This window comes from Dendropsophus ebraccatus, chromosome 11, assembly GCF_027789765.1.
Source record: "Dendropsophus ebraccatus isolate aDenEbr1 chromosome 11, aDenEbr1.pat, whole genome shotgun sequence".
NCBI classification, from domain to species: Eukaryota; Metazoa; Chordata; class Amphibia; order Anura; family Hylidae; genus Dendropsophus; species Dendropsophus ebraccatus.
In genome coordinates, this window is record NC_091464.1 from 38,781,260 (window position 1) to 38,925,438 (window position 144,179).

Consider the following 144,179-nt stretch of genomic DNA (forward strand, 5'->3'; position numbering starts at 1 on the left):
TTGTTTTTTTCTCTTTTTTTTAGAAAATTTAGTAATTTACAAATCTGCATTACTTAAAGTGACACTGTCACCCCCTTTGTGCATTCTGACATCTCTACACAGGTGTAAAGGGTAAATTTAGCGTTTTTCATACCTTATTTCATATCATACGTCATGGTGTTTGTTCAGGTAAAAAGTGTCCTTTTATCAACGGCAGATTGTATTAAGTGGGCGTGGCCTTGCGGCATTAGCTTCACTTAGCTCCGCCCATAACGGCATTGGCCCCTTGACACCCATTGGTTGGCCGGCATAAAGGGGGTGGGGTCTAGACCTTTCAGCCAGCCTGTGGGCGGGGCCCACTGTGGTGTTGCGGGCGGGGCTAAGTGGCTCTAATGCCACAAGGCCCCGCCCACTTAACACAATCTGCAGTTGATAAAAGATTACTTTACTTGAACAAGAACCATGACGTATGATATAAAATAAGGTATGAAAACCGCTAGATTTACCCATTACACCTGTGTAGAGATGTCAGAATGCACAAAGGGGGTGACAGTGTCACTTTAAGTTATGAAATGGAGGGATGTTCTTTGAAATAATGGTGTATCCCCCTCTAAATTTTTCTGGTTGACCAATAAATCTATAATTCCTTTAGGGTGCGTTCACATGTACAGGATCCGCAGCAGATTAGAAATTGCAGATTCAAAGCAAATCTGGGCCATCCAATCTGCTGCAGATCCTGTACGTGTGATTGCCCCCTTAAAAGTCTTATCACAGCCATGCTTGAGCCTTCGTTACAGCAGTACAGAGCATGTGCTTGAGAACAGTTAAAGTGGACCATAATGTTGCAAAAATAACTTTATCTGTAATACTACATGGTACTCTGATGCATATTGGACGTTGTTGCTTTCCTGCACAGTTATTGCACTGCATATTGAAAATTTAAGAATTAAAAAAATTATATACTGGAATGCCGCAGTTGTTTACACTAGTACAGCTGGGCTTAAGGAATCTTTCAACTGGCACTATTGAAGAGCAGGTGTGCAGATGTATAAAGTAGCTCTGTGATGCCACCTTTTATACTGTAAGTTTTTTCTTATGTTTTCTAAGTTTAAATCAATGTTATACATATGGCCAAATTGTGGTCCATGCTCTTTTCGCTCTTCAAAAAAGAGGCAAACACAGGAAGTCCTAGTTTTTTTGCATGCTCATGCAAAGTAAGACATGTATTCATCATGCAGGTTGTGTATCAACTGAGGGCTAACTATATTATTACATTTGCTAATTATATTATCATCTATGTATGCATGCATGCTTACCAGGAGACAATGCTGTTTGGTTGAAGAGGTTTTGGTTTCTCTGCTACAGAATATGAATGTGCAACAGCTGTACACATCTAGTGGCCATATGTTTGATTTAAGCATAGAAAATGTAAAAACTATGTAAAAAAAAAAAAAAAAAAAAGTATATTGCAAATCTGCTTGTGATCACAACCCCTGTTAGTTTGTGTAAAAAAAAAAAAAAAAAAAATCACCACAGTGCCTCTTAACTGCATGATTGGAGATATATGCCGAAGCCAGGGAGGAAAGATCACCCATCTGTACACCGTTGTTTCAGGGTTCTTGTTTCTCATCAGGACAGAGCAGTATGTTGGCTGCAGAGAAGCCTATCGTCATGGAACCAAAGGGGCAATCTTTCTCTAAGATGTGTGGAGACTTATAGATGTATATGAAAACATAAAAAAATTAAGAATACACTGCCAACATGCTGGTTTCAAAACAAAAATGTATTTAACTTTAATCTATACATGCTATACATGTCATGCCAATTATGAATCTACAATCTGTAATAAAATATCACATCTCAATGGACATTTGTAAAGTACAATATAACACATGACCATCACATGTTTAATTTTGATGGCAAGTCACAGAAACATGCTTAAGCTTTATTGCACATTCAGCAAGATCGATACCAACGGCGTGGATACAACAGGGCAATGTGTGTTGTTATATTGAGACACACATAATATTCTCTGTACCATAGAAAGCACTATGAGTTGGTGCATGACCTGTAGTACTATAGCTTTCCTTCCCTTTTTATTAGGTTTATGTGATTCTTACTGTACTTCAAAAAGGGGAAAGAAAATCTAATTCATTGCAGTATTCTATTTTGTTTTATTGCTTATTTACCTAGGATTAAAGTATTTTAAATATACAAAAAAAGTAGGCTGTGATTTTTTTTTATTTAGATCAGCTACTTTGCATAAGGAACTAGTCATAACCATGTGCCAGTAAGGGACTCTTTATGGCTGCTGAAAAGATGTATGTGCTAAACTGGCATGATGGGAACTGTAGTTTTTAAATCGCCAGAAAGCCACATGTTGGGGAACATTGCAATATTGTTTGCATTGCCTTAATTTTATCACACACAACCCACCTAAAACAAATTTACCTTCACGTTTTCATCATGTACTGTGCCTTCAAAAAAAAAAAAAAATTGTAACACAATATGTACAGATTAACAATAATGAAGTAGTCCACATCCAGAACAGGTTACATTTACAATGTATGGCACTTCATCTTTATACAGATTACATTCTTAGTATTAGTTCTATACATAAACCTGGGCAGTAACGTTAGTACCTGTAATGGGCTGTGCAGTAGACCGATCATACATAGTTCATTACAGTAGTGCTTTACCAGTCTCACTGGGCAGCCATTTTTCACACATCAATATTTACAACCTATTAATAGGTATATTCCAAAAGTATTCACCAACAAAATAATCTTCATTTGTGTTACATTTACTGTGGGGTACAGGGCGGAAATGCTCTTTAGGGTACGTTCAAACTTACCGGATCCGCAGCAGATTTCATTTAAATAACTGAACACAGCATCAAATCTGCTGCTGATCTGCTGCGGATACAGTAGGTGTGAACGCACCCTTAATGTTGGAAAGCGTCTCTCTGTGTCACTTCAGGATTATGTGGCATGTTCAGTTCCACATGAAAGAGTTAAATCTAAATACATTACCAAAAGACAAAATAAAAAAAAAAAAAAAACATGTAGAATTCATTATGCTGAGTGTCAAATACAAATTGGCCAGTTTACAGTAAAATTGCTCAGGATACAGTATTTAGTAATTTTGTACTCACTAATAATAGTTCCCTGTGTGCCCCATAGTGCTTGATATCAGCACTTCCTCCAAAGTTGTCCTGTCTGTATGCTGAATGGACAGCCATATGGCGGAGCATGGAGGATCATGTGACCATGCTCCTCCCTTAGCAATCACCAAACGTATATACAGGGTCAGTGGAGGACACCATATCCTGGATGGGATCACTGTTCAGCATACAAAAGCATGATATTAGCACTACAGGGCACACAGGGAGCTACAGCACTTACCTTTACTAATAAAGCACCCTTAGTAATTTTTCTATAAAATGGCCAAACCCTTTAAGGACAACTCGGACTATAGATATAAAGGAAACACTTTACAATCTGTGTAATAAGAATGAGAATTCAATGCAAGGCATCAAAAAAACAAAAAAAAACAAAAAAAAACAAAAAACATAACCACTATTGGAGACTGGCCTTTTAGTTCCCAGAAATAATCCTTGTCACCGGTTGGATATGATGGAGGATGTCTATCCAGTACTAACCAGAGACTGGAAATATTACTGTATAGTATATCCTGCTGTAATGCCGCCAGTATATATTGTATACATCAAGAATTCGAGATAAGTGAATCTACAGTATTAGCAAAGCGCTATGCTCCGTGGTCGGCTTGTCAGCCAGCTGCCTTTGAGCTTCGCTCCGGGTGCCTGGAAAAGCTGGGTGCAGTCTTGGGAGAAGATGGCCAAGTGTAGCTAAGCACTTCGCCAATTATGTTCGCTTATCTCTGTCTAGAATTTTCAGTTTTTACAAGGTTCTCTTGTCAGAGGTTTATTTCCAAACTGATAGCAAAGAGGCGAGACACTTCAATGTTATCTAATCTTCACTTGTTTTAGATTTGTTTTTTGTAAAATGCTAATTAAAAAAAAAAAAATCTGAGTAAAATATAAATAAAATTTACACATCCTGCAATAACACCGCATTATACAGACAGACCAAAAAAACAGCAGGAAAATCAGTCCTACAGCAGGCGACCCATGTTCATCCCAAGGGCTGCATTTCATCATCTAGGTACCCCAGAGACGTCTCCGAACTCCAAACTATGCAGCTGCTGTAGATTTTTGCCAACATATAACTTTTCAGCAACAGTAACGATGAAGAATTGCAGGATATATTCCATTATTTGGCTCTGGATGTCGAACTGCCAGCAGTGTTTATTGGCCCAAAGCGTGTTTCTTGTCGCGTTACTCTGCAGCATCTGCAGGGGAAAAAAAAGAAAATATATGGCAAAGGAAAGCTATATAGTTTGAGGTTTTTATTTATATGGAATGTACAAGTCTCAATATTTGTGTCTTGGGACGGTTTGCTTTCTGCCTTGCACAAACTTTGTAAGCATTCTGTATGTGGTGTAGAATCATAAATCAAAAACATGGAGAAAAGCCCCTGATATTACACTGTTGTGCTTAAAAATGACAGGAGTTTTATTGTTTTGTTTTTTTTTAAATAAGAGGCTAACAGCAGAGGTTTTTGTATCCAACCACTGTTCTCAACATCCAGAGACTGTAAACTCTGTCTATATATTTCTACTAGATCCTGAACCACAGCCCCCTATTCTATCTATAGCATAAATGAGGTGACTTAATGTTACATACAAACCAATACATATACAGTGTGGAAAATACCCCGATTCTTCATGCGCTGCCAGTGTTTGGTAATTAACAGGTGCGGGCACCCCCCACCGGTCTGTTCATGTAAAAAAAAAAAGAGCGATAGTGGTATCTTCGCTATAAGCTCCTTTCACTTCAAAAGGATCAGAGTTGCAAAACACCACCCAAACTGGTAAATGAGCAGGTCTGTGAGAGCCAAAGTTCTTGCTGTTTGGTAGATGACAAATGTAGATTTCATGCAACACAATCTGATTTTTTTTTTTTTTTTAAATAGACTCACAGGTGAAGAGTACCTATGATTTGGCAGTGTATGAAATACTTATTCTCCCCACTGTATAGGCATACATACACACACACACTACTAATGTAACAAGGCCAATCAATAAAGGTAATTTTTTCCGCTCACCCATATTACAGTACATATGTGCAAATCAGCATATAGTGTTAAGTTTAGGTTCTTGACTTGGACTGCTAAATCCATCAATAAGATTTCTATTACAGTCATCGATATGCATGCTTTCACTGGCTATCTTGGAATATGTAGCTTGGCCAGTGAAGTCCAGCAGATCCTCTAAAGCTCTGGAATTATTAGTCCCATTCTGATCCAGTGACACGCCAGGAATGTGCTCATTCAATGGGGAAAATTCTGGGATGGAAATAAGTTCTTCCTTGGACACGGGGCTGTGGACAGAAAAATTATATTCAAATAAAAGATAAACTATGGCTATAAATGCTGAAATACTGTACAGTAATGTGACATTTAAAAATAGTATTCCAAATGGGGAGCTTAGATGATTGTCATGGAAACCTACTACAAGAACTTCTTATTAGGGCCAAGATTATTCCAGATTTAACCACACATGTCATCCTTATAATTAAAACCTGCCATGAAGAACCTAGTTAGATATGTTGCACCCATTTGTTACATCTACAAAGTATTATCTGTACAATGACTCAAATAACAAATGTGTGCGATACCTATGTAGAAAGCGATCCCCATGTTGGCTTAGCTTGTTCTTTAACAGTGTTCGGTTTTGTAGCCATCATAACAGTGGAATATATGGTTTTAGGTCTGTATACCTCACATCCATAGACTGAACTTCATCAGTGGAATCATCCAAGCTGTTACATTTTCCTTCAAGCACATCAAGATGGATGGTACCCACATTCGTCTTCAGGCCACTTGGGAACACATCTGGTGGCTTTGTTTCAATGACTGTAACAATTGGCACTTTATTTTCCATGTGGGCAGAAAATCCATTAAGTTGACCTAGAATATCAGTAAAAAGAATGGCAAATTAGTTTACTGCAATTTGACATGTTGTGCACTGGAAGAACTGGTCCATTCCTTGCCTACTGTATAAATGCTTAAGGAAGAGCCAGCCTATCCTGGTGAAAGGTTCCATTAAGCCTAGAGTTACACAGTTGTCTGTATAATATTATGGAGGAGGAAAAATACTGTGTATCTGGAGTATGGCTTTATTTACACAATGTGATGATTTATATGTCCAACATTCATACTGGTCCCAAGGCTTACAATGGGGTATGTGGGTGTGAACCATGTCCAGGCAGGCGACAAATAGAAGTATATATTTATCTTCCTCGTTCCCTGCCATTCTCAAAGAGTTGTGTAGCATCTCTGGGATTAGGTTCAATGCAGTCAGTTGTCCGCAATTAGTTGCTGAGGCATGATGCCGCAATGGCCACTTACCGGCTGAATAGGCAACTGCACGTGCCAACCCTGATCCAGGAAGTTCTGTGCAGTGGGACCATGAGAATGGCAGAGAGGGTGGAAGGGAGTATATATTTTTTTCTATTTAACACCTGCCTTGACCAAAAAAAAAAAATAATAAAAAAAAAAAATAATAAAAAAAAAAATATACATAAAATAAATATATATATATATATATATATATATATATATATATATATATATATATATATATATATATATATATATATATACATACATATACACACACACACGCACAACGAAAATAATGCGCTACATTAAAGTAATGGAAAAATGTCTGTGTGCACATTATAAAAGCAAAACATGTGCATGGACGGATCTTTTTCCTTAGAATGTAGCACATTATTAGATTTAAAATACAGCTTTTTCCGTGTTTTATACTTTTTATGGCTATATACACACACAACATACATATGTTGATACATCCCTTGTAAAGGAAGCATCATGCCTTACAGTGCATTTTAGTGCATTTTATAAACAAAGAGTCACTAATTATTGAGCTCTGCCTAATAAATGAACATCATACCTTTTTCATTATCCTTTTCTGTAGGCAACTGAACGTCTGTTTTAGACTCTTCTTTCTGTAAATAAGACATGTATTCAGAAAACTGTGTCACTATTAGGAAGAGAGGATACTTAAATAGAAGAATAAAAAAAAAAAAAAAAAAAAAGATTGCCTACCCTCAACATGCTGCCGGTTTTCCCTCTCAAATCTGGATATAATCTTCAGGGTTTTCTGGTTTTCTTTACCTCCCTGGTTGCAGCGCTGCCACCCACATTACTCTGCTCTGGTCTCCTGGTGCGCGGCTACTTCTGTATGCTGTCACAGGCCTACTTAGGCATTCAGTGGCTGTATCGTTGTTCCACCTCTGCCATTTAACGGCTGAGTAGGCCTGTGACATCACAACCTGGAAGCAGCCGCACATCGGGAAACCAAGGCAGTGGAATGCGGGCAGCAGCATTGCAGGCAGGGAGGTAAGTGTAATGTAATGGTCTTCAATCACCCCCTCCCCGGGCATCGCCAAAAAGTGGTCCCAGACAGACAACCCCTTTAACACTTGTCACTATCTCACTTTCCATTTGCAGGATATTTTGAACAATTATATCCTGGGTGTATTTTATTAATATATACTGAAAGTATCTTCCAAATATGTTCTGTAATTATCAGAGCCTCACAGTGATCCAGGCATGCTGCATTCTCTTTTATTAAAAAAAAACAAAAAAAACAAAAAAAAAACATACCTTGGGTTCTATGACCTCACTCTTCCTTGTTCTTTTCATAATTTCATCAATCCTCTAAGGACAAAAAAAAAACAAAAACATTTTAAAGCAGTGTATCATTACTTCATTTTTAAATTTATTGTGCAAATATTAGGTTTTTAAATTCATACAAGCAGCACTTCCTGTTTCCTTTAAACTGCTTTACTAAGTCCACATCAGGTGGTGGATAGTGTTGAGCAGACTTGCCGAATTGTTCGGACAGCATCCAACTTCTATAGCCGCCGGGAGTCAAATACCATGCGTTCTGGTTTGGAGAATGTTGCCAAAGATGAACAGTTCAGCAAGTCCGCTCAACACTAGAGGCGGAGACACATGCTTAGTCTTGTTTTCTCCTTTCTCCACTAGGTATTTGAAGGAATCCATGGAGTGGTGAGACAGTTGTAGCATCTCCTTCTTGAGGTGAACACAAAAAAAAAAAAAAAAAAACACAACAGTAAGTGGCACTATACCACCTCACTCTGGTGAGATGAACATTTTTGTTAACAAAGGGTAAATCCAAAAAAATGTTCAGGATTCCACCTGGATATAGATAGAACCATTATTCTTTGGTGAACAATAAAGGAGACAGCAGGACACATGCATAATAAAGTACATTTGGACATAAGGTTCTGCGCTTTTTTCCCTCTATAGTGGTCAGAACTCTATTTTGTTTTATAGGGCTACAAATCCTCAGCTCAATAATAACAGTATGCACTAAGCTCACTGTCACTGTCACTGTCATTTCAGAAAAGTTTTGGTAGGGATCCACTGCTCTCTGCTGCTGTATATGGACACTACAGAAAGTCTGTGGAGCGTGTCTACTGCAGCAAAGAGACAGTGGGGAGAAGCAGCGCTTCTTCCTTTTTGTTATAGCAATCTATGGGGTCTCAGCACCTTTACCTCACTGATGAAAAATTATGACATGTCAAAGGTTACTGCAAAGCACAAATAACTTTAAGCTCTCCCTAGTGGTGACAGAATTCCAACTATAACAGAATTTAAAGGGGTTCTCCAGTTAAGTAAAATACATGTTCAATAATCCCCCCTCCTGAAGACTAACAATCTGCTCTATACTTGTTATTACTTTACCCGTCTCCTTCCTTGTGCTTAAGACATAGAAATCTGCGTTTGAGCTGTTCTCTTCATCCCCACTCTGAACTCCCTCCTCCCTTCGGAGATGCTCATGTAAACAGCCTCCCTGGCTTTCTCTGCACTCTGTAATGCCAGGAAAGTTAATCACAGTCAGGTCAACAGCAACTTGACCACAGAGGGGGCCAGCCAGAATCACAGAGTGCAGTAAAAGCCAGCCAGGAACACTGTTTACATCAGAGTCTTCAAAGGAAGGGGGAGTTTAGAGCGGGATTGAGAGAACAGCTCAGACACAGTTTTCTGTGTCTTGAGCTCAAGACAGCAGACTCAGAATTTTGGAGGAAGGGGTGTTATTGAACCTGTATTTTATCTAACTGGAAAGCCCCTTTAAAGCTGGCCATACATATAACAATGGCTTGTTTGGATGTCAGCGCTCTCTCAATCTCCCTTAATACACCTCTAAGTAAACTTGTACTCTGAATGGAGTAAAGGGAGAAAGCTGCTGCCAGGCAGCAGTGGCTTTTCTGCCTGAGAACAAGATGATTGGACACTGAAATCTAACATGCCTGATAAGTCTCTCCCCTGTCATAATCTGATGGGGTGAATTGCGAGGGCCCTATACACATTAGACCTAAACTGTGCATGCTTATGTGTACACCAGGGATTAGCTCTGTAACTGAAAACTGAACTTCAACCATTTTTAAACAATGTTAAGAATGTTAGACATGGTGTTATAAAGTCAACATTGATTTGAAAGAAATATAAAAGACTCAGATATACAATGCAATATCACATTTTATACTAAAATTTGTTACATATACAATACATAAAATATACCTTTTTTCTCTCCAGACGTTCCTGTTCAATCTGCTGTATGATCTGCTCCCTCTCTACTCTTAAGGCTTCTGCTGCTTCTCGCGCCTTTAGTTCCGCCTCTTCCTTCTGCAAAATACATAGTATGCCATATTACTAAGGGTGGCATAAAAACAAGACTGTGATCCCCCAGCAGGTTTTGGGAAGCTGTAAAACATTCTAAATTGCAATCTGAATTAGACATCAAATGTGGCCATGTATAGTAGCCCCACAATGTGTACCTTTGAATAAAATATCAGGGTTTGCAGGTAGAATAAGCTATTCTATATGTGCCTCCCCATGGCCTTGACATTATTTCATCCACAGATTCCCTTTTATATGATATCAGTATAAATCTAATTACCTGTTTTTCCAAATAGGCCTGCAATTGCTTTTCCTGTGCTTCTTTCCGCAGACGTTCCTCCTCTGCTCTTTTCTTTGCCTCTTCTTCAGATTTCCTTCTGGCTTCTTCCTCCTCTTGTTTTCTCTTCCCAGCCTGAATTCGTGCTTCCTCTGCTAAACGCTGCCTCTCTTCTTCCGCCTTCCTTCTTTCCTCCTCCATCTTTTGCCTGTACGAGAGCATTAAATAGGACTTAAAATCTTTATAGGATATGTGTAAATTTAGCACATGTATCTGACAAAAATGAAAATAGCCGGACCTGCCAATCGCAAGCAACATCATAGAACAGTCAGCAACTACTTTGTGCATTCTGACAAAAGTTATTGAATAAAGTGTAATACATCAAAATGACAGGTGTGAAAACAGCCAAGTTCTCTCCAAAGTTTTATAAATAGACAGGAATAATTCTGTATAACAGCAATGCTGCCAGGAGAGAGAGTACACAGAACAAGAGTATGTAAAGTGATGTGGACTCTATAGTATTTGTATATTTTGCCTTTTGTCATTTGTAACTTAGGCTGGTTCACACTGCATTTTTGCAGTCCTTTGAACAGACTCCAAAAAATATTATTATATATTATTATTAAATTATAAATTATGTGATAAAGTGTACAGAGATAGTTATCCAGAATGGGGCGAGTGTTAAGAGGAGCTCAAGGAGAGACAAAGGTGATACGGTCTCTGAAGGAAACTGTTATTGTGGAGTGCTAAAGGCTAAAATCATATGGTCCAATGTAGAAGACAGATCTAAGCCCTAAAAATATTTATTGCACCTATGAAAAAATACACATTTTCATAACTACTATAAGTGACAAAATGGTAAAATTATTCAGGGCAACAAAGATGAATTTGTCCGATGACCATTCACAAGATCAGACACAACCCTGTTCTACCAGATTTTTAGCCTGCCATACCAAACCATTATCGACTTAGCAGTATTTTTCACCATTACTTTACCTTTCTGCTTCCTCGCGTTCTCGTCTTTCCTGTTCTTCCTGCTCTTTCTGCAGACGGGCCTGGCGCCTTTTCTCAGCTAGGATTTTTGCTGCCTCATCAGCGTCGGTCGTACCTGCTGTCATCTTGCTGGAACCTACGGGAAAGAGTATAGAATATGGTCAGTAATGGTGTGACTAAAAATAATGGAAAACAATGGCCTCATCCACAATGTATAAAGCCTACTTAGCTACACATTTACACAATTATATTGTAATAACGGTACAATGATGACTATAGAGTTATGCTGGTCATTTGTTTTATAATGGAAAACCTTTTATAATGGAAAAATCCTTTAGGCTAGTGACCACCCCCAAAAAGTATCATGATTGGGAGCCCTCTTTGCACTCTTTAGCCGTTGTCATGGATACAAATCTGGCACCTTTTCATATTGTTTACTTCTACTTTTTACCTATTAGACACCCCCTCCCCACTTCTATTCTTTGCCTGACCTTTAAAGCATCTATGTCATTAAAAATAACTTTTGACATGTCTGATGACATGACAAGTTATTGATCACAGTGGGTCTCAGAAGATGATCTCTATTCAGAAGATATACACGTGGAGATATCACAGCAGCGTGATGCACTCCCTGGCCAAGTGCGCAGTCCGTCAATATTGAAAATATTGAAGGAATAAGGGGCTAGCCGGGGAGTGCATCTCTACCTAGCTATATCATCTGATCAGAACGGGTTTCAGTAGTGAGACCTGCTGTGATAACTATTGATATGTCAATAGTTCTTTTTAGCAACAGTGCTTATTTAAAGGGAACCTGTCACATGCTGTCCACAGTTCAGTGTGGATGGATGCTCATGCCAGGGGATTAGGTTACAGAGGAAACATCCCACACTTGGAGAGTTCCCTGTACGAGCCCTAATTATTAATTCTATTAGGACTCGTGGATGGAACTCTTTGGGCGTGGGACATTTCCTAGACAACCTGATCCCCCGGCATGAGCGGTGTCCCCCCAAACTGAACTGTGGACAGCACATAGTCACAGGTGCCCTTCAAGAGTGTTCCTCCAATCATTTTGCATTTCACAAATTTGTCATGACAATAAGGATCATGTAAGTCTTTAAAAGACTGACTTTTTTTTTTAAATTCAGCGTTGCTATTAATGTTTAAAGGAGAAGTCTGGTGTAAATTTTTATTAAAGTATTGTATTGCCCCCAAAAGTTATACAAATAACTAATATACACATATTACTGGAAATGCACATAAAAGTGTTTTTTTCCCTGCACTTACTACTGCATCAAGGCTTCACTTCCTGGATAACATGGTGATGTCACTTCCTGGATAACATGGTGATGTCACGACCCGACTCCCAGAGCTGTGCGGGCTGTGGCTGCTGGAGAGGATGATGGCAGGGGGATGCTCAATGTCCCTCCAGTGCCCTGTGTCCCTCTCAGTGTCCCCCTGCCATCATCCTCTCCAGCAGCCACAGCCCACACAGCTTTGGGAGTCGGGTCGTGACATCACCATGTTATCCAGGAAGTGACATCACCACGTTATCCAGGAAGTGAAGCCTTGATGCAGTAGTAAGAGCAGGGAAAAAAAGCACTTTATAAGCATTTCCCGTAATAAGTGTATATTGGGGATTTGTATAACTTTTGGGGGGCAACACAATACTTTCATAAAATTTTTTCCCTGGAACTCTCCTTTAATGTAGGGACACCCTGCTCATATCTTGGTTAAAGTTTACTAAGTACTGACTTTCATTAGCTTCTTTCTTTTCCCCAGGGGAAGGGGTTTTGTCAGGTTTAGTAGGTTCAGGTTTAGACTCCACTGGATGGTCTTCTGTTTTAGGAGTTGTTTGATGTTTCTCAGACTTCTTTTTTGGTGTATCCTGGCTGGGATTTGAAATAGATTTATACTTGACAGGGGATGCTGGGTATTGCTTGTTGTTCCTAGCTGGGGACTGTGAGTAAGATTTTGAAAGTGATCTGAAAGACAAAGGTTATATGTGAGACACAAATCATAATCATAATATAGACAATACATTAAAAAGAACGATAATCCCCATTGTTATCAAAATTTTACTTATCTAGGGAATCTGCTACCACTTATGGCGGTGTTTTAGGCCATCTTTGAAGTTTGTTCATTTAGGGGTGCTCAAATATATTATAAAAGATATATACAGCAACTATTTAATTAAATTAAATAGGCCCAAATGTCATTAAATAACCTAAGCAAACATAAAACTAGTGTTGAGCGAGCATGCTCTATTGAGCATAGTGCACTATGCTCGACCAAGCACCTTGTGCTGCTCAGGTTATTGTAAGATACATTAGAAATCCAGCAGTATGCCGTTAACTGATGGCATTCCGCTGGAGATGCAGTTACATATTTCAATTTGTTCTAATTTTTGTATGTATTGTCCCTTGGAGGGATGGGTAAATGGAATATACAAAAAATTAGAAGGAAAAAATGCAATAGGTTACTGCAAGACACATTAGAACTCCCACAGTATGCCGTCAATTGACAGCATTCCGCTGGAGGGCCTGAATTTAGTTAAACTGTAATGTCCGAAGAGCTGTCAGATCCTTTTGAATTACAGTGTTGGGGTATGTTTTCACTATGAAATCCGTGCAGAGACTTCAAGCGGATACCACCACATGGCCTTCGCTTGAAGTGCTGCCCATCCCATAAAGTCAGTGATATTTGACCAGTGAATTACACTGTACTGTGAACATACCCTTTGAAGCCAAGTAAAAAAAAAGTCATTTATAAATATCAAGTACAGATCAGTCTGAGGATCCAACTTAGCCCTAAGCAAATACACTGCATTGTTATTCATACTTGGGTGTTGCTGGAGAGGATGATCTCTTGGACAATGCTGCAGGAGACTCAGGCCTTCGGACTGGGTTGTTTAAGGCGCAAGCTGTGACAGGAGTTGATGATCGTTTTTCTTTCTTCGACTTTTCAGGCTATAAATCAAAAACTACAGCATGTCAGAGGTAAAAAAAAAAACTATTATTTTTCTCATTGATCAATCTATACATTTGCTGTAAAAGAACTGACTTTCTTGATGAGCTTATGTTTAAGCAGGGCAGCCAATCTGGACAGGCTGAGCTACAGTGTAAAGTCTATGTAGGTGGGGGAAGCAGTAGACGGACCATTACTGCAGACACCCAATAAGACTGCAAACATGGCTGTCCCTGATGGAGCAGAGCTGAAAAGTGGCAAACATTTTATAAAACAAAGCAGAAATGCACCATTTTTTCCATAGATTACATTTACCACCACTCTCAGGCAGCACAGGCTCCTTTGATCATGATCTGGCATGTTACCAAGTCATATCAGAAGATGTCATTGATAAAAGGTATGTCAGCCTGGACACTACACCAAATATGAGGGTCTACATCTGCCACTCTCACAGGTGCTGACCAGTTTCCTATAGTCTCAATGGAGGTGAACATGAAGGTTCGGGTTTAGAAGTGGATCACATACCTGCTTGGAGTCTGGAGAGGTCGGCGATTTTATTCCCTCTGTTCCAATAGGGGATGTTAAAGTCTTTCTTCTATCGGCGCTCCGAGCAGGTGATGATTTGAAAGGAGATTTAAGAGGGCTAGCGGGGGCTACACGAGGACACACATGAAAGACTGGAAAGTTATAGTATGAAGGCAAGAAATACAGGAACATACAGGAAGAAATTCATAGCAGGAGGAGGAAAAAAGGGAAAAAAATATGAAAAGAAAAACAAAAAAAAATACATTTTATTATCAAGTTGAAGGTTTCTTATATAGCATTTAGCTTGGTGCAACTTTCTTATTTATGCTGTCTCACTGCCTATATATCCTGTTTAGATTGGGCACCGCTTAGTGAGCTGCAATACCAGGAACCAGTATGACTTATCTGTAAAACAATGCTAACATTTGTGTGCATTATATGATAGCATTTCCACCACTGGTATAAGGCTCTTACTGCTATTGCTGGGTTAGAAATATAGAGTTAAAGTGATACCGTCGCCCCCCTTACTCTTGCTTCATTTCATCAGTGGACAGTGTCACCTAGGCAGGGCTTCACCAAAGTTGGGTTTGCCCTGTGTCGTGTGCGGGAAATGGGCAGCGTTTAAAAAAAAAAAAAAAAAAAAAAAAAAAAAAAGAACTGCGGCAACTGAATCGGCGACTGTCTACTCACGTTTAAAAAAAAATTAAAAATACCGGTGGTACATTTGCTTTAAAAAGACAAAACTCTACCCTAAAACTACCAGTTACAGGAAAGGAAATTCATTCTCAATGATCCCATTAACATGAGAGACATTGGGTTAAACTTCTAGTGAGCTCTGTGTTCAGGCTATACTGCACTGGTAAACATCAGCATGTATGAGGACAGATCCTCTCTTGTATTAGATAATAAAGTGCCATGTGGACTAACAGAAGCTATCAAAGAATACAGAGAACTGTTATCTCTCTGCAGTATGATGTATGATCTACATAGAGGCAGATACTGAAACATTTTTTTCTCAGGTGGATGCAGGACCCAATAGTCTGTCTTCTGCGTGTATAGATGCAGACACGCAGTGGCTGTCAATCACTACAGAGTAGGCAGGGAGAGGAGAGGGGGTGCTCCCCTTGTGACTAAACAACTGATTACTAAACAGAGAACCCGTCATCACTGTCATGATACCTGAATCACAAGCTATTGATGTGGTCACCAGAGGCTTCTGCCTGCCCTGCCGGCCTTGATTTATAGATCTCTCTTTATACTGAGAATAGGGAGGCAGGGAGAAGCCGCTGGGGACCACCCCGATGACTCGCCTTCCCTTTAAGATGGCCATAAACCGTCAGTTATGACAGAAACCGAGATATGCACACAAACACAAGTAAAATAGAATAGCAAACTGCTATGCAGGGAGCACCTGTAATGTATAAGGAGGCACAGGTTCTGCAAATCATCTCATATAACTCATCTCAGGTCAACTGGGACAGAGACCTTTACATACAAAACCTTTGTAAGAGGTTCAAAATCTTCAAAAACAAAAAGAAAAAAAACAAACCAAAAAGGATGAATAAATAAATGAGTGAAAGACAAAGAATATATGGGGCGATGATATGATATGGCCAGCAACTCAGATTCAAGGAGGTAATGGAAAGTGTGAGAATGACTGGTAGCCATATTCCTGAATTGTTCCGGATTAATCCATTTCCATTTATTTCGGCATAAAATTTGTTTTTCTTCACACTTCTCAGTAAGTTAAAAGGCAATGCTCACAAATATCCTGAAATTGTAAACCACTGAATCTCCAATGTCTGTACTGGATAAAGGCTTGGAGAGGACCAGCGCATCCAACCCAACACTATGGCCACTGAAGAGTGAGCATTGGCCAAAGCAGTCATTTTTTTGTTTTTAAAGACCTATTAGTAAGAATGGACATGAGTACGGTTTGTGCTTTTCTGCTTTATATAATCCCCAATGTCCTGCTGATTGTGATGGGGTTATCAAGATTGCTATACAGTAGTACTCTGATTTCCATCTCCCATTACCTGACGTGGAATGACATGATTCATTGAGCATGGCTGTACTCCTGCTTCTGGCTAAAGAAGAGTGTGTTGGTGTGAGCAATCGACTGACAAGGTAATTTTCCATGGGGCTAAGGTGCATGCGATGGGCTAAAGGATGAAAGCAAAGCAATGAATGTTAAAACAAAAGAAACACAATGGGTTAAACTAAATGTAGGGGGGGAAAAATCAAAGTTGAAAAAATAAATAAATAATTGTTTAAATAAGTTATAAACATAGTTTAAAAAATAAATAAACTGAATGAATAAAGGTCCAGGCTGTCTGCAGGCCAAGACTTTGTGCATCCCAGGCTCAATCCTGAACATGAAACATGTATGATTTCCCCATGAAATGTATGTAGGGACAGGAGCATGTCATCTATGCAGCCTCATCATACTGTACAGAAAAGCACATTGCTATACCCAGTAACAGGCTCAGGGCCTGTTTCTAGTGCACCTTGTGTATTAACCTCCTCTGCATTGGCTGTATGGAGCTGAATGCTAATCCATATGCTAGCAGCACATTTCGTCTCTATAATTGGTCCAGAAAGATGGACTGCCGTTTTGGCACCTATACATGTTCCTCACGATCAATCCTCCCTCCAGTCTGCTGCACAGCACCAAATAGCAGGCAATGCGACGCAGCTGGTTCTGAAAGATGTCTCTACTCTGCTCTACAAGGTCGTACGTTACATGCTGATATAAGGATCTAGTTACATCTGGTGCATAAGGTACATTGCATTACAGCACTGTGAACTGAACAATAACTACAGATCACTGGGAACAGAAAGACATAGTGGGGGATTCATTCATTAGATAACAAGCAAGGGACTTCAATATTCTTCTAAGACGCTGTAGCATTACAGCAGACAAGTCCATGCAACTTTGTAAGTGGTAAATTAAGAGAAGATCAAAGCTGCAGCTTTTGTTGTTGTTCAACGCATCAGATTAATAGCTGGCATTAATATGTAAATCTGCCATAGCTTCTGCCTGTCTGATCCAGTGTTCTAAATTTAGGACAGTGTTGATAAATCTCCCCCACTATGTGACATTTATACTTAGGTACAAGTCTAATGCCAGTTTCTGCTGCTTACAAGAATTATGGTACTGTTTTTAATGATATGGTGCCATCTAGTGGACATTCTTAAAATAACAGATCAGACCACAGAAAAAAAATTGTATTGCAGATATACTTGTCATACAGTTATATATCATACCTCAATCAACTATTAAAGAAATGCAAATTTAATGGACTCAGATAGAAATATAAAATATTACTACCTAAGCAGCAAGAAAAACAAAAACAAAAAAAACACATTGCACTTAGGACCCACAGTGCTTCTGCCCCTCGTTCTTACAACCCATGAGGGTCCTGGTTCATAGATCATGATATTCACACACTAAGGGGGCTGGTCTATTAATAAAGGATTTCCAAACAAAACCTATCGTGCTGCCCTAATAGGATTAATCAGCACAGTGCAGTCTATTGTAATCCAATCAAGTGTGTCTCATGGTACTTGTCTAGAAAGGGTACACAGAGTTACAGTTTCATGATGTTGAAAGGAAAGTACAAAACTTCAGATATGATGCAGTAATGACACTAAGGAAGGCTGGATAATATAAAGAAAGATGAAGCAGTGAGGAAGATGGACAGGGGAGAGACAGTAAACTTGCCTCGGTCAGGGGAATGTGTGATTGCAGCGGTGGAAGCAGAGAGCCTCTTACTGATGGGCGAGTCCACTTGCCTCTGTAGGCTCATTGTAGAGGATGATAGTTTGTCACAGGCTGCAGAGAGATGCATCAGACATTGACATAAGAAACTGATCAAGGACAACAAACATCTTCAATTCTTCTCCAGGAGTAAGACCAATGGCACTGAGGAATTTGGATAGGGATTTACTAATATTCATCTAATAGCAGCCTAAAATCAAAGATATTAGTAACAAGTCTGTGGGTAGGCTACATTTTTTTTTTACCACCAGTAGGAGGTGCTCATTCAGGCTACAAACCTGTGTTCAACTATTGTCATGAGATCATGGAATCAAGCAATATTTAGGATTTTTTTTAAATTATATAAAAAATTTTACACAAAAAGTATAAAATGTTTCCTCACTTTATATGACATTTTTGCTATAAAGCCACATATAAGAAGAGGTTCTATATACCGTATTATGGTTCTTCTAATACTAAGAGCTTGATCCTCTCTCTCTGTACACAAAAATGTACAAATCTCAGTTGCCACTATGGGGCTGATCTCTGTATACAGTTGTATACCTCTCTTATTGAAGGGAAAGTAACAGGTTGGGAACATAACAGCAGGTTATACTTTTCTAAAGGGTCAGGGATGCTAAAAATTAAGGTAATTTTCTTACCTTCAACATCAGTGCTGTTTGTAGTAAATCTTCACCTTAATCAATAGGCAGGTGGTTTGTTGCACTGGTGGCAGGACTAATGGTCATTTTACACGGGACGATTGATCGTTCGTTTTTGCACGATAACGGTCAAATTAGAACGATAATCGTATGTGTAAACGCAGCGAACGATCAAACGACGAGCGAGAAATCGTTCATTTTGATCTTTCAACATGTTCTCAAATCATCGTTGATCGTTCGCAATAAATTTGCAGATCGTTCCGTGTAAACATTCTTTGGGTACAAACACACACACCGTATACGCAGCAAATACACAGCAGAAAATGCAGCAGATTTGATGCGGTGTTCAGTTATTTAGATCTAATCTGCTGCGTATTTGTTGCGTATTTGCTGCGTATCGCAGCAGTAAATACGCTGCGTATACGGTGTGTGGGTTTATACCCTTTCAGCGATTTCACCTATGTGTGAGATAGGCTTAAACGATCGCAAAACGATCGCATAGCGAATTTTCCGTACGATGTATCGTTCCATCTAAACGCTGATCGTTATAAAAAAAAGTTGTTCATTCTAAATCGTTAATCGTGCGATCGGGCGAATTATTGAAGATTATCTGACAGATTATCTGCCAAATATTTGAAGCCAAAGCCAGGAATGGACTATAAACAGATCAGGTAATAAAGGAAAGCCTGAGATTTCTCCTCTTTTCAAATCCATTCCTGGTTTTGGCTTCAAATCTTTGGCAGATAATCTTTCCGTGTAAAAGGGCCCTAACACCCTCAGTGCAGCACCCCGCCCCCACTGCACCTTACTGCTTAATTAGCATATTTAATAAAAAGAAGATTTACCAAAACAGTGCTGAGGATGAAGGTAAGAAAATTACCTTCATCCACACTGTTTCCACAATATCGAAACTTCAGAATGGGGAGACTGATGAACTCCTGATCCTGTTGGCAGTGGCAGCAACAGCCAATATTTCTATGTATGTCCGCAGGACATGGAAATGCTGTTCTGTGACATAAAGCACCATAGTTCAGTATATTTAAGTAGTATACATGGAAAAAGCTTTAAATTATTCATGCTGTACACTCTTTTTTGGCAAAGTTTCCGATTAACAAGATTTGTCACAAGTTTGTTTTGGGAGGCAAGAAGGGTATATATTTAACGGTTTTATTTTGTACCATTGAGGTCAATGGATGGGATTTTTCTAGTGATGTTTTCCTTACACCTAGGACTGTAACCATGACAAGGGGTCGTCTTAGGTCTAGAGGAAAGTGATTTCACCATAATCACAGATGGAGATTCTGTAAGAGCAGTAAGACTACATAATTCTGTGCCTTATGATATTGTGATGGTTTATCCACTGAACATGTTGAGGGAGCTTGATTCTTTTATGAAAATCTATAATTGTACAATTTATACTAGATTTTTGGAGATGGGACACTGAAATGGCAGGTATTTATTGCTGTATCTGGAGTTGGGAAGGTATTTTCCCCCTGGTACAGGGTAATTGGCATCTGCCACATAAGGGTTTTTGTTTTGCCTTCCTCTGAATCAACATAGTAGGTTGAACCTCTCTATGTAATTATATGTAAGAGTTGGGATGGTGGAAGGGGCGGAAAAGAAGATCAAGAATAATGCAACCTGCACTAAACTAGCTCTGTTCTACCCGACATTGTATTATTAATACATACACACACGTTATATTCAGATTAGCACATCTGCACAAGCAGAGGTCAGGTTCCGGTGCGGGAGACTCATAAGCATTGCAAATCAGGCAAAAAAAGTATAAAACTGCAGCATGAATTCATTACCACAAGATCTTACAATGCTACAGAATTTTTTTACTAAAAAGCACAATAAGCTGGAGATCAGCTGTCGACACAATGTAATAGATTTTGTGCCACTGATGAGTTTGCTGTGTTATTCCCTAGATAATGTATTGGGGGATGGGGGATTATGACTAGGCAGGAAATCCTGGCACAAATAACGAATACAAATTCAGCTAAGACTCAGATCTATGTCATACTAATACCAAGGAGCATCGCAATACAGTAAACTGCGGCTCAGAACTACCATCTCATTCAGTAGTCTATGTGACTGGTCAATATTGTAAAGGGTAACACTACTGTATGATTCTTATTAAATAGTGCAAAATCCCCATCCTGCACATTTTACTTTAAATACATTTTGCTCAACTAGTTATCCTTGGATAACTAATACACAGACAATATAGCTTCAGGTGAGCTTTTATTATTCTATTTTATGTATTTTTTTTTTAATTAACCTTTCACTAGATTCCTTTAAATCATGGCCTAGTATGAGGTCATATCAAGGGGGAAGGACAAGAAAGCATGAAGATGTAAGCACCACTCATGTGCACTCTGCTATGCCACCAGGGGCCTTATGAAGCCCTTCCATGTAGCCCTGTATTTTAGAAACAGGACTCTATATTCTAATTCAGGGAAGGCCTTGCTTTGTGTTGCCCTATGACTGGCACTTTGGGGGGGGGGGGGGGTCAATTACTCCAGAGAAAAGAAATGTGCCCACTTGTTTTTATTTGGTTCATTTAGATTTTTGACAGGATCCTACTAAGTAAACAAAAAAAAAAAAAAAAAAAAGATCAAAGCTTTGTAAAAGCAGCATAAAAATAAGCAAATATCAATGATGTGAGCATGATATGGAATGTATCACGAGACTGTATGAAAATGGGCATCATGCACCATGGTCTGGACCCACGTGGAAACACAAAACTGATGTACAACGTAACACACGACACGGCTGTGGACAGTAATTCTGCCCGAAACCCTGTTAGGGTACACAGCTGGGACTGGAATGGAATTAATGTGGCTGGAACACTTAAAGGCGCAGTAGTACTGTGCCGCATATAAAATACCATTGGAGGACTCGGCAGCATCGGCAGAGGTCACGGGCTCTGTATCTGGGGTGTTGGTAATTAAATCTACCACAGGGAATTGGGGGGTTTCAGATTCACCTGCACAGCACAAAACCAGAATAAAAACAACAAGAGGATAAAACTTAAAATTCTATGTTAAAAAAAATTACAGAATAGAATATAGCAACATAAAGAATAGAGTTTCAGTAACTATGTGACAGCAGTGAAAGAGTTAACCTCTTAAGGCCTACCTTCACTGGGAGTATTACATCACCTCTATTTCTGCACCATCAGATACTACTCTGCAGCATGCTAACTAACCAGTGACTTTACACAATGATATCCAGTGCAATAAAACATATATATATATATAAAAAAAACTTCTCTGAATAATAGTAATACTGATGCTAGTAAAAGGTACAATACAGCAAATAAACATGCAAGCACAGTAAAAGGATTAGATGGGCATGTGTCCATAAACTGGACAGGTTTAAGTAACCAATAACCTTGACATGTGCCGGGAGGATACAGCAGTGTTCACACATAAAATACACTTGCATAAAAGAAATAAGGGCTGCATTGCAGGTTAGAAGAACTCACCATCTCTTCCAGATCCGGCTACCAAGGCCCCACCCCAGGACCATCGCTTCTGCTTCTGTTCCAGCTGCTGACTGCGTTCTTGGGAGCGCCTCATCATCGCCTCAAGTCGCTCCTAGGCAAATAGGCACACAGGTTAAAGTTGGTTCTGGTGGCTGCAGTTCTGATGCAGAGCTTATCACAATGTCTGGAGCGTACTGATAGAGGAGAAGATGATTGTACTCAACAAGAGGCGGTGGCTACTATCTTCATCAGGGGAAGAGTCACTGGAGGGGATGTAATGGGTAAATAACACAAGTTGCATCACTGATTTCACCAGCTGGTCCCCATAGAGCTGCAGCCAATGATCATCCCTTCAGATGACGAAGGCTTTGACAGCATTAACTCATTCAGGGAGGAGGAGGAGGAGGACTGTTCCTGCACAGCCAGGAGTCTTCAGACATCACACAGACACAAAGACGAGAAGGCAGAGGCAAAGAGAGCAGACATACAAGGAGGGTCTTATACCGTATAACATTCACTAAAGAGTCTTGTAACAATCTGATGCCATCTATCCCCTACAGATGCTCTCCTAGCAGCCATACTGTAAATGATAGAGAATATCAGTGTTGCAAAGGGAAGGGTTTGTCAATATCAGACTGCTCCCTCATCTCCTTCAAGGTGATCATGTTTCTTTCTATTAAGAAACTGAGCACAAGAACAAAGGGGGCAGTATGTGAGGGAAAGATAAGGAACACTATGAGAAAATATTACTTTACTGAAAGAGTAGTTGATGCTTGGGACAAACTTCCAGCAGATGTGGTAGGTCAATCTACAGTATAGTACAGGATAACCATATCTATCCTAAGATAATAAAGGAATAATATAAAAGGGCAGAAAAGATGGATCAAACGCCTTTTTTTTCCCACCGACAAGGTTTCTAGGTCACCTGTCATATTTTGCCTTGGGATCTGGATTTAGGGTGCGTTCACACGTACAGGATCCGCAGCAGATTTGATGGCGCAGATTCAAAGCAAATCAAAACTGCGCCATCAAATCTGCTGCAGATCCTGTATGTGTGAAAGAACCCTTAAAAAAAAAAAAAAAAAAAAATTCTGACTGATATTGGTCATTCTAATGTCTTAACAATGCAATTGTTGGTTAATTTACAAAAACGTCAAATTGCTTAACAAACATTTGTATTTAGGAGAGCCATCACTCACTGAGTAGGCCCGCCCACTTGACTACTTTACATAAATGTCAAGTTATTCTGGAACATTTCCCACAAAACTATATATCTTTCTGCTGTATAACATGCTGCCTGTAGACTGGACGGCATTTTTTCATTTTTTAAGCCAGTAAGGAATGAAAAGAGATTTCAGCTCTGAATACTGCAGAATTATGAGCACAGCTTATTTACAAAGCCACACTTAAGAAAGCCCAGCAGTATCTATATACCAAACAGTTTCCATTATTATATCACAGCCTGGTTACAGATATTTATTGTGTATACTAGCAAAACTATTAGGGATTCGGTCTGAAGAATTGAATATTGCAAAGTTATTAAAGTGACAGGGAAAGGTCAGAAAGGAGGCCTCCATAGAGACCAAGCAAATCACAGGTTACCATGACACCCTCACACAGAGTCAATGAGGTTTTTCCCTTAAAGGTTGACTGTAAAAGCATGAAATTTCTCAGGGGAGTATAATGCTGGCAATGCAGGGAAACTGCTGGGCCTCTGGGGGGTAAATGCTGTTTTTAGTAGAGACTTCCCTGAAAAGACAGAAGACATCAGCATACTGATGAGAAGCGGAAGACATGACTTACGTCTTATGAATGACAAATGCATTGCAAGGAAATAAGATTGCTCTTTCTTGTCTATAAGCAGATTTTACCAGCAACAGCACACTGCTCCACCATATTCAGTCATTTAGACCAGTTTGGTCTGGCTGCATATGGTTTATACTTTCTTTCTACCACTTTGTATATAGATTTTACTCACATGCAAGATCAAGTGTTATATTTTAGCTGGGTCCCATTATAGGGATTAGGAGTATATAGAATAAGGCCTTACAATGTCATTTACTTTTCTTTCACTCTGGCACAGCTGCATCCATGCATTTCACTACTGAAACTGGGTCATGTGACCAATAGCCTGACCCATAGAAAATTTTGCGTCTAATGTGTCTGTCCTGGGTCAGCCAACTTCCTGAGAACTACAGGGTGACATCACCACCTGCCAGATTTCTCCTTATTGCTCAGATGCCTCCACCATAATGCTGAGGTGCTCTCTCTGAGATCAGGACACATAGTAGCTATACAACTCCCCTGAGGCTTGTTCACCGCATCTTCTGACTATTTTCCTGAAATTGTAGCAAAATTGCACAATTTCACCTGGATTGTACAAATTGCTGGACAATTGATTATCAAAATTCTCAGCAAAAATCATAGTTAAAATGCAATTGAAGAAAAAAAAAAAAAAAACTGATTATAGATGAAGATCTTTTCCTTGTTGCAAAATTTCCCTACAAAAACTGCCTGAAACCATAAGTCTGGTTTCTCCCATAGCAAGTAGCACAGCTCAGTTTTTATTTTACCAGAGCTTACTAAGGGTCCTATTACACAGAGCGATATTTAACGATATTTAACGATAACGATAAATGATTGCAAACAATCTGTTTATCGACTGTTTATCGTTAACCTTAAATCGCTCACCATATTACATAATAATCGTTCGTTACGATCGTTACTACAATTGTTATTGCGATCGTTACTATGATCGTTTACTCCATCTGATCCCAGCAAAACAATGAACAATGTGCAATTACACTCGACAATTAGTGAAAAAATGCGGAACTTGAGCAAACGAATGTGGAATTACAGCAAACGATAATTTTAGGTTCAGATCTTAAACAACAATCAACATACGAACGATTTTTCGATCGTTGCCCCTAAGGGCCCTATTACACGGGACGATTATCGTGCGAAAAATAGTTATAGCATTCGAATTTAAACGATAATCGTTCTGTGTAATTGCAGGCAACAATCGAAAAATCGTTTGTATGTCGTTGATCTAGATCTGAACCTAAAATTATCGTTAATAGTTTCCTGTAATTCCACATTTGTTCACTAATTGTTCAGTGTAATTGCACATTGTTCATTGTTTTGCTGGGATCAGAAGGAATAAACGATCATAGTAACGATTGCGATAACGATCATAGTAACAAACGTAACTAACGATTATCTTTCTGTGTAATATGGTGAACGATTTCAGGTTAACGATAAACAATCTCGTTTGCGATCATTTATCATTAGTTGTTAATCATTAAAAATCACTCCGCGTAATAGGACCCTAAATCAACGATAACGACATATGAACATTTTTTTCGATCGTTGGCTGCAATTACACAGAACGATTAATGTTTAAATTCGAATATAACGATTTTTCACGGAACGATTATCGTTTGAATTTTCGCAATAACGCATTTGAGCGATAATTGGCTCGTGTAAACACAGCAAACGATCAAGCAACGAGTGAGAAATCGTTCATCGTGATCTTTCAACATGTTCTCAAATCGTCGTTGTTCACTAAAAATTTGCAGATCGCTCTCTGTAAACAGTCTTTCAAAGATTCTCTCTGTGTGTGAGATGGGCTTAAGCAAAAACGATCGCAATAGCCATTTTTCCAAAGATTTATTTGTCTAAACACTTGAGTTATAAAAACCAAATAGTTGCTTCAAAATCGTTAAACGATCAATTGGGCGAATTATCGCTTCGTGTAAACGGACCATAAGATATGCTATTTGCAAAACCAGACCGTTTTGGCTTCAGGCAGCTTGATAAATCCCATTATTGTATTTTTCAACAATCCTGAGGTATAGTCTGTATTATAACCAAAGCTGCACTCATGGTCCTATTGGTTGTGAGATTAGTCTACAAGGCTGTTGGAGAGACACAGTTTTTGCCTTGTGATATCTTAATCTATACCACTTAGGCCCCGTTCCCACTGAGCAAAGCTAGCGGAATTCCGCGACGGAATTGTCCGCCGCGGAATGCCGTTAGCCTCCCGCTCATAATGGGAGTCTATGGGAGGCGCGCGCTGCTGCTCTATACGCACTGAAGAATGAACATGTTCATTCTTCAGCGCGGACAGGGCAGGAGCGCGCGCCTCCCATAGAGTCCCATTATGAGCGGGAGGCTAACGGCATTCCGCGGCGGACAATTCCGTCGCGGAATTCCGCTACCTTTGCTCAGTGGGAACGGAGCCTAACACCTCCTTTATATCTATCACTATATAAGTATACAGTGCCATCTGTTGCCTGTCACCCATACACTCACATGATGAAAAATGAATAAACACCTTAAGGGTGCGTTCACACCTACAGGATCCGCAGCAGATTTAATGGTGCAGATTTGATGCTGTGTTCAGTTATTTAAATGAAATCTGCTGTGGATCTGCAGCAGAAAATACGCTGCGGATCCGGTTAAGTGTGAACGTCCACTAAGGGTGCGTTCACACCTTCAGGATCCGCAGAAGATCTGCAGCGGATCCGCAGCAGATTTGATGCTGTGTTCAGTTACTTAAATTAAATCTGCTGCGGATCTGCTGCAGATCAGCAGAAAATACACTGCGGATCCGGTAAGTGTGAACTTACCCTAACAGTGGGTGAAATCACTTTTTGTCCCATTGCAATATTTCTTTAAAAAAAAAAAAAAAAAAACACCAAACATACTTTAAATAATCAAAACTGCACATGGTGCGAACTAAGGGTCCTATTCAACGGGCCGAGGAGGGCCTGATCAACGATAAAAACGAGCGGCGATCCTTTAGATCGCCGCTCGTTTACTGGGCCTATTCCACGGCCCGATGATCGTTGAGCGAGGGCTGCAAGGACATAGTTACCGATGTCCTTGCAGCATCATACATTACCTGTCCAGGCTTCTTCTCCGCGCTGTCTTCATCCCCGGGTCCGGCACGCTCTATCTTCAGAATGGCCGGTCAGCTGACGGGCCACACTCAGCCAATCACAGGCCGCGGCGGTCCCGGCCTGTGATTGGCTGAGCGCTCAGTCAGCTGACCGGCCATTCTGAATATAGAGCACGCAGGACCCAGGGACAAAGACAGCGCGGAGAAGAAGCCTGCACAGGTAATGTATGATGCTGCTGATTGTTAAATCGTCGGTCACCCGCCGCGCACCGCTATTCAACCTTTGCTATGCGCGGTGGGGGGAACGATGATTAGGTCTGGCCCTAAATGAACGATCAGCCGATGACACGATCATCGGCTGATCGTTCTCTCTACTCCACCAAACGATAATCAGCCGAATCGGGCCAAATGGGGCCGATCATCGTTACTGTGAAATAGGGCCCTTACAGTGCGTTACACAGACAGATTATCTGACAGATTTTTTAGGTCAAAGCCAGGAACAAACTATAAACAGAGAACAGGTCATAAATAGAGATGAGCGAATCGGGTTCGGTGCATGCTCGAGTCGATCTGAACCCGAACGATTTGCATTTGATTAGGGGTGGCTGCTGAATTTGGATAAAGCTCTAAGGTTGTCTGGAAAACATGGATACAGCCAATGACTATATCCATGTTTTCCACATAGCCTTAGGGCTTTATCCAAGTTCAGCAGCCACCGCTAATCAAATGCCGAAAGTTCAGGTTTGGATAGACTCAAGCATGCTCGAGGTTTGCTCATCTCTAGTCATAAAGCGAAGACTGAGATTTCTCCTCTTTTCAAATCCATTCCTGGTTTTGGCTTCAATAACCTGTCAGATAAATCGGTCTGTGTAAACGCATCAAGACACAAACCCACCTATCAGTCTGATCAGTTCCCCTGGGTAAACTCCAGCACCAGCAGCCTAATAAGATGAACCGCAGTAATAAAGGTCCACTCACTATCCCCTGCACAGCCAAAAGGAAATTTAGAAAATGCAACTATAAGCAATATCCAGGTTTTCCTGGCAGCCCTAGGGTTGCATCAAACTTCTGTAGCCACAGGTAATCAAAGGCTGAGCTTTCGGGTTTGGAGAACGTTGCAGAACATATACAGTTTGATAGGTCTGCTCAGCACTGGAGGTATACAGTGGAGTAAGTTGCCCTGGAAAGCACAATAAAAAACAGACAAAGGGGGGTTTGGACAAGACAAGGCTACATGCATTGTGTCCTAGTGCTCAGAACACACTACAGGAAACTTTACTAGCCTGTATTGCCAGGCTCTCCCTGGAAATGGCAGTACCTGGAGACCCTTAGGGGCCTATTACACGCAGTGATACTCTGCCAAATCAAAAGTAAAACCTTAAATTGTCAATATGTATTTTAATATGGATATATTAATCAAATGTATCCATTGCTTCTTCCGCACCCTACATACTCACTTTGGGGTTGCAAAGCAGGCGCACCGGCACCCTTTTTATTGGCTGGAGCGCATCACATGGCTTCCAGCTTGCTCAGCCAATCAGATAACTTAGTAAAACACATCACAAAGTTAAAAAACTTTGTAATGTGTGTTAATTAAGCTATTTAAAAAAAAAATAAAAAAATAAATAAAAAAAAAATAAAAAAAAAAAATAGACAAATGTTACTTCATATAGTTCTTATAATTATAGTTAACTTTTAACTTTTATTAGCTGAACCTACACAATCTGAACTTTTAGTAAGATCAGAATTTTTAAAGGGTAAGAGCACGACCAGTGGCCAAATCCATATTAAGAGAAGAGTACATTCTGTTTTGGGGGGGTTTAAGTCTTAAATCACAAGACTGGCTCTATTGGAATGCTAAATGGACAGCAACAAAGCTAGGACATTCAACAAGTAACCTAAATGCCAATTGTGGCTGGGATATAGATGACAACGGGCATGTTAAACAACATTTCACATTACCTAAGTGGGTGAGCAGTATTATCATAGATTTTTTTTTTTAAAGGGCAACGCCAGATCAACTGGTGTCAGAAAGTGACAGATTTGTCATTTACTTAAAAAAAATTTACTTAAAAAATCCAGTACTTATCAGCTGCTGTATGTCCTATATATCTATGCCAATGACATACAGCAGCTAAGTACTGGAAGTAAATTACAAATCTGTCACCAGTTGATTTGAAAAAAAAAAAAAGAAAAGTTACCCTTTAAGCTACAACCTCATGGTTTTCCTATATTCATGTTAAGACGATCAAACATACAGCCAGTAATCATAGCATTGAAAACAAACCCTTGAGAAACATTAGGGGCCACTACAGACCAATGACTAAGGATGCAGTTGGGTTATGGTGCAATAATTTACCTCTACTCTTATATAACTATATATTGCTTATTTCTTTCCTCTAAACCCATAATTTCGTCTGTCCGTCTTTCTTAATGGCTCGAAAAGTTTAGAGCTATTAAGACGGACAGGCAAAATTATAGGTTTATTGGAAAGAGAAGATATAAGAGTAGGGGCAGATAAATTATAATTTTATATGTATGTGTGTGTATGTATATAGTATTATGTATGTGTATTATATATAATTATTTTTTTTGTACCACATTTTATCAGTTTTTTTTTGTCTACAGGTCCTATGCAGCAATGTGGCATCATAGAAACTGACTGCAAACTTGCAAAGTTTGATTTTGCAGACATATTGGCATCCATCTGTCTCCTACTTCTATGTCTCTCCCCTACTGAAGATATGCTGGTAGGAAATAGTGGACAGTTAGAAGCTTTATGTGTTGCATGCCATGTGAAGGCATTTCCAGTTAATACATAAAAACTAGATAAAAACCTCAAACACCTGCAATAAAACCTGTACAGACACTGGATTTTCAGAAGTATAAAGAAAAGAGTAATTTAGCCCAAAGATGGTCTACACAAACCTCTAGACTACAGGACTAACAGTTCAAAGGTCGTAACGATTCTAAATTATTTAAAATTCGACAACCGCCCCAACAAATCAATAATTCATTACAGTGATTTCCTGACTAACAATGTGTATGTGACACAGAAATATCCGTCACATATCACTAGGCCTAAATAACATTCAGCATTTAGGGATTCTGAAGATAGGACAAATGTATGCAAGAGAGTATGTGCAGCTGGTGAGTCCGGATACAGAACCTGTACTACTTCTGAGGTGCTGCCAATGATAGGTCAGTGTTACAGTACTGAACATTCTTTGGTTGCTTCTTAGGTACAAGTATTTATGGATATAAAAGCAGGAGGCCCACCGCTGGCTTTGAAGGGACCTCTATGAATTTATGTTCCTAAAAGTGAGCCATCATCTCCAGAAATACAATGGTGAATCTTCTAGCAGTGGTTGATCTGTCATCATTATGCATACAACTCATCCAGGATGTCACGAGGCATCCTGGAAACCATCAGATTTACTATTCACTAAGGGTCCTTTTACACAGAGCGATAATCAGTAGAGATGAGCGAACCCCGAGCATGCTCGAGTCGATCCGAACCCGAATATTCGGCATTGGATTAGCGGTGGCAGCTGAACTTGGATAAAGCCCTAAGGCCGTGTGGAAAACATGGATATAGTCATTGGCTGTATCCATGTTTTCCAGACAACCTTAGAGCTTTATCCAACTTCAGCAGCCCCAGCTAATCAAACGCCGATAGTTCGGGTTCGGACGGACTCTAACCCGAAACCGGTTCGCTCATCTCTAATAATCAGACTAATAGGCCCGATTTGGCCAATTATCGCTCTCTATAATAGAGACAACAATCAGCCAATAAAGTGATCGGCTGATTGTTTCTTTAGGCCCTGACCTAAAATCATCGCCTGTCGACTACGCATCACTATGTGTAATAGCAATGCGCGGCTGGCGGCTGACTATTTAACAAACTGTTTACACTCCCGCTCTCCTCCTGCGTTCTGCGTGCTTTGTCCCCGACCCCACGCTTTGCAGCTTCAGAGTGGCCAGTCTCAGCTGACAGGCCACTCAACCAGTCACTGGGCGTGGGGGTCCCAGCCAGCGACTGGCTGAGCCTGTTAGCTCTGACACGCCACTCTGATACTGCAGGGCGCGGGTTTGGGGAGGAAGCATGTAGAGCAGAGGAGGAGACCAGGAACATGCAGAGGTAATGTAAATACTTTTTAGGCAAGGGCTGCACGGACATTGCTAACAATGTCCGTGCAGCCCTTGTTAAACAATTATTGGGCCGTGTAATAGGCCCAATAAACGAACCCCAATCTAGTAGATCAGCGCGCGTTTACAGTATTGATCAGGCCCTAGGGGTCCTTTTAAAAAGACAGATTTATCTGGCAGATGTTTTAAGCCATAGCCAGGAACAGACTATAAACAGAGAACAGGTCATAAAGTCTAAATGTTACACCCTTTGATAAATCTCCCCCTAAGATTTCTCCTCTTTTCAAATCCATTCCTGGCTTTGGCTTTAAAAATCTGTTAGATATCGGTGTCAGTAAAAGGACCCTACCACTATTAAATATGTAAACATAAAATTACTTATTCTTTAAATATTGATTTTATGTTAAACATATTTAAGAATTGTTGGTGACATCTATATTATTAAAAAAATCCTAATATCTTGCAGTTTTCATTCTCACCACTGGGGCTAGAACTAAGCTTAGACTTCCTGTTGTGTCTGTGGTGATAAGAGGAGGCTGCTGTAAAGTGATCTGTGAAACATTACAGCGACATGTGCAGGCCCGGATTGGTAATCTGGCAAAGCGGGCAAATGCCCGCTGGGCTGCCAGGATTACCAGTCCGGGGGCCGCCGGTCCTGCCCCCCATGTGCACCGGCCCTCAGCAAAGGCTGCAAGAATAGCGCAGCCGGCCGCTGCGCTATTCATTCAGCCTCTGCAGAGGGCCGGTGACCTGGCCCTTTAACTGTGAGCGTTCAAGATGAACGCTCACAGTCTGCAGCAGCCGCGCTCTGACTGACAGAGCCAGGGAGCCATTGGCCCCCGGCCCTGCCAGTCACTCCTGTGGCATGTGCCCCCCCGGGCCGGTTTTCGCGGCTGAAAGTTGTCAGGGCCGGCCCGGGGTCGCAGACGTGCCGCGCGCAGGCACGTCTGCAGGCACCTCTGCCAGGCCCCCAGCGGTGACGTCACTTCCCTGACGCGGCGCTGAGGGCCTGTGAGGAGAGACGCCGCCGCCGCGCTGCAGCATAGAGAAGAAGCTGCAGACTGAAGATCCGGGACCAGGAGGAAGAAGCTGCTGGGAGCGAGGTGAGGTGAGAATGTTCTTTTTTTTTTTTTTTTTTTTTTTAACCCCTTCACATGTGGCCATATGGGGGGTCTCCACAGGGGGGCTATTCTATATGGGGGGATGGCTGTCTGGGGCTTTACAGGGGCTATTCTCTATGAGGGGATGCAGGGGGGCTATTATTTATGCGGTGATACAGGGGGGGGGGGGGGTGGCTGGCTGTCTGGGGCTTTACAGGGGGGCTATTCTATATGGGGGTTGCAGGGGGCTATTCTCTATGAGGGGATGCAGGGGGGCTATTCTATATGGGGGGATGCAGGGGGGATATTCTATATGGGGGGTGCAGGGGGGCTATTCTCTATGAGGGGATGCAGGGGGGCTATTATTTATGCGGTGATGCAGGGGGGCTATTATTTATGCGGTGATGCAGGGGGGTGGTGGCTGTCTGTCTGGGGCTTTACAGGGGGGCTATTCTATATGAGGGGATGCAGGGGGGCTATTCTATATGGGGGGATGCAGGGGGGCTATTCTCTATGAGGGGATGCAGGGGGGGCTATTCTATATGGGGGGATGTACAGCAGGGGGGCTATTCTATATGGGGGGATGTACAGCAGGGGGGCTATTCTATATGGGGGATGCAGGGGGGCTATTCTATATGGGAGGGGGATGCAGGGGGGCTATTCTATATGGGAGGGGGATGCAGGGGGGCTATTCTATATGGGGGATGCAGAGGGGCTATTATATATGGGGGATGCAGGGGGGGCTATTCTATATGGGGGGGGGGGATGTATAGATGAGGATGTTGCTGGAGCATGAAGCCTAAAATGTCTGTCTGGCAGATCCGGTGGAGAGGAGTCATGGCCAGAGAAGCCTTCATGATGGCCGGAGCCAGATGGAGAAGAAAAGGAAAAGTGGACGTCTCTTCATGCAGAGAAGACGCCTACTGTGAGTCACATGATGTAACTGCACTACTATCACTTACAAAGTCTGCAGAACCTTTACACAGCTGGGATCTACCTCTATATCGGGGTGTCAAACTCAAGCCCTCCAGGTGTTGCAAAACTACAATTCCCAACATGCTTTAGCTGTCCAGGCATGCTGGGATTTGTAGTGATGTAACAGCTGGAGGGCCGGAGTGTGACACCTGTGTTCTATGGTCACTGCTGTGGTAGAATATTGGTCTTTATATAGTGGCTATTATTTGATGACAGTATAGTGGTATTGTCCAGTCACACTATGGTGGGAGTAGTGGGCATGGTGTGATGGTATAGTGGTATTATCCAGTCACTGTATGGTGAGGGTAGGTATGGTATGGTATTTCTCGTCCTGTGTATTCTGGTATTATTGGTAATATAAGTGTTGCATATAGTGGATTGTATTCAGTCACAGTGTAGCGGTATTAGTCATTATGTGGTGGTAATGGCCGTGCTCATGGTGTGGTGATATTATTTGTTGCTTATATACTGGTAGTATAGGCAATATTGGTGGGTTTGCTTAGTAACAGTATGGCAGTAACGTGTACAGTGTGTTGATATTTGCTTACTGGTGTTATTAACTATGAGAGTATCATGCACAGAAAGTTCTTACCTATGTTTCCAATATGTATCCTAAAACTTGTCCTGGGGCCCTACTGATAATGTAGAGATAGATAGATAGATAGATAGATAGACAGATAGACAGATAGATAGGAGATAGATAGATAGATAGATAGATAGATAGATAGATAGATAGATAGATAGGAGATAGATAGATAGATAGATAGATACCCAGTAGGAAATGTCTATCTAGCAGCTTATTATGTAGCTCTGATTACACAAGAGATCACAACCAGCAGACACATTTTAATAATTAAAACCTTACTACTTATACCACCATTATATGGAGTGCAGATATAGTCAGGATAAAAGAGATTTAAAAAATATAGTAACTTTTGTCCAAAAACAGCACCACCCCTGTCCTCAGACTGTGTGTGGTATTACAGCTTGGCTCCATTCACTTCAATGGAACTGAGCTGCAATACCTTACACAAACTGAAAAAGAGTGTGGGGCTGTTTCTGGAAGAAAGTGGCCATGTTTTTCTCCTTTAAAGGGAATCTGTGAGGTCCATACCAGGTCTAGGGCTATAGATCTCAGTAGACAGATGTGAGGGAGATATCACTGAACTTTAGTCCAGTGTAAACTTTTATAATTGTCCTTTTCATTACTAACTAACGTTTCAGAACAGCAGCGGCAGCAGCAGCACCCTATATGTCCATCAGTCAGAGCAGGCAGGGGCGGGGCAGAAGGTGCTGCTGTGGCTCCACCTCTGTGACACTTCAGCTGGTAATGAAAATAATGATTATAGAAGTTTACACTGGACTAAAGATCCAGTCCCTTATCTGTACGCTGGGATCTACAGCTGTGTACCTGGTATAGACCCCACAGGTTCCCTTTAACGGCTAAATGAAGCAGAATTTGCTACATCGCATATTTTACACGGCTATCCATGATATGGTATGTGGGCTGCTGGGGTTTGATTGCCAGGGCTGATTTTAAGTCCCAGTCCGGCCCTGGACATGTGACACCAATAGATAGAGGAGACAATAGCAGGTCCCTGTGGAATTACCTCCTCAAAGGTCACAGAGCGCGCTTAGTAATGTTTCACATCAATCTCAAGTCTATGTATTGTCTATGTCCATGAGTGTTGCTGTAAAGCATGTCACTAAATGCTGTTAACAGCAGCCCAGGCAATATGGTAGCCTCCATAATAATGTACAAAAAAGGATGGATATGCTATGAGGTCTATGATGTCACCCACAAACTATTATTGCATCCACTTAAAGGGGTACTCCGGGCTGGGGTCATTTTTATTGTATGGCCAGGGAGGGGGTGGATATAGAAGGCACCAGTCACTTACCTCCCTGGTTCCAGCGATGGGTCCCGGATCGCACCGCCCTGTTCTCCCGTCCAGCCTGGTCTGAGCTGCGTCTTGAGACGTGACGTCTCAATGCAGCTCAGCCATTTAGCGGCCAAGGCGGGACTCCGCTACGACGGCTAAATGGCTGAGCTGCCCTGAGACGTCACGTCTCAAGCTGCAGCTCAGTCCAGGAAGCGGTAGCCAGATGGGAGAACGGGGCGCGCGATCCAGGACCGAGGGCTAGAACCGGGGAGGTAAGTGACCGGCGCCTTCTATATCCATCCCCCCCACACACACACACACACACACACACACACACACTATTCCTTGCTTGGTATTTTACATTACACAGATAAACACTGGCCAAAGCTAATGTAACCCTATGGTACCATATAGAGTTAATGTAATGTTATGCTAAATACCAAAAAACACAGTCCTAATCATCATGTAAAATAAACCAACCACAAAACACATACATTCACAACAGCTTATACCAATAACCACATAATGTAAATGTATTTGTCCTCATATTGAAAGGCACATATTAACATGCTGTGATTCTTCCCTTGTGGTCACTGTTACAGTAGAGCATCTACCTTATATTATAGGGATAGACAAGCAAGATACTAGCAAGGAGACTTGGTACCTTCTGTAAAGGTGCCCATACACCCTCAATAACTATCAACGGACTGACAGTTTTTGCTTCCGGCCTTTTCATACACCTGAACGTTCAGCACGGTTCAGTACATTTATGTGTGTGGTTGACGGTAGCTAAAATGCTCACAGACCAAAAGGGGTGGGCTGCAAAAATCCAAATAGCCTGATTCTTCTCTCAGGAGTCGGGAGGTCTCTATACAAGCCCCCACCCAAAGTTCGTATGTAAAACGGGCCAGTAAACGAGCAAGCAGATGCCCACTCCTCGGCTGATTTGATCTTCTGTGCGGCTGGTAAAATCATAGTTATCGGCCACACAGTGCCGAAGAATCTTTTGATGCTATACATTATATTATTATTAATAAACAGGAGATGTGCAGCCGATAATGCATTTTAATGGCCGCATAAACGATACAGCAATCATTTGTGCATCCTGGCGGTGCAATTTATCATGCCTTGTAAAGGCACTGCAAACAAATCGCCATTCGTGCCGACCGGCACTCGCTTGCAGCCTACAGAGCCGCATATCACGCAGTGTAAGAGGACTCTAAGGGTCTATTCACACGTACAGGATGCATTCAGTCAGTATATTTTCCTGGATGAAAATCTGGATCCTCTATTTTTTATCCGCAATCTGCAAAAAATGATCCATTTTGCATCCTTATTGTGTTCCGTATTTGTATCCGTTTATTGCCGATCCACAAAAAAAAAAAATAAAGGTGTGGTGAAGAAAAAAAGAGGGGGTGGCAAAAATGATATTGTTTGCTGTTCCAACCCCCCAAAAAAGGTCACATGGTCGTCTGGGGGCCATTTTACAGTCCTTTCTATCAGGCAGGAGGAGCTTGGTGATGTCACAAAAAACGGATCCGTGATTACGGAACGGACACCCCAATAGAAGTCTATGGAGAGCACAAAATTTGCAGAGAGTACATTGCAATCCACAAAACCATCCGTGTTTTGTGGATTGCAATGTACTCTCTGCAAATTTTGTGCTCTCCATAGACTTCTATTGGGGTGTCCGTTCCGTAATTACAGACTGTATTACAACATGTCCGTTTTTGGGGGTTTTTGCCACAGATTGCGGATCTGCAAAAAAACTGGATGTATGAATAGCACCATTGAAAATAATGGGTTGTAATGGATTCCGTATTTCCTGGTCCGGGAAAACCGATGGAAAATACTGACGTGTGAATTAGGCCTTAAGCTGTTTTTCATCATTTAGCTACAATGATATCTGCAGAATAAAATCTACAGCTTCAAATTAGCTACATCAGACCTGCTGCAGATCCTATGCATGTGAATTGACCTTCAAGGGTATTATCCAGGAATAAAAAAAATGTCCACTTTCTTCCAGAAACAGCATCACTGTTGTCCTCAGTTTGAGTGTGGTTTTGCAGCTCTGTTCCTTTAAAGTGAATAGAGCTGAATTGTAATACCACATAACCTCAGGCCAGGGGTGGTGCTGTTTAAGCAGGAAAGTAGATCTGCTTTATCTCATTCAGGACACCCCCCCCCCCCTTTAAGGAGGACCTATAACCAACCAATAGGAGTTAAGAGTTGGGGGTGGAGTAGGAAGATGGAAAATGCTCTGTTGCATGAACATCTCTAACTTGATCCTGGACTGCCATATATAATTCACAAAAATATCCACACAAACAACTAAAATATTTAATTATAAATTTACTTGTAATTCATAAAAAAAAAAATCTTACTTCTTCCTCTTTGATTTTAATCTTTCTCTTCTCCTCTACCGCCACCCGCTTCTGCTCTTCTCTTATGCGCTGCTCCTCTAGTTTCTTCCACCGCTCTTCTATTTGTTTCTCATACTGTAGTTTTGCTCTTCTTTCCTTTTCAAAAATTTGTTGCTCTCTGACAGCTACAAATAAGAAAAGAAAAAGAAGAGAAAAGTGACTGCGGGCGCAGATAAGACCATAAAATGCACCAACAAGGCAAAGCTTGTAATGCTGGGACAGGCACAGTGAATGTTGTCCTGCATTACTCATTAATGACAAAGGTTACTTAACAGGGTATTTATTGGAAAGCATACTACTGCAATTGTGCACATACAAGCTGGTATCCAGAGGGTATGGTTGTCCTTGTTTATCATAAAATGTCATAGCAACTAGTAAGCTGCGTTTGGTCCACTAACCTCAATGTGCATGTTGCAAGTATGTCATGGCATACATTATTCTGGAGGGCGATACATACCGCTGACATAAGAGGGAAATGTGATGTGAAGAAAAACATTAGAATCCATACCAGACACATAAAACATCAACTTTAGTGCAAAAACATTAACAAACATAAATTTAAATGATATATTTAGTACACCTAGACATCTGTCCATTAGTACTGGTTCCTATTGTGATCTATGGTATCACACTAGGAACCAGTACCAGTTTGTTTGATATTCTGAAATAGCAGCGCATATGCTCTTTTTGTACTTTTTTTTTTTTTACCCTTTTTTGTATATCTAATAACGCCTGTTCTATTTTTTCTTAAAGGAAAAAAAAAGTCATCAGAAAATGACCTATTATTGTTTAAACCATGTTTTTGACCATGTGATGTTCATAGCTCAGCCCCCTCCCTGTGAAAGGATCTTTGGAAAAGGTCATAGAACACACCCAGACAACTTTACCTTTCATATTATTGGGACAACTCCTGTCTATTGTTGCCTATGCTAATGGGGCTTGCTGTAAAGCTTTCTAAATGCTGTTAAAACAGCTCAGGGATGATGTCTGACTCCATAAGGTTAAAAAAAAAAAAAGTACCGTAAGGGTGCCTTCACACCTACCAGATCCGTAGCGGATCTCACTTCTGCGGATTCGCAGCGAGATCAGCTGCGGATTCAGTACCATTGATGTCTATGTTAGCACATACTCGCAGCAGGATTGACATCCCGCTGTGATTATGTGCTTTAACCTCCTGGCGCCCATAGCCCCGCCGCTCGCATCATCCCCGCCGCCCGCATCCTCCATCCCGGCCCCCCATCAGCACCGCCGCCTGCATCCTCCCCGCCGCCGGCATTCTCCATAATCCCCGCCGCCCGCATCCTCCATCCCTACCGCCCGAAGCTGAGAGCATACAATACCAGCTCGGCGTCGCGGCTTCAGTGAGGCTCCCGGCTCTGGTCCCGCTCAGCCGATCAGCGCATGGGAACACTGATCAGCTGAACGGGACCGGGAGCCTCACTGCAGCCGCGCCGAGGAGCAGGTAATGTATGCTCTCGGCGGCGGGCTGCAGGATGCGGACGGTAGGGATCGAGGATGCGGGCGGCGGGGAGGATGGAGGATGCGGGGAGAATGGAGGGCCGGGATGGAGGATTCGGGCGGCGGTGCTGATGGGGGGGCTGGGATGGAGGATGCGGCAGCAGGGATGATGGGGGCGGGGATAGAGGATGTCGTTGGCGGGGCTGATGTGAGCGGCAGGGCTGTGTGCGCCAGGGGGTTAAAGCACATACGCACAGCGGGTTAACAATCCCGCTGCGAGTATGTGCTAACATAGGCATCAATGGTACCGGATCCGCAGCTGATCTCGCTGCGAATCCGGTAGGTGTGAAGGCACCCTAATACAAAATTAGTTATAAAATAGGAAAAAGTCCCTAAAATCTGTTAAAAATTTTTTTTAGACAAAACACTGCCTTTTTAATGTTGCTTCTGTTATTCGAAAAATAAATGAGAGGACAAGGAACAGAGTAAAACTAACATCTAATTGGTCAATCTGCATAAAATATAAAAACAAGAAGGACCACCTGCAACAAGGGATGTAAGTGTCTAAAATTTGTCTTGAAAAAGAATGTGACAGGTGCATTTCTACTTACCAAGACATTTCTCTCGCTCTTCCCGTCTTTCTTTGGCTAGCCTCTGTCGCTCATCAGTCTTGAAGAGACTATCCATGCCTTAAAAAAAAAAAAAAAAAAAAGGAGATAAGTTCAGTCAATTACAATGATCTTTTATCAATATTAGGTTCCCATTAGTTTTATTCATAATGAATCATGACCATGAACTTACAGATCATGCATGGAACGCGTGAATGTCCCTGACTCCTGAGGACAATGGGCATAGCCATGTGAATCTTTGGCCACTTCTCCACTGGAATGAGGACAGTGGCAATACAGAATACAGAAACCTTTCTCTAGGTAGATAACGATCCAAGAGGTAAGTGGTGTGTGGATAATTTTAATACTACAGTATTAGAGTATGTTCACACTGAGGAATAGGCAAGGAATCGAAGAAGAAAATCTTCTGCTTTAAATTCCTCGTCTATTTAGCAGAATGCAAGTGGAATGAAAGCGGAATTGACTTCTATAGGATTCCTCTAGTGCAGGGGTCCTCAACTGGCGGACCGCGGTCCGAACCCGGACCGCGGAGGCCAGCTGTCCGGACCCCTGGTCAGACCTCCTAACCGCCCCGGATCCGGTCCGTCCCACTCCCCACCGCACTGCCTCCCGCCCCATAGGCGTACTGTCCTTAGTTGTCAGTACGCCTGTGGGGCTGGGGGCAGTGTCGGTCCGGCCCCCGGCTGATACGCGCTCTGTAGGGATGTCCCGGGGATTCCCCAGCAGAGCGCGCACCACAGACCTCAGTGTACGCTGCCGGCCTGTCCTTCCCGGAAGTGCAGGCCGGCGGCATACGCTGAGGTCACTGATGCACGCTCTGCTGGGGAATCCCCGGGACATCCCTACAGAGCGCGTATCAGCCGGGGGCCGGACCGACGGGAAGAGACGAAGACAGCCGCAGCGGGGAACGAGGTGCTAGGTGAGTTGTTTTTTTTTGTTTTTTTTTTTCTGTCTGGGGGGCATCTACAAGGGGAGAGCGCACAGGTGGACTATATACTACAGGGGGGACCTCACAGGGGGCTATATACTACTGAGGGGGCTATATACTACTGGGGGGAGCGCACAGGGGGCTATATACTACAGGGGGGACCTCACAGGGGGCTATATACTACTGGGGGGAGCGCACAGGGGGTTATATACTACAGGGGGGACCTCACAGGGGCTATATACTACAGGGGGAAAGCACAAGGGGGGCTATATACTACTGGGGGGGAGAGCACAGGGGCGCTATATACTACTGGGGGGAGCTCACAGGGGGCTATATACTACAGGGGGACAGCGCATGGGGGGGCTATATACTACAGGGGGAGCTCACAGGGGGCTATATACTACAGGGGGAGCTCACGGGGGCTATATACTACTGGGGGGAGCTCACAGGGGGCTATATACTACAGGGGGAGAGCACAGGGGGGCTATATACTACTGGGGGGAGCTCACAGGGGGCTATATACTACTGAAGGAGAGCGCACAGGGGGGGCTATACACTACTGGGGGAGCAACAGGGGGGCTATATACTACCAGGGCAGTCACCCGCTTTGTACCTAATATCAAAGGCCTGGTGAGAGAGAAAAAAATGCCAATTTTCCCGCTAATAAGCAGCAATTCTGAATATAAATAGTTGAACGTTTGTGACAAAGTAACAAAACATGTTTCCTACTGATGTTCAGCTCGGACCTTCACCTGACAATAGACCCCGGTAAGTGGACCTTCACTAAAAGTTGTTGAGTACCCCTGCTCTAGTGGAATCCAGCCAAAGAATTGACATGTTAATTCTGTTGGTAGAAAGCGGATCGGGGGCAAAAAATTATGCTAGAAAATTCTTCCCTGTGAACAAAGCGAAAATCCCATTGAATACAACAGGACATTGCTCTGTTCATATTTTATGGGAGGAGTTTCAAGCGGAAATTAAGAGTGGATTCCACTTTAAATTCCTCAGTGTGCACATACCATTACATATAAATTTTCTGACATTTTCATCACAAACAAATGATTCTGAATTGCACGTTTATTAAACACGTGGAAATTTTCATAGAATAGGAAGCATTCCTGCAATGGGTTGAAAAAAGTCAGGTTCATGAAGTGAAAGTGAAGCATGCCAGCAGACCACATTCCTGTCCCTACAGTAGTTACAAAGGTAAAGATCACTGCGCACATGTAATTTTACTGAGGAAACTCATGGATCTGAGTGGGTGGATGTGGTTGGGGGTCCAACTATTCTTTGAAATTCTCAAAAATACTGTTTCTGTATGTTCCATGGAGTTTAGAGTTTGGTGTGTTTTTTTATTATATTTTATTGAAATGAATGAAATTACAGTATAGACCGCTCCCAGTGGCTCTCCTAAACAGGTGATTGGTGGAGTACCAGCACCCTCGCCAATCAGATATTGATCGTCTAAGAATCGGCCAGCAATATGTGTAACTGGAAAATCTCAGTTAAGTTTTTCAAAACTGCCAATTTCAGCTGGACCAGTAGATTTTTATAACTGCATGAGTGTATTCCAAATCAACCATCTGCAGATGTCAAGGCAAAGAATATTTTCAAAAATCTTAATCCTCTGTTCTCACAAAGATTAGCTCCAGCAGTTTATTCCCTTCTCCCAACTGCTCAGCCTACTGAAAAATTGGTCCGACAGAGCGTGTAATATTTAAAGGGGTTCTCACTCAAACTACTGAACAATGTGACATGAAACATTTCATATGTACAAGCATTTCTGAAAATGTACTGTTTGAGAGATAAATACTAATTTTCCATGTGCCCGCTTTGCATTGATAACCTGTTGCCCTTGGTTACATCCACCTTATGTAATCCACTGAGGTGGTCACACATGCTCAGTTCAACTGCAATACCCTGGTCTGTCCTGGAATTATTGACAGTCTCCCCTTACCATGCAAGCAAGGGGGACTGTTTAAGGCTATGTTCACAGACCGTATTTAATATGTGTATTAGTGCTATTTTGCCAAGATTTGGCAATTTTGTGGTAGCCAGCTAGTGCCCAATTTTAGCTGACTAGCAGGAGGGCCCGTTGTCTAATACAAACATATCAGACAAGGGATGATCCTCACTACATGGCTATCTTGTTCTTGGATTACAGCATGGCCAGCACCAAGGAGAACATTGACAGATTTGCTAAGTCTAGTAACAAGGGTATGTTCACACTGAGATAAAAGGCGAGAAATTGAAAATGGGAATTTACTGCGTGAAATTCCCTCTTCAGCTTTGGTGGAATAGGCACAGAATTTGAGAGAAAAAACAGAAATTCAAAGCCCCAATGACTTTTATGGGATTTCTCTAGCCAATTATTTGGGCAGAAAGCGGATCCACGGTGGAAAATTCCTTGCGGAAATTCTGCCGTGTGCATAACAGAGCGGAAATCCCATTGAAAACAATGGGACATTGCTCTGTGCATATTTTACCGGCGGAATGTCAAGAGAATACATGTAAAATTAAGCGTGAATTCTGCTTGAAATTCCTCGCTTATTCCTCAGTGTGAACATACCCCAATGGGGAATAACGTCTCCCCTAGTACAGTAAGTTACATTTATTAGTTCTGTATGGCTTTACAGGAAGGCAGCCTCTACATTGGGTTTGACAGGCTAACTAGTGAAGGAGTTTCACACTACATAAAGCCAGTTGTGTGATGTACATGGAGACTAGAACCCTTCCCACTATAAATCCTTCTCTTCACCTTCCATGTATTGTTGATTTAATTACTACTCCGACATACAAAGGGAAAACAAGAAGCCCAGAGGATTGTGACTGAGCCGCCCGGGATCATGGGCAGTCCGAGAGCTCACTTACTGTGTAACCACATCAAACAGCTACAAAGACACAAAAAAAAGACACCCGAGATTAACTAAACAAACACCTCACAATAGAGAAGAAAGAAAATATCTTACGCACATTTAAATCAATCTCATGGCACTTCCTGTGTTTCTAGGCCTTCTCTTACCATAGCAGATATGCTTTATCCAATGTTTGGTCATGTGGACAACCTGCACCCAATTCTCTTCTAATAACTCATTGCCACATAGCACATCAGCTGAGAACTGTCATTTTGTAGGATACTTTCACCGGTATAGAAAATGCCATAGAAAAATGCATGTAAAGTATCATAACTTAAAGTTGAGGTCTTTATTAGACCCATTGGCTACTACAGACCCAAAATGGCCAGTCCTCCCCATACACAGGAACGTTTGGCACGGCTGAGCCTTCCTGTGTTCTCTATGGGGAATGGAGGGCTAAGCCGCAGCCAGAGAGTTCTGGATGCGGCTTTTTTCTCACAGAACAAAGGGGTCAGGCTGTAATTTTCCATAATCTGTCAGTGGTTGGTCAGAAGAGCCCCATACAACCTACTGCCTGCAACTGGCAATAATGTATAGTATATGGGGACCTTCAGACCATATTCACACACCCATAGTCCTGCCCATAACCGTGAATCCGTAGCTGTAGACCCCTTAATTCAAGATAGGGGATCAGTTGTGCAAATGTGGGTCAGATTATCGATTGCCTGTATTTTCCACGACATGCATCCTGGCCCCAGCATGGACCCGTAACATGCACAGATGTGTGTATAAGGCAATAGAAATGAATGGGTCATTACTTTCTGGCCAATGTGTGAAAGGGGCCCTATTCTACACTGACCACTGAATGACCACTGTGTTACTTTATTACTATTCTGTTGGCTCATGTAGACAAGATAGCTTCTCGTAGGTCTCACAGATAAGATGGAGGTACAGCCATGCTCTTAGAAGCACATCCTACCTCATACCAGATGCCCTATAAAATTAAAGGGTACCTGGCACAATGCTTCTCTCTTTAGAATAGAGCTCATGCGCAGAATTCACTGGAGAAAAAGCATTGTATTTGGCTGTGAAACCTTACATCTTCCTCCGATCCCTTTCTATGACAAGTTGTTTACATCCCCTTTTGCTGGATTTTTTCTGAGATTTCCCTATTCTTGGTACACTCTTCAAACCATTAGGCTGCGTGCACACTACGGAATTGCCGCGTATAACCCGCGGCGTATTCAGTCGCTCGTCTCCGCACGCGGCGGCGCGCATTTCCGGCCGTGCCATAGACACTATTCTATGCACGGGCGGATTCCGCGTTCCGTCGAAAGAATTGACATGTCAATTCTTTCGACGGAACGCGTAATCCGCTCGTGCACAGAACAGTGTCTATGGCACTGGCGGAAAAGCGCGCCGCCGCGTGCGGGGACGAGCGACGGAATACTCCGCGGGTTATACGCGGCAATTCCGTAGTGTGCACGCACCCTAACACATGAAAACTCCATAAGGTTGGCAGTGGTTGAAATCCTGTGCATGGTTAGTCTGGTACTGATGACCGTGCCTCATTCAGCCACATTTCTCCACCATAACATAGATTTACCCAGACTGATCCACAGAAAACTTGCATAGTAGAGTTTATGCTGCACTCCAAGGTCATAGGTCTCATTTCTGTACAGGAAAGCTCCAATTGTGAAAGGAAACTTTTTTTTTTTTTTTTTTTTTTTTTTTTTTTAATAAAGTGACCACTCATTGCCTCTTAAAGCTGAATTCTCACACGCCAAGACTATGTCCCCATGCATTTACAAATACCCACGCCATTTTGCTTATCAATCTCTTCAACTTTGCATGGGCACTGGTGAACGCTGGGGGAAGGGGATGGGCTCAGCTGGTTGTATTCCTAGGTATGCAAGACCATAATATTGTAATGCTTTTCAGAAATTAGTACCATAAGAAATTACACTATTGTGGTCATGGGAAACAAAAACCTTAGGTAATTTACATATCACTCTGTACAGACAGGCCCCCTCAGAATCTGCCGTGTCTGTTATACCAATAGTTATGCCTACTGCGGATGCAATCTTGCACTGTACTTACATTTGCTGTAAAGTGCACAGCAGACTTTAGTTTTGCATTATCAGCCATTGCAGGCCGCAGAGGAGATGACTGCAGTGCTATTAATGAGATTACTGGACAAAGTCAACATACTGTAGGTCGTCCAGCAGTTAAGTTTGGAGATCTTACAATGCTCCATTTTTGTTTGCTGCTGCGGAAACCATGGTAATACTTGCTTGCCTTCCATCACTGCTGCAAAATATGCCAGACATGCCTATTAAATGGACTTTTATTACGTTATACATGGGTGTAGATAGAGGGTGTTCCATGTTGCTTCTGCTGTCATCACTGGGACCTATGTGATAACAGACATCAGCATGGGGCCCTACCCTTATGTCAGCTAAGTGAGCCTAAAAAAAATAAATAATCTATGCATATGTATGATACTATCAGTTGTTATGACAACAGAAGATAAAGCAGCAATCATAGGGGGAAGACTTTTTTATTCCACAGATAACACTACCACGATGCTCTCCCTAGCCTGCACAGGATGACATCAGGGAATAATACATTCCCTGCATGTTTTGCACCCCTTCCACTCCACAGCATGCTATATCATTCTATAGTTACAGCTTTATATATTTTACATGTTAAAAGAAGCTTCAGGAAAGTGGGTGGATTTTGTTTGCAGCAAGAGGCAACAAACGCCAATGGAGTCCAGAGCTGCTGAACCTTATTCTATCCCCAAAGCATTACAAGGTGTCCGCGTGCTGCAGAGAAAGCAGTATACCTTCCTCTGAGGGTAGAATAGCTCTATAAAAAGAAGATAAATATTACATAGAGGACACACAAGGAGGTCATGGTGCCCTAACCAGACAGTTTAGGCATTGTCAAGCAAAGGACAAAAAAACTATTTGCATAGAAACCATTGTGCTTAGCGTACATGAAATATATACAAAGAAAGTTTTTTCTTTATCATTTCAGAATTAATATCAGCAGGGTGTACTCACAGGAGTCAGTTTTGTGTTTACCATGATTTTCCATTATTCAAACACTGCCAAAATACCTTTAGATATCCTTTAGGGTACGTTCACACTTACCGGATCCGCAGCGTATATTCTGCAGCAGATCCGTAGCAGATTTCATTTAAATAACTGAACACAGCATCAAATCTGCACCATCAAATCTGCTGTGGATCCTGTAGGTGTGAACGCACCCTAAGGGTACAAACCCACTTGCCGGATCCGCAGCGAGTCCTCTCGCTGCGTATTTGCAGCGAGACTCGCTGCGGATCCCGGCCCTATTCTTTCAATGCCAGACAAAATAGCAACAGGGATGATCCCGGCTCCGGCTTGCTTCGGCGGTTCCCGGTGTCTTCAGCAAGCCAGAGCCGGGATCAGGTAAAGTAAATGCTCGCTCCAGCCGCCCGCCCGCAGCCTCGGCCGCCTGTTCGCAGCCCCGGCCGCTCTACCTCCTCCCACCCCCGCAGCCCCGGCCGCCCAATCGCTCCCCCGCAGCCCTGGCCGCCTGATCGCCCCGCTGCAATTTTGTCTGCCATTGAAAGAATAGGGCCGGGATCCGTAGCGAGAGGACTCGCTGCTGATCCGGCAAGTGGGTTTGTACCCTTAAAGTAGATCTCAAAAACTAACAAAAATTCAGAGAACACCAGTCCCCCAAATATAAATGTAATTGCGAAGATCAGCAAGACCATCCTTATGAATGACTATTCCAATACTCCATCTAGAACAAAGAAAAATCAGCCCAAAAATCCAAATATCCGAACCACATTTACCTACCCTAAACTCCCTGTAGTTGTTGTTCCTACCGATTCCCGCTTATCATTGCTGCTTTCTTTTGTTTCGACACCAATTAAATGCCTGATCATCCAATCACCGACCATAGTGGTGACCAGTCTAGTTACTGATTGGCTGAGCAGGCACCATCAAGACGAAATAAAAAATAAAATAAAAATTGGCCAACATTCCTAGAAGATTCTTTCCCAACAATCCATGATCATAAATGCTTTACGCCATGTAAGCCCCGGTATTTATATATCTAGTCTAATACAGCATTCATTTCCACTCCAGAACACATTGTACCGCATATTTGTTCTTTTACAAAAAGTAAAGGAAAACTGATGCCAAGAACAATGTAATGATCCTGGCTACGTATAATTTGTTGTTGTGATTTCCTCAGCAGCCATCTCCGCTCCAGACAGCTGCTGCTCACACACTGACAGGTCTGTACTCGCGCTCCGCTGCAGCCGGACAAAACCAAACAGTAAGATCTCGCTAGTATGCATCATCATTATTTCTCCATGCGTCCTTGTAGAAGTCATTGAAAACAAACTAGATAGTTGGCTTCTAGAAAGAAGATGTTCTGCAGCAACTTTGTACTACAAGTGCCAACAAGCCAGGCTAGAATGACAGAATGTTTAGCTAGACAATGTCACGTCATCACATCAGCACAAGAGGTTATTGCATTCTTATAAACCTTTCAGCAGCTGGACAACGAAACGCTGCAATATCTGAGCAGCAAAATTAGTTTGTCAGCTTACTCTCCAGCCCCTCTGAGAAGGCCGAGTAACCTCCAGTGACCAGTCCCACAGATAGTGGGCAACCACAGCGCCTCCTATAGAGGGTGTCCGAGTAGACCACCTTATGCACCACCACCTCTAGCCAGAGCACCCCCCCCCCCCCCCCACAAACAACCAGAGTGCCTGGCACAGTGTCCTTACAGAGCTTCCTACACAGAAGAGACAAAGCAGACAGATAAAATACACATATGTTGTACATTTACTTGCATGGTGATTATCATAAATTTGGAGAATTACATGCCCTATAACTCCTGCATTTATTCACTAAGCAGGCAAAAAACCTGCATACACAAACCACCACCATTCTGTATATAGTACTCGGTATACACAAATGCAGGTACCCTGGTATACAATACACCAAAACAATTAGAGGAGTAGACATTTAACAGAAGATTCTTTTTGACTAAAACATCTCAAGCCTTGAACAGACCGATACATATATAAGTAATATGTCAATTTTATACCCTTGATAGCTCATCTCTCAGATGCCATGGACCATGCTGTTCCCCCTAAATATTCTACCCAGCTAGAGCCCCCCCCCCTTACATTCAGTGCCCAAGCAGAACAGCCCCCACAAACAGTGACAAGCCAGAGCACCCTTACAGGCAGTACCTTACCAGAGCAGCCCCCACAAAAAAAAAACAAAAAAACTAGAGCCTCTCCCACAGCATGTCCAGCTAGAGTACCCCCTACAGAACCTACCCCCAAGCTAGGGCAACCCCTACAAAACCTACCCCCGGCTAGGGCAACCCCTACAGAACCTACCCCCCGGCTAGGTCGACCCCTACAGAACCCACCCCCGGCTAAAGCAACCCGTACAGAACCCACCCCGGCTAGGGCACCCTCTACAGAACCCACCCTTGGCTAGGGCAACCTCTACAGAACCTACCCCCAGCTACAGCAACCCCTACAGAACCTACCCCCAGCTACAGCAACCCCTACAGAACCTACCCCCAGCTAGAGCAACCCCTACAGAACCTACCCCCAAGCTAGGGCAACCCCTACAAAACCTACCCCCGGCTAGGGCAACCCCTACAAAACCTACCCCCAGCTAGAGCAACCCCTACAGAACCTACCCCCAGCTACAGCAACCCCTACAGAACCTACCGCCAGCTAGAACAACCCCTACAGAACCTACCCCCAGCTACAGCAACCCCTACAGAACCTACCCCCAGCTAGAGCAACCCCTACAGAACCAACCCCCAGCTACAGCAACCCTTACAGAACCTACCCCCAGCTACAGCAACCCCTACATGCAGTGTCCAAGCAGAGCTACACCCACAAACAATTAAAGTGTCTCCCACCAGCAGTGCCCTGCCAGAGCTTCCTACATAGACAAGCGACCAGGCAGAAAGAGAAGAGAAAATACAAGAATGATAATGGAGCCATCAGTGTATGGGGATAAACAATTTAGGCCATACTTCTGTATTTATTTACTGAGCAGACAAACCCCCACCATTCTGTACAGAGCGCTCAGCAATTCAGGTCCAGAAGCCAGGTGATACTGCATGTCCTATACTGCTCCCTATATCTACTCCATAGATAGAAGACTAGATTAGTCGTGTATAGAACATTCTCAAGCAGACAATGCAAAATAGAAAAGCAGCACACCCGGCTTTGTTATCAGGCTGAGCACTATACATTCCTGCCTTCATGTACAGGTAATGTAAATCTATGACAGCACCAAGTCTACATTCATTTACAAAAGCTATAATAGAAAGATAAAAGCATATACAGTATACACATATATAGCCGTATGCTGATCGCTCACCTTCCAGACTGAGGTTTCCTACCTCCGGCACAAAAGGAATTTGAAAGTGTAGACAAAATATAGGAAGGCTTAACAATCCTCCTCTTCTCTGCTATTGGCGCTGCATGCCCTAACCCATCTTCTCCAGTAACCTTGGAAACCAGCTGAGCAAATGCTAACCTCACTCAAACATGTCTGCTGCCTGCCAGACTGTTAAAGGGAACGTATACACCAGCCATGTCCTGCTTACAGCTACCACACACTGACAGGCTGCTTCTTCAGCCACCTACAGTATTACAATATGCTATATACTAAAACTATAAACGTAGAGGCCTTTGATTGAAGACTTTTTGGCTAAAACAGGTCACAAAGCTAACAGAAAGAGATATATATATATATATATATATATATATATATATATATATATATATATATATATATATATATATATAATGTTACACTCCTTTATGGTACATCCATGGCATCACCCACAGATGTCATGGCCCATGCTGCCAGTGATGACACAGAGCTGCCAAGGGAGTCAAATGTTCAGGATCTATTTTCTAGCAAGACACCAGCCCCTGACATTATATAATATATTACATTATATATTACATTATATATATATATATATATTATATTTATATATATATATATATATATATATATATATATATATATATATATATACACACATACACTGACACACACACATATATATACACACAGTGGTACCTTGGTTTAAGAGTAACTTGGTTTAAGAGCGTTTTGGTTTAAAAGTTCACAGTTTTTCAAAATTGTGACTTGGTTTAAGAGCATTGCTTTGGTTTAAGAGCTCCCTGTACTGGGTTGGAGCGTGAGTGGAGGAGGGGCATGGTCTGCATAGCGGGGTCTACAGCTCTGTACTCTGACCCAGGAAGTCTTAACTCACCTTCCAAATCATGGTAGATCCACTTCAGGCTGGGGCTTACATCAGGGGACAGGACTGTGGAGGTAATTTCTCCATAGCTGTAACCCTTCTCTCCCCGGACAGAGAGTGCTGCATGTATGTGCCCACATCTGCCCTGCACATTGCTTCATGCTCCCTGCAGTCTCTGTCAGCCCTTGTGTTTCCTATCCTCTCCAATACTGTACAGTAACTTATAATATCACATATTCTGCTGTTTCTGAATGTTTGTTTCATCTGTTTTACATGTTATTCAGAATAATAAATCATTATTTTTGGGGTGTGGAACCAATTGTCTGCATATCAGTGATTTCTTATGGGAAAATTTTTTTGATTTAAGAGTGGATTTGGATTACAAGCACGGCCCCGGAACGAATTATGCTCGTAATCCAAGGCACCACTGTATATACATACATACATATATAATTATATTATATATATATATATATATATGCACTGAGCGTATACAAGTGCAGGTACACAGTGTTTGTGAAGGCCTGGCTGTGTCTCTGACATCCAAGCACCCGAACCACAGCCATGCAATCCCCCATGTGGCCACTATTCTAGTGTCATAAAAAGAATAGGGATGGGGAACCTTTGGCTCTCCAGCTATTGCAAAACTACAATTCCCCTCATGCCTGGACAGCCAAAGCTTTGCTTTGGCTTTAGCTGTTTGGGGATGATGGGAATTGAAGTTTTGCAACAGCTGGATGGCTGAAGATTCCCTGCTCTAGAATAAGGCACCTCAATAACCACCAATATGTCTTTAAGGCATTAAAGGGGTTGTCCAGTGAAAATATTTTACTTTCAAATCAACTGGTGTCAGAAAGTTATATATATTTGTAATTTACTTCTATTAAAAAATCTCAAGTCTTCCCATACTTATTAGCTACATTATGTCCTGCAGGAAATTATTTATTTTCAGTGCTCTCTGCTGACATCTCTGGCCGAGACAGGAACAGTCCAGAGCAGGAAAGAGTTTCTATAGGGATTCATAGAAAACCGAGACAGAGCTCCTGTCATGGACAGAGATGTCAGCCAGCATGACATACAGCAGCTAATAAGTATTGGAAGACTTGAGATTTTTCAATAAATTAAAGTAAAATTACAAATTTATACAACTTTCTGACACCAGTAGATCGGAAAGAAAACGATTTTTGCTGGACAACCCCTTTAAAATCAAATAAGTAGCGCCACAAAAATATACTATAGTTCTAGCCTTACTATATACTGTCAAGAGGGGTAACCGGAAGATTATTAAAAAAAAAAAAAAAAAAATCTGGAGCTTTGTCCTTTTTCATGCTTTTCTTGTAAGTAACTCATGTAATAAAGAGTATTCTCAATTCCATTTTTTTAACAATATTTTCTTAAAGAGGCAAAAGCAAAAATACATCTCAAAAGGAACATGTGAAAATAATTAGGATTACAGACACTGCTCACAATAGTAGAACCTTAGTGATATTGTCTAAATACAATAAAACAAGATCATGCCTACAATTTCTTATAGTATACCAGCAACAATGAAAATTGCAGAAAAGATGTAGAATATTTCCGGATAGTGGATTTTGTTTCAGGTTCATAAAAAATATGGGAGTGAACCATAATAGTAAATCATTGTTGGCAGAAATTTAGTAGGAAAACAGTATATCCTTCAAAAGTAAAACAGAAAAAGTCTTCTAAATGTACCTTCCATGTTTTAAGACCTGCTTTGCATTTTGAATGGGCTGTCCAAGAACTTAAAGTGTCACTGTCATTTAAATTTTATTTTTGCAGAAATCAATAGTACAGGCGATTTTAATAAACTTTGTAATTGGTTTATTAGCCGAAAAATGAATTTTTATAATGAAAAAGCCGTTTGAAGCTCTTCCCCCTGTCTTCATGAGAGGGGTGGGGGAAGATGAGGCACCAAAACAGAACAAAGAGTTAATTTACAGCTACATCACCAGGCTCTCTCCTCTGAAGTCAGCACTGACCTCTCTGACGTCTGAATACTAGCGTTCACACAGCTCCCACTGTGTAATCCTTTGTTCTCTGCTGGCGACCAATCTCCCTCCTCCCCTCTCCATAGATTAGACAGGGCTGACTGATGTAAAAGAGTTGAGATTTCCTGATAATGAGCAGTGAATGAGAGAGAGGAGGGAGGGGGGACCCTGGGGAAAGTCTTTTTGAATGCAGATAATGGCATAGTTGCTTAATAGACCCAATAACAGTTTCTTAAAATCGCCTGGACTACTGATTTCTGGGGGAAAAAAAATATGTATTTTTTGTAAAAATAAAAAATACAGTGACACTTTAATAAATTACATGCTAAAGTGATGAATAAACCACCATTACTCATTGGTTGACTCCTCTTCCAGTCTAGTATAAAGCTATGGTAACCTCCGCCAGCCTCTGTTTATGTTCCTACGATGAGGTGTTGTACTTCAAATTTACCTGTTACGTATTTCATGTTCTTTAAGTATGAAGGGGGGAAAAAAAAAGGCCATAAAAATGTGTTGTAAGCTTCAGGTACCTTCCCACAATTAAATGCTGCTAGGTGAAACAGGGTGAGGCCCTGGCATATGTACCTGCTGGCATAGTTCTTTCTGTGCACATCATCTATACACTGTAACTAGTAAAACGAATTTGAAGTAACAATGGGTTAAGGAATAGAAAGGGGAAAAAAACTAAAAAAAAAAAATTAAAACATCTTTGATAACTATGATGCCATTGGTTTGGGTCAATAGACTCATGCTGGGGAAGGATTTGCATCCATAGTATGATCAGAAAAAAATCTCCAAATCCTGTCTTCAGTCTCTTTGAATGGGAAGGCTTGCGCCCTCCGCTCAAAGAATTGACATTCTGTGCGGGGGGGGTTCTGCATGGAATCTCAGCGCCGATTCCATAGTGTGAATAGGTCCTTCCCTCTGTTATTCTAAGGAGTAAATTGGAATGTAGTTCTCCAATATAATATCCAAAAAGATGCCCAGCTGAAGTGTCACTTTAACTGCTTCATGTTAAAGGTGACCTCCCTTTATGAAATGCTGTTTAATCAATTAGTATCCGGGATTAGAACAAGTCGACCTGAGAAGATTGATAACACAGAATTCCCCCGATTTTCTGGTCGTATCTACTATCTTATTTTTACAGACATTTTGCAGCATGCTTTGATGGTGTCTGGTAATGTACAATGCATTCTATGGTTTAACTATTATACAAATGTCATATCACATGGTTATGTTTCTCTACAGGGTTTTTTTTTTTTACTGGACTATGGACTTTGATATTCAAAACGTAGTGAGCAGTATTACCTCAAGAAGTAAAAAAAAAATAAAAAAATGCATGATTGGAATCACTTTAGAAAAATGCTAAATATGTACAGCTAAATATCTTCAAAGTAATAAAATAGAAAGCCATATTAATAACCTAAGAAACAGTGGTGTAATAGTACTGTTATAATCCTTAGGTGCACTTCAGCCCATACTATTCTGAAAAAGAAAGGATGTAAAAATATGTTTAAAAGGGGTTAAAGGGGTTATCCAGCGCTATAAAACCATGGCCACTTTCCCCTACTGTTGTCTCCAGTTTGGGTGGGGTTTTGAAACTCAGTTCCATTGAAGCCAACAGCCAACATACTGCTCTGTCCTGATGACAAACAAGAACCCTGAAACAACTGTGTACAGATGGGTGATCTTTCCTCCCTGGGTTCGGCATATATCTCCAATCATGTAGTTAAAGGGGTTATCCAGCGTTACAAAAACATGGCCACTTTTCCCCTACTGTTGTCTCCAGTTTGGGTGGGGTTTTGGAACTCTGTTTCATTGAAGTAAATGGAGCTTAATTGCAAACCGCACCTGAACTGTAGACAACAGTAGGGGGAAAAGCGGCCATGTTTTTGTAGCGCTGGATAACCCCTTTAATGTTGTTAACCCTATTTTCTGTTTTTTTGTAAAATGAATAATATATATATATACACATACATATACACAGTGGTGCCGTGGATTACGAGCATAATTAGTTCTGGGACCACACTTGTAATCCAAATCCACTCTTAAACCAAAGCAAAATTTTCCCATAAGAAATCACTGATATGCACAACAATTGGTTCCACATCCCAAAAATAATGATTTATTATTCTGAATAACATGTAAAACAGATGAAACAAACATTCAGAAACAGCAGAATATGTGATATTATAAGTTACTGTCCAGTAATGGAGAGGATGGGAAACACAAGGAATCACAGAGACTGCAGGGAGCATGAAGGAATGGGCAGGGCAGATGTGGGCACAGAACAGCAGCACTCTCTGTCCAGGGAGAGAGGGGTTACAGCTATGAGGAGATTACCTCCACAGTCCTGTCTCCATGCTAATGTCCAAATCATTAGCATTATAGAGTTTTCTACTTTTCTTTCAGTGAATTTACTTACTATGTATTTGCCACAATTTTCAGGGCCTTTTACAAGGGTAAATTGCGCAAAAAAAAAAAAAAATAGTTTGAGGCGATTTAGGTGATGTAAACGATTAGTTTTGCGATCGTTTAAGCCTCTCACACACATTGGTTAAATCGGCGAACGACTGTTCACACGGAGCGATCTGCGAATTTTTTGCGAACGTTCAACGACGATTTGAGCGTTTACACGTACGATTATCATTCGAATTCGATCGTTATCGTGCAACTCACACAATAATTGTTCCATGTAAACGCAGCATTAGTCTTCGTTAGCTTTGTTTGTATTTTAGGTAATTTAAAAAAAAAGCAATTTGCGCTACAAGCTCCTCTCCACCCTTACAAGGAAACAGCATGTAAAACCATCTCACAACCAACCAGTGCTATACCTGTTTTCACTTGTGCAGACTAGTAAAACTTTTTTTTAAGATCTTAAACCCTTCATAAGCCTTCTATTCACTGAAATTATTAACTCCAGGACTTTGAAACCTTGATGGTAAAGCAAAATCTTGTGTGTTTGTCTTCACTGAAACATGAGGACACAATGAAAGCTCAACAATGAGAGTCCAGTAAATGTAAGTGTACGTCCACATTATGCTCCCAAACCTTACTTTTTATAAAAGGAACGTCCGTTTGCTAATAAAGCAGTTCTCTTCACAATGCAATGATTTGCTTTGAAGTCAATGCATTGTTTCACACAATGTATTGAACGGACGTTGTTTGGCTTTGGCCATCGAAATAATGTTCTGGTAATTTTTTTTCTGGCTGTTGTCCAAGGACTTCAATGCAATTTTTCATTTAAAACAACACCCATTGTTTGCTTCTCAAAACAATGGCCGTTGTTTTGAGTGCCAAATAACAGCTGTTTATATACAGTGTAAAAACGGGGAGAGGCAAGTTGTTACTTGTAATCAATTTCCCCCCTGCCCCTACAGGCTGCTGGCTTTTTGAAATCGCTGGATTTCTCCTTTAATGGCTAATCATTGTCTGTCAGCAAGTTTTAATATCATTGGCCATACATCACCCTGTGATAGTGTATAGAGATGTATACTTACCTCTTTATGCTCCCCTGATGTCCTCCTGTCTTTGCACCGCTCACCGCAGCCAATCCTGACAAGTCTCTGCAGTGACAGGCTGCTCAGCCAATCACTAACAGCTGCATGACCTTGCAGAGATGGGTTTAGAATTGTCAGCGGTGACAGGATGACACTGGGGGAGCGTGGACAGTTAAATATAACTTTATTATTCTTTATATATGCGTGAATACAAGTAAGGGCTGCATGGACATCGCTAACCCACTGTGGAGTAAGTTGGCGCCACATAGCTGACAGCTTCAGGCAAATTCAATGTCATAATGCAAGTATTCAACATGAATGCTGGAAGGATGCATTCTATAATTGAGTTCATTCACAGACTCTTCCCCTTCTACAGCACTGAGGTAAATGTGTGTACCAGAGAGCAATCCAGCACATGACGTAACACACATTTCAGGTTATGCACTTAAATAATTAAAGAGCTATTAAGTGTTCCACAAGGAGACACCCTGATATTGTTCTTGTTCTAAATATACGTCCATATACGTCCACATATACATACCAAAGATTATCGTCTCTGAATGCCAAAACAAGCATCCTCAGTTTCCAGTTAAATTTGTGATTTGCTTTTGTTATATTAGATGGGTGAGGTTACACCTTGTAGCGGAGATGTGGTCAAATACAGCAAGCCCTATGCAGCTTACTACCCCTTACCCATTTTACAGATTAAAGCGAATTTACCACAAACTACATTGCTTTGGGTTTTTTACATGAACACGACGGTGGTGTGGGCATTTTTTTTTTTTAACCCACCGCCTGGTTCCTGCATACTGCAACGATTGGTTTCCTAACACTGGCGGAGTACAGGGGGGCATGTCTGCCGACCCCAGTGTGACAATCCCCCCTCCCCTCTTGACGCGGCTTTATTAATTCTAATGGAATTAGAACTCCAGCCGGCTTGCCCCCAATAATTTATTCCCCGCCAGTGCTCGGGAATATACCGGCCCGTGCGTGGGAACTGGGCGGACTACCTCAGGCTGGTCTGCTCATGTAAAAAACCCAAAGTGATGTACCTAGTGGTACGTTTGCTTTAAGGCTATGTTCACACAGTATTTCATTTAGTATTTTGGTCAGTATTTTTTCAATCAAAATCAGAAGTGGAATGAAAACACAAACTGCGCAAACTTCTCATTTAAAATTTTGGTTCGTTGGTTCTATTCCTAATTTTAGCTACAAATACTGACCAAAATGCTGACAGAAATACGGGCCAAAATACTGTGTGTGGACAGAGCCTAAATGTGTTAAAATGTATTGCATATCACAAACCACCAAAATGTTGCTTCAAAGGCCAGCTACGCATACGCCAAGTTACTCCTTCTATTGTAGCCCACAGTTTATGAGCACAATCACACTGCATGATTTGGATCAGCACTTTACTTCAGCATTTTAAGCCGAAAAAAAAATGAGTGGAATCTATTCTCTTCTGTGGTTACTCCTAGTTTTGGCTTACAAATATTGATGCAAAATACTGACTAGCATCCCGCCTTGTGAAAGTGGCCCAACCCCAATATACAGATAGGTGGAGTTGTCTTTACATTATGGGAGACCTCAGGTCAGAGGTCAGAACCAAGAATCGATCCATGACTGTGCCACTCAAATTACACTACTATAAATTTTCTGTGCTTATAAAACAAAATCCTAAGTTTCCAAGCACATTTCTGTTGTTCAGGACTCCATCCTGTAAGGATCAGAAAGAAGAACACGGCCTATAATTTAGGTAGCATGGACTGGCATTTTAGCATGCCAAACATACAAAGGAGAGTAACAGGGCTTAGTTTTAGCTTAAAAAGTTAAAGTTTTGCACTTTCCAAACACATTGTTTAGATATTTATAAATCAGTATAATCCAAGACCCTGTGGCATTATCTCCCCCCCAAGTTTTTTTTACCTGCTAAGCTCTAGAGCAGGGTTGGGGAACCTTTTCCATGTCGAGGGCCGGTCGGGCATTAATAAAATCATTCGAGGGCCGCATACCGTGCGCGGCAGTTAGCACCCCTAGTGCCCCTGCTATTGTAGTTAACCCCCAGTGATGCCCCTTGTAGTCTAGTTAACCCCCAAGTCATGTCCCTGGTAGCCTAGTTAACCCCTATCAGGCATGTCCCTGGTAGCCTAGTTATTCCCCCCATCAGTCATGTCTCTGGTAGCCTAGTTGTCCCCCCCCCCCATCAGTCATGTCCCTGGTAGCCTAGTTATTCCCCCCCCCATCAGTCATGTCCCTGGTAGCCTAGTTATTCCCCCCCCCCCATCAGTCATGTCTCTGGTAGCCTAGTTGTCTCCCCCATCAGTCATGTCCCTGGTGGCCTAGTTATCCCCCCATCAGTCATGTCCCTGGTAGCCTAGTTGTCCACCCCCCATCAGTCATGTCCCTAGTAGCCTAGTTGTCCCCCCCCATAAGTCATGTCTCTGGTAGCCTAGCTGTCCCCCCCATCAGTCATGTCCCTGGTAGCCTAGTTGTCCCCCCCATCAGTCATGTCCCTGGTGGCCTAGTTGTCCCCCCCCCCCCCCCATCAGGCATGTCCCTGGTAGCCTAGTTATCATCCCCCCCCCCCATCAGGCATGTCCCTGGTAGCCTAGTTAACCCCCATCAGGCATGTCCCTGGTAGCCTAGTTGTCTCCCCCATCAGTCATGTCCCTGGTGGCCTAGTTATCCCCCCATCAGTCATGTCCCTGGTAGCCTAGTTGTCCACCCCCCATCAGTCATGTCCCTAGTAGCCTAGTTGTCCCCCCCCATAAGTCATGTCTCTGGTAGCCTAGCTGTCCCCCCCCCATCAGTCATGTCCCTGGTAGCCTAGTTGTCCCCCCCCATCAGTCATGTCCCTGGTGGCCTAGTTGTCCCCCCCCCCCCCATCAGGCATGTCCCTGGTAGCCTAGTTATCCCCCCCCCCCATCAGGCATGTCCCTGGTAGCCTAGTTAACCCCCATCAGGCATGTCCCTGGTAGCCTAGTTGTCCCCCCCCCATCAGTTATGTCCCTGGTAGCCTAGTTATTTCCCCCCCCCTCCATCAGTCATGTCTCTGGTAGCCTAGTTATTTCCCCCCCCCCATCAGGCATGTCCCTGGTAGCCTAGTTGTCCCCCCCATTAGTCATGTCCCTGGTAGCCTAGTTGTCCCCCCCCCATCAGTCATGTCCCTTGTAGCCTAGTTGTCCCCCCCCATCAGTCATGTCCCTGGTAGCCTAGTTGTCCCCCCCCCCCATCAGTCATGTCCCTGGTAGCCTAGGTGTCCCCCCTATCAGTCATGTCCCTGGTAGCCTAGTTGTCCCCCCCCCCCCATCAGTCATGTCCCTGGTAGCCTGGTTGTCCCCCCCCCCCCATCAATCATGTCCCTGGGATCCTAGTTAACCCCCAAATAAAAAAATAAGCATCCCACTCACCTTACCTCCGCTCCCACGCAGTCCAGGTCCTCTTCTCTCCCAGGTCCTCTGTGCCGGTCTTCTCCTGCAGGCGGCGCGCGATGAAATGACGTCATCGCGCGGCCCGCAAGAGACTAAAGACACGCGCCGCTCTGCTGGGGAAGAAGCCGGCATAGACAGCATCCTCCTGTGTCCGGCAGCTGTCACAGACACCGGAGGATGCGGTGTATGCCGGCTTCTTCCCCAGCAGAGCGGCGAGCATCACAGGGGAGCTGCGGGCCGCATCGGGAGGTCTCAGGGGCCGGATGCGGCCCGCGGGCCGGAGGTTCCCCACCCCTGCTCTAGAGGTAATTCAAGTATTAAGCGATTTCCCATTACCGACTATAGAACACAGGTTCTCAGGTACATGAAAACACAGCTTCTCCCTCTCTTTTTGTTTCTATTCCATGGAGTGAACAAAACAATAGATGTGGCCCCACTGATCTTTAGTCTGGGAAATTAGGGGAGCCATGGTAGTACTTGGAAGTCTTGGTCATGCCCTTCCAATCTATGTCAGACACATCTAGTTATGCGACATGTCTCACTGTCCTGTTGATCCCACATGCCACAGGGAAGTCAGTCAGCATGCATGGGTTCATAGTCTAATCTGTTACATGTGCCTTCTACATGGATGAGTGGGCTCAAAGAATGCCACATAAACATTCCCCAGAACATAACACTGCCACCACCAGCTTGTGTTCCTCTAGCAATGGTTAAAGGATATTTGTTCTCTGATGTTTCTTGCCTGACGCGCCAATATCTATGTTTGATGAAGCATAAAACGTAACTCAACAATCCTTTGCCGATCAGTGGAGGTCCAATCAAAGCACTTACAGTATGTGCATGTGGTGTTGCTTTAAAAAAAAAAAAAAAAAAAAAAAAAAAAAAAGTGTATGGGAAGAATAAAACAAGTGAAAAATTAAAAAAATACCATAGCCAGAGGACACACTTTTGAAACAAAAATCTGTCACTAACCCAAAAACCACATAATGGTATGGTATTTTGTGTTTACACATTGACTCCTAGCATGGGTAATAAAAAAGGCACCTAAGCTATTTCCAGGCTTACTAAAACCTAACGGCTTCCAGAAACATCACCTCCTCTGCTCAGTTTGGGTTTGGGATTTGCAGCTCAGTTCTCTAGAACAGTATGAAATTGTAATACCACACACAGCCTGGGACAGGGGTGGAGGCGTTTTTGCAAGAAGGTAGCTGCGCGGTTTTCTAATTCTAATGCCCTTTAGTAGAGATGAGCGAATTTACAGTATTAGGCTATGTTCACACTACGTAAAAGTACGGCCGTTGTTGCCATCGGCAACAACAACGGTACTTTTCACATTGTGGAACACTACCTCTGCTTCTATGGGATCCCGTGCGGCGCCGCAAATAACTGACATGTCAGTTTTCTGCGGCCGCAATTCAATGAATTGTCAGTTCACACAATGAAGCAAGCGGCTCTGGCCGCTTGCTTATTGTGTGCTGTGGGGGGTTCTGATGCGGGCGCGCACTGATGCGCCCGCATCAGAACACTGCAGCGGAAAAGATCACCCGGCCAGTACTTAAGTACCGGCCCGGATGATCCGGGCAGAGACCGGCCATTCCGTGACCCGGCCAGGGTCACGGAACGGCCGGTCTCTCACGTTGTGTGAACATAGCCTAAGGGTATGTTCACACGGAGCAAAATCGACGGAAGACGTGTCAATTCTTTAAGCGGAGAGGCGCACAAGTCCTCCCATAGAGACACTGTTTGACACTAAGGGTATGTCCACACTGAGCAAAATCCTGCCTAAGGGTACAAACACACACAGCGTATACGCTGCGTATTTACTGCTGCGATACGCAGCAAATACGCAACAAATACGCAGCAGATTAGATCTAAATAACTGAACACAGCATCAAATCTGCACCATCAAATCTGCTGAGTATCTGCTGCGTATTTGCTGCGTAACTGCTGCGTATACGCTGTGTGTGTTTGTACCCTTAAAGTGGATTTTATTTATATAGCGCCAACAGATTTCACAGCACTTTACAATACTGGGGTAAATACATAGACAAAAATCAGCGTTTTGTTAGCAAAGCAGTAAGCTTATCAGCCGGCTGCCTTTGAACTCTGTTCTGCGCCGGGTGTCTGGAAAAGCTGGATCTGGAGGAAGTTTCCTAGGACTGGATCCAGATTTTGCAGGCACTCGGAGTGGAGCGGCATGGAACAGCATGAAGCAGCACAGAGTTCAGAGGCAGCTGGATGATAAGCTGGTGTAAACTGAGGTGAGCTGATGCAAGTCCTTGACTGGCTTTATATGCAACACTGTAGCTTCTTTGCAATGTCAGTAGGGTTAAATCACAGCGAGTTTATTAGCAACTTGACCTCAGAATAACTTTCCCAGCATTACAAAGAAGCTGCAATGTTGCAGATAAAGTCAGCCAGGGACTTGTTTACATCAGCTGTCCCAGAAGGGAGGGGGAGGAGGGGGGAGACAGAGAGAAAGGCTTAGGATATGGTCACACTAAGCAAATACGGCGGAATTTGGTGGCGGAGAGATCCCGCCATGCTCAGTGTCCCAATGTGAGTAAATGAGGGGGCATGCTCTCCTCCGCTGCCGCCGATCTCCGCTCAAAGAAGTGACATGTCACTTTTTTGAGTGTAGAGCGCCGGCTGCGAAGGAGTGCGTGCTCTCCCATAGACAGGCTATGGGACACAGAGGCAGAATGTTCTGCCACGGAATTCCACCTGTTTTACTCTTATGCACAGATGTTTGTGTTTTCAAGAGAAAGCAGCAACTCAGAACTGGGGAAGGAGACTGAATAAATAAAGGTATGGAATGAATGGTTATTCTCACCATGTGCACCAACTTATCAAGAGTTATGTTTGAAGTGGAATAACCCTTTGAGGATAAATGACAATTTACAAAATAATTGTAGGTCCCCTAAAGATGGCCTAAATTTTTTTTTATTGTGCATGACACTGAAACAGAACGAGTGTTTACAAACTGAACATCATCTTAGAGACTCTTAGTACATGATATGACATTTAGCTCCTAGCGATTCTCCCTGCCCTGCTAGAAAACTATGTTATCTAGTTGTGGAATTTTACTTCCTCAAATAATTGTTCATTCAAGTATTAACCCATCACACTTGAGTGCACATGAGGAGACACGTCACGCCACTTGCTAATATGACAGCCTGGGCCTCAAGTTCTCAATGTTCGTAAAGACTTGGACAACGTAATAATTATATTTAGAAAAAAAAAAAAAAGAAGAAAACGATTGGATGAATAGTTAACGTGTTTTGAATATTCGAATGACCCTTATTTGCTGCTTATTTCCTCTTTAACCTGAAGCCATGGATCGAACGGCGCCGGCACGGGGAAGCTGGTGCCGCGGTCCGTTTTCCGGACTGAGGCCCGATTCCCGGGCACGTCGCCGTTCTATGCACCGGAACCGGCCGATGCTCAAGCACTGGAGGTCAGCCCGCCCGCCCCCAGTGGGAGGGAATTCCCTCCCCTCCATGACGCGGCTCTATTCATTCTAAGGGAGCCGCGTCGTGGAGGGGAGGGAATTCCCTCCCACTGGGGGCGGGCCGGCCTACCTCCAATGCTTGAGCACCGGCCGGTTCCGGTGCATAGAACGGCGCTGTGCACGGGAACCGGGCCTCGGTCCGGAAAACAGACCGCGGCACCGGCTTCCCTGTGCCGACGCCGTTCGATCCGTGGCTTCAAGTTAATAATAATAATAATAATAATAATAAAGGATCAGGAGGGTGGTACATCCTCTTTAAGGGTAGCTTCACACATACCGTATCGCAGCGGATTTTCTGCTGCAGATCCACAGCAGATTTGACCAAATTAATGCACACATCATCAAATATGCACCATCAAATCTGTTGAGGATCCGCAGTAGATTTGACAGTAGATTTTGACATTCATTTAGTCAAATCTGTTGCAGATCCGAAGCAAAAAATCCGCTGCGATACGGTACGTGTGAAGCTACCCTAAAGAGGTTATCCAGTGCTACAAAAACATGGCTACTTTCTTCCAGAGACAGCACCACCTGAAATCATGTCATGATGAGAAGCCATATCTAGATGTACTGATTTACACCCATGTTTTTCTGAAGACAGGTCCACTAACAGTGTACACATTGATTTTTACATGCATACAAATTACTCACGGCTATAAGACAAAGATGTAACTAGCAGGTAAAACAACCATGCAACACTCACACACTAGCTGCAAAAAAGACGCCTGATAAATCATAACTCACCATATAACACATATAACTCACCACCCAAATAGTTTACAGACACATTAGTAATACATAGGTGTCACGTCCAATCATTTGCTAGATGAAGCTACTAATATACCACACTCCAAAAAGCTGTAAATAAGGAGTATACAGTGACATTTGGCCATGCATGAGTCACAGAAAGTCACTGCATCATCACAAACATGATCTCACTGTTAAAAGATCACTACTTATAATAAATCACCAGCGTTCTCAATAATACGTGTGATTACCATGTGATCATTTAGTTTATTTATTCCAAACTTAACCACAACTACAGGTCTAATGGACTAGAATGAAATTCCTAGAAAGCGGCTTACTTCATTACTAGCAGTTCACCCAGGTAGCTTACACCTAGCTGTTAGAGTTATCCAGGTCTACGACAAAGGGTAGGCAGGGGTAGGCGATGGCCTAGGTCGCCACCTGCTGGGCCAGCTCAGGGGATGCCAGTGGTGAATTATAATGTGGACAGATGATTTGTGTGGCCACCCAGGGCCTGACCCTACTGGGGGCCCCACTGCAGTCCGAACTGCCCACATTATAATCTTGTCCTGTAGCTGCACATCACTCGGAAGCCCAAATGAGCATCCTCCAATGGGCCCCAGAGTGATGTGCAGCTGAAGCGCATTCCCTTTAACACGCTGAGAGAGGAGGAGAAACGTGCAACGGGGGAAAGCGTGAGAGGGCATATATTGGGGCCATATATTAACAAGGCACCGACACTTGGGGTCATATATTAACAAGGAGGCTACACAGGCATAGTTGTACCAAAAATGAGGAGTCTAAAATGTTTGGTAGATTATATCCCCTAATTGTTGAAATCTCTAGGGTCCCACATCAGTAGGGGCACTCTTAACTATACTGGAAGCCCAAGCTAAGCTACTGACTACACTGGGGGCATTATCTGAGCTGTTTACTACAGTGGGGAAACTAAACTGTTAACTACATTGGGGCACTATCTGAATTATTAAACTACATCAAAAAAAGTATGGAGCCTAAGACGTTTGTTGGGCAGGTGCTGTGGATATAAGTCGTGGTTGGATGAGGTCATTATAGAAGTCTCAGCCGAATGAGAAAGTCTACAATCAAATAAGAAATCTCCCGTGAGTCACTGGATGTAACAGCACTGTAATCACTTATATGTTCTTTAGAGTGTGTATAGCTGGTATCCACTTGTGTATGGTCACTGTATGGGATTTATTTTGATGTATGTTTAGTGTGTTTTCGGTATGGTGTTATAATTTAGTAACTATGAGGTAGTAAGGCAGTATTTGTCATATCTATAAAAAATAATTCTGGTTTTCATAAGCAACAGTATGGTGGTGGTATTTAGTTACTGTGTGGTTCTGATGTGGTGACGGTATTATTGATAATGTTGGTCTTTTTATATTCGATTTGATCAGTAACGTTATAATGGTAATATATAGGTTAATAAAAATTGTCCTTAATAATCTTGTTACTTAGAAGCTGTCCGAGGTATATGATATGATATTAAGCCACATGAATTGCTTTATAGCTACATTTGGACATCTGGGCTTCAGGGACAGATAAACAGATATGAATAGCCCCAAATAGGCTGATGTCATAAACAGAAGTCCTTTTTGAAAACTGCCATTGCAGAGCTGTAACCAGAAGTGGATTCCAAATATTGGTAAAGATAAATAATGAACTTATTTGTACCTGTTGCATCCACCTCTGGCAATCCATTTGGCTTTGGCATTTACTAGCTATATTATAAAAGTTATCCTAAAATATTGCATTTAAATGGTCTTCACACCCCTACATTGGTGATCCAGTGGCCGGATTGATTCCTTCAGCCTGCTGGACACAAGCTGAAGCAATGGCGGATGTCGAGCAGCCTAGGAGTCCTCACAGAGGTCTTGGACTGCACTGACATTGGATGGGCTCCCCACGAGATTACAGCCAACTCAAGCGTTACACATTTGGAAACGCTACCTGGGCATTTTTAGAGTGATCGGTTCCCTTTTAGTATAGGCCAATGCACTTACACAGACCTTCATTATAGTGAGTCGGCATCTTATCAGGCAGTTCTACAGTCAGACTACGAGACAGTGAGCCAGACTATCATGTAGAGGATTAAAACATTCACTTTTGGTTAATAATTGTTGTGGGCAGATTGCTGGCACTTCCCTCCATAATTACAGCAGTAAAAACATCTTCAGGCAGGCAGCCATTATTTCATATGGGAAAGGTTTATCTAGCAATTTAATCTCTAGCTGTCAGCAGAGATTTCACCCCACCGAACTGAAGTGGTACTGAGTGCAGGAGCCTGTCAGATACCGGCGGCGGCTGCTACTACCTTCAGCATAATGAGAGAAAGAACAAAAAATGTGAGAAGAATAGGGCTATCCTCTAACATTAGCTCTAGTTATTCATGTTCTGCAACTCAATGCTTACTTCTCTAGTTTGCATCGCAAGATTATCTTCAGGCTATGTGACATTTGGCTTGGATTGCCAGCTCCTATGTCTGTTATAGTCTTCACACCTGTCTTCTGCAGTAAGTACTTATTATACAGTTTGGCACCATAAATTCCTACCCTTACTTGGCCCAACTTTAGATGGACATTGTTCTTTTTTTTTTTTCAAGTTCAAACTATGTCTGGTGTCTGCTCAGTGTCCTGGCTTTCCTACTAGCATAAAGCTCTTTTCACACATTGGTCGTGGTACCTATCCTGGCACAGACAGCAAATGTGCCCAAAACTTGTCATTTTAGCCACTATCTGGGTGTATTTCCTGCGCTATTCCATAAATCAGGATGCCACCAGGTAGGGGTGTGGGTGTGTGTGTGTGTGTGTGTGTGTGTGTGTGTGTGTGTGTGTGTGTGTGTGTGTATATATACACACACACATACACACACACACACATATACATAACTGCAAAAACCATTCCTTCTTATGCACAGCTATTTGACATGTTCAATGTGTTGTCATGGTGCAGAACAAGGAGATAAACCTGAACACAAAGCGACTGTTTTTTTCATTTTTGAACCACAAGAGATATTGCAAATTTAATTTTGGCAATCAATTTCAGTGGCAATTTTATGCTACGTGATCACCTGTCCATTGTAAAAATATGTCCATGATCCAATATGGTGTCTTTCAAGTTGACATCCATGTTCCAGATATAGCCTAGAACTGGGACAGGGAACCTTCAGCACTCCAGCTCTTGCAAAACTACAATTCCCATCAAGCCTGGGCAGCCAAAGCGATGGGAAAAGTTTTGGAACAGCTGAAGCGTCTAAAAGATAGACCCCCTCACACATTACTTGCTGCAGTATTTAGATATGTCATTTTCCTTTTATTTCTGCAATAAAAAGGGTGTCCAGAGACTTTTGACCCACCTTGTACACACTTAAAGCGACAAAGCGTGCATTAGGCTGGCACAACCTCTCTGTTCCTCCTCCCCACCCTCCTCATCATTAGGAATGCTCCAGGCAGATTGCCTGCTATTCATCAGCTGGGTCAGCACAGCACATGGGCTGGATCGTTAAGACACCTGTGCAATGTTCAGCATGGAGAAAATGTACCAGGGACATTCCTAATGATGAAGGGGGTGGGGAGGAGGGACAGAGTGTTGGTGCAAAGTTAGGGCACAGATATTCTAAGCCACGCCTGTTGGGCACGGGCTGCAAGTTTAAAAGTTGTTTTTTAGGACAATAACTGCATCACTTGCTGAACGGACCCCCAGGACAGATCTTGGAATAAAAGCAGCTATCCGACGGTACAAGTGGTTTGGGGGGAGTAAGATTGTGGGAACAGAGCGGCTTTAATGGGAATCTGTCAGGTCTGTACCAGGTACACAGGCAGATAGGTGACCGGGAGATAAAACAAATGATGTCTTTGCTGGTGGCCATTTGCAGTTATAAAATAGAATTTTTCCTTGGGAGCTGAAGTGCAGAAGTGATGCTAAGCCCTGAACAACAACCAGTCAAGACAGGGAGGGAAGAGGCATGCGTGCTCCGGCTCAGAATCACTTTATGTGAAATGGCCATCAAAGACCTTGTTTTCTCTCCCCATCACCTATCTGCCTGTGTGCAGCTCTGTGCCTGAACCTAACAGATTCCCTTTAATGCACACAGTGTAGTTTTAACTTATGGGATGCATTCATGCAGAGTTGATTCTTCCCAGCCCTCATTTAACGCCACTGCAAGTCAGATGTTAGGTTGCTGTCCCTTTAAGTCTTGTTATAAAATTAAGATTTTCAGAGTTGGCACGGACAAGAAGTTGACTGGTAAAAAAGTTAACCTTGTAGATACAAGGAATGGACAGGCTTTTGAATTGGGCCTTCTGCAGGGTTCTCCCAGTCTCCACATGGCAGGAGCCACCTGGCATAGGATATTAAGTACGCATAGGGGTTCTGAGGCATCTATTCCCATTGAGAGAAGCAGCATGAAACACTGACCTTGGCCTGTCACTATGATGTGCAAGCAATAAATCCAATTTCTCTCTGCATCCTCCTCATGTTATCTGATCTATGAGAATAACCAGCCACCCTAACACAGCTTTCTTATGTAATAACCAGAGCTGGGTAATACGTTATCTCAGGAAACCTCTCTATACATTACCAACAATTTACAACGTGCAAATGGATGTGATTACTCCAATTATTCCTCACAACAACAAAAGCTCAAATAAAATACAAATCCCTATTTCTCTACATTGTTCCACAGGTTGTCTGGAGAATTAAACTTCTAAACAGAGATGCCAAAATAGGAGCAGAATTGTATATTTTTATCATCATTTTTGAGATTAGGGGGCAGCTCCATTACAAAGATGACGGGGAGGAGACCTTTCAGAAAACATAAGACAATCAATTTTATGAAGGCAAGATCAATACGCTTTCAGGATTATTAAAATTGGCTTTTCAGGACCAACTAATACACAAGATTCAAACCCAGGCCCCCTAGCCGTTACAAAACTACAATTCCCATCATGATGAGAATTGTAGTTTTGTAACTGGAGAGCCCAAGTTTGACACCCTGGATTATTCTAATATGACTAAGGGTCCTATTCCACGGGCCGAGGAGGGCCCGATCAACGATGTAAACGAGCGGCGATCGGCTAGATCGCCGCTCGTTTACTGGGCCTATTCCACGGGCCGATGATCGTTGAGCGAGGGCTGCAAGGACATCGTTACCGATGTCCTTGCAGCCCTTGCAGCATCATACATTACCTGGCTGCAGGGCTTGTCCTCCGCTCAGTCTCCTCCCCGGGTCCCGCGCGCTCTATCTTCTGAATGGCCGGTCAGCTGACAGGCCACACTCAGCCAATCACAGGGCGCGGCGGTCCCGGCCTGTGATTGGCTGAGCGCTCCGTCAGCTGACCGGCCATTCAGAAGATAGAGCGCGCGGGACCCGGGGATGAAGACAGCGCGGAGAAGAAGCCCTGCAGCCAGGTAATGTATGATGATGATGATGCTGCTGCTGTTTCTTCTCAAATCGTCGGTCGGGAACGATGATTTTAGGTCTGGCCCTAAATGAACGATCAGCCAATGACACGATCATCGGCTGATCGTTCTCTCTATTTCACCAAACGATAATCGGCCAAATCGGGCCAATCCGGCCGATTATCGTTACTGTGGAATAGGGCCCTAAGGGCTCGGCCACACTAGTGTTTTTCTTTGTTTCTAACGGATCCGCCTATATTAAACGCACGAGCATAAACTGATGAACAGACTGATGCAAACTGATTGCAAAATGTTCATCTATTTTTAATGGTCCGTTTGTATTTTGGCTTAAAAAAAATGACTTTTGTACATCAATTTACATTCGTTTGCATTAGTCAGCATCCGTTTTTCTGTCCGTTTATTTTTCTTCTTTGGTTTCTTGCTTCTGCGAATGCTCAGTGCAAAAACGGATGAAAAAAAACGGATGTGAACGGAAATACCTTCCGTTTTAGATCCGTCCTCATTGACTACAATGTAAAAAAAAAAACGAAAGTGCACTTTCCGTTCGTGATAAGTTTTTTTAAACGGAAAGAAAAATACAAACAATGCAAACACTATTTTTTCTTCCGTTCAAAAAAATGGATCTTGAACGGATTGCATGCAAACGGAGCACAATTAGGGCAAACGGAGCACACTAATTATATCATGGGAATCTATGGGGATTTTAACGGATCCGACAGTTTCCGTTTTGCTCACTCTAAAATGGAAAAGGTAGACTGAATGGTGCCGGATGGTCAAACGCTAATGTGAACGTAGCCTAATCTGTTAGGACAGAGACTATATAAACCATGTTATGCAGTCTTTATAGAAGGCTGGCCATACTCACTGTATGCAGCACGGTGTACAAACACACATGCTGTAAAAATACACTACTCACCTGCTAATCCACTGCGGATGGTTCAGCAGTGCTGTCATTGTTATTACATAGACTACTAGCCTCAGCAGTCACATGCCCTACTTGGGCTAGGCTCATACCTAATTTAGAGTATATCACTCTGTATGTAAGCAAGCCAGGAGATCGGCATGCCTGCATGGATCCAATGCTTAAAAAAAAAAAAAAAAAAAAAAAAAAAAAACACAACACACATCAAAAATATGTTTAGAAACGGAACCAATGTAGCCATGGCATTTTTCCAATTTCTGTTCGAGATGAGCGAACCTGCGGAAAGTTTAGGTTCACAGACAACCCAAATGATCGACATTTGAATCCCATTTAACCCTTAAAATGGGTCAAAAAATGACATACCAAGCCCATGCAGTTTTTTTTTTTTTTTTAATTGACACCAATCCCATAAAATGCACACCAACTGAGGAAGAACCAAAACCACACACTGTATAGAGCGTTTAATATTTTCCTGTTGACTTTCAAATGACCTATTGATTTTTCGCCAACATGAGGAAGCAGCATTTTTTAACATAAAAAGCTTTTCCCAAAAATTTTATGTATGAAACTGCTGTTATAGAAGTAAGCCAGCAGGGTCCCCGTCTGTTAGGCAATTTCTCAACTAACTATGTCAATGTTAAAACAGATTTGGTGACAGAGCGTCTTTAAAACATCAGTTATTTATAAAACATTTAATCACTGTTATTTATAAAAAAAATAATGTACATGTCACAAGTTTATATTGGTTGGGGTATCTGTGCAGATATCCCCCATGATCACTAGATATTGCTGGTAGAAGTGCATAAAGGGGCACTCTGGTGAAAAATCTTCCTTTTTCAAATCAACTGGTTTCAGAAAGTGTATAGATTTGTAAATTACTTTTATGTAAAAATCTCAAGTCTTCCCATACTTATCAGCTACTGTATATCCTGCAGGAAGTGTTTTCTTTCCAGTCTGACATAATGCTCTTTGCTGACATCTCTGTCCGAGACAGGAACTGTCCAAGGCAGCAGCAAATCCTCATATAAACCTTTCCTGCTCTGGACAGTTCATGCAGGGCATACAGCAGCTAATAAGTATGGGAAGACTTGAGATTTTTTTTTTTAAAAGAAGTCATTTACAAATCTATATAAAACTTTCTGAAACTAGTTGATTTGAAAGAAAACATTTTTTGCTGGAGTACCCACTTTAACCCCCAGGCTCAGGGCCGCTTTAACCAGAGGGCACATGGTGCACGTGCAACGGGCCCACTGGTTAAAGGGGCCCCCCCCGAGCAGGCCGGCCGTTGCTATGTGCGACCAGTGCGGTCGCACAGGGCTGCGGCCACCAGCCTGTCAGGGGGGAGCGCCATGGATGGGTAATCTACTTACCCCTCCATGGCGTCCCCTGGAGGGCCCCCCCGTCCGCCGCTGCCCCCGCCCGCCTGCTGCCGCGCTTCAGCGGCAGCGTTACTGACAGAGAGAGAGCCATTGGCTCCCTCCCTGTCAGTCCCTCTTGTGGCCGCACTTCCTGCGGTCACAAGAGGCCGCACTCTCCCTCTAGCGCCCGACGTCACCGGAGCGTCGGCGCGAGGGTAAGGAGAGTGCAGCCTCTTGTGACTGCAGGAAGTGCGGCCACAAGAGGGAAGAGAAGAGGAACGCGTGGACCTAGGTGAGTAACAGTGTTTGTTTTTTTCAATGTTATATGGGAGGGGGAGCACAGGGGGCTATATACTATGGAAGAGCTATATACTATGGGGGAGCACAGGGGAGCTATATACTATGGGGGAGTACAGGGAGCTATATACTATGGGGGAGCACAGGGGGCTATATACTATGGGGGAGCTATATACTATGGGGGAGCACAGGGGAGCTATGCTATGGGGGAGCACAGGGGAGTTATACTATGGGGGAGCACAGGGGGCTATATACTATGGGGGAGCACAGGGGGCTATATACTATGGGGGAGCACAGGGGAGCTATATACTATGGGGGAGCACAGGGGAGCTATATACTATGGGGGAGCACAGGGGAGCTATATACTATGGGGGAGCACAGGGGGCTATATACTATGGGGGAGCACAGGGGGCTATATACTATGGGGGAGCTATATGCTATGGGGGAGCACAGGGGGCTATATGCTATGGGGGAGCACAGGGGGCTATATGCTATGGGGGAGCACAGGGGGCTATATGCTATGGGGGAGCACAGGGGGCTATATGCTATGGGGGAGCACAGGGGGCTATACACTATGGGGGAGCACAGGGGGCTATATGCTATGGGGGAGCACAGGGGGCTATATGCTATGGGGGAGCACAGGGGGCTCTATACTATTGGGGGGAGAGCACAGGGGGGCTATATAATATTGGGGGAAGAGCACAGGGGGGCTATATACTATTGTGGGAGAGTACGGGGAGCTATATACTAATGGGAGAGCGCACAGGGGGGCTATATACTATTGGGGAGCACAGGGGTCTATATACTATGGGGGAGAGCACAGGGGGGCTATATACTATTGGGGAGAGCACAGGGGGGTTATATACTATTGGGGGGAGAGCACAGGGGGGCTATATACTATTGTGGGAGAGCACAGGGGGGCTATATACTATTGGGGGAGAGCACAGGGGGGCTATATACTATTGGGGGAGAGCACAGGGGGGCTATATACTATTGGGGGGAGAGCACAGGGGGGCTATATACTATTGTGGGAGAGCACAGGGGGGCTATATACTACTGGGGAAAGTGCACAGGGGGGCTATATACTAATGGGGGAGCGCACAGGAGGGCTTTATATAACTGGAGGAGCACATGAGGGTCTATATACTACAGGGACACCTTAAAACTATGGAGGCACAGAGGGGTGTAACTATGTAGGGGTACAGAGGGGTGTAACTACTGTATAGGGGTACAAGGGACCTAACTACTGTATGTGTTGGAGCCTTAAATATTTGTCTGGCAGATTCTGGAGAGAATATTCACAGCCAGGAGAAGACTTCAAGGTGGCCCAGGCTGGATGGAGAGAAAAAGAAAAGGTGAGAGTGATCGGAGAAGACGCCCCCGGTGAGTCACTGGATGTAACTGCACTCTGTTATAGGGTTGCAGTGTTAGGGCGGTATTATGTAATGGTATCATTGATGATAGCTTTCTGTTTTGTTTAGTTTAGTTTAGGAAATAGTGTTATAAGGTAACTACTGTATGTATTGGGGCTCTTGATACAGTGTGGGGGCAAATTCAGTACATTATACAATGTGCCAAAAGGGAAGGGGGGGGGGGGCACTCTTGAGGGCTGTGCACTGGGCCCACCAATGTATTAAAACGGCCCTGCCCAGGCTTGGTGCTCACTCGTTCTCATTGCAGGAGAGGGGCTCCAGAATATTATGCAGTCAATCGGCTTGAGTAGTGAGCTGGAGACTGAACTGCACAGCCACATGCTTCACCAGGTTATATCTACAGATCACTTTAAGATGCCCTTTATAAAAAATATTTACATATACAGATCAGGCCTTTGAGTAGGGACAAGTGACTTCACTAAAAACTACATTGACAGGCCAAGTCAAATATTGAGAATTAGGGAGCAAGGAATCAGCCTGGTAAAGTAAACAGGGCAGACTATGGGAAGTAGCATGTGCTCACAGACCTTATTGTTTATTGCCGCCAGCAGTGGATGTAACTCTAATACCCATTCAGGCTACGTCCACCTATGCTACATGCGGCTTTCCAGCATCCACTGAAAAGATCTAAATACACAGCCAGTATACCTGGAAGTTATACGGCCCACATGAATAAGGCCTACTGTACTGGTAAAGGGGAACTATCAGCAGGTTAGACTGATCTCACTGCTGATATGTCTCTATTATACAGGAGACGCTGAGGAGGAAGGTATGTCTCTTACTTTTCTCCTCAACGCCGTTCCAGTGGAGTTATGGTAATATTACACGGGCCGATGAAGGCCCTACAATAAATGTAAACGAGCGACGATCTGCTAGATCGGCGCTCGTTTACTGGGCCTATTACATGGCCCAATAATCGTTTAACAAGGGCTGCATGGACATTCTTACCGATGTCCCTGCGGCCTTTGTTTAAACTTTATACCTTACCTGTCCAGGCTGTAGAGCTCCTCTTATTCTGTGCTTCTCCCCGGGTCTGCGCAATCTCAGCTGACAGGCCGCTCAGCCAATCACTGGCCACGGTGGTCCCGGCCAGTGATTGGCTGAATTGGAAGCACAGAACAAGATGAGCCCTGCAGCCTGGACAGGTAATGTATTCTCCTTTGCATATCGTCAGCGCTGGTGGTGCACTGCTATTATACGTAGCGATGTGCGGTCGGCACCCGACAATTATAGGTCAGAACCTATGTCAACGATCATCAGCTGATCTTTGTCTTTATTACATGGAACAATAATCGGCCGGATAGAGCAAATTATTGTTCTGTGTAATAGTACCCTTAGTCGTGTTCCCCATAGTGAGACCATTGGGAGCACTGGGGGGCCATTAGGACCAATCCAGCCATTCCATTCCTTATCATTAGAAAGGGGCGGGCTAGCGCTATGGGAACACACTCTGCAGGGATGATTGACAGGCAGAGAGGCTTCTCCCTGTAGGGAGCGCCAACAGGCAGAGAGCAGGGACTAGTTACAACACAGATGACTAGTTCACGCCTCTCTCCCTGCAGTGCACGCCAGAATAAGACAGCGTTTTCTCCTATATACCCCAACAGAGGACGTCACAAAATGTGGTAAGAGAATGCTTTGGCGGCTTTATTAGTTGCTGCTAACAGCATTATAATAGTAATTGGTTTTATGATCCCACAATGTATTTTTACACTGTGTTAACTGTTTAAAAAACAACAAAAAAACAAACCCACATACAACTCATGCCTTTAAACTCAAGAGTAAAATGCCTGCTAGCACACAAAATATTTTTATGGCTGTACAACTAATAGATTTTTTTGGCAGCCTTGTATAAATACTGGCTATTTTTTTATGGCTGAAAATACTATCTGTAAACATTGTGTGAACATTGCCTGAAGGTACAAGACTAAAAACCAGCAAAGACTGACAAAAGTAAATAGCAGGGCGGCTGCACATGTAGTTCTCAGACAGTAAGAGCACCACCTTTACCTGTAACAAATTATTCAGCAAACAATCATGAAGCAGTGCACACCTTTATACTGTACAGCAGAACATATAAATGGAAAGGTGGTTCTGGGCATCATTGGAATCAGTAGAGGTAATTTACAGCAGAAGCAATGAATGAGTCAGATACATCATCATAAATATGCATTGGAGACGCCACAGCTTTTCTAAGTGCATGTCTAGAACAGTGCACAGTACGGATTAGATTATGTTCACCTTGTGTTTTACAGTGTCTGATGAAGATATACGGTCAGCGACTCTTATGTATGTACCTTCCATGGCTATGACAGATGCCACTAAGTAGTGCATATCATACATAGGGCCCCATGAAAAACACAGAAAGACTATGCTCACACATGGTTAAAATTGAGTGGATGCCCGTCAATTAATGGCGAATAATGGCTGTTATTTTAAAACAATAGCCGTATTAAATAGCCACCATCCACTCAATTTCAACCATGCGTGAGCATAGCCTTTCTGTGTTTTCAATCCACTCCTGGTTTTGGCTGCAAAATAGTGAGCGGGAACCTAGCCTAAGGGCCCTATTCCACCGGACGATTATCGTTTGCATAATCGTTAATCTCAAACGACCGCTATTGCGAAAGACCTGAAAACGTTCACTTATTTCCATGGAACGATAATCCTTACTTATGATCGTAATTGAGATTGTTTTTTTTTTTGCTATTTCTTCGCTATTGCGTTCGTATCTATTGCGAACGACGTCTTATTCAACGCGAACAATTTGCGAACGTTTTGCGAAAGAGCAACAATAAAAATAGGGACCTATATAAAGCGATCAACGATTTCTCGTTCGGTCGTTAATTGTTAACTGCTATTCAACCTAACGATTATCGTTTAGATTCGAGCGATTTAACGATAATCTGAACAATAATCATCCGTTGGAATAGGGCCCTAAGGCCTTATTCCTGCGTTCCTTGCATGGTCTGTATATATGGACGGTGTGCAACAGATTATTATCGGATCATGTATCATTATGATGCCAGGAGCTCCGAAACGGCACTAAACTGAGACAGCCACGTGAATCAGTATATGTTCACACACAGTATTTCCATCAGTCTCCTTTCAACCAAAATCAGGGCTGGAACTGACAGGACAGAATTATAATGGAAAGATTTGCATAGCTTCAGTGTTTTCAACCCACCGCAGCCGCCGAACAATACTTTCCCTGGAGGAGGGTTCCTGGAGCTGGGCCATGGCAGGGAGAAGCAGCAATGGACCTCAGAAATGGTGGCTACCAGACAAGCAGTGTAGCAGGTGCGGTACAGGGGGCAGGCTGAAGGAACTGTTCCCTTCAGCGGCTGCCTGGTGAGCAGTGGGTTGGGCTGTGGGAACTCCTCTTCAAGGTGCCGGCAGCCTGGAGGAGTCCCTAGAGCTGGTGCAGCTCCCACCGCTCTGTTCTGTAACTCGGCGCTGAGCTCTAACAGGGGCAGGAGCGCAGCCAGTACAAACAGCTGCCCCACTCCTGCCTCTCTCTGCCGTGGGGGACACCAGTTTAGAGTGGGGATTCTAGTCATTATGACAGGACTCCCCACACCTTTACAGTAAGTAAAGGTGCAGGATGCATCACTACTTACTGATAGTCTTTACACTCTGTGGGCTGGGCGCTCTGCACCTGACCTATGGAGTGCAAAAAAACAATTAAACACATTTGCATTGTTCCCTATGGGAACACACAGCTTGGTTCTCGAACAGCCTTCCAGAACCCATTAGGTTTGGGAACAGAGATATTACTGTACCTTTATTTATATAGCACTAAGTTATTCCACAGCGCTTTACATTCAAATCCGTCTCTGTTCCCATTAGGACTCATGTTCTAAATTCATTCACCTGTATATTTTTGGGTTTTTTTGAATAGGGGGAAACTGGAGAACACTTACAGAAACAAAAAACACCAGGAAAAACACACACAAAAACAAACCAAAAGACAACAACATGCATATAGACATGACTTCTTTTTCCTGGTGTTTACACATCCCTATAATCTATGGGGGAAAAACACCAACGTTTCTTGAAAAAACAAACACCTACATGGATAGCCTGCTGGGTTTTTGAGACAAAACTTTTTTTCCCGAACATGTGAATGCACACATTTTCAGAATCTTGTAGCTGTTGACTAGTAAGATCTAATAACATCTAATAACATCTAAGGCTCCGTGCACACGGAGCAAAAGTGGCGGAATTCCGCCAGCCATGACAGTCTATGGTAGGCTAGCGTGCCTCCTCTCTCCGCGCTGAAGAATGAACATTATAACAGGGAGGCTGGCGGCATTCCACTGCGGTATTCCGCCACTTTTGCTACGTGTGCACAGAACCTCATTCACAATTAACCATATACAACTGTGGCTTAACTTTTAGCCATAACACGTGTCTGACAATGTACATAAAAGGAACAAAAAAATATTACCTTGTGTTGCAAAAAAAAGAAAATCAGAACACAGATGTAGCCGTGTAGTTGGTATAAATTACATGTTTGCAGGAAAACTAAAGCCCCTACCTGCCTAGCTGTAAATATTATATTGGGTTTGAAGTGCTCATATTAATCCTGTAGACACTCATGACATTCCTTTGAAATGTAAAACACAGAGACTCCTAAATCCTTCGTATGACAACAGCGTACCACAGGGATGGGAATTCTTACCAAGCAAGTCATTCCCAGACAGGAGGGATGATCCTGAACACTCACATCACTGTCATAACAATCTCCAGGTATATTATACTACAATCTTATGTAACAAGAATGGATCTACATTCCACAACTGGGATAAAACCTGGCCAGGAAAAATTTTAGTTAGGTGTAGCATAGAGATGAGCAAACCTGTAGCATGCTCGAGTCCATCCGAACCCGAACTTTCGGCATTTGATTAGCGGTGGCTGCTGAAGTTGGATAAAGCCCTAAGGCTATGTGGAAAACATGGATATAGTCATTGGCTGTATCCATGTTTTCCAGACAACCTTAGAACTTTATCCAAGTTCAGCAGCACCCGCTAATCAAATACCGAACGATCAGGTTCGGATCGACTCGAACCCGATTCGCTCATCTCTAGACTGTAGCGTCAACAATGACACTATAGGTCTGGTGGTGGTGGTATGTGGGTATATGTGTGTGTGTGCGTGGGGGGGGGCGCTGGTGAAGCAAATCTAAGGCTAGGTTCACATTGGGGTTTTTGCTCTCCGTTTAACAGATCCGTTTTAAAATGTTTTTGCGTGCACACGTCTGTGATGTACTGTCTGCAACAGGACTGTACGTCACAGGCTGAACTGCTGACCTCTTATGGAACCCTCGGCATCATGATTTATGCTATTAAAGATTTATGCTTCTGTATTGACACAGCCTCGTCATTTCATCAGCAATAAGCTGTTTCGGAGCTCCCTACATCATAGTAAATCATGATGCTGAGAGTTCCATGAGAGGTCAGGAGTGCAGTCCCTTACATACACGTATACCACGGACATGTGCATGCCGGCATTTTTTTAACTTTTATGTAAGTGAATGGAGAACAGTTCCTGATGGATGGTATACCACTGCATCCATCCCCCCCCCCCCATCTGCCAATAAAACGGATATGTTAGGACAGCAAAAATGCAGTGTGAACCTAGTCTAAGAAAACAAAAAACTACCACTTTTCTTCAGGTTCTACATCCCTCTACATCTGCTCAGTATTTTGCAACCAATACCGGCAGCGGATTGAAAACACAGAAAGGCTATGTTCAGATTGTTTAAAATTGAGCGGATGGCCGCCATTTCATGACAAATAATTACCATTATTTAAAAAACAAAAAGGCCATTGTTTTGAAATAATGGTCATTGTTTGCCGTTAAATGGCGGCCATCCACTAAATTTCAACTGTGTGTGAACATAGCCTGTGTTTTCAATCCACTCCTGATTTTGGTTGCAAAATACTGTGTGAGCATAGCCTCAAAGAGCATCTCCAGCTCTGAATAATTTGAGATATCCATCAGTGTCTCCCAACCACTGGTCCATGGAAAATGGTCCTGGGTTACACAGTGATGTTACCCTGCTCCTAGGTACATGTCAGAACAGACAACATGTACAGCTTCTATTAGGAAGGAAATGGTACATCGGTTCCCTCGCAGTAATATGGTTAGCAATCCCTGCATTACATAGACAAAGCCTAAACCCAATGTAATGCAATGCAAGGGGACAGGTTTGGCCAGTTACACAGATATGTCGTTTTGTTGCTGGTATGAAGGACATTAGAGCTTTTATGTGAAACCTGCTGCATGTAAAGAAAATTAACATTCTGGATGAGACGCCTGTGGGTTTAGGTGTCTAGAGCAGAATAATCACTTTATTACAGGAACTATGCATAGAAACCCTATATTACTCACTAAATATACTACAGGCCTGAATTGATTACATCACTTGGTATTTCTCGGTTGTGAACATATTAACGCTGTGTTCTCTCATTTGCTACTAGAACTGAGATTTATGGGAAAGCACAATCCGCCACCAATATCTACACATTACTAGATTGGCTTAGGAGCCAATAGTAATATATAAGGGGCCTGGCAATACAAAAGAAGCTAAGCCAAGAACAAATTCTCAGGACAACGACTGTCTGCTGGGCTGTGCAGCCCTGATACATGGCCTCTACTCCTACTACAGCCTTCACATGAAACGTCATCTAGCTGCTTACAGAGGCTCATGCCTAATCCGGCATGGTGGCATGTGTAAGGCAGAGACTGGAGGACAGCACCTCTGGGCTTCATACTTGTTGCTTCCAGCAGATGATAACACATCCATATTGTATTACATGATACCGGTGTATTATAGAGGGTTAGCTGCACCCACACTATAACAATCTTATTGTAGCAGATGATAACACATCCATATTGTATTACATGATACCGGTGTATTATAGAGGGTTAGCTGCACCCACACTATAACAATCCTATTGTAGCCAATGATAACACATCCATATAATATTACTGGTGTATTATACAGGGTTAGCTGCACCCACACTATAACAATCTTATTGTAGCAGATGATAACACATCCATATAATATTACTGGTGTATTATACAGGGTTAGCTGCACCCACACTATAACAATCTTATTGTAGCAGATGAGTACAATCCATGATGGGAGGGGGGGATGGGATTGTGAGTGCTGTGCAGGCTCCCCCACACCTGACCACTATGTAACACATCAGGGCTCTGTTCTGTCACAGTCCTGTGTATTAGTTCTGAGATGACAGAGGATCAGGCACAGCAGGGAAGCTGCTGGCTGATCTCCACCTCCATTGTACTTTGGACACCTCTGTACACACTGCTGAGGACTGGATGTACATGGCACCACCCCATAGTGCCCCACTAGGGTCAATATCATAAATCCTGTATAACACCCCTATGGTGGTATAATAGACATCCTATAGAACCTGTATGCAGGAGCCCCCATAGAGTGCCAGCAGCAGGGTGCATCAGCAACCCTGCAGTTACACCCCCAGAGTGCCCCAGCAATCTCCCACAGTATGGCAGCACCGTGCACCATTCATCAGTCCTGGCCGCCTCCATATGCCACAGTCCGCCTGTTTACCAGTGCGGGGTTGCATCAGCTCACCTGCGGGCAGTGCGCCTCCTCTGGGGCTCTGCGGAGACGTCTTCCCGGAGCCCTCAGCCATCTTCCCGGTCTCCGGTAATTGCTGCTATAGCGCGGTCCCCTGAGCGGTGACAAGGTCGGTGCTTCTCCTGCACCTGCTACATGTGCTGGCGGCTGCAGACGCCGCAGTGATGTGAGGCGCAAGACGGACGGATGAGGGAGCGCGGAGCGGCGCAGCCGGGAGGGGAGGAGGCGCGGGGGGAGGAGGAGGAGGATGGCTGCTCATTAAGCCGGTTACCTCTCACTACTGACCGTGAGGGGGAGGGCCCGCTGCCATACTCACTCTATGCCGTAATACGGATTGTATGTACTGTAGTATGCGTGTGCCCTCTATACGGAGTGTATGTACTGTAGTATGCGTGTGCCCTCTATACGGAGTGTATGTATTGTAGTATACGTGTGCCCTCTATACGGAGTGTATGTATTGTAGTATACGTGTGCCCTCTATACGGAGTGTATGTATTGTAGTATACGTGTGCCCTCTATACGGAGTGTATGTATTGTAGTATACGTGTGCCCTCTATACGGAGTGTATGTATTGTAGTATACCTGTGCCCTCTATACGGAGTGTATGTATTGTAGTATACGTGTGCCCTCTATACGGAGTGTATGTATTGTAGTATACCTGTGCCCTCTATACGGAGTGTATGTATTGTAGTATACGTGTGCCCTCTATACGGAGTGTATGTACTGTAGTATGCGTGTGCCCTCTATACGGAGTGTATGTATTGTAGTATACCTGTGCCCTCTATACGGAGTGTATGTGCTGTAGTATAGGTGTGCCCTCTATACGGAGTGTATGTATTGTAGTATACGTGTCCCCTCTATACGGAGTGTATGTACTGTAGTATGCGTGTGCCCTCTATACGGAGTGTATGTATTGTAGTATACGTGTGCCCTCTATACGGAGTGTATGTATTGTAGTATACGTGTGCCCTCTATACGGAGTGTATGTATTGTAGTATACGTGTGCCCTCTATACGGAGTGTATGTATTGTAGTATACCTGTGCCCTCTATACGGAGTGTATGTATTGTAGTATACGTGTGCCCTCTATACGGAGTGTATGTATTGTAGTATACCTGTGCCCTCTATACGGAGTGTATGTATTGTAGTATACGTGTGCCCTCTATACGGAGTGTATGTATTGTAGTATACCTGTGCCCTCTATACGGAGTGTATGTATTGTAGTATACGTGTGCCCTCTATACGGAGTGTATGTACTGTAGTATACGTGTGCCCTCTATACGGAGTGTATGTATTGTAGTATACGTGTGCCCTCTATACGGAGTGTATGTATTGTAGTATACGTGTGCCCTCTATACGGAGTGTATGTATTGTAGTATACCTGTGCCCTCTATACGGAGTGTATGTATTGTAGTATACGTGTGCCCCTCTATACGGAGTGTATGTATTGTAGTATACGTGTGCCCTCTATACGGAGTGTATGTATTGTAGTATACGTGTGCCCTCTATACGGAGGGTATTGTATTATAAGTGTGCCCTGTATACGGAGTGTATGTATTGTAGTATACGTGTGCCCTCTATACGGAGTGTATGTATTGTAGTATACGTGTGCCCTCTATACGGAGGGTATTGTATTATAAGTGTGCCCTCTATACGGAGTGTATGTATTGTAGTATACGTGTGCCCTCTATACGGAGTGTATGTATTGTAGTATACGTGTGCCCCTCTATACGGAGTGTATGTATTGTAGTATACCTGTGCCCCTCTATACGGAGTGTATGTATTGTAGTATACGTGTGCCCTCTATACGGAGTGTATGTATTGTAGTATACGTGTGCCCTCTATACGGAGGGTATTGTATTATAAGTGTGCCCTGTATACGGAGTGTATGTATTGTAGTATACCTGTGCCCTCTATACGGAGTGTATGTATTGTAGTATACGTGTGCCCTCTATACGGAGTGTATGTGCTGTAGTATACGTGTGCCCTCTATACGGAGTGTATGTATTGTAGTATACGTGTCCCCTCTATACGGAGTGTATGTATTGTAGTATACCTGTACCCTGTATACGGAGTGTATGTATTGTAGTATACGTGTGCCCTCTATACGGAGGGTATTGTATTATAAGTGTGCCTCTCTATCTGTATTGTCGGGAGGGTATTGTAGTATACCCAGGGCCGTATTTCCAGCTGCTGCTGCCCTAGGCACTATACCTAAAGACGCCCCATTTTGGGGAGCGTGGGGGAGAGTGATTTCGGCCACATGCATTTCTGTACATGTAGAAACATTGTCTGAATCGCATTTTCATTGTTGTTAATGGCTTAAAACATAAATTTCAATATTCAATCAATGATTAGAGGTGTCTGCATATTGTCCGAAAGAATTCTCACCACAGGATTGGTAGATTGGTAGGTAATAGCTCCAGACCTGATCATACCCCCTCCCCCCTCAAAAAGACACCAGATTTACTGACCAGACCAGAAGGTGGGAGACAAAAATTTTTTTTTTTTTTTAAATTGTGCTGCCCCCCGGCAAGGTGCCTAGTGGTAAATACAGCCCTGAGTATACCTGTGCCCCTCTATACGGATTGTCTGGAGGGTCCCTCTACAGGGGAGGTAGCTATTCACTGACAGCTATCTGCTCTCACTGGATCTTTGAGCAAGTACCCTGTTTGGGTGGGCTCACACTAGGGAATCCGTGTGGATAAATTATAGACACCATTCCACACGATTCTGCCTTACGCCGAAAGAACTGAAGTGTCAATTTTTTTCCCAGGACAGCGGAATCGGCCTGGCCATAGAATGGTGTCTATGGCACAGGTGGAGAGGCGCGCCACTGCGAACAGGTAAGAGTGACGGAATCCGTCAGAATTTATCTGCGCGGATCCCGTAGTGTGAACCCACCCTACCCCTGAAAATAAGGCATAGTGGAGGATTTACAGGATAGCTTAAAATAAGCGATCCCCCTGAAAATAAGGCATCCCTGAATGTAAGACCCCCACCCTCTACCACCAGTGTTATGTCTGGTTAGGCTGGTTTGTGATGACATCTACTGTACAGTATATAATAAATGTCCATTTTTTTGTGAATGCTTCATGGAAAAGACATCCCCTGAAAATAAGACATAGCGTAGTATATAATAAGACAAACACAGTATAAATGAGGAAGATATAATAATCAGCTGCCTAGTACAGTGGTAACTTGGTTTAAGAGCACACAGTTTGTCAAAATTGTGACTTGTATTAAGAGCATTGTTTTGGTGTAAGAGCTCCCTGTAGTGGATGGGAGTGGAGGAGGGGCATGGTCTGCATAACGAGGTCCAGAGCACTGTACTCTGACCCAGGAAGTCTCCCTCACCTTCCAAATCATAGCAGATCCCACCTCAGGCTGGGGCTTGCATCAGGGGACAGGACTGTGGAGGTAATCTCCTCATAGCTGTAACCCCTCTCTCCCCGGACAGAGAGTGCTGCTATACTGTGCCCACATCTGCCCTGCTCACTCCTTCATGCTCCCTGCAGTCTGTCAGCCCTTGTGTTTCCCATCCTCTCCATTAGTGTACAGTAACTTATAATGTCACCTATTCTGCTGTTTCTGAATGTTTGTTTCATTTGTTTTACATGTTATTCAGAATAATAAATCATTATTTTTGGGGTGTGGAACCAATTGTCTGCATATCAGTAATTTCTTATGGGAAACTTAGCTTTGGTTTAAGAGCTGATTTTGGATTACAAGCAAGGTCTAAAACGAATTATGCTCGTAATCCAAGGCACCACTGTAAACGGGTCTATATGGTCACATGTCCAGAACTGCACAGTCTACAATAAAGGAAAGCTCTAGGCTCCAGTCACCAATCACTACACATACATCACATTCAGTGGCAGAGCATGGCAGCTCCTTAGTTAAACTTCTGTTTTGTAGTTCGAGTTTTGGGCTATGTTCCCACATAGTATTTTTGCTCAGTACTTTGCAACCATAACCAGGAGTGGATTTTAAACACAGAAAGGCTCTGTTCACACACAGTTAAAAGTTAGTGGATAGCCACCATTTAATGGCAAATAACGGCTATTGTTTTAAAAATAATGTACATTATTTGCCATTAAATGGCGGCCATCCACTAAATTTCAACATTGTGTGAACAGAGCCTTTGTGTTTTCAATCCACTCCTGGTTTTGGTTGCAAAATACTGAGAAAAAAATACTGTGTGAACATAGCCTTATTGTAAAATGACAATAGATGTCCAAGGAAAAAGCATACAGTAAAAGCACATTTAATAATGCTGTCTTGGATCAGAGTCAGCAACATATGTATTATATTTACACAATGGAATAAAGATGAAAAACACCAATCATAGGCCGTGTTTCCATATGTAGACGAAAGCCGAAGCCACGTCTCCATGTGTTCAGCAGTGGCCACGCAATCTGCATGTGGGAACATGGCCAATATCCAAAGCATCTAAAGCTAAAGATAATTTATGCGGAGATGAGTTGTAATACCACACACAACCTGAGGACAAGGGGGGGGGGGGGGGGCTGTCTTTTCTAATCTGGATTCTGTCCATCCTGGATATATGGTTTGTTGGGAAGGGCATGTTGGTTTTCACGTCTTTCCAGTGGGTGGCAGCCATGTTTATAATAGGCAAAACATGAAAATGTAGGCAGAGCATACTGCAGCCAGCATGTGACAGGCAGGGTTGTCAGGTGTCTTGGCAGATCGGAATACACTCCTGCGTGTGAAGCCACTAGACTAAATTTCTCACAATTTGTGCCTCTAATTGGGAAACACTTTATTACTTTCGTTGGAGTGTTTAGAGTAGGCTCCACCCAGTAATGGCTGCAACTTGCTATAGTCCATAATGTACAGTCTATGAAAGGAAAAAACACAACACTATTTATTGAAAAATATACCTAAGGGTACAGAGGTAATACAGTACTGGATGGAGAAAGGTGAAAACGATGTAAGATACAGTTACTGTAGTTCGCTATATATCCCTTATTTATTACACTTGTGGATCAGTATTGGTATACGGGGGCATTAAAAGTCACATTGAGCCAAAGGGTGTCCTCTGCTGCTGTGATTGCCACGTGGGGATGAGACCATGCCCATGTCAGGGGGCCCTTGGCTGCTAGATTTACTCTCATAATAATGCCCTATTGGCTACCACATGCAGTAAAAGCTATACTAGAACATTCCCTAAAAGCCTAGCTGAAAGGTTTCTGGGGGAATTCTAGTTCTTTTTTTTTTTTAATTAAGACTTGGTTGGCAGGATTCAACAAGAAACTGTTCATAATACTAATGGCACAAACCAGGATAGGTGTGTTGTTGGTGACTTGAAAGACTCAGCTGGCATAAGAATTCATTTAGGCTGCATTCCCACGTTCCGTGATCCTGACGGATCACGGACGTGGAATGCATGTACCGGAGTCCCCCCGCACCCGGACAGCATCTGTAATTAGATGCTGGGAGCGGGGGAGACTGTATTCATAAGCACCGCGCGGCTGATTCATTACAGCGCGGCACTTATGAATACAGTCTCCCCCGCTCCCAGCATCTAATTACAGATGCTGTCCGGGCGCGGGGGGACTCCGGTACATGCATTCCACATCGTGGGACGTGGGAATGCAGCCTTAGACATTGGGGAGATTTATCAAACATGGTGTAAAGTGAAACTGGCTCAGTTGCCCCTAGCAACCAATCAGATTCCACTTTTCATTTTCCAAAGAGTCTGTGAGGAATAAAAAGTGGAATCTGATTGGTTGCTAGGGGCAACTGAGCCAATATTATTTTTCACCATGTTTGATAAATCTCCCCCAATATGTCCATATCAATTCTTTACATAGGGCCTGTTCCCACTAAGAAAAAGAGGCCGAATTTACTAGGAGTCCGCACGGTGGATTCCACTTGAAATCCTACGTGACCTATTGCATCAATGGGATTTCTTGTGCGACTCCGCTCAAAGAATGAATGGGCCCATAAGGTTTCTTAGATGCCATGCTGGCTCCAGGGGAAGCTCAATACTATACTGGCTACTGGCCTATGCCGAGAACCACTTGCTGCTAGTAAGGTATAATATACAGTAATTGATGAAACGTGAGTAAGCGCCATAATATGTGTACACAGCTTTTATTATGGTGAGTAATACACGTTATTTGTTCTTTAAGAAGCTTCTGTGATTCACAATCACTCTTTATAACTAAGCCAGCATGATCGAGGACAAAGATCAATTTGCAATCTGCAGCATTATAAAGGACAAAGGTAACTCACAGCGTGATGGAAAAGTATACAGTCCGTATGGAAATAGTTAAGGTACCATGGACCTCTTTGGTAGATTCCCTTTCACTCCCCAAACATTTACATAATTAGTATCATCCTGTGCGGAAATGGTCCGGCTATTAAGATACAAATGTTAATTATTCCACCAGGTGAATGATAATTTTACGAGGAAATTTTTTTTTTTTTTTTAAATTCCATCTACCTTAAAATGGTACCAATAAAAACAGCCCACCCCCAGTGCACCAACCCACCTCCTTTACATAATTAATGAACTACACATTTCCTAAGAAAGTCCTTCATCGGTAGCACCCTAAGCACTATAAGATATTTCTAACCTGCTGATAGTGTCCTTTACAATTTTATATACTGTACATTTTTTTTTCTCTTGCCCCACAATGGTACTTTCACTACTATAATACACTGCCCTAGTCAAACTAGTGCTGTGTATTGAGCCTGTCAGCGTTATGTCGAGAGGCACTGTACATGGCCGTGCAGCAGGTGTATCAGTAACATTAAAGGGGTTGTCCAGCAAAAATCAGCAAAAAACTTCAGAAAGTTATATAGATTTGTAATTAACGTCTATTAAAAAAATCTCAAGTCTTCCCATACTTATCAGCTGCTGTATGTCCTACAGGAAATGTTATTTTATTTTCAGTCTGACACAGTGCGCTCTGCTGACATCTCTGGCCGAGACAGGAACTGTCCAGAGCAGGAGAGGTTTTTTTATGGGCATTTATAGAAATCCGAGACAGAGTTCCTGTCTCAGCCAGAGATGTCAGCAGAGAGCCCTGTGTCAGATTGAAAATAAAATATTTCCTGCATGACATACAGCAGCTCATATGTATGGGAAGACTTGAGATTTTTTAATACAAGTAAAATACAATTCTATATAACTTTTTGACACCAGTTGATTTGAAAGAAAATGATTTTTGCTGGACAACCCCTGTCACCCCCTTTTGTGCATTCTGACAACTCTACACAGGTGTAAAGGGTAAATTTAGCATTTTTTACACCTTATTTTATATCATACGTCATGGTGCTTGTTCAAGTAAAAAGTGATCTTTTATGAACCGCAGATTGTGTTAAGTGGGCGGGGCCTCGTGGCATTAGCACCACTTAGCCCCACCCACAACACCACCGTTGGCCCTGCCCCCTTGGCAGCCATTGGTGGACTGATCTAGAGGGGGTGGGGCCTAGACCTTTAGGCCAGCCTGTTCCAATGGCTTGTGAGGGGGCGGGACCAACGGTGAAGTTGTGGGCAGGGCTAAGTGGGACTACTGCTGCAAGGCCCCACCCACAACATAATCTGCAGTTGATAAAAGATGACTTTTTACTTGAACAAACACCATGACGTATGATATAAAATAAAGTGTGAAAAACGCTAAATTTACCCTTTACACCTGTGTAGAGATGTCAGAATGCACAAAGGGGGTGACAGTGTCACTTTAAAGACGCATGAAGTACCCGTACGTCATGCGTCCGCAAGGGGTGTTCAGAGTGGGGGCGCGCGGCGACCCAGCTCTGAACCGCCGCAATGACGCTTTAAGCCCGGGACCGCAGCTATTAGCGGGCACGGTCCGATCGCCGTGCCCGCTAATCAGGTAATCAGATGCAGGTGTCAAAGTTGACAGCTGCATCTGATAACCTTCTGCAGCACTTCCCTGGTGTCTAGTCCCGGGGGAGCGATCTCCCTATCTTCAGCCAGCCGGGGTCTCCGCCAAGATGGCGCTGATCCCGTCTCGGCACTCATTGGTTTTCGGCTGCAGCAGCCGAAAGCAAACGAGTGCCGATCTCATTGATCGTTGCTGTATAAGCATACAGCAAAGACCTCAATGAGGGATCAAAGTGTATATATTAGAAGTCCCCTAGGGGGAATAACACTAACCCCAGGGGGGCTTCTAGTATAAGTGTAAAAAAATAAAATAAGTGTTCTTATCAGTAAAAAGCCCCCTCCCCAAATAAAAGTCTAAAATAAACATGTTTGGTTTCGCTGCGTGCTTAATCGCCCGAACTATTAATCACACGGTGAACGGCGTAAGTGCAAAAAAATCCCAAAGTGTAAAATTGCAAATTTTTTGGTCGCATCAAATCCAGAAAAAATGTAATAAAAACCGATCAAAAAGTCGTATATGCGCAATCAAGGTACCGATAGAAAGAGCATATCATGGCGCAAAAACTGACACCTCACACAGCCCCATAGACCAAAGGATAAAAGTGCTATAAGCCTGGGAATAGAGGGATTTTAAGGAACGTATATTTGTTAACAATGGTTTGAATTTTTTACAGGCCATCAGATAAAAGAAAAGTTATACATGTTACATATCTTTGTTAACGACTTAACCCCTTAGCGACCCATGACGTATCTGATACGTCATGGCGCCGCGGGGGGGTGTTCAGAGCGGGGTCCCGCCGGGACCCCGCTCTGAACGGCGCTGATCCCGGCTGACACGTGCAGCCGGGCAGTGCCTCTGTTAGCCGGCACGGGTCCCGTTGCGCGGGGGGGGAGATCCGTTCTTCTGGCCGTGCCGGGCCTCAGCGTCGGAATGACGCTGATCCCGGCTCGGCAGTAGATTGCTATGGCCTGCAGCAGGCCATAGCAATCTATGACCGATCTCATGGATCTTTGCTGTGTATATACACAGCATTGATCTCTATGAGAGATCAGTGCTATCTATATACAAGCCCCCCAGGGGGGCTTCTAGTCCATGTAAAAAAAAAAAAGTAAAAAAGTGTTTTTATTAATAAAAAATCCCCTCCCCTAATAAAAGTCCAAATCACCCCCCTTTTCCCATTTTATAAATATAAATTAATAAATAAATAAACATATTTAGTATCGCCACGCGCGTAATCGCCCGAACTATTAATTAAATTCCTGATCTCGCACGGTAAACGGCGTAAGCGCAAAAAAATCCCAAAGTGCAAAATTGCGCATTTTTGTTCGCATCAAATCCAGAAAAAATGTAATAAAAAGCGATCAAAAAGTCGTATATGCGCAATCAAGGTACCGGTAGAAAGATCACATCATGGCGCAAAAACTGACACCTCACACAGCCCCATAGACCAAAGGATAAAAGCGCTATAAGCCTGGGAATGGAGCGATTTTAAGTGACATATTTGTTAACAATGGTTTGAATTTTTTACAGGCCATCCGATACAATATAAGTTATACACGTTATATATCATAGTAATCGTAACGACTTGAGGAACATGCATAACAAGTCAGTTTTACCATAGGGCGAACGGCGTAAATGCAAAACTCCCCGAAATCAAAACAAATTCGTTTTTTTTTTCAATTTGACAGCGCAAATGATCTTTTTCCGGTTTCACAACATATTTTATGGAAAAATTATGCCTGTAATTGCAAAGTACAATTGGTTTCGCAAAAAATAAGCACTCATATAAGTCTCTAGGTGAAAAAATGCAAGCGCTATGGACTTTTAAACATAAAATGGAAAAAGCAAAAGCGCAAAAACGAAAATTGGCTTGGACCTTAAGGGGTTAAGGAACATGCATAACAAGTCAGTTTCACAGCGTACTGTGCACAGTGCGAAAATTCAGCCTGTCATTGCAAAGTACAATTAGTGACGCAAAAAATAAAGGGCTCATGTGGGTTTCTAGGTAGAAAAATGCAAGTGCTATGTTCTTTTAAACACAAGGGGAAAAAACGAAAACGCAAAAACAAAAATTGGCTCCGTTCTTAAGAAGTTAAGATAACATAAGTTGCAGAATTCAGCCAAATATTTTTTAGTTTATATTTTTTGAGCAGTATTTTGTTTTTGTTTTTTTTACTACATTTTATGGAATAATGTATGCATGTCATTAAAAGTGGAAAAATAACATTTAAAGCATTTAGAAGAAAAGGAGTTTAAAGCATTTAGAACAGGCATGTCCAAAGTCCGGCCGGAGGGCCATTTGCGGCCCGCGTTCCGAACTTTTACGGCCCCCAGGTATCCAGCTTGCTATTATCTGCCTGTGTTATAAAGCATATAGCATGTAAAATGGTCGGCCCTCGCACATGTTCACTTCATCAAATTTGGCACTCTTCGAAAAAAGTTTGGACATGCCTGATTTAGAAGAAAAGGAGTTTTCTTGATTACTTACGCCACCTTCCTACATTTTAGTGAGTGCATCCCCCATGCAGTGAATGCGCCCCCATGTTATAGCCAAAAGCCACTTTCTTCCAGAAAAAGCAACACTCTTGTTGTCAGTTGTGGCTTTTGCAGCTCCGTTCCATTGATGTCAATAAAGTGGACTTGTGGTATCACACACAACCTGGGGACAGGTGCGGTTTTATTTTTTTCCTAACCCAAGATAACCCCAAGAGAAGTCCATTGGGTTCTGTTACAAATCAGATGCTGCTCCCCAAATAAATCAGGATTTTGACAAATCAATGGTACATAGAATATTTCCGAAAGGTGGACCCTTCCCTTTCTCATCCAGACACTGTTGTATTTCTAACAACATGCAATACTGACTGCATCTACTGGACCTACTTCACACCCTGCTAAACAGACGTTTGTGTGTACATACACACAGCGGATAGTGTTAAACTGCACAGCAGACGTATACAGAGCACCTTTTCAAACAGCTTGAATGAATTTATTAGACGTGAATTGGCCATGAATGGTTCTTTCATGCTCCTTGTAACAACCACTGCCCAAACTGAAGCCTACTTGTTATAAGTCGAGATCTTTAGCAGCAGTGTTTGGCAGGATAACATATCTGCTTCGTGCACTGTAGTGCTAAACAGAGGGCCTACCATGATGTTTATGAGCAAGAGTTCGATCACACTTTAGGATTTTGTCATTGTAATTCATTAGTCCTTCACCACATGTAAGTAACAAACACGTCCTGAAGGTGGGTGACCAACGCAGGCGAGCATACCGTTTGTGAGGAGGGGGGCTGCCATGACTTGGTCTGCTGAAGAGAGGTGAAATGTATGAATAGTTATAGTAGACAACTACAGAAAAGGATTTTTTTTTTTCTTTTGTTTGCTTCATTTATTAATAAAAAAAAATTTGTTTTGTGGTTCATTTGGCCTGGCCTGGGGCGCAGGCGGAGACCCTGCGCAGATAGAATAAAATAGATATTTGAAGTGGAAGTGAGAGTGGAAACACCTTGTACAATGAGGATTACTTTAGGATATCCCGCAGGATCGACTCCATGGGAAAAGGGGGTTTGTACTGGTTTATGGGTTTAATTGGAAGATGTTCTCTGTAAAGATGGGGGTGGGGGGGGGGGGAAATTGAGGTACTCGTTTTTGATGCACTTGTTTATTAAAAAAAAACATGTCCACATAATTGCTGACACCTGCATCAGCACTTCCAGTACAGTACTACTGCTTTCTTGGAAAGTATGCCATGGATGTTTTAGGAGTGTCATTTTACTCACTAGATTAAAATGGAAGCAAGGTAGCCAAAGGCATTAAGCGTGCATCTGGTAATACATTGTCATGCCTTTAAATATCTTTAGGCTATGTTCACACAGTAAAATAATTCAAAAATACAAACATAACTTTGAATGAAAATAAAACCGTGTGAACAGGTGGGAAAAAACTGTTTTACAGTGTGTTTTACGGTAATTATTGTATACAGTGTGTGCTCTGTCATCCAATATTCCAATGACTTCAATGGAGTACATTATGCTATTTTGCCTTTTACTGCATGCAAACAGGGCATTAAAAGGGTTATTTCACCCAAAAGCAAAAAAAAATAAATGCTGCCAAACCTAGCTGGTCTTACTTACCAAGCCCCCCTGAGTATTTTGAGCTGCCTCCTGTCTACTTAGCTGCCGCTGTTCCTGAGTTGCATGTATTTCTAAAAGTCAGTCTATCCAAGATGGCACCGGCCAGGAAACTACATTTCCCATCATGCAGTGCTCCCTGATTGGTCAGTTCACATACCCACCCCCTTCACTTTCTTTCATTCTCACTGGTCAACATTACTATGTGCAACTGAAAGAGCAGCCCTGACCAAAAACCAATCCCTGACAATAGGAATTAGTGACATTCTAAAAAAAAAAAAAAAAATCCTGGCATCTTTTTTTTTTTTTTTACAGTTTACACAAAGTGAGCTTCGAATTACTATTGACCAAGGCCATTATAATAAACATTGGTAGCGATTGGTTCTTAACAACCACTACCAATGTCTAGCAGGCATAGACTGTTGGGACCCGTGCTGTGAGTCCTGACACTACTACACCCACCCCACCCCAGCTGCCAGTCAGCCTCCATGGTGATGCCCCATCGATCTGTGATACCACACCCCGTGTTTCTTCTTCCCCCAGCCATCAGGATAACAGCACAGTAGTGGGCTGTCAGCTGTGCTGGGTGTCAGAGTGGCAACACCACGGGAGCGGGCTTGTCAACTGTGCAGGACACGGTTGTGTGCTGGGGAGTGGAAGACTCATCTGTGTCACATCTGCCCTCCATATCTTCCTTTTCAGGTTTTTTTCCCCATCGTTTCCCCCCAATAACTTATCCTTGGGCTACAATATTAGAGTATGTAATATTTACAGTTTTATTTGAATTCAACTCCTCCACCTTGGTGCATGTTTGTCAATAAGTGTTCTATGTCTGAAGGATTCATTCACATCTGTGCCCATCTTGTTCCTTGAGAGCATAAATGAGTGCAAAACCTCTTTTGCTCGTACAACTTATCTGCAAACATTTATATGGAAAAATACATAAATGCAAAATCACTCAGATCTACTCCAAATATACTCACAAATCTTTATTGTGTTTTTGGATGTTTTTCCCATTCATAAGTTGCATGGCATCTTTCCATATTATTTTGGGTAAATCAAGCGAGATTAGGAAACATATGTTTTGTTTTTTGCTTCAGATATCAATCTGTACACAATTCATTTCACATACTATACAATATAATGCAGCCCAAGAATAGCTTGCACACCAATGGGCCCAAGGGAAGAATGAGGTACCAGCCATATAGCATCACATTGTTAGCACATACATGGCCTCAAACAAGCCAAATGAATCTAACTACAATCATTTTATCGGCCAATATGGTAGAAAAAAACTGAACTGAATAGTTTAAAGGACAAAATACAACTAGGTAACTGTCCATCAGACAATTTACTAGACAAGATATCTAAAGATATCACAATTGATCAATATATTAAATATGATCAAGCATAACCTGTCCAGTGATCCAGACGATCTCTCAATATCAATACGAACTGATATATATGATAAATGCTTTTTCTTTTTGGTGTGCAAGTAATCTAGTGCATGGTAAAAGCACTTTCTGTATAGTAAAAAATATTTATATAGCTTTTAAAAACACAAGAAACATGGTTATGCATTTATTTGTGGACAAAAGAACAAAACAAATTAGATATTCATAAATGAAATGGGAAAAAAATTGGGAGGGGCATTCAGTAGATGGGCCTCTTCTAGTATTTCACCAAGGCAGTTATAATTACAGTGGCAATTTTTATTTCGCACAATGGCATAAAACAATTGCTAAGAAGCCAACGAATCAAATGATGAACTGTTCTTCAGGTGTACGAGACTGATCACGATAAAATGTGAGAAGCATCGGTCACCATCTAGATTGGTGCCCATAACACCACAGCCAACAAATAAAGTGTTTAGTGGAACCAGTGAAGCTCCCACCTAGACTAACTTTAGAAGACGGATTGTGTTTGAGTAACCATGATAAATTACAAGAAAAAAAAAATCTAAAAAAAAAAAAAAAGAAAATTACAACCAACTCAAATGCTTTAGATTGCCAACTTTACAGGCAAAGAATATTTCTCTGTTTAGATGTTCCAGAACATCCAGCATTGTCGACCTCTACTGAAAGGATATAAATACTTTAAAACTGAAAATACATTTTATTGGAGCCAAGGAAGAGATTCATCTCAACAGGAGGACTTCACTCAAATCAAAAACATCAAACTAGAACAATCTGCAGCAATTGGAATGGAAAAAAACGCCCCCAGCTCAAATCTGCAGAAGAAAGCAAACGGGAAGATTACTTTAGTTATACCATTCCAGCACAAATAGTACACAGCAAATAACTGACCGATTTTCTTATTGGAATAGAGAATCATTAGTAATCTGTCCCTTTCCCTTAGTTGTTTCCTCCAACCTTTTTTCTCCTGTGTCCCTGGATATCCTCTGCTGCTGCTTTTTGGATTTGCGTTTATTCAGATAAAGAACTTCCAGGTCACAGGGGTCAGCAGTGACATCACAGGCAGCTCTGTAAGCCTATAGCCCTACCCCTCTGTGAATCTAGCTCCACCCACTCTACCCATAGGCAGGGAAATGTCTCTCAGTGGTTAATGCTGCTCCCTTATATTACTGGGATCTTTGGTTCTAATATAGCTATGTTTTTTAATTCTTCAAATACTATAATAGTGGACTTTACACATCAGCAGTATGGTGGCTTAGTGGTAAGCACCAGAGATGAGCAAATTTACCGTAATAATGAAGCAAATCGCATATTATTTCTGCAATCCACTCATCAGCCTGTTTCTTTTTGACTGCCACTCTTCCCTGGGTGCTTGGAGAAGCTGGATCCACTCCTGCGAAACTTCCTAGTTTCCAAGAACTGGATCCAGTTTTTTCCAGCACCCGGGGATGTGCGGCAGCGAGTTAAAAGGCAGCAGCTGATGAGCGGATTGCAGAGAAACAATGCGCTTTGCTTCATTACTGTAAATTCGCTTATCTCTAGTGTGTAGAGATGAGCGACCCTTGAGCATGCTCGAGTCCATCAGAACCCAAACGTTCGGCATTTGATTAGCGGGGGCTGCAGTACTTGGATAAAGCTCTAAGGTTGTCTGGAAAACATGGATACAGCCAATGACTATATCCAGGTTTTCCACATAGCCTTAGGGCTTTATCCAGCTTCAGCAGCCACCGCTAATCAAATGCCGAACGAACGGGTCCGGATGGACTCGAGCATGCTCGAGGTTCGCTAATCTCTACTAGTGAGCACTATTGGCTTACTGCTCTGGGATCAAAACTTATTAAAAAAGGTAGATGACGTTTTTCCTCTTGGAAATACTGTGTAAGGTAAAGAAACCATATGCATATAGACAGGGACAGATAAATGTTACTGGAGACTCCACCATTTTATATCAGGTGGTATCTGCAACCTCTGCAGTGTGTCAATTACTTATAACACCTAACACTATTTTCCTGGAGTTCTGAATCTTTTAGCTATTGTAGGACTACAAATCCCAGCACACATGTACATGTTAGGAGTTGTAGTCCTGGAATACAGACTACAGGTGGGTGGGGTTTCAGAAGGGCGGGGCTTACATGAGCCAGGATTCTGTTACCTCACCAATAAATAGAATGGTGACTGACATGAGCAGAAGTCTCTTTCTGTATCTCTCCTTTCTGTATTACAGACATCAGCATCACTAACCCTGTACATCTTTTCAGTACAATATTGTTCCTTTATTTATATAGCTCCAACCTATTCTGTAGTGCTGTACAGAGATTGTAGTCACTCATACCGGTCCCTGTCAACATGACAGTGAGACAGAGGTGCATTTGCAAGATTGCTTTCATTTGCATTTCCTATCACCTAACAAAAAGTTTAGGTGATGAGAATACCCCTTTCAATACTAAGAGATCAGTGATTTAGAAAGTCAGTAGTTATTCACCTGACTTGAAATTCCATAACATCCATTATAAGACACTTACATCATCAATATCTTCATCATCATCACCAATGTCATCAAATTGGATTTCATCATCATCCCCAGGGCCAAATGTGTCTGTTTCATTAATTTTAGCTAAAAAACAAACATATCTTAGTACAGGTATTGCATTCCAGCAACTAAGTAAACTGCATGAAACAAGTGCTGCAGTTCCCTTACCGTGCTCTGGAAGTTCACCATACGCCTTCAGACTTCTGGCTTCATCTGCATTATACTTTAGGATAACATCAGCTTTGTTGTCCTGGAGGAAGAAATTACGTTATGAGTACACACTCTAAATAGAAAAAAAGTTATAGGGTTCAGAATATTGCAATGCAAATGTTCACAGCTAATTACATAAAGTTCCATAACTTTTAATTTTGCACTACAAATAATTTTGTTTACACTACATTTTATTGTAAAAAGTGTGCCATGTACATACAACTGGCTAGCCAAGTCTGCAGCAGATATGCTACGCATGAATATACCCCAAGGGTGCCTTCACACATACTGACTCGCAGCAGAAATCTCGCTGCAAGTTTTGCAGCGAGATCCACTATGAGCTAAGGTCCTGTGACTATTTATGTAATTCAGCTGCCCCCTTAACCACTTCATCAGCTACCGCACTGTCTGTATATACATTACCTGTCTCCTTACTGCACGGGGTCCCGGATTCCTGCTCTCCCGCCCAGCCAATCTGTGGTTGCAGCTGAGCAACACACCGAATGGCTGGGCGGCAGAGCAGGAACATTAAAGCTGGAACTTTAATGTTATCAACTATAAATGGTGTAAAATGTAAAAAAAAAAAAAAAAAAAAAAAAAAAAAAAAAATTCCAATCATGAAAAATGGTGAAAAAAAAACCAAGGCAAAATGTTGCATTGTAAACAAAATAAGAAAAACTACATATCATGGCACAAAAATAAGCTGTCAATCAGCTCCACAGCCAGAAAAATATAAAGAGAATCCATCAGTAGGTTAGATGATCCTCACAAAGCAGTAACGCTGAGGGTATCTTTATTATGTGTTTACGCTGTGGCATTTTGGTAAACAAGGGCATTCTTCCACTCATATTCATATGTACCTCAGTTCACAGCAGCCATGAGTGACGACAGCAGCTTAGTATCACCTGTTATATAGCAGCCAACATGTATAGTAGACCGTTAACATAACATTGCCTCTCCTGGCTGCTCAAGAGCGAGCCTTCTCATTGTGAACTTTATATTGTTCTCACTCATAGAAACATAGAAGATTGTCATCAGAAAAAGATTACTGGGTCCATCTTGTCTGCCCTTTTATTATTTCCTTTATCATCTTATATGTTTATCCCAGGCAGGTTTAAATTCAGTCACTGTAGATTTACCTACTGGAAGTTTGTTCTAAACATTTACTACTCTTTTAGTAAAGTAATATTTTCTCACATTGCTTCTGATCTTTTCCTCAACTAACCAAAAATAGAACAGGCCTTACACTACTGCCATCCCCTGACGTTTCTAGACAAACAGCTCATATTACTGCATCTCCTACTGTTGCAACTGAGCATGCCCAACCTGCAAGATGAAGCTGAACTACAGGTTGCTTGTAACCCTAGGGCAGAAACATTTGGGCCAGTGAGTGGCGAGTTATGTGGGGAGCTACTGAAAAGAATTATTTTGTTTTTAAAGGGGTATTTGCCACCTGATCAAGTTATGCCCTATCCACAGAATAGGGCATAACTAAGACTGCAAGTGTTCGTACAACTGGGGTCCCCAAGATCTCTAGAACAAGAACCCTGAAATCCCAGGTAAAAATAGCTGCAGGCCGCCGCACCATTAATTCTTTATGGAGCTGGGGCTTGCATTTTTTTTCCGGCTAGGAATTCACGGTTCACACAACTTGGGACTTCACATGAAGTACTGTAATGTTCTTTTTCCCATAGCCCGACAAACTGCTGCCATTTGTAAACATACAGTAATGCACACGGAAAAAGTGTTACACAAACTGGCATCAAGTACTGAGTTTTTGGATTTCTTAGCTGTGTATGCATCTACTATTTGTGTATAAGGCCAGTCAGTTAGCTAGGTGACCATCAATTGTTTCCCTAAAATAAAGTAAAAAATACCTACTTGATAGTCTCGTAAGCCAACCAATATAATGTCCGACGTGTTTATCCACACCTAATGGAAGAGGGGAAAACATGTTATCAAAATAACAGCATAGACTTTATAAACTGAAAATGATAATGGGTGAATATACAGTATAAATGAAGCAGACAGCTTTGTTAGCTTGGCAGTCTTCTTATCAACCTGCTGCCTTTGAACTCCATGCCACTCCAGGTGCCTGGAAAAGCTGGATAAAGTCCTGGGATACGTCTTCCAGTTTCCTAGGACTGGATTCCAGCTTTTCCAGGCACCCAGAGCAGAGCGGCATGAAGTTCAAAGGCAGCAGGCTGGTAAGTGCTGTAAATACGCTCATCTCTCCTGAAAATCCTTTAGGGTATAAACCCACACACCGTATACGCAGCAGATACGCAGCAGATTTGTTGGTACAGATTTGATGCTGTGTTCAGTTATTTAGATGTAATCTGCTGCGAGTTTGCTGCGTATCGCAGCAGTAAATACGCTGCATATACGGTGTGTGGGTTTATACCCTTAAAAGTCTATAATTAACCCTTTCAGAACTGGGCCTTCGGGTGCGTTCACACATACAGGACTGCAGCATCAAATCTGCTGCAGATCTTGTACGTGTGAACGCACCCTTATAGGGAATGTTTTACCTAGTTTTTCTTTTACTAATTAGAGGCAGATACTAATAGTTCTTTTTTTCTAATCAGTTTTATTTTCAGACTAATTTTTTTAATTTCACGTTTAGTTTTATAGGGCGAGTGGATCCACGAGACAACAGAACTACATGTAACATTTGTAGTAGTGAAGTCGGTTGTACCAGGAAGATGTATTGTTGCTTTGGTATTATGCATTATATATTTGCATAACCGATATTAAGTTTTCATGCCTGTGATAATTCCCAGCTGACTACTTACACAATTGTGTGTGATATAGATTTAACAAAATTCTGTTGCTGTCCTGTGACCATCCAAGGTTATTTACTGCTTCCTGTTTTTTAAATAAGCTATTTTTTGCTTTTGATTTAGTTAGCCACGACTGTGTTCAAACTGCAGTGTGAACAAGTGTTAGTGTAAATGTGCGGGCTCTAATTGCTTTGTTATGTTTCACATGCAGCAGGTGGTGGCTCCCTCCTTTATAGACTTGCACTTAACCCAGCTCCTACAGGTGTGTTACATAGAGTTCAGTTGCTCCTATATGCCTAGATATGTAGACTATAAAGGCCCTATTCCAACGAACAGATCTGACGACAGTTTATCTGCCAAAGATTTGAAGCCAAACGCAGGAATGGATTTGAAAAGAGGAGAAATCTCAGTCTTTCCTTTATGACCTGTTCTCTGATTATAGTCTGTTCCTGGGTTTGGCTTCAAATCTTTGGCAGATAATCTGTCGTCAGATCTGTTGGTGGAATAGGGCCTTAAGGGTCCATTTACACAGAAAGATTATCTGACAGATTATCTGCCAAAGATTTGAAGCCAAAGGCAGGAATGGATTTGAAAAGGGGAAATCTCAGGCTTTCCTTTATTACCTGATCTCTGTTTATAGTCTGTTCCTGGCTTTGGCTTCAAATCTTTGGCAGATAAATCTGTCAGATAATCTTTGTGTAAATTGACCCTTATAGTCTGAGAGGGGCCATTGCTAGTGTAGGTCCAACACTGAGGGCATCTTAATGTTATTGGTACTTTGTTTGATTAAACCGTTTGCTAAGAACCTAATTTTTTCAAAAATGTTTCTAAAAAATACTAAAATGCTATATGGCACTTGAAGTTTGCTGAAGCAACTTTCTGTTTTTGAATTACTGATACGTCCGCTGCAACCCTGGCAGCATGGTATGGACTTTTCCCAGACAATTCCTTTAAGCCAGAGGTGCTCAACCTGCAGGACTTAAGCTGCAAAGACAGGGCATCAAACCTTGCCTGTAAAACCCCTTAGATCACCTATCCATAAAAAGAACAATCAATGGGTGTCGCAGCAGACAGACTTCCTAAAGATCTAAAATTTTTCAACTACAAGTGGGTATGAGGGGAGGTTTCTGACTAAGTGCCTTTGACTTCTAAAAAATGCTAAACTTGACACACCAGAAAGAGTACTAAAGGGTTTTCTCTTACTACAACATTACATTCATAAACAGAAGTTGGTCAGCAACATGCCAGTTGTCCACCTCAGAACAATGTGTTACCCCAGTGATGCATGGCTGCACTGGGTTAGTTCCACACGTAGATCTTCTCTAAAATACTGTAATTAAGGGTGCGTTTACACCACACGTATCAAACTCAGGCCCTCCAGCTGTTATAAAACTAAAAATCCCATCATGCCTGGGCAGCCAAAGCTTTAGCTGTCCAGGCATGATGGAAATTGTAGTTGTAACAGATGGAGGGCCTGAGTTTGACATGTGCAGGATCTGCAGCAGATTTGATATCAATGTAACTAAATAACTGAACACAGCATCAAATCTGCTGCGAATCCTGTACGTGTGAACACACACTAAAGATATAAATATACAGTGGTACCTTGGTTTAAGAGCTCACAGTTTTTCAAAGCTGTGACTTGGTTTAAAAGCATTGCTTTGGTTTAAGAGCTCCCTGTACTGGGTGGGAGGGGAAGCAGCATGGTCTGCATAGCTGGGTCTACAGCTCTGTACTCTGACCCAGGAAGTCTCCCTCACCTTCCAAATAGCAGCAGATCCACTTCAGTCTGGGGCTTACATCAGGGGACAGGACTGTGGAGGTAATCTCTTCATAGCTGTAACCCCTCTCTCCCCGGACAGAGTGCTGCTGTACTGTGCCCACATCTGCCCTGCTCATTCCTTTATGCTCCCTGCAGTCTCTGTCAGTCCTTGTGTTTCCCATCCTCTCCATTACTGCACAGTAACTTATAATAGCACATATTCTGCTGTTTCTGAATGTTTGTTTCATTTGTTTTACCTGTTATTTAGAATAATAAATTTTTGGTGTGTGGAACCAATTGTCTGCATATCAGTGAGTTCTTATGGGAAAATTTGCTTTGGTTTAAGAGTGGATTTGAATTACAAGCACAGTCCCAGAACAAATTATGCTCGTAAACCAAGGCACCAGTGTATTGTACAAATAAATGTATTCTTGTAGAAGGGGCTATCCTACATCAGTCATCTGCTTGTGCCCCATAAACACTGTTATTAATGCCTCACAAAACTTAAGCTGTACAGAAAAGAGAAACTATATCACATTATAATAATTGAGTTTAGAGGCACATAATAGACTGTATGCATTTATGCATTTACTGTATGCAGAGCAACATAATCTGTACATCTCACCAGCCTTATGATATTAAATAGGACCCAGTAGGTTTGCTTTTGTAAGACCATGCTTACCTTTTTTCGCAGTTTTCCTCTAATGTGACATAACCTTTTAACACCATCAAAGCACATAGCTTCAAGTCTGCCATTCCCCAACATCTTTATCACCTGTGCATATTCTGTGTGAAACCAAATAAAAAATATAAGACAAGCTAAACATGAGAGCAACAATGGCATTTGCCAGAAAAGCAGTTATCTGTATGTTACATGTACACACACACACTAACTACGGTGAAAGGAGGGAGATTATGACTAGACAGTAAACTGTGCTTGATCGTTCCATGGCCTATTCATATTGCTTAGATAACCCTGTCCAACCTGTCCCAGGTCTGATGAAATTGAGAAACATTATGCAGCTGGAACTTGACAAGTTCCCAAAATAAATAAATAATTAGAAGATAGCGAAACAACAGTCTTAATCTTATTTACAGGCATACAGTTTTCCACATGAATATATTTAGAATAATGTTATATTTTACACCTTCGGAAGTGATTTATGCCATGTACAGAAAGCTACATATATAACCTGTTCACAAGCAGTAGACTGCTGCAAGTTAAACTTCCCTTACATACAGTACATCTAAGTGTGCTGGTTTCTGCAGAATGTGCCCAGTTCAGATTAATGGGACACTTGCAGAAATTTCTACAACAAATCTGCCCTAAGGATACATTCACTCACTGCTGGTTTGGTGCCGAAATTCTGCATTGTATTTAACATCAGCTACAGGAAATCTGCAGCATGTGAATGCATCCTAAAGATTTACTTGGATCACTGAAGAATGTCTTACCTTGCCCATCCTCTTTAAAAACCAACTCTCGCTTCTCAGACTCGTTTTCATTCTTACCACGTCTTCTATTTTTTCCTCCCTTTCCTAAATGGGGAACAAAAACATGGTTTAGGTAGTGTTGAAGTGGGCCAAACCAAAGTATAGACAAAACTGTTATTCAGACCACCACCACAAGCAAAATGCGAAAACAGTATAGGAGAAATGTGGTTCCTCAACTTACAATGGCCCCAGGTTACAATATTTTCAACATACAAGGGCCCTTTCTGGACAATCTTAACACGAGACCAGACTCTACATACAATGCTACAGACAGTAAGGAACTGGGGAACATGTGAATAACTTGATGATCAAGCAATAAAAGTGGTTATTTTAGTAGTAAAACCCTAGTATTGGTTAAGTGCATACAGCAATTGTACTGTACAGAGTCGCTACTAGACAGCCTGTGTGATTCTACATGTCCTGTACTGCTGTGTGTGTCTGGTATCTCCTCTCTATAGTATAGTGTGATATTACATGTCCTGTACTGCTGTGTGTGTCTAGTATCTCCTCTCTACAGTACACTGATACTACATGTCCTGTACTGCTGTGTGTGTCTAATATCTCCTCTATTATATAGTGTGATATAGTGATGTCACGATACCAGAATTTTGAGTTCAATACCAATACCAACTTTTTTATTTCAATACTCGATACCATTTCGATACCTAATAACTTATAAAAAAATAAAAAAAATACAAATTTTGAGGGAGATTTATCAAACATGGTGTAAAGTGACACTAGCAACCAATCAGATTCCACCTTTCATTCCTCACAGACTCTTTGGAAAGTGAAAGGTGGAATCTGATTGGTTGCTAGGGGCAACTGAGCCAGTTTCACTTTACACCATGTCTGATAAATCTCCTCCCTAAACTGCAGCTATAATTTTACACGGTTCACTGTGTGATACATCTGACATGTTATCTATATTATTCAGCTCCTACTATTACAGTGATACAATTTCTGTTCTTTTTATTTTACAACTTTTACAACAATTGCTGTGCTCTGACTCCCATAGCTTTCTTATCTTTTGGCCTGTAGGGCTGTGTGAGGGTAATTTTTATGCGCCATGATCTAAAGCTTTGATTGGTACCATCTTTGTGTATGTTTGAATATCTTTGTATATTTGTTACATTTTGATTACTTTTAATTACATTTTATTTCTGGGATGCTTAGCTGCCGTATCTAAATCTGCCTGGCCATACAGTCTGCTGAGATTCTGTTTGATCCTATCATGGATGTAATCTCTAATGTATCTAAGCCTTTCTGCTGGGAAGGGGCTGCCTGTGTCATTTCTAATGTGTGGTGTGCTGCCCAGGTCCTCAATATAAGCGGGCTGCTGTACTATATGGGATGCAGGCACCAATAAAATAATAGGGGGCTATATATAAAAATATAGCCAGTACATAACATATAGGGCAGAGGGAATAGCTTTGCCAAATTAAAAATGTAAAACCTCAAAGATTCTCAGGTAGCAGCTTATTAGGAAGGCAGCAAAGACCAAGAATTAGACATGGAGCATTATGACTGGATAACAATAACCTGTTATCACTTGGAGGCTGCAGGATTCAAGTGCTGCTTCCCCATTGACAAGTTGGATTAGCCATGCTGATAATGTGTAAGCCAAGAGTAATATCCAAGTCCATATTGCAACTGTAAGTCCCATCCAACCAGGATCACAGGGCCATAAGATGGAGTCACTGTGACTTATTAGATCTGTGGTGAATGGGACCGGCAGCTGTAACAAAAACACAAATGCTAGAGACAAAAAAGTCCATTATAGCCATTGATGAGACTCATCTCCAGCATTGTTTGTGACTCACTACTGTAGAAAGACTAGTGATGTGAATAAGTAAGAATCCATTATGTACTTTTATCTTTGAGCTCCGATGTCCTGCTATGTCAATGGGTCGTGAGGGGTTAACCCTCGGCCGTGCTGAGCTCCAGTGTGAGGCGTCCATGTGTATCGCTGAGCATTATTCACCAGGTTATCTGGAAGTTACATGGACATGCTGGTGAACTCTGACCTGCTGTGCTGCGGCCCCGGCCCGGCTACTGCTCTGACAATAAGACAGATTCACTACGAAACACCTCCCCAGCACAGCGGGGAGAGGACGACAACGGGACCGGGCAGCATGGAGCAGCAGCTGATGACCCGGGAGGTAAAGGTTCTGCACAGCAGGGGGAAGCACACAGAACATGGCCGGCGCTCAGCTAGCCGTGTTCTGTGTGCTATACTTTATGTTAAGCTGCTCTATTGCACAGTTTAACATAAAGTATCGAATACCAGGAAATCCTGGTACCGAACTGTTTTTGCACCTGGAATACCGATAGTAGTATCGATATTTCGGTGCATCGTGCATCCCTAGTGTGATATTACATTTCCTGTACTGCTGTGTGTGTCTGGTATCTCCTCTCTACAGTACAGTGTGATACTACATGTCCTGTACTGCTGTGTGTGTCTGGTATCTCCTCTATAGTATAGTGCGATATTACATGTCCTGTACTGCTGTGTGTGTCTGGTATCTCCTCTCTACAGTACAGTGTGATACTACATGTCCTGTACTGCTATTTACCTATGCCAGGATGAGTTGACAATTTGGGCACCAGGTGAGGGCTGCTTCATTTTATTTTTTCTGGGACCCTGCGTGATCTGTACAGGAACCTGAAAACACTTCAATCCTTATTTTCCTTTCAATCTTATTCTCTTCTATTTTGGGGGTTTCTAAACCAATTACAAGCTTTCCATTGAGTTTTGTTCTCATGATACAATGGTTTCACATACAATGGTCGTCTTTGAACCAATTAATATTGTGTCTTCAGGGACTACTGTTTACTTAGCCTCCATTGTTTCACTCCTGACAACTGGAGGTTACAATTTCCCTATGACTCAGGAATGTCCCTACACATATCTAGTCAATGATAACGCCATACTAAGGAAGTGGGGGCCTGACACCCCACCCATCTGCTGTGTGCATGATCCATGGCTTCAGAACAAACAGTGAATGAAGCAGACACCTCTGTTCCTTATGTAGCGACAAGCTCCTCTTGAAGTGACCAGGAGATGAGGCGCAGTAACACTGCACGGTTACTACACAAAGTACATAGCAGTCTCATTCTGTCTCTGTTTCTGTGTTGGAGCTGTAGCCTGGGCAAACAGCTGAGTGTTGGGGTCCTAGACCCCCCAGACATCTGATATTGATGGACTATCACGAGGATTGGTCACCAATATGCTGTGTTCAGAAAATCTCTTTAGTGTTTGTTCACACTGATTATAAAAACAATGTAGGTAAGAGGGACAAAGTAATATCTGTGGCAAGTGATGAACAGAGGAATCAATTTAGTTGGGAGAAACAATGGATCTATTGCAGGCACTATTGTTATTTGGTCTGGAAAGCGTTCAGTCATTTGTTTGAAAAGCCGAACAAACAACATATCAAACCTGTCTGTGGCTATACCATGTCAGCAGTCTTACTGGCGTCCAGCCTTGTCATAAGACCTGGGCTCTGTGGAGAATGTGCACCATAAATCTTATGCACACAGGTACTAGTATGGAGTTTTATCAGAAGACTTGATTATAAACATAATTTCATCAGCGAGACCTCCACCGACGGCCTGATGCGCAGCAGTTCACAGACGCAAACAAATGCCAGTCGGCTAGATGGCTGCGCCTGTTTGCATTGCATTAAAGGAGTATTGTGCTCAGTATAAAAAAAATAAATTAAATGCTAGAAAACCTTTGGCAGTCATACTCACCAAGTCCCTCTGAGTATTTTGACCTGTCTCACGCCTCTCTATGTACTTGTATACAGGCAACATGGCACTGGCGGGGAAACTACATTTCCCATCATGCAACACAGCATCATCATTGGTCCACACTTTCCCCGCCTGTCACACAAGCACATTGGATAGCTGCTAAGCCCATTACAATGATAATAATTGTAAGGGATTTAGCAGCCACCAGCAGCATCTCCATCCCTGTCACCCCGAGCTGCCCATGCACCTCTCCCTACTGGACACAATGTTCTGCAGCAGCATCACCCTCCTTCAAGGTCACCATGGGCTGCCACTTGTGGACCTAGGTAGAGGATTTCCTTATTTGAGAGTAAGAATAAGGTAATATTCCCTAATAAGACTGAATACTCCCTGGACTCTGGGCCATACACTATATGCAGATCAAGTGCCAATCTGAGAGACAAGCATGCCATCTGATGGTTCTTTTACCCATCCTGATTATAGGGATAATGTGTGATCCTGGGAACATTCATTCCCAATAATTGCCCCATGTAAGGGTGCCTTTGTATAGAGATTTATCTGACAGATCTTTGAAGCCAAAGCCAGGAACAGACTATACAAAGAACAGGTCATAAAGGAGAGACAGATTTCTCCTCTTTTCAAATCCATTACTGGCTTTGGCTTAAAAAAATCTGAGATAATTCTGTGTAAATGCACCACTGCGTTTTAGCAGTCAGTTGATGAGTGAGAAAACATGGGCATTTAAATTAACCTCCTTAGCAGAATATTGCTGTGTATGCAGGTGATGTGAGGCTGACAGTGATGAACCTAATGGGCTGAACCAACAATCTAGCGGCACAACAGGATGAGTACCCTTAGCAAGACTAGCATCTGTTCCCTGCTTTATGTCCCCTGTAAAATTATCCCAATATGTATGGGGCCTCCCAAGTATCGGGGAAAAGAAGGTTTGGCAGTGGCCAACCAATGCTTTAATGTTCAGGGGAGATAAGCCGCTGTATAATGTGTATTTGTATGGCTTACACCCCTTTACCCATTCAGATCATATACTTACCAAAGCCAAGCATGGAAGCATACGGGCAAGTTGGGAAAGAGAATGATTAGGTAAAAGATCTCATGTTGTCTGGTAAACACTTGTTTGTCAGGCAGTTGTTGTTTCCAACTAATATAGCGTGCATGAGCAGTCTATTGGATAGTTGGGGACCCCAGGAAAAATTAACTTTTTCCCTATCCGCAGGACAGAATAGGGGAAAAGAAGGAGATTGCAGGGGGTCTGACCTCTGTACCCCTCGCATGTTGACATGCAAGTTGTCCAATTCTGCTCTCCCCAGCATCTGCACAGTTGGAACATCCCTATACACCTTGGATAGCTGACAGACTGGACCAACATTAAAGGGGTTTTACAGACATTACCCAACAGTCAGCAGAAGTCCTTATATCTCACTAAAGTGTGTAAGATATGTTGTAACCCAAAAGTGGCCAAGACCAGACTTAACCCCTTCCCCCAATATGACGTCCAGGGACGTCATGAAAAGCAATGGCAGAACGCATCATGACGCCGCTGTTACCGTTATAGCGGCGATCTGCCGTTACCGGGCATTACCGGCGACGGCGCCGCCTTACATCTCCCCCCACCGTGAATCCATGGTGGGGGGAGATGAAAATGTATCCCCCAGACCCCAGATCAGCCCCCCTAGTGGGCGATCAGTATCCCTCCCCGGGCGGCCATCACATCCAAGATGGCCGCCCCCATCCCTGCGAACAAACGATGTTTGTTCGCAGGGATGGAAATGAATAAATGATCAAAGCCCCATGCTCTCCGCCACCGGAGGTAGCGGAGAGCATGGGGCAGTGATCGGGGACCCCCCCCCCCCCCGTGTGGTCCCGGAGCAGGCGATCAGCGGTATATACTATATACCGCTGATAGCCTGTTCCCAGTGCAAAAAAAAACAAAAACACTTTATCCCCTGTCACCATAAATCATAAACCCCTGCCCCCCAAGTCGCCCCCCACCCCCCCAGTCACCCCCTTCCCCATATACATTACCTGATCCTGGAGCTCCGTCCTCCTCTGCGTTCAGGCCAATTCTGAAGTGCGCATGCGCTCCAGAATCAGTTATCTCGGAAAATTTAAAGTGACAGAGACCAATTTGGTCTCTGTCACTGAACTATGATTACTGTGATAGAAAATATCACAGTAATCATAGTAATATAGTGAAAATGAATGTATAAAGTACAAAAAGTGAAAAACATACAAAAAAATAAAACACACACTTTTCATTATAGTAATAATTGCAGTTTACTCCCAGGTTGCCCGTGACCACCCCAGGTTGCCCGTGACCACCCCACATTACCTGTAATCTCATTTTTTTATTGTATTTTAGTAACTGCGCTATTCTAATAACTATTACTAGCTGCGGTTTTGCTCCAGCAAATTGGCGCTCCCTTCCTTCTGAGCCCGGCTGTGTGCCCATACTGTGGTTTATGCCCACGTATAGGGTACCGTTTTACTCAGAAGAAGCTGCGTTACAGATTTTGGGGTACGTTTTTTTCTCCCATTCCTCGTGAAATTGAAAAATTTTAAACTAAACAAACATATTATTGGAAAAATTCGAGTTTTCCAATTTAACTGTCTTATTTTGAATACTTTCCTCTAATACCTGTGGGGTCAAAATGGTCACCACACTCCAAGATGAATTCTTTGAGGGGTGTACTTTCCAAAATGGGGTGACTTTAGGGGGGGGGGGGGGGGGGGTTCTATTCTGCGGAATCTACAGGGGCACTGCAAACGCACCTGGCGCTCAGAAACTACTTCAGCAAAATCTGAACTGAAAATGCTAATTGGCGCTCTCTTCCTTCTGAGCCCCGCTGTGTGCCCATACAGAGGTTTATGCCCACATATGGGGTACCGTTGTACTCAGGAGAACCTGCGTTACAAATTTTGGGGTGCGGATTCTCTCATGTTCCTTGTGAAATTGAGAAATTAAACTAAACTAACATATTATTGGAAAAATTCGAGTTTTTCATTTTTACTGTCTAATTTTGAATACTTACTCTAATACCTGTGGGGTCAAAATGCTCATCCTACCCAAAGATGAATTCTTTGAGGGGTGTACTTTCGAAAATGGGGTGACTTTTGGGGGGATTCTGTTCTGCGGACACTACGGGGGCTCTGCAAACGCACCTGGCGCTCAGAAATCTCTTCAGCAAAATCTGCATTAAAAAAAGCTAGTTGGCGCTCCTTCCCTTCTGAGTCCGGCTGTGTGCCCATACAGTGGTTTACGCCCACATATGGGGTACCATTGTATTCAGGAGAACCTGTGTTACAGATTTTGGCATGCTTTTTGTCTCATGTTCCTTTTGAAAATGAGAAACTTTAATCTAAACGTATATATTTGAAAATTTTCATTTTCGATTTTTTTACGGCCTAATTGTGAATACTTTCCTCCAGCCCCTGTAGGGTTAAAATGCTCATTATAACCCTAGATTAATTCTTTAAGGTGTCTATTTTCCTAAATAGGGTCACTTATGGGGGTTTTCAGAATACCAGACTTCTAAATCCATTTAAAAAAAAGAACTGGTCCCTAAAAAAAAAAAATCTATTGCGACCCATATTAAGGCAAAATAACGTACAGCTTTGTGGTATTGTAGTTGTTAACCCACTGTAATTGTATTATTGTAGAAGCCCCCAGTGACTGACAACTGCTAGGGATTTTGTTAAGCTGCCTATACACATTTGATAACCACCTACTGAACCCTTGTGTGGTCATCAGCTCCCTGTGTGTTCTGAAGAGCAACAGTAATCTACTGCCAGAGCCACAGAGAGGTGGACGATCTCCCTGCAGAATAAAAAGATCAGGCATGTTGGGATCGAATCTCCTACGAATACATTGCCATATGTGTCAGACTTTCTTAGGGCGTCATCACACATATTTAGCTGAAAGATTTTTGAAGCCAAAGCCAGGAACAGACTAAACAAACAGGTCATAAAGGAAATAGAGATTTTTCCTTTTATCAAATCCATTCCAACGATGGAAACCTGTCAGACCCTATAAGTCAGATGGTTGTCTCCCAGTAAGCAGAGGATCTTTCCCAATGCGGGGCCTAAGACAGGGCAGAACAAAAATTATTACATTGGTGTCCACTTATTAAACAACCATAGTCAATCGAAAATTGTTTCACTGTTAAAGGGGTTGGCCACTTTATAGTATTCGTAATTGTACTCACTGTATATACTGACAGCAGCTTCCTGTGTACTTCAGAGCTAAAATCAGTCTCCCCTCCTCCAGGCTGTGCTGCTCTGCTTTGTGGTGATTCTGTTCATAAGATGGCCGACATGGAGGAGGATATGACCATGCCCCGCCTCGCAGTGTCCAACATTGAGTCTGTATCTGCTTATGGTGGACACTGGGGGCCGGAGCATGGTTACATGCTCCTCCATGGCAGCCATCTTATGGACAGACTCACCACAGAGCAGGATAGCTCAGCCTGGAGGAAGGAAGTCTGACATTAGCTCTGTAACGTACACAGGGAGCTGCTGTCAGTACATACGGTGAGTACAGTCACTAATACTGTACACTGAGCAATATTACTATAAAGTGGCCAACCCCTTTAAGAATTATCATTATCTATGTAGATTTTGGATGGGGTGAGTTTCATCTCTGCATTCTAAGCTGGGTAACACCCTAAGGTGTAACAGTGTATAAGGATTCATAACTCAGCAGATTCTTGCTGACTGACTAGTCACATGACATTAGAAGTAAACATTTTTTCAGAGATGAAAAACACAGGGGTACTGAAGCCCAATAAAATTTTATTAAAAGTAACTTGGTAACAAATTGAAAAGATTCTAACCTGCTGTCCTGTTCCCATAGGGTATAAAACAAGGATGAAGATTTTCCTATCACCATCCTCAGAGCCTTTTTCAATTTGCAAATCCTGCAGTGTGGCACACCGGGGGAGGGATGGCCACCTACAATGCACAGATCCCTCACCCCCTCCTCATGAATATTTGTGTGGTGTTCTGTAGCATCGCACCACCACTGCACAAAATCACATTTACTTATTGAGTAAACTGAGGATAAATGTAAAAAAAATTAAAAAAAATGACCTTCATCCCATGTGTTATGTTGACATAACAGGTTGAACTGTTCTAATCTGCTGCTAATTGTACCATCAGTTACATCGCTTTGGGTTTTTTACCTTAAAGTGACTGTACCACCAGGCGCAGGCTGAAGCACTGGAGGCGGCCGACCCACCCTTAGTGGGAGGAAACCCTAGCCCCTCTATGGTTAGGGTTCCATTGATTCTAATAGAGTCACATTATAGAGGGGCAGGGGGTTTCTTCCCACTAAGGGTAGCTTCACACGTACCGACTCGCAGCGTTAATGCTGCAACTTGGGGTCAAGCTGACTCCCTCGTACTCTCTCCTCTTTCAGGCCAACTTCACCCCCTTAAATCACCGAGGTCTCCCGGTTGCTAAATTCATGGACGCACATACCTATCTCGCTCATAGGCCGCATTAATGCGATAAAGATGGCGATCCTGCCCAAATTTTTGTACCTCTTTGAGACCCTCCCTGTTATGGTACCCCGCCCTTTGACGTATCCAGGCCCTTTTCCTCAGGTTTCTCTGGAAGCAGGGACGCCACAGAATCCCCCTCTCGGTCCTCACCTCGCCACTTCATAGAGGCGGGCTGTCACTACCTGACATATCCCACTACTATCTGGCCGCACATCTGCGCACTATTCCTACCTGGGCGTCCCTCCGTTCCTACAAGAGATTTGTGGAAATTGAGAAGCTCAGGATAGCCCCTATCCATCCCTGCGCCCTCCTTTGGGCACCACGTCGTGTCTTACCAGACTCGGCGCTTCTGGCTACCATGGCCTTCCTTGTATCTATTTGGTCCCAATGCCATTTTAAATATGGTCTCTCTGCCCCTTCTTCCCCACTCAAACCCTTCCTCTCCACCCCCGACTTCCCAGTCAGTGTCACCTCCTCCATGTCCCAACCCTGGTCCGCTGCGGGCCTGTTCAGGTTCTATGACCTAGTCAACCGGACATTCCCGGATTTCTCAGCGCTGCAAGAGAAGTACGGTTTCACACAGCGCACTTAATTTTTCCTATCTACAGATCCGTGACCTCTTCCGCTCCCGTTTGGGCTCGTTAACCTGCCGGCGCCCTAGCCAATTTGAGTTCTGTTGTTTGAGAGGTGCATCCTCCAAAGGGCTGATTTCAGACCTTTACCGTCTGCTCTTTCCGGCAGACCCCCCGGGACATGGCTACATGCACAAATGGGAGCGGGATCTTGGCCTTACGATCACGCCATCTACGTGGCAGGTGGTGTGGCGTAAAGCGGCCACTTCTTCCTTATGCACACAATACAAGGAGGCTCAGTACAAACTACTTAGGCGATGGTACCACACTCCTCACCTCCTCAATAAATTTAACCCTGCTTTTCCCAACACATGCTGGCGATGCCTGTCTGCCCCCGGGACACTGCACCACATATTCTGGGACTGCCCCCTGATCGCCCCGTATTGGGCAATGGTCCAAAGCACTGTAAGAGGTCCTCGAGATTCAGGTCCCACTGACCCCCCTACACTTGCTCTTTAATGTCCCCCTGAGGTCGATCGGGACACGCGCTGCCAAGATGCTCCTTCATATCCTCACGTATGCAAAGTGCCTTATTTCTCTTCACTGGAAGAGTACCTCCCCCCCCCCCCCCCGTCCTCGCCGGATTTGCTGACGAGGATTAGAGATGTCCGCAGTATGGAATCCCTCACGGCCATCCTGAATAATGCCGGAGATAAGTTCAACGAGGTCTGGGCGCCGTGGGATGCGTTCTGGGACAGACGTCTGAGATAACTCTCCCCCTTTACCCTTCTCTTTCCCTTTTCCCTCTGATGTTTTTGTCACCCCATCTCTCACACTGCCTCCACTTTTTCTTTTCTTTCTCCTTTTCCATCCCTAGTCCTACTCCAGAGTAGGGTATGTCCTCAACCTGCATTTCCTGGGGGTCCTAAGGTATTTCCCTTGCCCTATTATCAGTCCCTAGGTCACTCCTGACCCTCACCCACCAGGTCATGCACTCTCAGTGTTTATCAGCCCGGGCTTTTTGCCCTCTACAGATCCCTTTCCGGACAATTGCTTGGTTCAAGTTTGCAAATTGTTAGTTTTATTGCTTACTATTCATATTTTCCTTTATCTCCCCATGGGCTCTCTGATTGTTCTTGCTGCCCATGACTATGTCAGTTTTCTTCTTTTGCCTGACTCTGTTATGTTTTCTTATATTTGAAAATCTTAATAAAAAGACAATTATTAAAAAAAAATAATGCTGCAAGTCAGCTAGGTCCTTGCAGATCACTAGTCACTACATACACGCAGTGGTTTGAATGACCGCTGCGTGTATGTAATTCTGCTGGCCGCTTAACCCCTTCAGCTGCCGCTCCGCTCCCGCTCTGTATACATTACCTGTCCTAGCTGCACGGAGTCCCGGCGTACTGCTCTCCTGCCCGGCCAATCAGTGGCTGCGGCAGGACAACACACTGATTGGCCGGGCGGGAGAGTACGCCGGGACCCCGTGCAGCGAGGACAGGTAATGTATACAGAGCCGTAGCCGGGCGGCAGCTGAAAGGGTTAAGCGGCCGGCAGAATTACATACACGCAGCGGTCGTTCAAACCACTGCGTGTATGTAGTGACTAGTGATCTGCCAGGACCTAGCCTAGTGGTAGTCACTATAATGGATCGGTGCCAGCACGGGGATGCTGGTGGTGCTTTTTTTTTTTTTTTTAACCACCTGGTTCCCGTGCACAGAGAATCCCTGTGCCAGCACCAATCTATTAAGGTAAAAAACCCAAGATGATGTACCTGATGTTACATTGGCTATAAATAACGCATACTCACCTGCCAGTCTGAAGGGCCCAAGTGTCACTGCTCACCACTTCCTGTGAGGCCTAGTCCCTGGAGGCAGCGCCCCCCAGCTAGTCACAGGGCAGAGGGAGGCCTCCCCTTCTCCAGCCTGCTGCTGGGGCTGGAAATATCTGTCGGTGATCGCTCCCATGTGACCGGTCTCCATCCGGTGAGTGGCCGCTGTGTAGCCGCACGGCAGCTGGCAGTGCTGCCCCGTCATACCCCACACAATGGCGGCCCCCGCTCACCTCTCCCCACCCCTACCCGTGGTCACCATACCGCGCACAGCGACCCCTAGCAACGGTCACCCGCCGCCCGCTCCCCCGGGCCTCACCTTTATTCTTAGGCATGGCGTATAGCAGCGGCTGCTTCCCTTGTACAAGAACGGTTCAGTGCTCAGGACGAGGTGGAGGTTTCCCGGTGCTCGGGCGGTGACGTGACTCAGAACGGGATACACACGGCTTTCTGCTCGGTCTCCCGCGTGCGTAAGGAACCGGCGTGCACTGCCGTAAGAGAGAGAGCGTCCTCACGTCGGAAGCAGCGATGAAAGAACAGTGTGACGTGAGAGTGCTCCCAGCCAATAAGGGGAGCGCTCGCGATTTTTTTTTTTTCCCTAAATAACTTTATTGGTAAGATCACTTTTATACAAAATAACTGGAAGTTTAATTGAGGTTTTTAATGATTTTTTTTATTTTATTTTAGCTTCTTTTAGTGTCAGATGGAGTGATATGTCTCAGCCTTCAATACAAGAAATCACAGGAAAGTGGTGTTATCACTTCATAATAATTTATATATAGCACCAACAGATTCCGCAGCACTTTACAATTCAGGGGGGACATACGTAGACACAAATCAGACTTACACATGTAATTATCAAACCCTACATGAGGAGTGAGGGCTGTTTACCGCTCCGTGTAATAAACGATCAGACGATGAAACCATCATTTCTTTAGGTTCACGCCGACCTCACATCGGTACGTGTAATAGCGAGCGTGGCTGACGGCTGATAATTATAGTGTAAAATAATAAATATTGTCACCTTACCACATTCCCGGGCGTCCTCGGAGGCCACTGTGTGCCGAGATCGGCCACTCAGTCAGTCACTGGTCGCAGCCTGCCTGGCTAAGCGGCAGGCGGCCTGTCACTTAATACAAGTTAATATGTATTATTTTACACTAAATGTAAGGGCTGCACAGACATTGCTAACGATGCTCATGCAGCCCTTGCTGCCGTTAATCGGTCCATGTAATAGCTAAATAAACAAGCACTGATCTAGTGTTTATTATTGGGCCGTGTAATAGGACCCTTAGCTAATGCATTCCATAGAATCGGTGCAGCTCGGGTAAAGTCCTGAAGATGGGAGTGAGAGGTGCAGATAAAGGAGGATGTTAGATGTAGGTCATTAGCAGAGTGCAAAGCACTTGTAGGCTGGTAGACAGAGATAAGGGAGGAGATGAATGGAGGTGCAGCACTGTGGAGAGCTTTGTGGGTGAGCAGGAGCAATTTATATTGTATCCTGTACTTATAAGGGAGCCAATATAGTGACTGGCACAGAGAGGAGGCATTGGTATAGCGGCTAGACAGGGAGATGAGCCTAGCTGCTGCATTGAGAATGGAGGGGAAGAGTTTAGATATGAGAAGGCCAATTAGTAAGGAATTGTGGTAGTCAAGGCGTTAATGAATCAGAGCGACAATGAGAGTTTTAGCCAATTCGACAATAAGGAAGGGACGGATTTTAGAGATGTTTTTTAAATGCAGGTGACAAGAACATTAAAGAGAGTTAAGATGGGGAGTGAAGGACAGATCAGAGTCTAACATAAACGGCGGTGGGCTTGCTGTGTAGGGGTTATGGAAATGTCAGTGGGGGGTCAGTTATAAGAGGGAGGAACGACAAGAAGTTCAGTTTTAGCAAGATTGAGTGTTAGGTATAGTGAGGACATAATGTTAGAGATGGCAGACAGACAGTTACTGTTGTTCTGTAGAGGTGTGGGGGTGATATCACGGGAGGAGGTATAGAGCTGGGTATCATCAGCATAGAGATGGGACTGAAAACCAAACTTATGATTTGTCCAATGGGTAAAGTGTAAATTGAGAAAGGGAGAGAACCCAGGACTGATCCCCGAGGAACCCTTTTGTCTTTACCCGTTTGTCTCTTAAGTTGGTATCTCTCATATAAGACATTAAATAAAGGGTATTCTCCAATCTCTCGTTTATCCTGGAATCCCTCTTATGTCAAATGTCAGTATTTTCTAAGGACTTGTGAGATTCAACCTGACAAGTCATTGTATATAGAGACAAAAAGAATCCTATTCATTTCTTTCTGGGACTGAGAATCCTGCATTAACCTCCTCTTATTTACAGTATGTTTTTCACCCAACAGAAATTCCAAAAGGCGGAATCCACCACCTATTCTGTTATCCTATGAATGTTACCGAGGTGTCTGTTTGTCTCAGTTCTATGACCACGAAGGCTAGAAGTGACCGACAATCTGTACAGTGTATAAAAATCTGTAATAACCAGTAATACTGTATACAGATCAGTGATAACTGGTAAAATGCTATATACTATATATTCAAAATGTTCTGTAATGTGTATACAGTATTATATAAACTACATATTCATACAGATGAGTAAAAACCAGTAACACTGTATACCCCTAGAGATCAGTAATAGTCATAACACATTGTATACTTCTAGAGAGCAGTTATAACTGATAACACACTATATACAGCATACATCTTGAGATTAGTGATAATTGATCTCACGCTGTGTTTTGCATACTGTATAGTTTTAGAGATCAGTAATAACCAATAAAACACGGTATACTCCCAAGGATGAATGAAAACTTGTAACATGCTGTATTCTAGAGATCATCTTAGTGATCAGTGATAACCAACAACACACTGTATATTATATATAATCCTAGAGTTCTGTAATAACCAGCAACATGTTGTAAGCTGTATACTTCTAGAGATCAGTAATAACCAGTAACATACTGTGTACTATATATTCCTAGAGATCAGTAATAGCCAGTAACATGCTGTGTACTATATACTCCTAGAGATCCGTTATAACCAGTAACACCATATACTGTATACTCATAGAGACAAGTAATAATTTTGTTGCATACTGTATATTTATAGAGATCAGTAATAACAAGTAAGACACATTATACTCCTGAGGATCAGTGAAAAGTTGTAACATGCTGTATACTCCTAGAGATCAGTAATAACCAGTAAGATACTGTGTAATATATACACCTAGAGATCAGTAATAATCAGTAACATACTGTGTACTATTTACTCTTAGAGATCGGTAATAACCAGTAACATACTGTGTACTATATACTCCTAGAGATGCGTAATAACCAGTAACACACTATATACTGTATACTCATAGAGATGAGTAATAGTCAGTAAAATACTGCATACTCATAGAGATCTGTAATAACCAGTAACATGCTGTATATTTATAGAGATTAGTAATAATTAGGAACGTGTTGTATATCATACATTAGCGACAACTGATAATCTGTAACTTGCTGTATACTCCTAGAGGTCAGTGAAAACCAGCATAGGTACAAAACAACTGTAGAACAAAATAAGAGGGAGGGGGATCTATACAGTGGCGGGGAACATGGTATATAGAATGTTGGGGGGGGGGGGAATTGTATATAGTGCTGGAGGAATAGGCTGCATATAATGCGGGGGGGGGGGGGGGTTGAGGGATCTATACAGTTATGGGAAGGTGGTATCGGGAGGGCAGGAGTAGAAGCAATAGGGGAGCATGTAGGAGGTAAGGTTTTTTCTTCTTTTCATCTTATGTTATCATCATGGGAGGCCATCTACTAAAGGGGGGACTACACTGGAGGAGGCCATCTATTAAAGGGAGGAGAACACATGGTTGCACCTATTAAGGGTGAAACTACACAGGAGGGGACTATCTAATAGGGGGTCTACACAGGGGGCCATCTACTATAGGGGGAGTACACACTGGGCCATCTACTATAGGTGGAACTACACAGGAAGCCATCTATTATAGGGGGACTACACAGGGGGCCATCTACTACTGGGGGACTACAGTGAGGACCATCTACTAAAGGGAGGACTACACAGGGGTCCACCTATTAAAAGTGGAAATACACACGAGAGAGCCATCTACTAAAAGGGGACTTCACTGAGGGCCATATACTAAAAGGAGGACAACACAGGGGCCCACCTATTAAAGGTTGGACTGCACTGGGTGCCATCTACTAAAGGTAGAATCCAAATGAAAAAGGTAGATATGTCCCCGCGCAGACCATAAGTATAGAAGCAAATTTTATTGGTGTATATCCACAGGTAACGCGTTTCGAGAGCGCTGGGCTCTCTTTTTCAAACCTCCAGGATACTTAAGACATGGTACACATCACGATATGCTAGCATTGCTCTGGACTTCCACGTTGGTGTAGGACCTTTGCACATGTGCACTCCCTTGTTTCCATTTGGCTCAGCTCTTCCCACATATAGGACCTGCAGCGTTAGGATAGAGAGGGGTTAATCCTCCCTCGTTTCCATTTGGCCCAGCTCTTCCCACATATAGGACCTGTAGCTTCTCCGGTTACCATGGTGCTGATCGGAGTGCACATGTGCAAAGGTCCTACACCAACGTGGAAGTCCAGAGCAATGCTAGCATGTAAGTGCTGAGAAAATAACTCATTTTATGATGGTATATGAATCTATAAGTCCTGCTTTTATGAATGATGTTGTATTAGAACACTATCCTATGATCTATGACCACTTAATAGTGTTAATAGTTGATCAAGATTGCACCCTTGTTAATGACGTGGGTGGATTGATCAGATATATGTGTTTGTGTGTTTGCATACTTAGATCTCGATGTGTACTATGTTTTAAGTATCCTGGAGGTTTGAAAAAGAGAGCCCAGCGCTCTCGAAACGCGTTACCTGTGGATATACACCAATAAAAATTGCTTCTATAAAAAAAAAAAAAAAAAAAGGATCGGAGTGCACATGTGCAAAGGTCCTACACCAACGTGGAAGTCCAGAGCAATGCTAGCATATCTCGATGTGTACCATGTTTTAAGTATCCTGGAGGTTTGAAAAAGAGAGCCCAGCGCTCGCGAAACGCATTACCTGTGGATATACACCAATTAAATTTGCTTCTATACCTATGGTCTGCGCGGGGACATATCTCCCTTTTTCATTTGGATGCTACATATGACTACGCATACCCAAGGGTTCTGCGGCTGAAAGTCTCCTGCAGCAGCCAAGTGTACATTATACCATTTACATGCTGTTATAGTGGTTGTGGCTTCTCACAACCACATCAGGTGAGCTTAAACCTGTGTGCAACTTCATTGCCACAGTGCTTTTGAATATACAGTGTCACCCTATGAGGCGCTCTGCCCTGTGTTTTTTCTGTTTCCCCATTTGCTATCTACTAAAGGTGGAATACACAGGGGGGGCATCTGCTATAGGGGCAGTACACACTGGGCCATCTACTATTGGTGGAACTACACAGGAAGCCATGTACTATAGGGGACTACACAAGGGCCCATCTACTATAGGGGGACTACACAGGGGTGATTCTAGCCTCTCTGCTGCCCGAGGCGAACTATAGAATGACGCCCCCCCCCCCGTCAATCCGCCCACATTATAATCCACTACTGCCCCCCCCCCCCCCACTGCTGTCCCCAATAAACATAATGTTTGGTCCCTTGCTGCACAGAGGATGTCAGGAGAGTAGGAGGCTGCATTTATAGGAGAGGTCCCAGCAGCACAGAGGATGTCAGGAGATGAGGGTGCTAATCCTATAGGAGAGGTCCCAGCAGCACAGAGGATGTCAGGAGAGGAGGGTGCTAATCCTATAGGAGAAGTCCCAGCAGCACAGAGGATGTCAGGAGAGGAGGGTGCTGATCTTTTAGGAGATGGTCCCCCTCTTCCCCCTTTATAGATGGTCCCCCTCTTCACCCCTTATAGATGGTCCCCCTCTTCCCCCCCTTATAGATGGTCCCCTCTCCCTTATAGATGGTCCCCCTCTCCCCCCCCTTATAGATGGTCCCCCTCTCCCCCCTCCCTTATAGATGGTCCCCCTCTCCCCCCTCCCTTATAGATGGTCCCCCTCTTTCCCCTCCCTTATAGATGGTCCCCCTCTTCCCCCCTTATAGATGGTCCCCCTCTTCCCCCCCCCTTATAGTTGGTCCCCCTCTTCCCTCTCTCCCCCCCTTATAGATGGTCCCCCTCTCCCCCCCCCTTATAGATGGTCCCCCTCTTTCCCCCCCCCCTTATAGATGGTCCCCCTCTTCCCTCTCTCCCCCTCCCTTATAGATGGTCCCCTTTCCCTTATAGATGGTCCCCCTCCCCGCCTTATACATGGTCCCCCTCTCCCCCCTGCCTTATAGATGCCCCCTTATAGATGGTCCCCCTCTTTCCCCCTCCCTTATAGATGGTCCCCCTCTCCCCCTTATACATGGTCCCCCTCTTCCCCCCCCTTATAGACGGTCCCCCTCCCGCCCCTCCCTTATAGATGGTCCCCCAATTATAGATGGTCCCCCTCTTTCCCCCCTCCCTTATAGATGGCCCCCCCCCTTATAGATGGTCCCCCTCTTTCCCCCCTCCCTTATAGATGGCCCCCCCCTATAGATGGTCCCCCTCTTCCCTCTCCCCCTCCCTTATAGATGGTCCCCCCCCCTTATAGATCGTCCCCCTCTTTCCCCCCTCCCTTATAGATCGTCCCCCTCTTTCCCCCCTCCCTTATAGATGGCCCCCTTCCCCCCCCCCCCCTACCTTATAGATGGTCCCCCTCTCCCCCCCCCCCCCTGCACAGCAGATAAAACAAAAACAAAAAACAGCACACAACTCACCTGCCCTCCGTTCCCCCGTCGAGCCTCTCTGGTCTGGTCCCGGCTGATGTGCGGCTGCCCGGGGTGTCCCGTCCTGTCCCCGGCAGCGCGCGCATCACAGAGCTCCCCGTGCGCCTGTGCCTGTGACTTCCGGCGCACGGGGAGCTCTCTGATGCGCGCGCTGCCGGGGACAGGACGGGACACCCCGGGCAGCCGCACATCAGCCGGGGGACTAAGGCTGCATTCCCACGTTCCGTGATCCGAATGCATGTACTGGAGCCCCCCCGCCCCCGGGCAGTATCTGTAATGAGATGCTGTGAGCGGGGGAGACTGTATTCATAAGCGCCGCGCTGTAGTATCAGCACCGCGCGGCTGATTTAGTACAGCGCGGCGCTTATGAATACAGTCTCCCCCGCTCACAGCATCTCATTACAGATACTGCCCGGGGGCGGGGGGGCTCCAGTACATGGTACAGTCAGGGCCGTTTTAATACATTGGTGGGCCCAGTGCACAGCCCTCAAGAGTGGGCCCCCCCTTACCTTTCTGCACATTGTATAATGTACTGAATTTGCCCCCACACTGTATCAAGAGCCCCAATACATACAGTAGTTACCTTATAACACTATTTCCACCATTCAGTGATTACATATTACATAAAAACTGCACTAAACAAAACAGAAAGATATCACCATTGATACCATTACATAATACCGCCATACCATGACCCCTATCAGTACAAGCCTATAACAGAGTGAAGTTACATCCAGTGACTCACCGGAGGCGTCTTCTCCGATCAGAGTCTGTCACCTTTTCTTTTTCTCTCCATCCAGCGTGGGCCACCTTGAAGTCTTCTCCTGGCTGTGAATCTTCTCTCCAGAATCTGCCAGACAAATATTTTAGGCTCCAACACATACAGTAGTTAGGTCCCTTGTACCCCTATACAGTAGTTACACCCCTCTGTACTCCTACATAGTTACACCCCTCTATGCCTCCATAGTTTTAAGGTGTCCCTGTAGTATATAGACCCTCATGTGCTCCTCCAGTTATATACAGCCCTCCTGTGCGCTCCCCCATTAGTATATAGCCCCCCTGTGCACTCTCCCCAGTAGTATATAGCCCCCTGTGCTCACCCACAATAGTATATAGCCCCCCTGTGCTCTCCCCCAATAGTATATAGCCCCCCTATGCTCTCCCACAATAGTATATAGCCCCCCTGTGCTCTCCCACAATAGTATATAGCCCCCCTGTGCTCTCCCACAATAGTATATAGCCCCCTGTGCTCTCCCCCAATAGTATATAGCCCCCCTGTGCTCTCCCACAATAGTATATAGCCCCCCTGTGCTCTCCCCCAATAGTATATAGCCCCCCTGTGCTCCCCCTCAATAGTATATAGCCCCCCTGTGCTCTCCATAATATATAGCCCCCTGTGCTCTCCCCCATAGTATATAGACCCCTGTGCTCCCCAATAGTATATAGCTCCCCTGTGCTCCCCAATAGTATATAGCCCCTGTGCTCCCCAATAGTATATAGCTAACCTGTGCTCCCCAATAGTATATAGCTCCCCTGTGCTCCCCCATAGTGTATAGCCCCCTGTGCTCCCCCATAGTATATAGCCCCCTGTGCTCCCCAGTAGTATATAGCCCCCTGTGCTCCCCATAGTATATAGCTCCCCTGTGCTCCCCCATAGTATATAGCTCCCCTGTGCTCCCCCATAGTATATAGCCCCCTGTGCTCCCCCAAAGTATATAGCTCCCCTGTGCTCCCCCATAGTATATAGCTCCCCTGTGCTCCCCAATAGTATATAGCCCCCTGTGCTTCCCAATAGTATATAGCTCCCCTGTGCTCCCCAATAGTATATAGCTCCCCTGTGCTCCCCCATAGTGTATAGCCCCCTGTGCTCCCCCATAGTATATAGCTCCCCTGTGCTCCCCCATAGTATATAGCCCCCTGTGCTCCCCCATAGTATATAGCTCCCTGTGCTCCCCAATAGTATATAGCCCCCGTTCTCCCCCATAGTGTATAGCCCCCTGTGCTCCCCCATAGTATATAGCTCCCCTGTGCTCCCCCATAGTATATAGCCCCCTGTGCTCCCCATAGTATATAGCCCCCTGTGCTCCCCCATAGTATATAGCCCCCTGTGCTCCCCCAAAGTATATAGCTCCCCTGTGCTCCCCCATAGTATATAGCTCCCCTGTGCTCCCCAATAGTATATAGCCCCCTGTGCTTCCCAATAGTATATAGCTCCCCTGTGCTCCCCAATAGTATATAGCTCCCCTGTGCTCCCCCATAGTGTATAGCCCCCTGTGCTCCCCCATAGTATATAGCTCCCCTGTGCTCCCCCATAGTATATAGCCCCCTGTGCTCCCCCATAGTATATAGCCCCCGTTCTCCCCCATAGTATATAGCCCCCTGTGCTCCCCAATAGTATATAGCCCCCGTTCTCCCCCATAGTATATAGCCCCCCTGTGCTCCCCAATAGTATATAGCCCCCGTTCTCCCCCATAGTATATAGCCCCCCTGTGCTCCCCAATAGTATATAGCCCCCGTTCTCCCCCATAGTATATAGCCCCCTGTGCTCCCCAATAGTATATAGCCCCCGTTCTCCCCCATAGTATATAGCCCCCTGTGCTCCCCAATAGTATATAGCCCCCGTTCTCCCCCATAGTATATAGCCCCCCTGTGCTCCCCAATAGTATATAGCCCCCGTTCTCCCCCATAGTATATAGCCCCCCTGTGCTCCCCAATAGTATATAGCCCCCGTTCTCCCCCATAGTATATAGCCCCCTGTTCTCCCCCATAGTATATAGCCCCCTGTGCTCCCCATAGTATATAGCCCCCTGTCCTCCCCCATAGTATATAGCCCCCTGTCCTCCCCCATAGTATATAGCCCCCGTTCTCCCCCATAGTATATAGCCCCCTGTTCTCCCCCATAGTATATAGCCCCCTGTGCTCCCCAATAGTATATAGCTCCCCCTCCCATATAACATTGAAAAAAACAAACACTGTTACTCACCTGGGTCCACGCGTTCCTCTTCTCTTCCCTCCTGTGGCCGCACTTCCTGCGGTCACAAGAGGCTGCACTCCCCTTACCCTCGCGCCGACGCTCCAGTGACGTCGGGCGCTAGAGGGAGAGTGCGGCCTCTTGTGACCGCAGGAAGTGCGGCCACAAGAGGGACTGACAGGGAGGGAGCCAATGGCTCTCTCTCTGTCAGTGTCGCTGCTGCTGCAGCGCTGAAGCGCCGCAGCAGCAGCAGGCGGGGGCAGCGGCGGTCGGGGGGGGCCCTGCAGGGGGCGCCATGGAGGGGTAAGTAGATTACCCATCCATGGCGCTCCCCCATGACAGGCTGGTGGCCGGAGCCCTGTGCGACCGCACTGGTCGCACATAGCAACGGCCAGCCTGCTCGGGGGGGCCCCTTTAACCAGTGGGCCCGGTGCACGTGCACCATGTGCCCTCTGGTTAAAGCGGCCCTGGGTACAGTCAGTGGCGGATTATAATGTGGGCGGCCGCCCGAACCGCTCATATTATAATCTGCCACTGAATGCCGCCCCCATGAAGATAGCTGGTGGCGCCGCCTGAGGCAGACGATTCAGGTCGCCTCATCATTGCGGCGCCCCTGGGACTACACAGGGGGCCAGCAAGGCAACTATCGATCAGGAGGGGGACATCTAATAAAGGACTACACAGGGGGCCATCTACTAAAGGGGGACTACACAGGGATCTGCCTATTAAAGGTGGGACTAGACAGGAGGGGGCCATTTAATAAAGAGGAGACTACACTGAGGAACATGATAAGTCTAAATTTAGATTTTGACCCGTCTCTATGGAGAAAAGTTAACTACCCAGGTATATGATGGTTTCAAGTTTATCTAGAGTTGTAACCTGCAGTATTACCAACTTGTCACTTATAAATCACAGACACAGATAAGACAATGTATCAGGATTATAAGCCTGGATAATGGCTAAGTTTTATTATGGTAATCACATTTTATAGTCATTATATGGGGCGGTACTACTCATGCGTAGTGTATTCATAAGAAATATGTAAACATCCAATACAGGCGGGGTTCCAAGTCACAAGACACATACAAGTCACACTCTGGTAGGCCAGTCCATAAATGGTAGCAGTTTCCTGTACTGCGCAGTCAAGCTAGCACAATGTGTTATTTTCCATAAATTATTTATAGATTACTGGCTCTCTTTTCCTTGGGTATTGTGACTACAAATTATAAGTTTCAAGGAGCTGTGCTCATTGATGTGCTGCCAGCATTCCTTTCCTTCTTCCAAACCATCTCTCTGTCACCCTCTGATCACCCTCTGATCATCTCCTAATTCAGAGGGCAGTATATATATAGGTGTAGTAATATAGGTATGGTGCAAGTAGTTAAAATCACATCACCTAGCCTTATCAGACATATACTAAAGGGAGGACTATAAAGGGGTTCACCTATTAAAGGTGGCACTACACAGGTGGGGGCCATCTAGTAAAGGAGGGACTACACTGGGGGCATCTACTATAGGTGGAACTACACAGGAGGCCATCTTCTATAGGAGAACTTCACAGGGGGCATCTACTATAGGGGGACTAGTCACAAGGGGCCAGCAAGACAAATGTATTGGTCAAATAAAAAAGTAACTCAGAATACTTCTTTCATATGTTGTCTGCAAGTAACTAAAGATAAATGTGGTTCAATCAGAATTGGGATTCAATAGCATGTAAATGCAATACAGGACAGAGCCTAACAGGAGAGGCATTTTTTATTGTTAATGAAAAAAACATGACTACTAGGCCAATACTGATACCCTATAATCTTACACCGATCCTTCATTTTATGTTCTGTTGAGCACATATCTATTGTTTTATCAGCAGAGTCCATGCCACTTCTGCTTGCTGCAATGCCCTTCTGTTTTATCGCTATCATTGATTATATGATACATTGAGAATTTAGTGCAGTGCAGTAAATGCATTCATTGATGGAAACATTATCTTCATAATGAGAGTTACTGGTTTTACTTCCTGTCATTTGCAGCTCATGAAAATTTAATCTTCCTTCACATATAAGAGGAACATGTAGGCAAACTAGGATGGTACTGCATTATAAATACAGAGTAGAGCTACTAAATATACTGTAGATTTCACTAAAACAATTTACTATAAGGGCACAGATAAGCTGACTTGAAGGTTAATATCTTTGCAAATGCTCAATGATTGCAGTTTAAATGATGGGTTTAACATAAATGTATTACTGTGTCTGGGAGAATACAAGATTTTCTACAAGATGTGTCTATGGGAATTTTTGTCAATTCATCCAGACAGTTATGTTGGATGAGAGGACTTGGCTCAGGATCCCTGTTCTGGTTCATCCTAAAGGTGTCCAGTGGGGTGGAGGTCAGGTTTCTGTGTAGGCTAGTCAAGTTCTTCCATACAAAACTCACCCCACCAGGGGCGGACACAGACAGCATAGGGCCTGTGCAAATAATGTGCCTGGGCCCCCCTTCCCAAGTGTTCCCCACCATCCTTTCCCACCTTGGGGCGCCTCTACTAAATGTTCTTCAGAATACAAAAAAGGCATTCAGTGACTCACAGGTGAAGTCTTCTTTGATCTGAGGCGTCACTTTCCATTTTCCTCTCCATCCGGCCCAGGCCTCCATGATGATTTCTTCCAGCTACAATTACTCTCTTCACAACCTGCCAGACAAACATCTTAGGCTCTGAACTTCCTTTCCTTTTTCCTACCTATAGGCATTGTTTCAGGACGTAAATGCTGTAACTTACGCCCGTAGCGTAACATGCGGTCCCGTACAGAGTGGTGATTTCTTCTTTTTTCCACTTTGATTTGACGATCCAAAAGGTTCTGTGGGGTGTCCGGGGCTAGCCGAAGATATCCCAGTAAAATACCGCTGTCAGATCGCTACGTACGCCGCTCGGGAAGCGTACGTAGCTTACGGGCGTAAGTTCGCGGAGCGTACGCAGCTGGCCGCAACTTGCGTAAATCCCGGCCGGAGTTTTACACGTATATGTCCGGCCACAAAAAATATGCGGCCGAACATATACGTAGTGTGAACATAGCCCCAAACAGTAATAATGCCCCCATTGTGACCCCCCCAGTAATATTGCCTACCTGCTGTAAACAGCCACCCCCAGTAATAATGTCCCCTATTGTGACCCTCCCAGTAATATTGCACCCCTGCTCCAAAATAAAAAATATACACTCACCGGCCACTTTATTAGGTACACCTGTCCAACTGCACGTTACCACTTAATTTCTAATCAGACAAACACATGGCGGCAACTCAGTGCATTTAGGCATGTAGACATGGTCAAGACAATCTCCTGCAGTTCAAACCGAGCATCAGTATGGGGAAGAAAGGTGATTTGAGTGACTTTGAACGTGGCATGGTTGTTGGTGCCAGAAGGGCTGGTCTGAGTATTTCCGAAACTGCTGATTTACTGGGATTTTCACGCACAACCACCTCTAGGGGTTACAGAGAATGGTCCGAAAAAGAAAAAACATCCAGTGAGCGGCAGTTCTGTGGGCGGAAATGCCTTGTTGATGCCAGAGGTCAGAGGAGAATGGGCAGACTGGTTCGATCTGATAGAAAGGCAACAGTGACTCAAATAGCCAACCGTTACAACCAAGGTAGGCAGAAGAGCATCTCTGAACGCACAGTACGTCCAACTTTGAGGCAGATGGGCTACAGCAGCAGAAGACCACCCGTTACTAGCATGGTGTACCTAATAAAGTGGCCGGTGAGTGTATATTTGTTGTCCCACGTCACTCATTTTATCGGTGCTGACTCTTCTCCTTTTTTGTGTTCTTTATGTATGTTTTTAGTAGTACCATACACTTTGGTAAAATAGATAGATCTTTACAAAGACTTTAGTGCTTCACTCAGGTGCGCTTGAGGAGGTGCTTGTAAAAGTAGAGCAGAAAGAGGCAGTTGTAGCTGTGCTTGTAAAGTTGAGAGTAGAGTAGAGGAGAAGAATTTGTCGAGACAGTCCTGACCCAATGTAGCAGTGTACTCTGCCAGAACTGTTGAGAATACTTGTAGAGTGAGAAGTTACTTGTACCTGTGTTTAGACTGTGTCTGATCACCTTGTGCCCTAGGGTGATAGGGTGATACAAACCCTAGTCGTGGTTATCTGGATGAAGCTAAGCTCCCGGGGGTGTCCCAGTTACCTGCGCTGCGAGATAGAATACTTAGATCTTCCTTGATAGCTTTGTCCTATCCAGGTGGTTCCTGTGGTTCTTAGGATACTACCTTGCACTTTTAGACTGGTTCACGGTGTGGGTTAGGATGTTCCTAGACTCTTCTCCCTTTGTAGTGTTTAGCACTGCATAATAGATATAGTAGGAATACTGAAAGAACTGGTTGTCTCTAGCTGAATCTGTATACATGTGTGTCTCAGACTCAACTAACTGATCTCTGGTCCTGGACAAGGGTCCTGTCAGGGGCCAGGCCATGGCTTGGCTACAGCAGGGACGTTTGCTCTTTGTGTCCTTCTCCCATGAGAATCTGGACAAGACTGAGCTTCACTTCCTCCACCAAGTAACTACTTCCTACAGTGGCTAAGTAATCTATCCTGGGAGTGGTGGGAAGGAGTGTGTGCAGTATGAAAGAAGAAAGATAATAGGTTAGAAGTAGAGAGCACCTCTTATTGGTCAATAAGAGCAAATGGTTCACACAAAACAGTAACCCATTACCTTTCTTTAGCTGCGCAATACATAAGAATACACATATAAAAGACGCTGACATCTAGTGGTGAAACTATAAAAATACCTTCATCATTAGGAGAAAGAAGCTTTTATGACAGGCGCAAAGGAGAGATAAAAAAAAAAAAAAACAGCCGTGGTGGGACACCACACTCCTACCACTGTTATTGACACCCTGAGAGTCCCCTCAATGGTGCACAGCTATTTTTTTATTCTCTGCTTTTCAGGGGGTAAGACCAGAGCTGGACTGTTAGCGCACACACTGGACTTTCTTTCCCTTACTTCTCTGGCCAATTACAGTACAGCACATACTCCCTGTTGCTATACCATGACATAGTGCTGGAAAAAGTGAGCTGGACTAAACAGGCTGGCACTGTAATAAGCTGATGATTTACACAGTACAGCACATTATAAGAGATGACATGTTAAGGAGAAGAGTCTATTGATGCAATAGGTTTGCAAGGTGCTGTATCAGCAGAAATAAAAGAAGCTGCAGGATAACAGCAGGGAAAGGATCACTGCAAGCATTGAGCTGCTACCGCTATTGCTGCACCTAGCACAGCAGGTATAGGACTGAATCATGCATTGAAACTGAAAATAATTTGCTAGTTGGTTTAAGCAAAACCTTCTAAAATTAAGAGTATGTTCACACAATGTAATTTTTTTTAATAATTGAAAAAAGCGGCCATTCTTTCAAGCCTCTCATTGTTAATTGTCCATGTACACGCGCGCTGCCATCTTTTTTGGCAGTCCGTGCTGTGCATGTAAATCAATGTTAATTGATTTTTATGCACAGCCAGAATGGAAAAATAACATTCCTGAGGCTGTCAGAGCTCTGACGGACGCAGGAACATGTGAACACCGACTTGTGTTTTGCCAGTATAGCAACAGACGTTGTTATACTGTGTGTGAACATAGCCTAATAGTTGAGCTCATGTTTAGAAATGACTTGTTGCAATGGTGGCATTCTATTACAGTACCAAGTTGAAATTCAGTGAGCTATTTGGAACAATCCATTCTTTCACTAATGTTTATAAAGGCAGAGAACATAGACATCTATTAGAGATGAACGAAACTTGATCATGTTCGGGTTTTTCCGAACACGAACTCTCTGCATTTGATTACCAGTGGCTGAAGAAGTTGGATGCAGCCCTAAAGCTGCCTGGAAAACTCCCTAGGGCTCCCCAGAACTTCCTATGGCTGCATCCATCGTCATCAGCCTCTTGTAATCAAATGCCTCACACTCGGGTTCAAATGCTTGAGGTTTGCTCATCTATCCATGTCTATTGTCTTCACTAACATATATTAACCACCAGAGGGCAATAGTGCATCATGTATAGAAAATGTGAACGTGTAAGTTTGTTGTTTTGCAGAACTTTCCACATTATTGTTATTTTTATTCACAGACAAAATGTACTGTTCTGTATGATCAAGCTAAAAGTGTAAATGATTTGTTTATCTTAAAACATGATTTAATGTTATATATTTATGTAATATGATTCATTATGTATAATTAACCTGTATGAGTCAGGAAATTATCTTTATCCATTTTATACATGTATACTGTCATCTGTCACTGTATTCCTGTCTGCTTTAATAAGCCGGGCACTGCTGGGAAATTATCTGTTCAAATCAGTAAGTTTATGCTTAAAGGGGTAGTGCAGTGCTAAGAAATTATTCACAAAATAACACACATTACAAAGTTATACAACTTTGTAATGTATGTTATGTATGTGAATCGCCTCCTTTCCCGTGTTCCCCCACCCCCGCACGTGGACCCGGAAGTGTAGTGTACTATATATACCTGACGCGCGTTGTCCCCGCCCCCGATCTTCTGTCAACGGCGTAATCTTCGGGAGGCTGGCCGAATCGCTGCAGCTGTCCCTGATGCCGACCCCCCTCTGCAGCCGATTGGCTTTGGCTGTCCAGGCATGATGGGAATTGTGGTTTTGCAACAGCTGGAGGGCCAAAGGTTCCCCATCCCTGCTTTAGAGCATGGGTCTCCAAACTGCGGCCCTCCAGCTGTTGAAATACTACATTTATTGTCATGTCTGGACAGCCAAAGCTTTAGCTGTCCAGGCATGATGGGAATTGTGGTTTAGCAACAGCTGGAGGGCTGCAGTTTGGAGACCCATGCTTTAGACTCGAGCACACGTGGCAGATGAGCAGTGTGATCCTCCGCTCCACCTCCTCCTCATGAGCAGAGACAGTGTCACCCTCCACTGCTACTGCTGTGTGCGTGAGTATATGTATGTATCTGTGTGTCTGTCTGTGTGTTAGACGAGTGAGTGTGTGTGTGTGTGTGTGTGTGTTAGTGCTCATGTGGCTGAGGTAGAACTACAACTCTCAGCATGATCCTGTTTGGCTTTGGTAGAACAACAACTCCCAGCATGATCCTGTGTAGCTGTGGTAGAACAACTCCCAGCATGCTCCTGTGTGGCTGTGCTAGAACTACAGCTCCCAGCTTGCTCCTGTGTGGCTGTGCTAGTACAACTCCCAGGATGATCCTGCCTGGCTGTGGTAGAACTACAAGTCCCAGCATGCTCCTGTGTGGCTGTGGTAGAACTAAAACTCCCAGCATGCTTATGTATGGCTGTGGTAGAACTACAACTCCCATCACAATCCTGTGTGGTTGTCGTAGAACTACAACTCCCAGCATGATCCTGTGTGGCTGCCTAAGCCACCCCCCAATGCTCCTCCCCGGACAAGAGACAAATGAGCAGTATGATCCTCCACTCCACCTCCTCCTCATGGGCAAAGACAGTGTCTCGGCGTGGCAGCTTTTGGCACCATCCTCCAGCTGCCACAGCTCTCCACGGACCAAATATAGCAGCAGCATATAGTCCGGCCCTCCACCGGTCTGAGGGACAGTGAACTGGCCCCTTGTGTAAAAGGTTTGGTGACTCCTGCTTTAGAGAGCCTTAAAACATAACTTTAATATTTATAATTTTGCCAAAGCAGACTCTTGGCTAAAAGGAAGAGGACCCATTTGTACACTGAATTTTTTAAAAATTTAAAATACAGTGGTGCCTTGGATTACGAGCATAATTCGTTCGGGGACCGTGCTTGTTACTTTTAGGCCCCGTTCCCACTGAGCAAAGGTAGCGGAATTCCGCGACGGAATTGTCCGCCGCGGAATGCCGTTAGCCTCCCGCTCATAATGGGAGTCTATGGGAGGCGCGCGCTCCTGCCCTGTCCGCGCTGAAGAATGAACATGTTCATTCTTCAGCGCGTACAGAGCAGCAGCGCGCGCCTCCCATAGACTCCCATAATGAGCGGGAGGCTAACGGCATTCCGCGGCGGACAATTCCGTCGCGGAATTCCGCTAGCTTTGCTCAGTGGGAACGGGGCCTTAAACCAAGGTACCACTGTAACTGTATTTACAATCAGTGTATTGTGTACAGCTCACAGTTTTTCAGAATTGTGACTTGGTTTAAGAGCATTGCTTTGGTTTAAGAGCTCCCTGTACTGGGTGAGAGGGGGAGTGGGGGAGGGGCGTGGTCTGCATAGCGGGGTCTACAGCCCTGTACTCTGACCCAGGAAGTTTCCCTCACCTTTCAAATCATAGCAGATCCACTTCAGGCTGAGGCTTACATCAGGGGACAGGACTGTGGAGGTAATCTCTCCATAGCTATAACCCCTCTCTCCCTGGACAGAGACTGCTGCATGTATGTGCCCACATCTGCCCTGCTCATTCCTTCATGCTCCCAGCAGTCTCTGTCAGCCCTTGTGTTTCCCATCCTCTCCATTACTGCACAGTAACTTATAATATCACATATTCTGCTGTAACTGAATGTTTGTTTCATCTGTTTTACATGTTATTCAGAATAATAAATCATTATTTTTGGGGTGTGGAACCAATTGTCTGCATGTCTATGATTTCTTATGGGAAAATTTGCTTTGGTTTAAGAGTGGATTTGGATTACAAGCATAGTCCTGGAACAAATTATGCTCGTAATCCAAGGCACCACTTTATATGTATGTATGTATGTATAAATGGATGTGTGCGTGTGTGATTGACAGGTTTTCTCCCAAAGATGCTCTGCAGCAGCTTTTATTAATGCCGGGCATATGCAAATTCTGCAATTATTTTTGAAATTTATCTTTGGCTTTGTTGAAAATGGAAAATTTGGAAATGGAAAAAATGACAATTAATGTATTAATAATGGGCTCTTATAAGAGAACCAATCACTAAAAGAAAATGATTCCCAGCATATATTGTTTCTTGTTATGAAATTGTCTCTCATTCCAACAATCTGGTGGTTGACAGATCTGCTTATAAAGATGTTCTGCAGCAGATTATATTATTTCTGGTTCAATTTTTTTTTGGAGATGATTTCTTTGTGTGCGATCTTTTCATGGTGTATACAGTATGTGTGTAATCACATTGCAATGTAAGAGTGTGTGTGTGTGTGTGTGTGTCAGTGGTGCCTCTGTGTGCGTATTCGGGAGTTGGTCCCCACCATAGGCAGTAAACATTTGGAGCATTTTGATACTAGTGTATGTAAGTCACCCTCTGTAATACTAGTATATCTAAGCCATGCTGTGTGATACCTGTGCAGACAAACAGTGTTAATAAGTCAGAAATTTTTGTACTATACTCTCAAATGTTTGCACAAAACACTGCAAATGTAAAACTTTTTAATCACTTATAGATGTGCATGGGGGGGGGGGGGGGTTGGCACCTATTTTTGCACAGGGGCCCTATGTGGTCTGTGACTATCCCTGGACCAACCCCTTTACCTTATAGGAAAGCTACCTTTAATAGGTGACACTAGAGACTGCTTTCGTTCTACTGGTGGAGAATGAGCGGCCGGACAAATGATCCTTGCATCATTCATGGAAACTGACAGCACAGATATGCATATATCTGTGCTTTCAGTTTCCAGATCACATAGGCGGAGCACACATACATTCAGCGCTGCTGTGTGATCCGGCATCCCGGATCAGAGCAGGACGGGAGAGTGGGATGCCGGATCACACAGCAGCACAGAAGTATGCACTGCTTGTGTAATCTTGATATCCATATCTGTGCTGTTAGTTTCCCTTTCCTACTGGCCGCACATCTTGTGTACACAGGACGATGTGTGATCAATAGAGATATGTTTTACCACAGTCCAAAAGATGCAATCAGCCGAGGATTTTTTTTCCTGCTCTTCGGCTGATTGCCATCACTTTTACACAGGCAGATTCCGGCCTGTGCTGTCAGTTTCCATGAATAATGCAAGGATCGTTTCTCCGGCCACTCACTCTCCACCAGTAGAACGAAAGTAGTCTCTGTAGCGCCACGTATTAAAGGTAGCTTCCCTATAAGGTAAAGGGGTTGGTCCAGGGATAGACACAGACCACATAGGGAATCTGCCTGTGTAACAGGCACATAAGTAGTCTCCTACTTGCTGGTTGTGAACAACCTATATGTTATCACTGTATGATTCTGCACTTTTAATCCACCTTTAGGGTACGTTCAAACATACCGGATCCGCAGCGAGACCCGCTGCAGATCCCTGCCCAGTAAACTCTATGGGCAGACAAACTCGCAGCAGGATGCACATCCCACTGCGAGTTTGTCAGCAGCCCACCTGAGCCTATACTTCACTTGGTCCCAGCTCCGGCTTGCTTCGGGGGTTCTAAGCACGTCCCACTCGGCCAATCAGTGCGCTGCCCCGCCGCAGTGCACTGGTTAGCTGAGCGGGAAGTGAAGACAACTTGAGCCCCGAAGCATGCCAGGGCGGCGGCCAGGGGGTTAACGGGGCAGGCTGCGGACAAACTCACAATGGGAGGTGCATCCTGCTGCAAGTTTGTCTGCCCATAGAGTGTACTAGGCAGATCCGGTACGTTTGAACATACCCTAAAGGGATTGTCCACCCATCATCAACATTTTATTTATTCGTACAAATCAATCAAGAGACAATCCTAATAGTAAAGTTTCCCATGCACTCCTTTCTCTTAGAACTATGACTTGTTCTTGCTGCTTCTGAATATCACACCAGGGCAGTTACATAGCAGCAGTGTGAATCAGGCTTTAGTGACATGCTTTTTTTTTTTTTTTTTTTTTAAAGTTTGAGTCTGATCTGTGTGTCACTTGTACAGACACCAGAAATTCCGGTATGATAACACTACATAGACTGTACCACGCGGCTGTAGGCGAGAATTGGGGACAAAGTTCTCCCACAGTTACTGATGATGACTGGACAGCTCCTGTCACATTGTTATAATTGGGAGATGACAAATCAGCCTTCCCAACTGTATACTCTAATAGCCTATTAAGGAGAGTGAGGGATAATCCCACCGCTCCCCCTAGTGGGTTGTGGTACCGGCTTTAGCTGCCCATGTGATGGTACTAACAACACAGCAAAGACAAAGCTGAAAATTCAATATTCTGCTCCACACCCACCTCTCTGAATGTAGCTCTGCCTACTCTACCCATAAGAAAGGAAATGCAGGCCTGTACAAGTGTATATGTGTTGGCAGCATGGTGGCTCACTGATTAGTACAGTTCCCTTACAGAGCTGGGGTTCTAGGCATACCTGTATATTTTATACACACATATATATTCTTTTTCCCTCCTTCCTCCTATATCTTCCCTCCTCCCTTCCCTCCCTGTTCACATTGTTTTCGAGTGTGGGACACAATCCATGCAAACATTGAAAGAACATACATGCAGATGCTATCATAGAAACATAGAAGATTGTCGGCAGAAAAAGACCACTGGGTCCATCTAGTCTGCCCTTTTAGTATTTTCTTTCTTATTATCTTAGGATAGTATGTTTATCCCAGGCCTGTTTAAATTCTGTTATTGTAGATTTACCAACCACCTCTGCTGGAAGTTTGTTCCAGGTATCTACTACTCTTTCAGTAAAATAATATTTTCTTACATTGCTTCTGATCTTTCCCCCAACTAACCTCTCACTGTGTCCTCTTGTTCCTGAGCTCAGTTTTTTACTAAAAACACTTCCCTCCTGAACCTTATTTATTCCTTTAACATACTTAAAGGTTTCAATCATGTCCCCCCTTTCCCTTCTTTTCTCCAGACTATACAGATTCAAATCCTTAAAGAGGATGTACCACCAGGTACATCCTCTTTAACCTGAAGCCACGTATCGAACGGCGCCGGCTCGGGGAAGCCGGTGCCGCAGTCCGTTTTCCGGACTGAGTCCCGGTTCCCGTGCACGGCGCCGCTCTATGCAGTGGAGGCTGGCCGGGCCACCCCCAGTGGGAGGGAATTCCCTCCTCTGTATGATGCGGCTCCCTTAGAATGAATGGAGCCGTGTCGTACAAGGGAGGGAATTCCCTCCCACTGGAGGGCCCGACCTACCTCCAGTGCTTGAGCACCGTCCGGCTCCGTTGCATAGAACAGCGCCATGCACGGGTAAACGGACCGCGGCACCGGCTTCACCGTGCCGGCGCCGTTCGATCCGTGGCTTCAGGTTAAAGAGGATGTACCTGGTGGTACATCCTCTTTAAGTCTTTCCCGATATGGTTTATGCCTCACACCCTCCACCATTTTTGTAGCCCGTCTTTGGACCCGTTCTATTTTATCAATGTCCTTTTTTAGGTGAGGTCTATCCTTGGTGGCATTTGATTAACTGTACCACCCACAGAGTAGACTACATTGCTCAGTATCTGGAAACTTTCTTCAATGTCTGGCCTTGTGATCTTAAGGAGAATGGAGTGTCTAGAATTTGTAGAATGTAGTTATAAGTTGCTGAGTGGCCCGGTTGACCAAATACAATGAGGGATACCAATACAGTAGCGGATTATAATAGGTCAGTTTCGGTCAGTGGCCCGGGGCCCATGGCCCCCAAACAGGCTTATACTTTCAGTGGTGTATTATCTCCAGATTACTGCTTTTTACCACAATTTTGCACAAATAAGGGCAAAACTGCAGCCAGGAGACAATGCAGTCACATTAGAGAACATACTAAAAGGACCTTATCATGTGACAATGATGTCCCCACAGGTCCTTTACTTACTGCATTATGGAGGAAAAAAAGACCCCCGACCCCCCGCTAGAGCCCCTCATACTTACTTGATCGTGCAGGGTCCCGCTTGTTCGGCCGGTCCCGGGATGGAGATATCCCCGGGGGAAGTCCGGCGCACACGCTGCTCAGATGAGCCCGACGCTCCGTGTATGAGGGGATCGGGAGCCTGTCACCCCGACAACGGGGGTGACAGGTCCTCTTTAAGCTAGTGCCGCCATAGTTACAGTGGGGTGGGCTTGGTGAACAGCCCGGGACCCATGGTAAAGTTAATCCACCCCTGTACCAATAATCAAGAATGGTAGATGTGGATGTTAATCCATATTTTGTCCATTTAATATATTCCCCCATACAGCTTTGTGTCATCTATATCCTGCTGGAAATCAACTTTTAACTTGCCTTTGTAACAATACATGACACTTTTTTGCGATAATTTCCTGGAGGGATGATAGTCCTACTATGCTTCATATAATCACAGTAATAAGCAGCAGCTAGAGGAAGTTTCCCAAACTAGCAACCAACTAGAGTTAGCTTTTCTCTAAAACTAGTGCTCACACTTACAGTGCCATTGTCATAAGACGGGAGAAGCCCCAAGCAGTTACCTCAGCACATAGAGCCCCAGACACAGAGGTTGCAGGACGCGGCTTCTGTAGTCCTGTTGATAAGAATTGGTGGATATTGCTTCTGGAGTTGGGACTCATCAGTCAGCGTTCCTGTTAGAAGTGCTTTTGTGGTAACAGTGATTGGAGGAGTTGCTGACAGGGTGTCTTCTCTTGCAGTGCCAGCAGCCGGTCCATTTATCAACTGCAGAAGTGGCAAAAACTGGTGGTCTGCGTGCCCAATGTTCTATACATATAGGTATTTATATACACACTTACTACTGTATCATGACAATCGCACTTTACCTAAAACAATAATTTATTTTGTCCATGAAGATGTTTCATAGACAATGTTACAGTGCTCCTCAAGGGCTGGGCCTTACAATTAGCGCAATCCCTGTGTACCACTAAAAGGTTTACTTAGTAAAGGGATTTACTAAGACAGACACATCAGGGGAGATTTATCAAAGGGTGTAAATATACACCTGGTGTATACTGCCCACTGCAACCAATCACAGCTCAGCTTCCAGCTCTGGTGAAAGGAAAGCGGAGCTGTGATTGGTTGCTATGGGCAGTTTGCACCAGCCTAAATTTTACACCCTTTGATAAATCTCCCCCATCATGTACAGGCTTTAAGTAGACTTCTGCTGCTGTTTGTTTTGACTATTTAGGAGACACCAACCTCCTTAAAGTGACACCGTCACCCCCTTTGTGCATTCTGACATCTCTACACAGGTGTAAAGGGTAAATTTAGCATTTTTCATACCTTATTTTAGATCTTATGTCATGGTGCTTGTTTAAGTAAAAAGTGTCCTTTTATCAACTGCAGATTGTATTAAGTAGACGTGGCCTCACAGCTTTATCACCGCTTAGCCCCGCCCACAATTGCACAGTTGGCTCCGCCCCCTTGATGCCCATTGGTTGGCCGCCGTAAAGGGGGTGGGGTCAAGATCTTTCGGCCAGCCTGTTCCAATGGCCCGCGAGGGGGCGGGGCCAACTGTGACGTTGTGGGTGGGGCTAAGTGGCGCTAATGCCGCGAGGCCACGTTCACTTAACACAATCTGCAGTTGAACAAGCACCATGACGTATGATATAAAATAAGGCATGAAAACCACTTTAAAAAAACAAAACAAAACCCAAAACACTGGGATGTGGAAACCGCACACCGATTACTTCACGCTCCACCCATACTTTAAGGCGGTCTAAGTCTGGCAAACCATGGTTTTGTGCATGCACCTGCATAGTTATTGCTATTTTTTGTCAGTTTCACTCCTGGTTTTGGTTACAAAATACCAACCAATAATAGGATAGACATTTAAAATTGCAATACTGCTAAAGAAAAAAAAAATGTGTTGCATACCGTTAGATGAAATAGTATGCACCATCCCAGGACAATAAGATGACCCAAGTGGGCCTAACTCTGAGCACCTAGTGTGCGCATGTGTGTGTATGTGTGTATATATATATAATTTTTTTTTTCTTTCGATCTGCACCTTTTTCTGTGTTTTGGTGCAATTCTTGGTTATGTTTTGCAGAGACAGCAGGTGATGGAGTTTATTTCTTCGTAAAATGTTGTCATTCGTGTATACAAATTCACATTAATTTGTGCCCTTTTCTGAAGTGATTTTTTTTTTCTTTTTCCAAACAGTCATGCATCAAAACCACAAACCTTATTCATGTAGGTATTTGAAGTTTATTATATAAATGTCTGCATTTTCTTTAGAAGATTACAAAACTGATTAAGAGAAATGTACAAGCAATGATTACCATTAAGAATCGATCATAGTGAATAAAGGTTAATGGTTAAATTTATTTCAAGGAAGGTGGCGAGAGAGCTCCTTACATTATACCTATTATGACACTGTATTCTAGTTTACTGCAATGGAAGCATTGATAAGCATCTTCCAAAAACCGACTGATGGCAAAAGGGAGAGATTCAGAATTATAGTTCAAGTATTATAATTGTACTGACATGCCATGCAAAGTCTAATATAAAGAATGATTGTACATAAGTGTAGAAAAATATTCTCTATGATTTGTATTAAAAAAAAAGTTACACAGCCCCTCCCCCCAGAGATACAGTAGCTGCAGAATAATTACATCCCTTTGTGTACAATGTCCCTTTATTCTGGGTTGCAGTTAATTGGTAATGCACATCATTTTCGTCAGAGAAAACTCATCCGTTATACAACACAATCGTATCCTGAATAATCTCCTCCAGACGTCTGCTTTGCCGTGAGGAAACAAAATATGTAAATGGCAAAATGATAATTGAAAAAGATTCTAAAATAAAATAATCACATACTGGTGCATCAGTTAAGATATATTTATACACAGAAAGATTATCTGACAGATTATCTGCCAAAGATTTGAAGCCAAAACCAGAAACAGACTATAAACAGAGAACAGGTCATAAAGGAAAGCCCGAGATTTCTCCTGTTTTAAAATCCATTCCTGGCTTTGGCTTCAAATCTTTGGCAGATAATCTGTCAGATAATCTTTCTGTGTAAATGGACCCTAAGAGTCCAGAACTGGATGAAAATAAGTGGGAAGAGCAATAGGAATTGATAGGAAACGCCTTCACCACTGCAATTGATTTAATCTAGTTAAAGCAGCCATGCTTAAATATGCTGTTGAAATAAGTTAGGTTACATCTCAGTATATCATCCGCCGACAGCTCCCCTGCTGTATGATAAGACCACAGTTCAGTCATAACTCATTCTAAAGGCTTAGTGAGATCAGTATTTTAGGGAGGGGGTTAAAAAAAAAAAAAAAAAAAAAAAATCAATAAATGCTTATGTGTTCTATTGCTTTCTTATCGTACTATGCAGAGAACATTTCTCTCTCTCTCAGCTAGTTTTATCAATAGAGTAGAAAAGCTGAGGGCAGCCTGCACACCCAGTGGCTAATATATGAACCGTTCCTATAGAGCTTATATTAATAGCATCATTACTCACGTATACAGAAAGTGTGGGGTGTCCCTATGGCAGCCAGCACAGGAATTCTCACATCATAGATGCTATAGATAAAAGAACCTACCCAGCTCCCATCATGTGAAGCTTTGATCATGTCCCTGCGTACACACAACTGAGGCAAGGCATGAGTGATCCGAATGCTGTCAAAGCAATTTGTATGAGAGCTAAAAGTTGGACTATTTAGAGAGTTATGTAGAGCCAAAGCTTCATGACATTTACACTCACAGTGTACAAATGTAGTACTATTTATATAAAAAAAAAAGGCAGTAAAGCATAAACCCTACAGGATAATGACAGATATAGGCTGTACATGATCTATAAGTACTGCAGCTGTAATCATTGTGGTAATTCATAGCATGCAGCCCAATCAATAGTTTCCACTGCCATTTCTCTAGAGGAACAGGCTCATATTCTCCTGTAAGTGTTAGATCATGTTACATTCAGACGCAGTGACGTCGCTGCACTATCCCAAGTATACATAGCTACTCCAGTAGCCCAACGCACCCTCTCAGAATGTACAGGACTACACTGTGAAACCAATACAAGGCATAAGAACAAATGAATTAAAAAAAAAACACACAGAGGTAAATTAGAGCATAATAAGAAAACGGGCAACAAATGAAAGATAGAAAATGGCCATGAAATAAACTGAAACGTCTGCATGGCACGGAGTACAAGGATTTAAAGAACACAGCTTTGGAAATCACATAAGTGCTCAAAATAAAGAGTGTATCTACAACCCACTGAGATGGGCGACTAAAAACTCTCCCTATAAAAAAAAAAATATTTGTTGCCATTGTTTCAGTGTATTCTTCATGCTAGGGAGGAAGTCTTATTGCTCCGCTCTATTGGAGGACCAGTCTTTTAATTTATATCATATCACAGACTGGTTATTCGAGTCAGTAAGGTAGAAGGGTTGCCATCAACAATGTAAAGAGAGAACAGACAAAAAGCAGCAGCATTGATGGTGAGCCAGCAGAAAGCAGGTGTCTGCCGGACTGTCTTTTTGATATGTGCTATCTCTGTTGGCTTGGTTTTGTGCTATGAAACTTCAGCTCTAGCACTCTGTAAGCATACGAGTTCACGTTCACAGGGCAGTGGAGGTAATCTTCTTTATACCTCTTCTTTGAGCAAGAGTAGAACGGCCAACAGGTTCCAGCACTGGAGACAATGGATTGAGGTTCAAAGCAGAGTATGTTGCTGCCATAGCTCCCTGTAGTGGAAAAAGAACAGATCAGTATAAATCACATGAAAAAGAGGAGACTCTTCAGATATAAGGTGTCCCAAAGGTATAATGAAAAATATGACCAGAAAATATGTTTGTACCAATGATATATTGTACTATGTTTATATACTAGTAATGGTTAGTACATTGGTATTTTAATACTTATAAATTATGTCATCCAACCTTAGGAGATTAATCTCAGATCAATATCATTAATCTCAGATCAATATCAATCAATATCAGATCGGCCAGTGTGCACCAGAGATAAAACAACTGCAAAGCTTTATGCATTAACAGCATTTCCAGTAAGGTATCCTATTCACATTATTTATTCACTATGGCGGTAAACCACGGCCATCACTGTACATAAGACATATCTATATGACAATGCAAAAAGGAGAGCAATACTAGGTCACCAGTTCTACTAGAATCTGCATTGCAGTGTATTTTGCTCTGTTCATCGCCATATGTATAATGATGAAAGCACAGCTTGGGCTTCTGTTTAGTCATATAGAAGACTCTCTCTGCCACATTGATTTAGCACATTACAAGATTACCTCCACAACAACAGATCTGCTCATGTCACCTGCAGGCAGTGGCAGGCAATGACATGTAATAGCTTAAACACATTTAGGTCCTGATGGGCTGATGGCATTTTGCCATATTTAACTGTGTAAAACGCAAGCATACTAAAATATACAAAGAGGTCGCTAGTTAGTAGATTTCTAAAAAGTGAATCTGGCACAAAATCATTTATAATTGTGTAGATAAAATAGTGCAAAATACAGCAGCATCACCCCGCACAAACTCTTATCGGTAATATGGCGATTGCAAACACAAGCTGAAGAAAACACTGAGAAAGCTGCTGTGCTCACACAGGTACTACGGACTCTTCAACAGCTGATCAGCAGAGCTTCTGCGAGTCAGACCCCTGCCAGTCTGAGGGTCCTATTCCATGGAGTGATAATCAGCCAAATCTTCCCGATTCGGCTGATTATCACTCTGTGGAATAGAGACAACGATCAGCCGATGATCCTGCCATTGGCTGATCGTTTATTTAGGTTCAAACCTAAAATCATCGGGCACCGACCGCACATCGCTGCGTGGAATGGGGATGCACGGCGGGCGACTGAGGATCTCACAAGCACCATGCTTTACCCTAGCATGTTGCAGGGCTTCTCCTGCGCTCCTTCTTTCTCCCGGTCCCGTGCGCAGAAGCAGCTTTGGTGCGGCCTGTCTTAGCTGACAGACTGCTCAGCCAATAACTGGCCAGGACCACTGCGGCCAGTGATTGGCTGAGCGGTCAGTCAGCAACATGCTTAGGTAAAGTTTGGTGTTTAAAAAAGGGCTGCAGAGACATCGGTAATGATGTCCCTGCAGCCCTTGCTAAACGATTAAGGGCCGTGTAATACGCCCAGTAAACGAGCGCCAACCTAGCAGATCGGCGCTCGTTTACATTATTGATCGGGCCCCCATCGGCCCGTGGAATAGGACCCTTATATTAATGGCCAGTCCTGAGGATAAAAGGTGGATAACCTCTTTAAAAGTGATCTGTCAGAGGCTGCCCACTCTGGACAAGCCTCTTAAGAGTCCCAAA

General features: G+C 43.4%; 3 protein-coding genes across 8 annotated transcripts in view; all 3 read right to left on the reverse strand.

The window, feature by feature from the left end:
• Window positions 1-1,743: 1,743 nt before the first annotated feature.
• On the reverse strand, window positions 1,744-81,602 carry MAP7D2 (MAP7 domain containing 2). Of its 4 annotated transcripts, none has more exons than XM_069946323.1 (17): window positions 81,378-81,602; window positions 39,974-40,051; window positions 37,866-38,029; window positions 22,472-22,583; window positions 18,281-18,391; window positions 16,593-16,718; window positions 14,557-14,708; window positions 13,906-14,033; window positions 12,820-13,049; window positions 11,071-11,203; window positions 10,078-10,282; window positions 9,699-9,803; window positions 7,755-7,808; window positions 7,039-7,093; window positions 5,840-6,029; window positions 5,166-5,440; window positions 1,744-4,350 (listed from the first exon to the last, which is right to left on the reverse strand). In XM_069946323.1, the coding sequence occupies exons 1-16, from the start codon at window positions 81,436-81,438 to the stop codon at window positions 5,191-5,193; spliced, it is 2,154 nt and encodes a 717-aa protein (XP_069802424.1). In that variant the 5' UTR covers window positions 81,439-81,602; the 3' UTR covers window positions 1,744-4,350; window positions 5,166-5,190. The 4 variants fall into 4 exon arrangements, with proteins under 4 accessions (XP_069802424.1, XP_069802425.1, XP_069802426.1 ...); XM_069946324.1 differs by lacking the exon at window positions 81,378-81,602 and adding an exon at window positions 50,200-50,236; XM_069946325.1 differs by lacking the exon at window positions 16,593-16,718.
• Window positions 81,603-94,370: 12,768 nt separating this feature from the next.
• Window positions 94,371-115,791, reverse strand: EIF1AX (eukaryotic translation initiation factor 1A X-linked). Its single transcript, XM_069944395.1, has 7 exons — window positions 115,583-115,791; window positions 103,550-103,633; window positions 102,777-102,880; window positions 99,431-99,481; window positions 97,508-97,589; window positions 97,332-97,423; window positions 94,371-95,624 (listed from the first exon to the last, which is right to left on the reverse strand). The coding sequence occupies exons 1-7, from the start codon at window positions 115,596-115,598 to the stop codon at window positions 95,619-95,621; spliced, it is 435 nt and encodes a 144-aa protein (XP_069800496.1). The 5' UTR covers window positions 115,599-115,791; the 3' UTR covers window positions 94,371-95,618.
• A 24,696-nt stretch (window positions 115,792-140,487) lies between these two features.
• Window positions 140,488-144,179, reverse strand: part of RPS6KA3 (ribosomal protein S6 kinase A3) — a 95,713-nt gene continuing 92,021 nt past the window's right edge. For all 3 annotated transcript variants that reach the window (XM_069945776.1, XM_069945775.1, XM_069945777.1), the window contains one exon: window positions 140,488-142,570. In XM_069945776.1, coding sequence (XP_069801877.1) covers window positions 142,445-142,570 — 126 coding nt within the window. In that variant the 3' untranslated portion in view covers window positions 140,488-142,444. The remainder of the gene's footprint in view (window positions 142,571-144,179) is intronic.

Bases quoted from the DNA above. Each gene is read 5' to 3' on its own strand.
- MAP7D2 (XM_069946323.1), bottom strand. From the start codon at position 81,438: ATGGCTGAGGGCTCCGGGAAGACGTCTCCGCAGAGCCCCAGAGGAGGC. The intron at 14,709-16,592 runs GTAATGGGAGAT...ATAACTTTCCAG, and splicing joins ATCATGTCATTCCACGTCAG to TCTTTCATGTGTGTCCTCGT. The intron at 11,204-12,819 runs GTCAGTACTTAG...TCTTTCCCGTAG, and splicing joins AAAGAAAGAAGCTAATGAAA to GTTCCAGCAAGATGACAGCA.
- EIF1AX (XM_069944395.1), bottom strand. The intron at 102,881-103,549 runs GTAAGACATTCT...GGTTTCACACAG, and splicing joins TTTTAAAGAGGATGGGCAAG to AATATGCACAGGTGATAAAG. The intron at 97,424-97,507 runs GTAAGGGAACTG...TTTGTTTTTTAG, and splicing joins TGGTGAACTTCCAGAGCACG to CTAAAATTAATGAAACAGAC.